This window comes from Podarcis bocagei (genome assembly GCF_964188305.1).
Source record: "Podarcis bocagei genome assembly, chromosome: 1".
NCBI lineage: Eukaryota > Metazoa > Chordata > Lepidosauria > Squamata > Lacertidae > Podarcis > Podarcis bocagei.
The window spans coordinates 59129950-59251845 of record NC_138125.1 but is presented as its reverse complement, the minus strand read 5'-3'; the positions used below and the strand labels follow the sequence as shown (position 1 = coordinate 59251845).

The 121896-nt window shown below is 41.2% G+C and overlaps 2 protein-coding genes across 2 annotated transcripts; one reads left to right on the top strand and one right to left on the bottom strand.

Annotated features, from left to right (window-relative positions):
• Positions 1-19821: 19821 nt before the first annotated feature.
• On the bottom strand, positions 19822-42382 carry APIP (APAF1 interacting protein). Its single transcript, XM_081166673.1, has 7 exons — positions 42240-42382; positions 34063-34163; positions 31389-31437; positions 27530-27647; positions 24317-24452; positions 20832-20999; positions 19822-20321 (listed from the first exon to the last, which is right to left on the bottom strand). The coding sequence occupies exons 1-7, from the start codon at positions 42306-42308 to the stop codon at positions 20222-20224; spliced, it is 741 nt and encodes a 246-aa protein (XP_081022799.1). The 5' UTR covers positions 42309-42382; the 3' UTR covers positions 19822-20221.
• Positions 42383-43200: 818 nt separating this feature from the next.
• On the top strand, positions 43201-92877 carry PDHX (pyruvate dehydrogenase complex component X). Its single transcript, XM_081165343.1, has 11 exons — positions 43201-43395; positions 50765-50848; positions 54655-54755; positions 57636-57826; positions 61098-61196; positions 71512-71683; positions 72742-72889; positions 81151-81209; positions 85662-85820; positions 88680-88744; positions 91925-92877. The coding sequence occupies exons 1-11, from the start codon at positions 43254-43256 to the stop codon at positions 92187-92189; spliced, it is 1485 nt and encodes a 494-aa protein (XP_081021469.1). The 5' UTR covers positions 43201-43253; the 3' UTR covers positions 92190-92877.
• Positions 92878-121896: the final 29019 nt, after the last annotated feature.

The following is a 121896-nucleotide window of genomic DNA, read 5'->3' as shown; positions in this document are numbered from 1 at the left end:
TGAAACTGCACATAATCAGTGCTGACTTTTTTATTTAGATAGGTTGCTTCTGAAATGTAACTTTCAAAGTGTTGGATAGGACACTTCTGTTTATTTGCTTAAATTGCTCTGATGTGTTTATCAGAATGTCTGTCTAAAATTCCCATGCAGCACAATGCCATGCTCCTTTCCTTAGAAGCAAGCCCCACTATATCCAATGAGACTGAGTCCTAAGCATGCATCCAGTTCCAGCCCCAAACTTCTCAGGTATTCTGCTTATTAGCTTGTTCTCCCTTTGCTGCTACTTGTGCATGATGACAAGTGCATGTTTGTTTGCATCATATATCCTCGCCTAACACTTTCGATTTTTCACTGCACCTATAAATTGGGCAGCGATTTATGAGTCCATTCCATCAAATGCATTGTGAATGGTAAAAGCATTTGGGGCATGTCATAAGGAGTTCTGTATGACTGGAGCCTTGCTGGAGACTGTGATCAGCATCAGCTACATATTCAGGGTGTTATCCATTATTACTGTTACGTAGGATAGAACCAATGAAATACCAAAATCAGTTTAAAACAACAACATCACATTTACAGCTACTGTTGAATAGATTAAAATGAATACAATAAATCAACTGTCTGCTTTCCAGACATCTTTTAAAGGTTGTTGGGTTGTTGTTTTTTTGCTAGCTTTTGGAAGGCTGTGCAAGAAGAGGTGTGTGCGCCTCCTTTAGAAGGGATTTTTGGAGCATTTGCATAGCAACAGAACAAACCTTTCTCCTGGTGACAAGCAAGCATATTTCAGAGGACAGAGAGGAGGAGCTTTGAAGATGATCTCAATCAGGGGTTGACTTTGGTAATCTTCCGTAATATGGCGCCCTGTGCGAGGCTAAAATTGGATCTTTTCATTTATTAATCTTCTCCGTTTTGTGTCCCTTTGTCTTTGTACCCTGGGTGGGGGAAGCGCCCACACTGCCCTAAATCTGGAACTGATCTCAGTACATGGGCAGGTTTGGGGGGAAGAAGGCACTCCTCTAGATAACCGGGTCCAGAATGATTTGGGGGGTTGAAGATAATCACAACCAATTTGAATTGGGCCTAGAAGCAAATGGAAAGTTAGTGCAGCTGCTATAGTAAGGAATCCCCATGCGCCCTATATGCGGACTCTGTTAGCATTCTGGCTGCTGCAGCTTTTGTATCAACGGTAGCTTCTGAGTATTCTTCAAAGGCAGTTCTATACAGAGTACGTGGCAATGATCCAGGTATGATGTAACTAAGGAATGCATCACCATGTCCAGATCTGCATTCTCTGGGAATGGGTGTAGTTGGAGAACCACTCTAAGCTGGGCAAAGAAACTGCTGGCCACAATGGCCATCTGGGCATCTAGGATCAAGGCCAGGTCCAGGAAACGATTAAGTCTCTCTTAGGTACAGGAGAGATGTGATGTTAATTGCATGAATGCAAACTAATGTGCACATTTTCAAAAAATGTAAACAGCAGCTGAAGGGGGGGGGAGTTAGTATTTGTTTGGGAGCACAGGAGATAAGGAGGGAGGAGTTTAACTCTTTACCCCTTACCATAGTCCCAATGAAAACTGATCCTCTGAAGCTGCTATTTGCATCAGGACCACAGCAAGGGGAGAAGGGTTAAACTTTCCTTCCCCACCAGTTTAAGTTCTGATGCTGCTTAGGGCCCCAGAGGCTATTTATATTACCATATTTCTTTTGTTAATTTCCTGTACTGCTTTACTTTTCTTTTGGGGTAGGGGGAGATCTCTAAGCAGTGTACAACCTATCTTAAAACAAATAAAGATTGAAAATGAAATACAGAAGACAATAAAGACCCACATTTTAAAAATGCATGTATTTTTTTACATTAAAAAGTGTGTTAATTGCATTCACTGAGGCTGAGTCTACACAATCCATTTAAAGCACACCCATCCCCCAAAAGGGGAAAAAATAATCCTGGGAACTAGAGTTTGTTAAGGGTGCTAGGAACTATAACTCTGTGAGGGATAAATCACAGTTCCTAGTATTCTTGTAGTGGAGGGATATGCCTTATGTGTGCTTTAAACGGATGGCGTGTATGCAGACTCAGTTAAAGTTACATCTAGTTTAGCTCTCATGGTGGCTCTGTGTTAACTTAGAGGAATTGTTGATCATTTGCTCATTAGAAAAGCAGCAACTGAACTGCCTTGCTGTGCGATTCCTCTACTAGTTAGCAGCTTTCTTGTGCTTTCCAGAAGAAAGGATGCATTTGCTAATGGACAGCTCCTACACACTTGACGTGCTCCAAAGTCATGTGTAGATTCTTCGTTCCCCATTTGCCTTTTTTTTTGTACCAGTAATTTATTTTCTGTGCCAATTATTCTCTTTTGCTGAGACAGCTAAGCTGAGCGTCTCTCTGTCTGCACGAATGTTTGCAATCCTCCTGAGATATACCGTGTCAGATACAGCACTAGCATTATGCAACACAGTGAGGAGTGCAGCACACCCACGCTTTTAAGATACCACAAGGTGAATCTTAATTGCATATTTATTGAGAAATAATACAAAGTGTTGCTGTCTGGTCTTTGACCATAATAAAGATTGATTGACTGAATGAAAATTGTTTTTCAGCAGTCATATTCCATAGATTAATGGGAAATTTGTGTAGCATTATTTTGTTGTGTCTCATAACCATTTGAAATATTGGATTGACACATGTGCTTTTAAAAAAAGAATGCACCTTGAAGATATTTATTTATTTAGAAGAAGAGGAGGAGGAGGAGGAGGAGGAGGAGTTTGGATTTGATATCCCGCTTTATCACTACCCTAAGGAGTCTCAAAGCAGCTAACAATCTCCTTTCCCTTCCTCCCCCACAACAAACACTCTGTGAGGTGAGTGGGGCTGAGAGACTTCAGAGAAGTGTGACTAGCCCAAGGTCACCCAGCAGCTGCATGTGGAGGAGGGGGATGCAAAGCTGGTTCACCAGATTACTGTACGAGTCCACCACTCTTAACCACTACACCACACTGGCTTTCTTACCTGTCCTTTTCCGTAAAAAATTGGGGTTTGCATGCACACACATTCCAATGCTCTAACTCATTGGCATGTTCAGGTAAATGCCTGAACACATCTTTGATGTTACACTCATCAAGTGATGAACATGTGTTGCTTTTTTGTTATTTATTGTTTTCATGCATGAGGATAGCAATAACAGTAAACAGAAACAAAAATCTAAAAGTCTGGAAATGAAATATAAAACCAGTCTATAGCCACAAAACCATTATGGGGGTGATTCAAATAATATGGTATCTCTCACACATACTGTACATCTTATCTAGATCTTACATTGTGGTTCATATTGTCCATATCTGAATAAATCACCCAACCACAACTTTTTCACCACTTCTGGTAGTGTCTTGTATTCTCCAGTGCCCATTAATATTGAATAAAGTCCCACCAAACAGCACAAAAATGCTTGTGGCTGTGCTTTTAGTTTTATCAAATGTGTGGAGAAAGTATTTTTTCTGATATTGCTATATACCATATGTTTCCATACCAAGTCTTCAAAGAGACATTATCCAGGTTTTTAGGTGATAAACATGTGTGTGTTTGAATTAGTGCTTAGAAGATACCTAATATGGACATAACCGGGACGCGGGTGGCGCTGTGGATTAAACCACAAAGCCTAGGACTTGCCGATCAGAAGGTCAGCAGTTCGAATCCCCACGATGGGGTGAGCTCCTGTTGCTCGGTCCCAGCTCCTGCCCACATAGCAGTTTGAAAGCACATCAAAGTGCAAGTAGATAAATAGGTACCGCTCTGGTAGGAAGGTAAAAAACGGGGTTTCCATGCGCTGCTCTGGTTTGCCAGAAGCGGCTTAGTCATGCTGGCCACATGACCCGGAAGCTGTACGCTGGCTCCCTCGGCTAATAAAGCGAGATGAGCGCACAACCCCAGAGTCGGTCATGACTGGACCAAATGGTCAGGGGTCCCTTTACCTTTAATATGGACACAAGCTGGTTGGTGCAGCCCAAAACCCTCCTTACAGTCATAAAGGCATAGCTATTTTACAGTCAAATCCAGCTGAATAAAATAGAGCTCATGACAAAAGCAAAATGAGGTCTGGCTTTCAGTGTGAGGAAAGAGAAGAGCCCCCTACTAGAAACATTAATAAAATATGTGATGGCATGAATACACCCTTTGCCATAGTTAGTATTTTAGCACTGTGGCTTGCTGGTCATTGCCACGGCACCTACTATATCAGTACTATGTAGTAGAAGAGCATCCTTATAGACATGTTTCTGCAGCAACTTTTGTTATTCCAGAAAGGGATTATAAATGCAAATTTTAGGGTGTGTGACTGGGATGAAAAAAATGAGGGATCTGCCAAAGTAAACGACTGAGGAATTCATCTATCAGCGTTCTCAGAAAAGGAGTCAGATGTAGACCACTTCTAAGTATAGCGAAAATGTGTAAATTTGGAAAGCTAAATATTTCTTAAGTTACTTTTCCATCTCCTTTCCAAGGATCCATTCACTGTTTTCACCAAACACACACTTGCAGAATACAGGCAGAAAATAGAATACAGGCAGAATACACTCAGAAAACAGTACTCACATGTTTTTTCCCCATCACACATAAAGCTTTGCCCTCTTAAGGTCCCAATCCTGCAGAATATGCTTCAGCTGTAGCTGGTTTGCCATGAAAGCTTCCCATATATTTAGCATATGTTTTGCAGCAAGAGAGTCCATTTTTGTCATGGTGGCAAAAGCTTCACCAGCTGAATTTTCACATGTTGTGCAGTTATTGAAGAGACAGGAGCTATGAAGGGGTGCAGGGAGTGGACAATGCTTTCTCTATTAGCTGTGCACCTCTTACTCTAGGATAAATTGGGTAGGCTTGAATGGAGTTGGCCTTAGGGACAGTGTTAAAAAGGTGCTCTTTACTCCATAATTTCATCAGATCCAGGATTTCTGGGCCAGGAAGTTCTCATCATGGTTTTGGAGGAAATCAGTGTTGAACTGAGTCTGGGGGATCTGGGTTAAAATTTATGTCCTTCGATTTACAGATTGGGTGAGTTTGGGCCAGTCACTGTATTTCACAGTGCAGTTACCTCCCAGTGCAGATAAAGAAGGGAGCCATGCAGATTATCCTGACCTCCACAGTAAGAATTGTCTTACTCGGCTCCAACAGAACTTTTTTCAGCAACACACAAACATACACACAAAATTCCCTTAACTTTTTCAAATAACCCCCCCCCCCGTGTTTGGTTCCCCCGCAATTCACATGTGTGAAGTAAGATCAGCGAGAATGCTCATTTAATTGCAAATTTCTCTTTTCTGCTTTGTGTTTCACTTGACAACATATGAAAGACTCAAGATTAACCTCTGTGAAAATGCCCCATGCCTCTCTGCAAGCACTAGCACTCTGTGTGCCAGTAGATAGTGTCTGCTTGCCATCCTGGGGCTCACACCGGACCCAGTGGAAACATCTTCCGCCATGATCAATGCTGAATAGCTGCTTCTTGGACCTTCCATGTCTTCAGACACCAGGAACATAGCAAGCTGCCTTATAACAGGTCAGACTGCTGGTTCATCTTGCCAAGTATTGACATCTTTGTTTGCAGTGGTTCTCCAGAATTCAGTCTTTCACTCACCTACTACCCCATCCTTTTAATTGAAGAAAAATAGTGTTTTTTCTAATGGGTAGATTATGAAGTGGAAGTCATCATGACAGCCCTCCATAGCCTTGCCTCCAAGGAGAGTACAAACATGCAGGCAGCTGTCTTAACTGATTATATCCATAAACTCAGTGGCCCTTACTTCTGACTTCCATAGGTTCAAGTTGTGAAACAAAATCAGCATTAACGAAAGATCTAGAAAGCTGAAGCGCAACCCCTTAGGCTTTAATTAGAAATGTAAACAATTTTGCAAAGATGTGTTATCATTTATTTTTTTTTTTTTTTATAAAGATTTTTTATTGCGTTTCTTTTCATAGATTAACAAATTTGTTTACATGGCAACATACAAGAAACATTTTTTATATATATATATAAAGAAAAATAAAAACAAGAAAAAATGTTATGAAACTTTCCTTAACCTCTTTCAGCAATTCACTTTTGGACCTCCTCGCATCCTCTCAGCATTGCATTCATTGTTCTAGCCAGTTCAGCAATTTGTTATCTTGTTTCCCATCTTATTATACCTTTAAATGTATTATGTTACCAATTTCAAAAAATTGTAATTTAGTTTTGACATTCTTAATAAACATAATAATTTGTTTCAAATATTTCTCGTTTTTTCTATCAATACTTGCTTTATCGTTTCTTAAAATAAATTGCGGAAACATAACATTTCTTAATCGTGCGCTATCTTAACATTCAAACAACTTATAATGTTTTTGCAAATAGTCCTTAAATTTTTTCCAGTCCTCCTCCATAGTTTCTTCGCTCAGATCTCGGATTCTGCCAGTCATTTCTGCCACCTCCATATAGTCCATCAACTGCGTCTGCCAGTCCTCCAGTGTGGGTAAATCTGGTGTTTTCCAGAACTTAGCGATGAGAATCCTAGCTGCTGTGGTTGCATACATAAACAAAGTTCTGTCCTTCTTTGGCACCTTCCGGTCCACCATGCCCAAGAGAAAGGCCTCTGGTTTCTTAGAGAAGGTATATCTAAATACCTTTTTCAGCTCATTATGTATGATTTCCCAAAAGGCCTTTACTTTCGGGCAGGTCCACCAGAGGTGAAAGAATGTCCCTTCTGCCTCCTTGCATTTCCAACACTTATTATCAGAAAGATGATATATTTTAGCCAGCTTGACTGGAGTCATGTACCACCGGTATACCATTTTCATAATGTTCTCTTTCAAGGCACTACATGCCGTGAATTTCATACCGGTGTTCCATAACCTTTCCCAGTCTTCAGACATAATGTTGTGTCCCACATCCTGTGCCCATTTTATCATAGCAGATTTAACTGTCTCATCCTGTGTGTTCCATTTAAGCAGCAAGTCATACATCCTCGAAAGTACCTTAGTCTTTGGTTCTAGCAGCTCCGTCTCCAGTTTCGATTTCTCCAACTGGAAACCCACTTTTCTGTCCATTTTAAATACCTCTTGAATTTGAGCATAATGTAGCCAATCTCGCACCTTACCTTTTAATTTGTCCTGGCTTTGGAGCTTCCAGTTATCTCCAACTCTTTCAATCAGTTCCCAATACTTTGGCCAGTAGGCCTCCATATTGGGTTTTTTTTTAGAAATCTTGGCTTCCACAGGTGATAGCCACCTCGGGGTCTTGCTTTCTAATAAATCCTTGTACTTCATCCAGACGGCAAAAATTGATTTTCTGACAATATGATTTTTAAACAATTTATGGACCTTCGCCTTGTCATACCACAAGTATGCATGCCAACCATACACGTTATCAAACCCTTCCAGATCTAGGACATCGGTGTTTTCCAACAGGAACCAATCCTTCAACCAGCAGAAGGCTGCAGCTTCATAGTACAACCTTAGGTCCGGCAGGGCAAACCCCCCTCTTTCTTTTGAGTCGGTTAGTATTTTAAATTTTATTCGGGGCTTTTTGCCCTGCCAGACAAACTTAGAGATATCCTTCTGCCATTTACCAAAACATTCCATTCTGTCCACGACCTGAAGGGTCTGAAATAAAAATAGCATTTTAGGCAAAACACACATCTTTATAGCTGCGATTCGGCCTGACAAGGTAAGTTTCAATCTTGACCAAATATCCAAGTCTTTTTTAATTTCCAACCAACATTTTTCATAGTTATCTTTAAAAAGATTTAAATTTTTAGTGGACAAGTATACCCCCAGGTATTTCACTTTTTTAACCACACTTAGCTCTGTCTCTTTCTGATACTCCTCTATCTCTGTAGGTGTCAGATTTTTGACCAAAACCTTAGTTTTTTGTTTGTTTAACTTAAATCCCGCCACCCGACCAAACTCCAAAATAAGTTCCAGAACTCTTTTTGTACTAGATACTGGCTCCTGTACTGTCAAGACTAGGTCATCTGCAAAGGCTTTCAGTTTGTATTGTTTCGCTCCGACCTCTATACCTTGCACCAGCTGGTCCTCCCTAATCATATTCAGCAATACCTCCAGAACAGAAATAAATAGCAGAGGGGATAAAGGGCACCCCTGTCGTGTCCCTTTTTCAATTCGAAGTTCCTCCGATACCACATTGTTCACTATCAGTTTAGCTTTTTGTTCTGAATAGATTGCTTCTAATCCATTTTCAAACCCCCGTCCCACTCCCATCCCTTTCAAGTTCTTCTTCATAAACATCCAAGAAATGTTGTCAAATGCTTTCTCCGCATCAATAAAGATTAAGGCAGCCCTTGTATTTCTAATTCGCAACAGCTCCAAAATATCAATGATGTTCCTGGTATTGTCCGACATGTGTCTACCAGGGAGAAAGCCTGCTTGGTCCTTGTGAATTACTTCATTTAATACATTTTTAAGTCTACTTGCTAAAATGTCTGCAAAAATTTTGTAATCCACATTCAGGAGTGAGATGGGACGGTAGTTCTTAAGCTGAGTCTTTTCCCTTTCTGACTTGGGAATCAATGTGATAAATGCTTCTTTCCACGTTTCCGGTGCCTTCCTCCCCTCCATGATCTGGTTACAAACCTCCAACAACGGTTGTATCAAGAGATCCTTCAAAGTTTTGTAATATTTGGAGGTGAGTCCATCCGGGCCTGGAGATTTGCCCAGCTGCATGTTTTGGATGGCACCTTCAATTTCCTGTTGAGTTATTTTGCTGTTAAGAATTGATCTTTTATCTTGACTTATTTTAGGTAGTCCATTTGTTTCCAAAAATTGGTCCATTTCCGATTCTTTCTGAGGCCCCTGTGCGTAGAGCTCTTTGAAATATCTGTGGAAGCACTTTCTTATTTCTTCTGGTTTCTGAACTATTTTTCCTTGAATCTCCAGATTTGTAACCGTATTTAACTTTTGTCTTTTTTTCAGCTGCCAAGCCAGCAACTTTCCACATTTATTTGCTGATTCAAACGATCTCTGTTTCATTTGTTTGATTTTCCACTCAATCTCTTGATTGATCAGTTTCGAATATTGTGCTTGATGAAATTTGATCTCTCTTAGCACCTCTTTAGATTTCGGTTTGATTCTCAATTTTTTCTCTCCTTCACTTATTTTCTCTAAGATTTTTTCTTTTTTTCCATTCCAATATTTTCTTTTTATCGAATTCTGTTGAATCAGAAACCCTCTCATTACAGCTTTACTTGCATCCCAGATTGTTCTTTTCTCCACCGTAGTGTTCAAATTTATTTCAAAGTAGTCCTTTAGTGTTTTTTGGGCCTTCTTCACAATCTCTTGATCTCTTAGCAAGGTGTCATTCATTCTCCATCTGAAGGATCCAGTTGGGAAAAGTCTCAGTTCCATTTTTATGGCATTGTGGTCGGAGCAGGTTTTTGGGCAGATTTCCACTTTTCTCGTTTTCGGAGCCAGCCCTCTAGATATCCAAATTTGGTCGATTCGTGTCCATGACAAGTGGGCCTCAGAAAAGAAAGTTCCTTCTTTACCCAAAGGGTTCTTTGTCCTCCAAATGTCAATCAAGTCCATATTGTCTGTCATTTCAAAGAAAGTTTTAGGGAGTCTGCCGTCTGTTGTTAAGTTTTGATTTTGGGATTTGTCCATATTTGTAGACACCACCCCATTCATATCTCCCATCACAATAATATTAGCATAGTCCAAATAGTCCATCATCAAAGACAATGAAGATGTGTTATCATTTAAATTGCTCACATGAAATAGGAGTCTGCTTCATTATTGTCTTCATTCTCCAGATTTGTCGCAAATCAACTTGAAAGCCTCATTGCCCCCTCATTCACACGTCAGGGCAGGGAGAATTCATCAGTCGTTGTTCTTGTTCTTAAAAAAAAGTCCTGGAGCTGTGCTCCCCTCACCTATACTATGGGAGAAGCCAAGGATTTTTACCGTGACACCTTCCTCATGTAAAGCTTGTAGACCAGATGTGGAGAATTTCTGGACCGCCAGCTGTTGCTGAGTTATAGCCCCATCAGGCCAAGCATGAGCAACAACTAGGGATGATGGGACATGTAGTGTAGCAACAGCTGGAAGGCCAAATTTCCCCCCATACCAGTTGTAGACAATCAAGAAGCTACATTTTTGTCCTCATCCTCTGATGTACACCAACAAAACCAAAACGCTCAGGCCCAAGGTGGCTCTGGGAAGGAACCATCCTCCATATCTGCTCTCGCAGCCAAAGTGTTTCTCCTACAGGCTGGTCTCAGCTTTCATGGATAATTCTTAGTCATAAACTCTTATTTTTGCAAGTGATGTTTCTTGGTTTGAGAAGTTATATTGATTCAAAATGGTCACCGCCACAGCCAGTGCTTCAGTTTTTTAAAAGCAAGGGTTCATGTGCATTTAAGTGAAGTCATTAATTACTAATGTATTTCTCCCCAACATGCCCCCCCTTTGAGTCGCTCTTTATTATACTCCTACGTCGGCACTCCTCTATTTACAGACAAACTGAGTAAAACACACCTAGTCATGTTGTGAAATTTTATTGTTTCATTTTTTGGCTAGAACTTTTGTAGGTGTAGACAGGCATTTTTATTTTTGTAGCATGAGAGGCATATCCAAAGTCATTGTAACCTGACGGCTGATGCACATAATAGCGCTTTGACCCAAGAAAATATTACAGCACAAATTATGGCATTTGAGATAAGTAACACCCCAAAGGGATTGGAATTTTACTGAATGGCTTAAAATGAACCCATTGTGGAGGCAAATTTATAGTAATCCTTTGGTATTTCTTTGTGGATAGTGACTTATCTAGGAGGAGCGTGACCTGGTTGCTGCAGCACAGTCTTAAATTACTCAGGATTTTGAGGTACTGACTAATAAAAAGCTTTCACTCATATAAATTACATTTGGGGCTTGGCAACCAAACAGTCCTCCAGATTTTCCCTAGCTCTTCCCAGATCATGATTATGCAAATCTTTTACAGGAAACTAGTCATAGTTATGACAGTGTTCATGCAAACTACCAGATTTCTCCCTCATTATAAAATCTTAAAAAGTTCATTTCTCTGCCCAGCAACTAATTTTAATCAAGATAGAGGAAGAGGGTCTCCTGGTTGTGTCAGACCAGACCTCTGCCCCCATTTTCTCAGAGTAAGTTCTTAGCTACCACTCTGTAGATGCCTCCCTTTTCCCTTAGCTGAATTTGACCATCAGAGCTTTACATGTGGATCCCTAGGTTTCAGCTCTGTGTTCCATATTCCCATAATTCATGATTATGCAAATATTTTACAGGTATCTATAGTCAGTCCTCCTGAATGTGTTCGTGCACAAAGTACATGGTGTGCCACCATTGCATAAGGCACTGAAGGTATGGAGCAACAATATACTTTCTAGCGCAATTTATTTTTCTCATCCTCTTCCGGCCAGAGTAACCGAGGTTGACATCCTATTTGCCAGCGGTTGGGAACTTTTTCAGCCTTTGGACCACATCCCTCACTGGGGAAGTTTTTGGGGGTAGTGGTAGGCATGCCCTGTGATGGGTATGGCCAGAGGCAAAGGTGGGCAGATCAACAGAGGCAACAAGTTGGGTGTAGCCCTGAGCCAAGGAGGTAAGTAACTAGGAAAGGTTTTTTATGTTAAATGTTTTATTATATTTTTATACGTGTATGATGGAAGCTGCCCAGGGTGGCTGGGGCAACCCAGTCAGATGGGCAGGGTATAAATAATAAAATTGTTGTTGTTGTTGTTGAATAGGACATCCCTACTTTCATCGGAAAAATGCTGGAGGCTATGTAGGTTCCATGCCAGCCTCACAAAGGTTTCTCCTTACACACTCCAGCCCATCTCTGCATCACCCAGCCAGGCAATCAGGAAGCATTTCACAGTTCAACCATACAATCCAGACAGACAGAAGCATTTGAATTGGACACAGAGTAGGCCTGGTGAGGGGTGTGCCCTAGAGAAAGTGGGTGCACCTGGGAATGAGGCATGGCCCAGTGAGAGTGTCAAGGGCCAGAGGCCTGGAGGGCCATGTTCAGCCCTGGGCCTCAGGTTCCCCACCCCTGCTATATACAGTTACCTGAGATTGAGTCCCCTGAACATCAGTGCATTGCATTCAGTGTTGCATGCACAGAAGACAAATTTGGGTAAAGCATCTTTCCCTCCCACCCTCTGTTCATATATTTCAAAAGGGTTCGGGAGTGTCTTCCAGATGTTGTCATCTGGAAGGTCAAGGTTCTTCCACTCAGTTTCAGGCAAATCTTCTACTGCAGTACTGGTCAACACAGCCAATGATTGGTAGTCCTCCATTACCATCTAGAAAAGTTTTTTTTTGGGGGGGTATATGGGGACGAAAAGGCCAAGGGACAGATTAGTTGCGCAAGCTGCCTTCTATTTGTGCAATGTTGGATGCAGCCCAATGGTACTAACATCTGCGTACAGATACGCTGGATTGTCACTATGACTTGCACAATGGAATGCAAGGGTTTGCTAACATCTGCAACTGCAACGTAATGGTGCCTTCTTCCTTCTCCTTCCCTACTATCACAATATCACCCTCAGAGGATCCTGTGCTGGAAAACTACTCATGTAAATCTGAGGATCTCAAGGACTATACTGGCACAGTTGTGTGCATGCCATTCTTTGTTGATCTGCTACCTATAAGAAAGTTAATTGAAAATGTTGATACTATAAACTAGTGCTTAAATACCCCCAGTTTATGATTTGGCGTTATGACTTAATAAATTCAATGAACATCGTGTGCATTCTTGTTTCTGGTGGCCACTTATACAGGGCAAAACAAGTAAATGTTTTTGAAACTGCAAAATGTGTGTGTGTGTGTGTGTGTGTGTGTGTGTGAGAGAGAGAGAGAGAGAGAGAGAGAGAGAGAGAGAGAATTCATTAATTTGAAAGGTGCCATTCTGAAGAAGATAGGAAAGGAAGAGTTTGTTACGTAAGAACTTGTATAAGACACTAACAGTGCACTTCTGTGTAAGTCTACTCAGAGGTAAGTCTCTTTAAATACAATGAGATTTACTCCCAGATGTGTACAGAAGGGCGACTAACCTGTGACCTATGGGCCTCCTCCTAAGGTTTATAGCAGCTCTCCCATAGATCACCCCAAAGTATGTGCAGCATTTTAAATTAGTCACTGTGGTGACATGATGCCAAATGATATTTGTGTCTCCCCCCAAAGTGTCAAATGGCTATTTTTTTAAAAAAGAAAAAGATTCTACCTGAGTTTAAGAATGGATAATGAATTCTAAAAATGATTTAAAATATTAAAATGATTTAAAATATATGAAATATATAAAGCTGATGAGAAGGCCTTTTGGAAAGTGATATTGAGAATTGTGCTTGTCACCATGCCTGCTTTTACACTTTGGCCAGTCCCACCTTGACATACAGCTCACAGAGTCTTGAGCATGAATCAATGCCCAAAAAAGGTTTGCCAATCCCGATGTACAGGATTGCAACTTAATTCTGCTGTTCTTCAAATACTTGAGACTGTGTGGGGATGCTTTCCCCAATACCACTGGGTGCATGGAGAATTAACTCTGTAAAACTGACGGAACTTGTGTTATTGTTATTCACATCATGTATTTCCCATGAACATTGAGGGGTGGGGACATTTGCCCAGAATCTTGACTATAGTTTGGAGAGTGCGGATCAATGATATCTTTGTGCTGGTTTGTGATAACTTGAGACAGTGAGCTAGTGAGGACTGCATCTTTGGGCAAAAGAGTAGCATCTTATTTCTTCTACGTGACCTCCTGCACTTTTTCTTCTTCAAAGTAAGCGTTGCATAACTAAGGCCTTTATGCAGACATTCCTCTTCATATTGGATGTTAACCTGAGACAGCTCCCAAGCTATTATTGGAGGCCTGTCTGACGATGCAGGTTTTATTTGTTTGTTTAAAAACAGATTAACTGCCTTTCAGGTCACACTGCCCTCAGAAGGCAGCATACAAAATTATGCAGCAAAATTAACACTATATAAAAGCATCAAATTAAAATCATATTAAATCTTGAAAATGAATTGTAGCTCATTTAGGGCGTATACATGTAATTTGAATGTGTCAAATTTTATTTTTCTAAAAATCATTGTTCCCAAGCTGAATTGTTGATTTCACAATTACACCGAAATTATACTAGTCTTGCATCTTGTTAACATCTGTGAAAATAACATTATATGAGGAGGAAATGCTTTGCAAAAAAAAATGTGCATATGAGTCGCAATTGCAGACAAACAGGATGCACTCATATGCTGGATTTTCATGAGATGCTTTTTTAAAAAAATACAAACTGAAGTGGAAACTGAATTTAGGATTGGGAAAAAGAGGAACTGAAGTTAAAAGATTCAGCCATCCCTAGCTGGGAGACTCCTTTTAGTGATGCTCTGGCAATTCTCAGCCAAAGGGAAACAGCTGGAGGACCACACACTACTAAGAGATTGCACTCCCTACCTCCCAGAAAGGAAACCACAGCTAGAAGAAAAACAGCATGGCCCTATCAGAAAAGGAATAGCTGCAGGAATCTTGGGATTGTAAGAATCTGCTTTAAAGTAAGCCAGGCCATTGATCAGTCTAGCTGAGTATTGCCTCTATCTCCAGAGTTTTAGACAAGGGGACATTCCCATTCTTAACTGGAGATGCTGGGGATTGAATTTAGGGACCTTCTACATGCAAAGCAGATGCTCTCCCACTACAGTTGTCCCTTTCCCTGCCAGAAAGAACATTGGAATCTATATACCAGCTGGAACCGCAAAGCTGAAGCGAAGCACTCTCTGGCTTCTGCTCCTGGCCAGAGGGCAAGACTGTGTATGTGTACTTAAAGACAGTTAGTTCCATCTGTCCAGATCAGATAATGTCGTTGAGATTATGTCACTTCAAGAATTAGTATCTGCCTTTGATTGCTTTCCTTTCCTCTCCCCATTCCTTTTTCCTTTTATTATATGTTTATTAGACTGAGTCTTCCAGCATTTTAGAATTTAGAAATTCTTCTAAATTTCTCTACAGGGCTTAGAAAAAAACTTAGGTGCTTAGTAATTAATAATGGTAATTTCTGCATATTTACATAAGGTGTAACTGCTGCTGTGAGATGGAGATCCAATCATATGGAAGTAGTTTCTCACGGGGAGCCAGGCCACGGTGATAATGTATGAATTGGGCATTAGCCACGCCTGGAGTGCTTATTTTGGCAGAATATGCCGGCATTCCAATGCGCTAGCTCAGCACCTTTCAGCAGTTCAGATGATACGTTTTCGAGGGCACTCTTAGAGCGACATCCTAAATCAACGTGGGAATAAGATCCTTGAGTTATGTTTACTTTAATCATAAGCCTGCCTCTTCACTTTATAAAGAATATGGTAGATTTATAATTAACAATGTACCACCCTGAATTTTTAAAAGGCCACTAATTCAAGAGTTACACTACCCTTTGCGGTTACCATTCTCGTTGAGCAGGTTTCTGAAGATTATAAGCTTTGCCATTGTGTTGCTCTAATGCCCGAGACATCTGCTTCTAAGGAGGCATCCGAGCTGCAGAACAACAATCCAATTGTGGTTGGCAAAGTCTCTCCGTTTTTGAAGATTGTTCATTAAAAAGTGATGGTGAATGACAGACAGGCAATCGGGGGGGGGTCCTTTCTCATTATAGTCTTTCTGCAGAAGATTTGAGACTAGAACACATGAAAGATTTCATCCAGTTTCTTTTTTAAAAAATATTTTTTAATCATTTTCCGTTTTACATCAAATTCCAATACCTCATTTATCCAGTTTCTTGGTTTTGATTTGAAGAAACCTCAAACAGCAAAAAAAGGTTACACAATATATAGGATTGAAGATTAAGAATTTTATCAGCATTCACATACACACAGCCCTTACTATGCTTCACAAGTTAACTTTAACAGTTGAATGGGGTGGAGCTGCGTAGGATTCAAACTCCCATTGGCCCCAGGCCGCGTGCCCAGTTATCAGGAATGAGGGGAGTTACAGTCCAGCAAGAGATGGAGGCTCACCGGTTCCCTATCTCTGTAATAAAATTACTACCTGTTGACCCTTTTCTTGTCAGTGGTACCTCAGTTTAAGAACAGTCCGGTTTAAGAACAATTCGGTTTACAAACTCTGCAAAACTGGAAATAGTGTCCCGGTTTGCGAACTTTACCTTGGTCTAAGAATGGAAGCCGAACGGTGGAAGGGCACCGGTGGCAGAAGGCCTCATTTGGGAAAGAGCGCCTCGGTTTAAGAACGGTTTCGGTTTAAGAACAGACTTCTGGAACAGATTAAGTTCGTAAACTGAGGTACCACTGTACAGTCATATATATTTAAGACAAGTCATTTTGTAATACTATGATCAGTGAAGGTGTACCTAGGTGGGATGTTTGCTAGAAAATTAATTTTTATGACAAAATGCCCATTTCGTTTTTTAAAACGTGTGCTGGAAATGGGTAGAGCAGCTTTTAAATTCAACACCTGCAATTTATCATAAAACAAGGTATTAAGCTCTACCAAAGCATTCACTGTATGGGGAAAATAATATACCTGATGAGGGCAACAGATTATGCAGCCTGATCCACTCCTATTGTCAGAACTATTGATTAGTTTAACTTGGGACTTTAAAATTCATACTAGTTTGTGAGCGTGGTGGAATCCTGCCTTGTGAGATGTTATAAAGGTAGTCTTGGCCCAGTATACCTGAAGGAGCATCTCCACCCCCATTGTCCAGCCCAGACCCTGAGGTCCATCTCTGATGGCCTTCTGGCGGTTCCCTCACTACGGGAAGTGAAGATACAGGGAACCAGGCAGAGGGCCTTCTCAGTGGCACCTGCCCTGTGGAACTCCCTCTCTTCAGATGTGAAGGAAATAAACAACTGACTTTTAGAAGACATCTGAAGGGAGTCCTGTATAGGGAAGTTTTTTTAATGTTTGATGTTGTTGGTTTTTTATTATTGTTATTGGTGTTCTGTTGGGAGCCGCCTAGTGGCTTGGGAAACCCAGCCAGATAGACAGGTTATAATTAATAAATTATTATTATTGTAGTCTTTACAGCTGCATTAAATTGATCACATAGTTGCCTATGATTGACGTGCAATCCTTGAGAAGATGAGTGAAAGCAGGTACTTTGAATTATATGAGCAACCAATAAATACTGATGCTTTTGCATTGACTTTGCACTAGTCATTAATGCTAACTTCAGTTACCTTCAACCTGACACACTTTAAATTCATACTAGACAGGAAAGGCACATACGTTTTGAGGCCTTCAGCAAGGTGGTGTCCAGAATTGCTTTTTAAGTATATTCTGATAACTCAAAAGTGAATTTACTCATAAATACACAAGTGAAGCTAGAATGAAAACGTAAGTTGATTATAACTTTCACTTATCTAGCGCCCTGAAACAAAACTCAGAACACTGTTTATTAGGAGTAATAAGGCCTGTGGTATGTCTGGTTCATTATATATTTGTGTCTATAGTGTTGAATGGATCTGATCAAATAGTAGGCAACCTTGCCAATTACTTAATGATGACCTGCTAATAAATTCTGGGTGCTCTGCTACAGGAGTGCACAGGATTGGTCTGAAGTGTCTCTATGAGCCTTTTGTGACACCTAAAACCACCATAGGCAGAGAGCTAACAACTAGCCTAATAGTTTAGCAACGCTGACATTGAAACAGTTGTCCAAACAGGGTGCAGCTAAGACAACCCTCTTGCAATATTCAATAGGCAAAGACAATGTCTTGAGTGTATCATCCACATACAAAACTATCCTCTGGGGGAAAGGCAGAAGGTACTGGGTTCAATCCCAGGCATTTCCATGTAGGACTGGGAGAAACTCTTGTAAGTCCTAGAAACTTGTAGACAGTACTGAGCCAGAAGAGGCAATGATACCAAAGTATAATGTGAAACTTCTGCTCCCTTGACGTTTCACCAAACCTGGAAAATTTTCTAGAAGCGCTTCAAGATCTTACTGACTGGTTTTCTGGGACTGTGCTGAGGAGGAATGATGGGAACTACCCCCTTGCCCTGATCCTGAGTCTTCCCAGGAAAAGGATGACAGTGTAGATTTGGAACAGTGGTTTGCAGAGAGGAATAGTTTAGAAGGCAGAAACTGGGAAATACTGGATGGGGAACAGTCTTTGGACAGCATTCCTCCACTGCCCTTCCCAAGGTTGAGAAGAGCTCAGAAAGTCTCAGAGCAGAAAGAGCAAAGGGTACAAGTTCAGATTTCAAGACGTAGGAGTGACGTAGATTAATAGGGATGGGTGGGGTGTAAGCCTTAATTGGGAGCACCGCCATTTCTAGGGAGACATTTTCTTTTGTCTCTCACTGTGATTACTAAAGAATTGAACTGGTAAGACATTCCTTTTGTTTGATCTTCTTTACTGACACAGGGAAAGAAGCTGATTCCCCAAATCCTGACACAGGTAGACCTTTAGGTGGTGGAAATATTCTCTTCCTTGTATCTCCATCCTGCATGAAATCTTCAGATGTTACCTGTTTCATGGAAGCTATTTGATAACAATATGTGCCTAATTAAAAAGGGTATACTGCAGCCATAGGCAAACTCGGCCCTCCAGATGTTTTGGGACTACAACTCCCATAATCCCTGACCACTGGTCCTGTTAGCTAGGGATGATGGGAGTTGTACTCCCAAAACATCTGGAGGGCCGAGTTTGCCTATGCCTGGTGTAGTGCCTTATTTACCACCTCAAGCCCAGTGTTTGATTCAGATTTAAGGGCAGCTCTGTAAAGACGAGGAACCCCCTCGCCTTTTTAAGAAACCATACAGGAGCAGCATAGATTCTAGTCACACAGAAACTGCTCGTATAAACCACCCACTTGTAGAATTCAAAGCTTTTGTAATCAAGTCTCTTTAGTAAAATTACACCTGGTGTAAGCCATACTGAAAGAAACTTGGCACAAAGTCTACCTTACGAATATTACAGAATTTAATTTTCCTTGAAAACAGAGTTGTTTCTAAAGAGGATTAAATCATTTGGCAATATTATCCAACATAGTTATGTAACTGAAATGGTGAAGAAATTATATGTGCTGTTTTATCCACAACAATATCCTTACTGGAAGAAAAAGAAATAAAGACAATAAACTTTTTAGAAAGGAATGGAAATGTTTTATAGAGTATTTACAAACAAATTGTAAACAAATCAAGACATTGGTAGGATTATCGTAAGAACCTGCGGCTTCAAAAATGTTTATGAGATAGATATGAGAATAGATGACTAAAATAATAAGTTAATTTGGAGTATGCAGGAAATGGAGTATGTAAGAACCTGCGGCTTCAAAAATGTTTATGAGATAGATATGAGAATAGATGACTAAAATAATAAGTTAATTTGGAGTATGCAGGAAATGATGAAAATAAATGCAAAGAACCGCAGAAAGAGGGGGAAGAAGAGTCAAAGTTTGAAATGTTAGAACGATTGTTGAATAATTGTACATTTGTACATAAACGGAAATTATAAATTTAATTATATAAAAAAGAAAGTCACCATGTACTTTCACATATCTGATTCTCATTTCTACTTCAAATATTATCATTTTTAATGCATACATTTTCTCCTCTGCTTAACTTACAAAGAAGGCATCCATTAAAATTAACCAAGAGAAAATCTATTGTAACCTAGGGGTTGCTGAGGAAAGAGGATAGTGTAAAATATAATTACTACTGCACTTTTCAAAGAGAAAAGGCTAATGTTTCATTTTGGTGTACTTTTATACGTGGCACTCTTTCAACACTATCTAGCTTTTCCAGAGACAGACTCTTTGTTGATTTAGTTTAAAGCTGTTTTAAAGAACTTTTCCATTTGGTGCCATGCTAGGCTTTCAAAATGCAACTTGTCTTTTATTTATGAAAACCTTACAATAATTTGAAGTTGTAAGACATTTGCATTTTGATCTTGCTATATTATAGAATCCGAGCCACAAGGAAAATCCTAAAGAAACATGCCAGTTGTGCTGTGAAAGTAAAGGGAAAGGGAAGTCCCAGATCCTTCAATATGCACAATTGGGAATCCAGACTGCCTTGGGAATCCTTCAGGATTTTAACAAACAGCATAAAATGGTTTGTATTTAGCAACAATATCTCACTAAAACCAATAAGCACATATTGTGCAAAATGTTAAAAGTTGCTTGGGCGTGAACCCTAAAACCTATTGATATTTCCCTGAAATATCAGTGTCATTTTGGTAAGAGATGTCAAGGTATTAAATGATCCCATTTTCTTCCTTTGGAACTGCAGTAGGATCAAGTCCATGTTGTTTCATTTGTACCGCAATATCAAAAAGGTAGTCATAACATTCACACCTAAAAGACAAAACGAAAGAAGTTGGCATCTTGCTATGTGATTTAGCACTAATTGTAGCAATATGAATTTTGTGTTTTTTCTTATACAACATTATGTTGGTAATGTCTTTCCTCACATTAGAAACATAATCATAAATAGCAACAAGACCTAAATTAGTTTTTTTAAACTATGCTTAGCTTCCAAGTCTGTGCTACGATCTGCAAAACATGTGAAGGCTTTTGAAAATATTTGCAAAGGGGAATTGTACTCCCAGGGATCTTCACTTTTGGGAATCTGAGTGTTTGAGGGCTGTTCTCAGTATCTACATATATTAAAGGAAAGACACAGGTGAAGCAGAAGTGGCGATAGCTTCATCTGAAAGCAACATGCATTCTCTAGTACACTCGGGAGTGTAAAATCCAGTGGCATTTGCTTGCAACAGCAGAGGGCTACCATTGTGCTTCTTTATAGTTGTACTCACATAGTTGTACTGGGCTATGAATGATTTCCAAAGAAGAAGAAGAACTCACATTGTCTTGGCTTTTTCCCAAGTTTCTCCCCAAACATAGACTCCATGACGTCTGACCAGCACAGCACAGGAGTCTGGGTAGTCATCCATTGCCTGAGCCATTCTTTCCTTCAGGTCCTTCTCTTCAGGTGTGTTCTCGACAATAGGAACCACTAAGGTATCATCATACCTGAAAAGATGATGGAATTGGGACACGTGTTCCGTTTCAGGTTAGCATTGTGCTTCTGCTACCTGGAAAGGCTGGTCCAAAGCAATCTGGTTGGCATCCGTCTGTCTCAGGAGACAATAGAAGAGTATGTCCCACTTTTCTGCCACAAAGCCACTCAGGTGATTATCAATGAATTAAAATCAGCAATGGCATCCCGTATACCCAGGGAAGAGCAATCCTTTCTACCTGGCTCTCCTGGTTAAGCTGGCCTACTGCTGGCCAACAGTGGTACATTACCCCTTCCATCAGTTCAAGGTGCATGAAGACAGGAGGACCACTGCAGGGATGCCTAGCAGAAGCATTCGCCAGTGGAAAGCCCCAATGCAGGATGTTTTGGAGATGGGGATTGACTGAGTTGGTCCCAGGTCTGCTGGATCCCAAGCCAGTGTCACTGTTGTCATGCAACAGCATTAAGCCTGAGCTGGGTCATATTACGATTCCCCCACCTTCTGCTCCACCAGCTGTGTGCAGCAGAGCTCTGGATGCTTGGTGGCCCTGTCACTCTGTAAAGACTCCCCAGTGTGTGTGTGTGTGTGTGTGTGTGTGCTGGATTGCAGCCTAAATCACGTAACACAATGACGACACCAGCACCATGTTACCATGGTATTAGGAAGAGTTTGATTTAAAGCATAGAAGTGAATTAAAGAGGAATTAAATCATCAAAGAGACAGTGAACATCACAGCTTGTTTGTACTAAGGACTTTTTGAAACAAACATTTATTTGAAAACATCTCCCTATCTATGTTTCCATTGGTTCATCATGGCATTGGCACTCAGGAATGGTAGCGTTTCGCTGCACAGCATCAGTGGGCACGACCAACCAGGTGACTTAAGGCAGCAACTGTGCACCACACGCCTACCTGGGAACAAGTCCCACTGACACTTATTTCTGAGGAGAAATGCATAGGATTGCATTGCAAGTGTCAACAATTTCAAAGAAGTTGAAACTCTTCTTAACTTTGGCTAGACTCTATCAATTGTTCTGTATTTTGCATTTATTTGTCTTCAGCATTTACCAGCAACAACGGAACGTCACTCTGCTGTGACAAACAGCACAATATTAATCTCTTGTTATTAATCACCAGCATATGGTAGGTGATGCTACACTAATTGTAAAAAAAAGTCTGCTTATGCCACTGGTCATCCTAAAACACTAGAGAAGTCAATTCCAGAAGTTAATTGTGCAAAGATCAGACCACTTATCAGTTTCGTTGGGTCCTGAGTTCTTTCATTTTGAAGGGAGTGAGGAGAGAAAAATATCACGTGAATTCCAAGAATTGATGTTTTGTTCCCTAGTGTAATTGTTTGCTTAGAAGTCTTAGCAGATCATTCGTATTGTTCTATCGTATTCTGAGAATCTCAACTGTGAGCAAGATGGAGCCTGTCCCGCCCTGGAATTTGCTCTATGAATACTAAAGTGGGATTAAGATAACCTGGCATTGTTTAAACCAAGTTAATTAAAACTGGCAGGGTACTAGCTATACACTGTTGGAACCATGACAGAAATAATAAATTAAACATGCCACAATTTATATGCTTGAACTTTGTTGTTCTAAAATAAGATATGACTCTAAGTATATCTCACTCTTATATGTAAAAATGATTGGGCACCTCTCACTCACACAAGTATCGTGATTCTTAGGATACTTTCACGTGATCTAGAAAGGTTAAATACAGGACATGTAAGTTCAATCCATCTTGATTGCCGGGGCGGGGGGTGGGACTATGGAAAGGGAGTATTTGTTATGTGTCTTCCATAAAATGGGGGGGGGGGGCGTTAGAAGTGAAAACCAGAGCAGCATAGTAGGCCCCTCTGCACTGTACATTTAAAGCAGTCTCAAACTACTTTAAACTGTTTGGGCTTCCCCCCAAAGAATCTTGGGAACTGTAGTCTGCAATATGGGGGTTATGGTGCTGAGAGTTGTTAGGAGGCCTCTATTCCCCTCACAGAACTCCAATTTCCAGAGAAGTTTAACAATCAATCCCTTTTTTCCCAGGGAACTCTGGGAATTGTATCACTTTCAGGGGAACTGCAGTTCCCAAAATTACTTGGGTGAAGTGAAGCCATGACTGTTAAAGTGATTTAATACTGCTTTAAATGTATAGCGCCAATGGGGCCTTACAGTTCAACTGTAACCCCGTCCTCTCAGAAGTAATTCCTATTGAATTCAATGGGGCTTACTCCCAGGCAAGTACGATTAAGACTGCAGGTGTACTTATTAATCAGAAAGTCCCAGTTTGAAACTTGCCTCTACCATGTATGCGCTAGATGGCCTTAAAGCAAGCCACCCTCATGCTACTCCCCCCATCTGCAATATGGGAGTAATAATGCTCACTTCCCTTACAATGTTGTTGTAATGGGCACAACTAAATAATTATAAGAACTAAGATGTTTCATAAACTAGCTACAAAGCTAGAATCTGGTATACAAAATGACACAAGAAACCCTAGTTACTAGGAAAACATAGGAGATAATTTTCGCTAATGTGCAAGAAATGTGCTAAGTAGTTGAAATTGCAACAACTATAGGAATTTGAATTTGAAACAATAATATCTACCATCCCACTTTACCCAATTCTTCCAAGGATATCTGTAACAGTAACCTGGGATGTCAGAGGTTCTGTGGAATTATTAGATAGCTCTACATCAGGGGTCAGCGAAGTTTTTGTGGCTTGGGCCGGTTCACGGTCCCGCAGACGCCACGGTGGGCCAGAGTGCGTGCACACATGCGCAAACGCTATTTCCGGCTCCTTCCAGTGCGGAGGAGGCGTGTGCAGTTTCCAATTGGCTGCAGGAAGCTCCTGCAGCCAATGGGAAGCCGGCCAGTGTCATGGAAGGCAGTCCCCGCTCTGCTCCGCACTGGTTTAGCATGGCGCACAGGAGCTGACCGAGTGGGCGGTGGGGGTCCATGGTCTGGTTAAACGACCCCCATGGGCCGCTTGTGGCCCATGGGCCTTAGGTTGCCGACCCCCGATCTACATCTACTAACACAGGCTTGTAAAGGCAGGAGAGGTAGTGTATCTTGTAGAACAAAAGCCAATTTATGCCAGTTCCGCTCATATGTCCCACTGAGTTCAACAGAATTTGTGCTCAACATAACCATCTATAGGACTGCAGACATATTTTCTGGGAAATTACCAGCAGAAGTTCTTTTTTTAAAGTGAAGTATTTGCACATTGCACATAAAAACAGATTATCTGAAATATGAACAAGAGAGATTGTTCTGAAATCAGGGTAAACTATGACACGAGCCTGAAAACTTATCAAGGAGAAATTACCTGAAATAGCCTCCTGCTGTGCATTTTTTGATACCTTTTATCATCTCCTGATGAGTAATTTTAAACTCTCTTCCAGGATAGAGAAGTGTGGCCATTACAGCAGCTTTGGAGTGTGTATGGATTACTGCTCCAGCTCCTACGAAAGCGAAAACTTAATGAAAAATATGACTCATACATCACTCTTCAATTGCAGCTCTTTTTTTTCTTGATGTTCCTGGTATATAAACTTACGACCAACACTAAATATTTTTGCTAATACAGACAAGGTAAATTAAAAGACAAAACAACTCACTTCTTTAAATCAACGGAAAGCATGGCAGACTGCACTCAGTAATCCTCAGAGAAAATGTATGGCTTGCTTCAGTTTCACTAGCTCAATGCAGCCAGCTTCTTACGCACCACAAAACAATGAAGGAGGCATTTGTACATTTCCCTATAAGCTTTCTTTGTAGTATTTTATCAGAGATCAGCAAAACCTGTTTTTTATTATTTTAACCCCCATTTGTAACCAAGAGCGCAAGAGAATGCTCCATATATCCCAACACTGGCACTGAATATCAGGAAAAGGGAAGTGTGTGTGTCAAAATGTTAGCAGTGGCAAATATTCAACAGGGTCCACACCAGCAGAGTCAGTGTGGTGCTCCTGCCAATGTGACCACACTGCTCCAAGCTTGTCATCACCCAGTTCTGCCCCTGTCCCCTCCAGGTAAGTTGCAGTGACACTGGAATGGTGGGTTCACCCCACCACAGCCTTTCTTAATAAAATTGTGTCTACATCTATACCAATTTCCAATTGTTGTTGTTTAGCCATGTCCAACTCTTCGTGACCCCATGGACCAAAGCACAACAGGCACTCCTGTCTTCCACTGCCTCTCGCAGTTTGGTCAAACTCCTGTTAGTAGCTTCGAGAACACTGCCCAACCATCTCGTCCTCTGTCGTCCCCTTCTCCTTGTGCCCTCCATCTTTCCCAACATCAGGGTCTTTTCCAGGGAGTCTTCTCTTCTCATGAGGTGGCCAAAGTATTGGAGCCTCAGCTTCAGTATCCGTCCTTCCAGTGAACACTTAGGGCTGATTTCCTTAAGAATGGATAGGTTTGATCTTCTTGCAGTCCATGGGACTATCAAGAGTCTCCTCCAGCACTCCATGGACAAAAACCAGTTTCCAATACTAATTACTAATACTAGCATGCAGCTACCAGCTAAGTAGCACAGGTGGGAAACGGAGGCAATATTCACAGTTTCTAGTAATTTGTATTCCTTGGGGAACAAACTTAAAAGGAAGCAAATAACAATCTAGAAAATTATCTCTCTCTACTTGGACTTCAGCCACACTCTCCACCTGAGGGTATATTAATTACACTCAACACATACATCCCCAGAAGGCATACATTCTCAGAATGAAAATTCAAACGCCCTGTCAAGACTGAAATACCCCAAACTACTTCTTCTCTTTTCTCTCTCTCTAAGATTTGATTTGATTTAATAAAGAACCAGTCCTTTGAGTTTAACCTTTGAACTGGTCCTCCACCCATTCCATTCCAAAGGTGCCAAGCAACAATTTGAACAGATTCTGATTTACTGGATCTCTTGTTAATCATGCTAGACATATTTTTCAGGATTATACAGTCGTACCTTGGTTTTCGAACAGCTTAGTTCCCAAACGTTTTGGCTCCTGAATGGCAAACCCGGAAGTGACTGTTCTGGCTTGTGAACTATTTTTGGAAGCCGAACGTCCAACGGGTGTTCTGCGGCTTCTGATTGGCTGCAGGAGCTTCCTGCAGCCAATCAGAAGCCGTGATTTGGTTTTCGAACGTTTTGGAAGTCGAACGGACTTCCGGAACAGATTCCGCTCGACTTCCAAGGTATGACTGTAGTCTAGTGCTAAGGATAGGGACTAGAGTCCCATAGTCAAACATTTGTCTTATTTTGAACTGAGATACAAAATTCAGCCTTCATCTCCCTGCACTCATTCCTACCTAGAGCACACAGACCCCTGTCCACAGACACAGTATAAAACTTTTCTCCAAAACCTGCCTGCTTCCTTGTCTCCTGTTTCCCCAGCCTAAGTGGCAGATAGGTTCACTGATTTTGAACATTCTGCTACTCCTTTCCAAGTGCTCCTCCTCCTCGCTTTTAAAGTATTGCCACTGCTAATATGGCAGCAACACGCCTCATTCTGAAGAAGGGAAGGGGTATTTTCTCAGAGCAAGGCATGGCGGGACAGGTGGCCCGGGAGAATGCCTGAGCTGCCACTATTCTGGGGTGGCTGGGAATTATTTAAGAGAGGATGTCTACTAACCCCCAAAAAACACTGGAAAAGCATTCTCTAAAGCCACCTTTCCCAGGATGCCTCTCCGTCTTCCTCAGAATGAGGCAGAGAGGAGGGGAGGATAAGCTGCCAGCACATGAGCAGTAGCCAAACATTGAAAGTAAGGGGAATGGCCAGGAAATACTCATTCATTTTCCCACTGCTAGCTGAGGCAACTGGGCACCTCTGATTCTGCCACTTATGATTTTCCCCTCAGAAGACTAGTAAGTCAGCCATACTCTGTGCACATACAGAGAGGCTGAATTATTATTATTATTATTATATAATAATAATAATTAATAATTTATACCCCACCCATCTGGCTGGGCTTCCCCAGCCACTCTGGGTGGTTCCCAACAGAATTAAAAGCACAACAAAACATCAGACATTAAAAACTTCCCAAAACAGGGCTGCCTTCAGATATCTTCTAAAAGTCAGATAGTTGTTTATTTCCTTGATATCTGATGGGAGGGCATTCCACAGGGTGGGTGCCACCACCAAGAAGGCCCTCTGCCTGGTTCCCCGTAACCTCACTTCTCGCAGGGAGGGAACCGCCAGAAGGCCCATATTAAAAATGTAGTAATTGTTACCAAAAAAGAGAGACTCCATTGGGGTACATATTTGTATTTGCCGAATGAAGCTTCTGTGAATCATTCCTTTTCAAAAAGCCATCAAGAGAGCTTTTTGTTATAAGGAGGCATATATATACTGTAAATGAAATCAACCAATCGGTAAAAGAAAGATGCTTTAGCTGTTATAGCAATTACTGCAAGAATTGCATTGTACTGTTATAAAAGCGTGTTCCAATTCTGCTGCAGTTTCAATTAAGAAATCTCCATTTTATAAGCAGAATACACTCGTGTTTACGAAGTGCTGACTTTTCAATAACGCTGCTTGCTGCCTACCTCTCATGGTGTAAGCATTCATGAAGAGAGGCGTGCATTGACTCTTCTTTAGCTTCTTGTGTGGTGGGGGACCACTGATGTCCCGTTCTTCAATGTCACACACAAACATATCTTCAGGCTATAATGAAAGCATTTGGAGACACAGTTTGTGTATTTATGCACACCTACATTTCGACGAACTAAATTATAAAGGGTTCAAAGATCGGAGAAAGATTTGTTTAAAGTGCATTGTGAGCTGAAAAACCACTGAAACTTTTTTTTGGCTCTGCTTCGGAATTTAATAACTGTTTTCTGTTATGATTTTGTTTGATGCTTGGTTTTGCATTTTAATAAAACAAGAAAAAAAACCCCACTGGATAAACTAGTTCTTGATAAAATACATTCAATATAATTAGATTCTGAGGAGGTGCAGAAATGTGAGTGTGCAGTGGGTTGTTAAGGTATGGTGGAAGTGACCAGTTCCCTGTCCAAGATCAAACTCGGGGGGGGGGGCAGTTTATCCACCGCGAAGCAAAAGCTGGTTGATCCTTGTGTTCTTGGAATCCTTCCCCCCCCCCCCATAACCCTGGAGCAGTTTCACAGATGTTTTTAAAGCATCTTCCATTGAAAAAAATAAAGTGAAAGTGCCCTTATAAAGTTTTGTGCTGCCTAAAGACAACCCAGAGAAAAATGTTGGGGGCGAGGAGAGAGAAAGTAAGGCAGATGACTGAGATCAGCATTTGACTAGCTGATAAATACCGTATTGGCCTGAATACGTCACACTATTTCCAAATTCCGACCGTGAAAAGTTAAAGTGCGGCTTAAATTCGTGACCTTACAAAAATGGCCTTTTAGGATATCGCTGCTGAAACAGACACATGGTAAAACAGAACAAAAAAAATGTTTTCTTGCTGATTTGCAAGCTTGAGACTGTTGTGCAATTAATTCTACTGTTGTCTACTGGGGGGCAGCGGGGCCAGGCAGTGGAGAAGATGCTTCTGTGAAGCTGCGTGAGCAGAACCAAGGCACCATTTCCACCAGGGTGTCCGCACAGCACCTCTCTGTCTCTGCCACATCACCTCTCCCCTTCTTAGCAAACTGCAGTGGTGCTGGTGCCAGGTCAGGCGCATGAAGATGCCTTTCATGAGAACATCATTTTTTAGTTGTTCCCTTTCTGGTGAACTAATTTATGATATGAATTTATGTATGACCAGTACTATATAGAAATGCACACCCTTATATATCACTGATTATATTTTATTTTTAACATTTTTTGTTGCTCGCCTTTAAGAAGTAAACTCCCCTAGGAAGTGCACTTTGCTTGTAATTACCACCATCTTAGCATGCTTGTTGGTTTTCAAAACTCTCTCTTTCAAAGGATTAGAGACAAACAAATGAAAGCTGAGACCAAGAGCCTCTGGAATCCATCTTTTGATTCTGGCACACGTACAAACAATCGCAGAAAAGACACAGAGCCCTGGTCAAATATTTACAGAGCAATCCTATATGCACATTTGTTCAGAAGTGAATTCCATTGCATTCAATGGGCTTGCACCCAGGTGAGTATAGGATTACAGCCTTCATCTGAAAATATACCTTCATATTTATTTCTCTAATGTTGCAGCAGAAACAGCCTATGATTTAATCTGTAGTCCTACCTGGGAAGGAGCTCCACTGAACTCACTGGGGCCAACCTTTGAGTCGATAAGTATAGAATTGCACTTAAGTTTTATTTTACCGATACATTCTTGGGGCACCTACGAGAATTCAATCTAGTAACTTTTTTTAAAAAAAACCTGTATTGGTCATGCTTTCTGTTAATCACAACACAATATTCACAGATTGAGTTTCTATGCCAATAAGACACAAATATTTCCTTTAAAATCCAAATTATCGAGTTCTGACATCTGACTCATTTTGTCAGAAGTCTTTTTTATTTAAGTGTTTATTTAAGTATTAATTAGGAAGATTAAGTTTTTTATGCATGTAAATCTGCTTTTTCTTTCTTTTTTCTGTATTTTCTTCTTTTCTTTTTTCTTAATTGTTTTTTCTTTAATTTTCTTTTTGTAGTATGAGATTTTAAATTATTTGTAAATTCTTTGTATATGTGTGTAATTTAAATTAATAAAGATTATTTTTTTAAAAAATAATCCAAATTTTCATTATGGTATACAACAGGCACGTCCAACATCCAACAGGTTGCGATCCATCATCCAATATCAAAAACTGGCAGTGAGCTACCACACTCTCCCATTGTCATTCTTCAACTTAAACATATTATATTTAGCTGGGGAAACCCAGCCAGACAGGTGGGGCTTCCTGCAGCTCTGTGCCACCCTCCGGATCCCGGCGCGAAGCCGCGCAGGGCTCCGGAGGGTGGCGCGGAGCTGCAGGAAGCCCTGGAGCGCAGGCAACTCCGCGCCACCCTCCGGAGCCCCGCGCGGCTTCGTGCCGGGATCGGGGGGGGGGTGTGGCGCAGAGCTGCAGGAAGCCCTGGAGCGCAGGCAGCTCCGCGCCACCCTCCGGAGCTCCGTGTGGCTTCGCGCTGGGATCGGGAGGGTGGCGCAGAGCTGCAAGAAGCCCTGGAGCCCAGGCAGCTCCGCGCCACCCTCCGGAGCCCCGCGCGGCTTTGCGCCGGGATCGGGAAGGTGGCGCAGAGCTGCAGGAAGCCCTGGAGCGCAGGCAGCTCTGTGCCACCCTCCGGAGCCCCGCGCGGCTTTGCGCCGGAATCCGGAGGGTGGCGCAGAGCTGCAGGAAGCCCTGGAGCGCAGGCAGCTCTGCGCCACCCTCCGGAGCCCCGCGCGGCTTTGCGCCGGGATCCAGAGGGTGGCGCAGAGCTGCAGGAAGCCCGGGAAAGCCTGCATTCGCCCCATAGGACGCACACACATTTCCCCTTCCTTTTTGGAGGGGAAAAAGTGCGTCCTATAGGGCGAAAAATACGGTAAACAAATAATTATGAAATTATTGTGAGGTTTAATAAGTTAACTGTTTATATTTGGACAACTTTTCTGCTGTATTTTTATTGGAAAGAGAAAAATAATCATTTTCTTAATAACAATCAAAATAATTTATTTAACTAAAACAATAACATTATAGCATATGTATCCATGTTTGTTAACTGATGTGGCTAAACGTGGGTTTTTTTAAAGAAACAACTTATAGATAAAGTTTTAGCACACATGAAAAACAAAACTAATACTTATTTGTTGATGAATAGCCTTTGAATCATAATTTCATAGAAAACTATCTTTAGAAAGATTTTTCCTCCAAAAGGATTTTATTTTAAAAATCCAATTTAAATTTTTAAAAATCTGATTTAAATAAAAAAACTGATTTAAATAAAAAACACTGATTTAAATTTTAAAAACCCTGGTTTTTTTAATTATTATTTTAAAATCATTGCTTTTTATCCACCCTGCATGCATGTCTTAGTTATGTGGCTTCAATAAGTTTCTCTCCAATACTCATTTTGGCTGTCCAATAGGAATTACAACCCTTCCATACAGGCAGAAGGGCTTCCCAGAGTGAGAAGATCCAAGCAAAGTATCGCCTCTCTCCTGCAGACAAGGAACACTGCAATCTGGCCCATTCATCCAGGCTGCTGCCTTAGTTTTTTCTTTAGCCCAGGTTACCTTAATGCCACCATTCAAGGCTGTTCCAAAATTAGCCTGTTTAGGCCAGAGCCAATTAGAAAATGAAGCTTTTGGACTTTCTTCCTACTAATAAATGTGTGTTTAAATCTGTCTGTGGCTGCAATCCTATACATATTTACCAGGGTGTAACTCAGCCAGACTTCCTTCTGAGTAAGCATGGATGGGATAAATCTTCAGATTAGTTTTCAAGGAAGATTATCGGAGGAAGAAATGCTAGCTGTACCTACCTGAATTCTTTCTTTTTGGACACCAGAGGGAGCAATATATATCTCATTGCTAGAGGGGGAAATCAAGAGACGTTTAGCTGTAGGCACAAAGTAGCATGAAGCATATGGCTTCATTTATCAACAAGAGAACACGCAGCAATTCCTCTCATCACAACATGATCTGCATCTGACAGCAGTGCTTAAGCTACTGCCACAGGCTTAGCTAGCCCTAGAACACCCGACATTATTATAGCTTAGAGGTGTTATTGCTTGCCGTTGCCCTTAAAGCTCCTCATAGCTGTGATTATGCAGTGCACGTTATGAGACAAAGAAATCCCTTTTGATTTGCAGGGGAATAAACATCTATACTGCTGTAGGTTAACAGAAGCTGCAATTCTAAGGAAGCTGAAGTAGAAGAAAATCCTTCTGAAGCCAAGGGGACTTGATACACAAATAAAGGGGTTTAGGACTAAAGGGTGAAACATAAGCTGTATGCTTTGTTCTTTCTTACTAGTTGTTAATATTTTACTGTGTTTAGCGTATGCCACTATTTAGGGAGGAGGAGCGGGATTGAAAATGATTTCAAATAAATATATATGTTTTTAAAAACTATTGCACAAATCTGTTTGTGGGCAAAAGAGAAAGTGAGGCAACGTCTGCACGAAGAACCGTTGCTTTTAAGAATATTGGAGTAATACGGAGCTCTGGAGCTCTTACTTGGAATTTTGCAGAACAGAGACATCTAGTGGTTAATTGGCCAGGTTATGTACAGCTGATATTTGAAGACATAGGTACCATTATTCATTGAATGTTAAAGGAAGGTGGGTGGGTGCACATTTATGAAGAAGATTCCATTTGATCACTCAACTGGCAAGGATTTGCAGTCAAACTAAAAAGAACACTATATATCTGTTGGGAATACAGTGGTACCTCCAGTTGCGAACGGGATCCGTTCCGGAGGTCCGGCCGGATCCCGAGGTTTTCGCAACCTGAGGATCACAGTTATACACATGTGCGCAGCGGTAGACCACTTCTGCACATGCGCACATGGTGAAACACTCCCGGGTTTGCCACTTTCACAACCTGAAGTTTACGTTTCCCAAGGGTAACGTAACTCGGGGTGCTACTGTACAGTGGTGCCTCGGGTTAAGAACTTAATTCGTTCTGGAGGTCCTGAAGCTGTTCTTAACCTGAGGTACTACTATAGCTAGTGGGGCCTCCCGCTGCCGCTGCGCCGCCACCGTGGGATTTCTCATCCTGAAGCAAAGTTCTTAACCCTAGGTACTATTTCTGGGTTAGTGAAGTCTGTAACCTGAAGTGTCTGTAACCCAAGGTACCACTGTACTAAGAATCAACATGGTATCTTGCATAGAATTGTCAGCAATGAAAACACAGTGCTTTTTGAAATATATACAGTGAGTATATAAGGCAGCAGCCTCAAGTCACAGACTAACATTTGTGACACAGGAGCCATTTTCAGTTTAGATGAAAGATTAAGGCTGCAATTGTTACCCCCTGATCAGAAGTGCTGGTGGGAGTTAGGATTAGGTGGCAGAGTCCCTCGGCTGTGCTCTACGTTGGGAATTTCAGTGTAGCCACAGTATGGCCCCAAAATGGGGTGTGGAGTTGAGCAGGACAGCTGTGCATATGGCAAGCAAAAAAACCAAACACATACACACAAACAGCATTTCCTCTACCTTTTGCCATGGTGGACAGGAACCAGCAGGGTTTCAGGTGAGTCAAAGGATATGCCACTCTGCACCTCCCTGGATCCTTTTGGGATTGCCCTGCATACCAATCTCTTCCCTAAGGCTTTTACACCATTTGCAATAAATTTAAGCAAGGATAATTTTAAGATGTCAGCATTTGAAACTGATATTACACTCTGTTTATGGGAATGCTATCCTGGCCTTAAGAATAATTTAGCCTTTATTAAGTGGTGAAGTTATACTTTATTATTATGTAAAAAAAAATCAATGGGATTTATTTCTGTGTCATGTGCTTTTGTTTTGAGACCTGTTACTTTATGGTTTTCACTACAACAGGCCTTCTGCTTGTCCAATACTGGCTATACAGGAAGAGGGAAATGGCAATTATCATTGGAAAACTCTTTTTTGGAACAGCTCAAGATCCACCTGCTTGAATCCACATGTGACCCCAAGGCTAGAAATTGGCAGCCCATGTGGCAAAACCCTTCACAGTGTAACTAATATGTCTTTATCCAGGCACACATATATCTTTATGCCAACAGATTGCAAGTTTTTCCTTTCCCCACCACTAAGTGGAGCTAGGTATCCACAAATGCAAATATCCAGAGCAACTCGGAAATAAGCCAAACATTTCATGTACATGTTTCTTTAGAAAATCTATTTAGAGCACTGCACCTGCACAAAATCATTCACTTTATGTTCTGCTGTCAGCTGGAAGAAATTATTTATATTCTGCTCAGAGAGTCTGAGGACTTACTTGCTTAAGATATACAAGAATGACAGCTTTCTTATCCGCGGCCCATAAAGTTCTTAAGCTGCTGTATTGCACGTAAGTAGCCTTCTTTGACAATGGTATAAGGCCACTCTAATGAAGTTCCAATTGGCTACTTCTTTTCAACATCTATCATGTTTTATCTTTCACTTTCACTCCACTTATCTGTGCCTAAGTGGGTATTAGTTTAAAACAACAACCACTAAACACTCACCCGTGCTTCATGCTGATTCCACCACCAGTCCCTGTAACCCATCCTAAGTGATAAAACTGGCGGCAGAGCTCTGGGATCAAATTCCTTGGATGCACATTCTCCTACGGAGGAAACAAAAAGAAAAGGCACATTTTAAAATGGTTTATTTGCTTTTTAAATGAAAGCTGCAATATTTATCTGATTCCTTGATTAAAATGCGATTCCATCTGATCAGCAACTGCCCCCTTTGAAGTTGTTTTAAATAGAAATACTTAGAAATATTGCTATTTTGAACAGATTTCTGCTCTTCTCTCTCAGTCAAGAGGGATTGCTTCTTCCTGCTGTAACACACGAATCTCTAAAAACAAAAAGTATGCTTTTTCTTCAGCATTATGGTTTGTGTATATGCAAATTTGATGAATCAAAACGCGCACAATAAATTCACTGAGATTTGTTTAAGTGGGTGGCAGCTCTTATATAAAGTCCATATAGCATGGGTGACTAAATTATCTATCTCACATTTAAGATTTTGCTAAGCTAGAACTCCCATCAGCTCCAGTGAGCATCCCACGGATGATGGGAGTTGTAGTTCAGCAGCATCAAGAGGATAAAAGGTTCCCACACATGGGCTCTATCCTTTTGGTCAGTGGTAGACAACATGGCAACCTCCAGATGTTGAACTACAATTCCCATCAGCCCAAGGCAGCATGGTCAATAGTCAAGGAAGATAGCACTTGGGAGTTTAGCAATTTCTGGAGGACCACAGATGAGCCATCTCTGCAACCAAGTAAGCCTGCAACGTACGTGGGGGATCATGCCTAAAGCCAAAATTGTGTATAGTCATAACATACTGGGTTCAATGGTGGTGAGACTGCCAAAGTCATTTTTTCCAGAACTTTGCCCCCTTTCCATTTTGTTTAACTGCCGTGCACATAGGTTACTGGCTTACTGTATATCATTTTACTTTCTGCAGAAGCATCACCTACCCTTCCATACTATCCATATACAGTGGTGCCCCGCAAGACGAATGCCTCGCAAGACGAAAAACTCGCTAGACGAAAGGGTTTTGCGGTTTTTGAGCTGCTTCACAAGACGAATTTCCCTATGGGCTTGCTTCGCAAGACAAAAACGTCTTGCGTTATTTGCAAGTTTGTTTCCTTTTTCTTAACACCGTTAATACAGTTGTGACTTGACTTCGAGGAGCAACTCATAGAACGCGGTGTGGTAGCCTTTTTTGAGGTTTTTGGTGATTTTTGAAGCTTTTCCAAAACTTTTCCGACACTGTGCTTCGCAAGACGAAAAATTCACTAGACGAAAAAACTCGCGGAACGAATTCATTTCGTCTTGCGAGGCACCACTGTAAACTGTGCACTAGGACTATGAATGAATTAGGCCACACATAAGCCATAAGCATCCAGGAGTCCATTGTGATTTCTGTGCAGAATGGGGACCTGTTTGACCTGGGACAGTCCTGTCCCATGATTCTAGGAGGGACCTGACCCCAGTTGCTTTTTCTAAATAGCACAATTTTCACCGTTTGCAGCTATGGAGGGTGGGGTACATGCTTTTAGGCACTTGGCTATGGTTGACCAACAGACTTTTCAGGTCCAGTCCAATGCAGAATCTGCCCAGCAGTGGAAAGGGCTGCACAAAAAGCATTTGCTCTTGTGCATATGGTGAAGAACAGTGTTCCTTCTGGTTCCCTTGCACAGCATTGCTTGACACCTTTAGATATTATGGGTACCCGTGGGTTCAATACCCATCTCTGCAGTGGTTTCAAGTAAAAACATGAAGGTTTCCTGTACCTGTGATATATAGTGCACAAGGTTATCACAGTAGTGTCCATTGACTTTTATGTACAGCTTAAAACATCTGCTTCTAATACAGCTTCCGAAGTTGCACAGTCGACTGTGCTTCTTTTTTTAATATTTCACTCAAACTGAGACTCTATATATTTTCTTAAAGGATGAGCAACTACAAGATTCCCTAAATATTTACATTTAAATTGAAGGGGAAAATAAATTAGATTTCTGCAACTCGTTCAGCTTGATAAACGGTCATCAGTAACAGACATTGAGAGATAACTTTCAAATGGAGTTTCATGAAATTACTATTAACAACTGCAATTTGTCATTCTTCATTTACCACATTTTAGCAGATGCCAAGCAAACACTCCAGGGCACCTTCACAGTTGATGTAAACTGGAGTATCTGTCCTGAATGCAAGGCAGCCATGCAGGTTTACACCAGTTAATGCTGCAAATCATTACTAATCCCAAATCTGCTATGAAATCAAAGTCCTTTGAAACCTTTCATATTATTATTATATGCTAGTCTAGCTATTATACACACTATTTGCTGAAAAGAAAAATGATATACATTTGCATAAGCTGGGTGTAAGCTTCATCTCAGTAGAACACCTTCTAGTACGGGCTTCAACTTATGGTATGTATCAGCGTAATGACAAACATTTGCAAAAGGATTCACCAAGGATTTACAGAATTACTGTTAAGCCAACATGACTGAAGTATATTGATGGCAGGGTGGGGGAGATTGCTACTTTTCTCTAACATTTCAAATGAAGTGAATCATTTATCCGACATTAACTTGAAATTGTTGTTTTTAAAATACAGATAAATCTGGCATGTACAGTGGTACCTCTGGATGTGAACGGGATCCGTTCTAGAGCCCCGTTCGCATCCTGAGCAGAACGCAACCTGTGTCTGCGTGTCTCGCTGCTTCTGTGCATGCGCGTGACATCATTTTGAGCATCTGCGCATGTGGCGAAACCCGGAAGTAACCCATTCCATTACTTCCGGGTTGCTGCAGAATGCAACCTGAAAACGCTCAGCCTGAAGCGTCTTTAACTCGAGGTATGAAGGCTGATTGCCGAAGAATTGATGCTTTCGAATTATGGTGCTGGAGGAGACTCTTGAGAGTCCCATGGACTGCAAGAAGATCAAACCTATCCATTCTGAAGGAAATCAGCCCTGAGTGCTCACTGGAAGGACAGATCGTGAAGCTGTGGCTCCAATACTTTGGCCACCTCATGAGAAGAGAAGACTCCCTGGAAAAGACCCTGATGCTGGGAAAGATGGAGGGCACAAGGAGAAGGGGACCACAGAGGATGAGATGGTTGGATAGTGTTCTCGAAGCTACCAGCATGAGTTTGACCAAACTGCGGGAGGCAGTGGAAGACAGGAGTGCCTGGCGTGCTCTGGTCCATGGGGTCACGAAGAGTCGGACACGACTAAACAACAACATGACTGTATTCCAAAATACGCACTAGGTTGTTAGTGAAGGCAGGTCCACGCAGTCATGAGCCAGGCTGACTGTGTGAATAGCAGTTTTAGGCCCCCTCCCCGCTGTGCATCCACAACTGCCTTCATTCACACACCTGTGTGAAGGTATTCTCCATTTTACCATCTGTTGCCTCCAACTCAACCATTTCACCTTCCTGTTCTGGCAATCCTATATTCATATTGTTCTCCAAAATCACTGTGTGCTCTTTAATTCCACTTCCCATTTCATCCTTCTCTGGTCCACTTTCATCAATCCTAGCTCTGATCTCTTTTTAACTGCTCATCAAACAATTGCTAAAGGATGCCAACAGTCCATGGAATGTCCAACAGAGTATTTACCATACTGAATGTTCCTGTTAACAATTCAGTCTCAATCTTAAGATCTTCAATCTCCCGTCTCCACTTTAAGATCTTCACAGTGTTATCTCTTATCAGAACACATTCCTTTCCCACAAAGCAAATATGAAGTAACAAAATTACTTTTGATTTCAAGGCAACACTTTCATGGGAAAAATGGAGAATTAAAAATTCTTAGCACTCAGAACTCACTTTATCATAAAACTTTCTTGGTTCAAACAGTTAGAACATCCCCCCCCCGCTTGCTTTCAGCCCTTTGATGATCAACTCTTCTTAAAGCCATAAAGTAGCTCAAACACCAAATGTAAATTTCAACTAGCAGACAGAAACATCTTTCTCATTTGTAAATTTTAACAGTCTCAGAGATATTTAGAAAAAAGGCAGACTTGCAGCCCCTATGGCCTCCAGGGCTCCTGAGTGGCTTTTGGGCAACATGTTGATTCCTCCATTCTAAGTTGCTCACCCCCACCCAGATTCCCAGGTACTGACAGCTTCTTGGTCTCCCGGTGTAGAAAAAGGCTTTTTCAGAGCATCAGAAGTTATTAACCTGTTCACTCTTATCTCCAGAGTGAATTTTGATAGCCAAGATTTATGTCCTGGCTATCATCAGTCACCATGTAATTATCTCAGTCGGCAACTTGCCAACAGAAGACGTTCAGTCTGCCATGTTCATCCCCTGGAAATCCTCCATTTCTCATAAAACTAGAACCTGGAGCCATCCAATTAAGTTGAATGGTGGAAGATTCAGGACAGACAAAAGGAATTCCTTATTACACATTTGCTACTACAAGAGGTATTGATGGCTACTAACTTGGGTGGTTTTAAAAAAAGAATAACATCAACAGTACAGTGGAACCTCGGGTTGCGAATGTGATCCGTGCAGGAGGCGGTGTGCAACCCGAAGTCACGTAACCTGAAGTGTCTGTAACCCGAGGTACCACTGTATGGCTATTAAAGACTACTAGCAATGATGGCAATGTTCTGTCTTAACTTGGAGACAGTATGCCTCTGCATACCAGTTGCTGGAGGAAACCATTGGAAAGAGCCCTGTTGCACTCAGTTTCTGTTTACGGACTTTCCATAGGTATTTGGCCACTGCAAGAAACAGGATGCTGGACTAGATGGGTCTTTGATTTCCAACTTAATAATAGGGAAGTGATCAATACTGACTGGCATAAACCAGCTGAATGCCACGTTTCTGAAAATATGCTCTCATATGGAAGGAGTGTAGCTCAGTGCTTTAAACATGAGAAAAATCACCTATGGAAGTGAACACTGCACGATCTGAAGCAGTCCTTGAACCAACAAATATTATGGAATGTGTTAGCTTAAAAGTTGGCAAGTAATTTTCTTTGTCCATCAGACGCCCGCCCCATTTCATTTCTACCACGATTCCCAAACGAGCAAATTTCCATTTAATATAATGGTGTGAAGAACGGTCATATTACTTTTCTAAAAATAGCAACCATAAAACCTTTAATTAGTCAGTTTTGTACAAAATGTATCAAAGTAATTCACATGATATATAATTTTGTTGTTTTATTTTTGGAAGGAGATGAATTACATCTTAATTATAGAGACAAACTTTTAAATAATGTAGTCAGAGCTTCTGCAATTTTCAAAATTCCAAAATAGAATTTGAGCTCTTCTCATTTCAGTTCCTTTATTACAAGAATTAGAAGCATTAATAAACTGAGGAAGCAACAATAGATGAGGCAGCTGTGCTGATAACCTTAGCAATTTAAGTGCACAAAATGATACATATGTAAGAAGCTGTGTCAGACAACTCTCCCCCACAACATGATTTGAAATAATCCTTTAAAACTAGATTAATTAAACAGCTAGTTTTCCAGGGGAATTGACAGTGGCATTATCATGTTTGAAGGGCCCTGGTGATTCCTGGCACCCTGCAGTTATGATTCCCCTCTGCTGAAACCACAGTGTCTCCCCACTGCCACTGCTCCCCTGCTTGCCTGGATACTTCCTGGCTTGCTCTTTAGCTATCCATTCTCTTCTGAGGGTAGAAGGTAGACAATAACAGCCTGGATAGCCCACTGCAGATTTGGAACTGGAGACCAAAGGAAGTGGAGCAGTAAGTAGGCTTCTCACTTCCTGTCAATACCATTTGCAAAATGGGCAGTAGGCAGCCTTAAACAGAAGAACGAATGAGCCTTTCTGGCCTTTGGGGTCTAAGAATAAAAGTTGGGGTGGGCACTAATGCTATCAGCTTGGGGGCTACCCATAAGATAGCAGGAATAAGAGAATAGGAATAAATGTTGAGATACAGTGGAGTCTCCCAAGGATTGATATTGGGACCTGTGCTTCTTAACTTGTTCATAAACATTTTAGAATTAGGAGTGAGCAGTGAGGTTTGCTGATGAGACTAAACTGTTCAGGACCATTAAAAGAGATTGTGAAGAGCTCCCAAAGGTCCATCTGCAGCCATTTGGGTGGGTACGTTGGGGAGTTCTTTGGTGGTTGGGCTCCCAGGCAGAGCTGAACTGAAATGACAGATCTCACACTCTCTCTTGTTGATTTCACCAAACCAACAGGTCCTTTCACTGATTATGAAAGTGGTACAACTTTTATTTCTTTACACATTGAAATTACTCATTCTGTCAAAGTTCTGACTACCTTGGATCTTAAATATAAAGCTAGAAGATTACTGCAGCTCAGTTCTATGCTAACTTCAGCTCAACTCTCTCAAATAGTACTCAGAACGCTATTCAAATTAAAAAGGAACAAGAAAATTAGTAAGTATTAACAAAATAAAAGCATTAAAGCTCATAAAGCTGTACACTTACAATTTGTAATACAGCTAGATAAAGGTAAAGGTAAAGGGACCCCTGACCATTAGGCCCAGTCATGGCCGACTCTGGGGTTGCAGTGCTCATCTCGCTTTATTGGCCGAGGGAGCCGGCGTACAGCTTCCGGGTCATGTGGCCAGCATAACTAAGCCACTTCTGGCGAACCAGAGCAGCACATGGAAATGCCGTTTACCTTCCCACCAGAGCGGTACCTATTTATCTACTTGCACTTTGACGTGCTTTCGAACTGCTAGGTTGGCAGGAGCAGGGACCGAGCAACGGGAGCTCACCCCATCGCGGGGATTCGAACCGCTGACCTTCTGATTGGCAAGCCCAAGGCTCAGTGGTTTAACCCACAGTGCCACCCGTGTCCCATTAATACAGCTAGATACATATGTGTAAATATACTTATTAAGTTAACTGAATTTAAGCCTAGTTTCCAGTGGCTACAAAAATGTTGTAATCCAAAAGCCATTCCGCCCCAGAATAAGAAGCAATGTAAATAGAAACTGTATGCTGATTAGTAGGCACTTCAAAAACTGATATTAATATAGGTATTGTATTCATCTTTGATGTGGGCACATTTGCCAAGTAAACTCCACCCAATTTTAAAATGCGTTATACAGGCACATATGGAAAACAAGATCTTAAAATAACTTCAGTAATTAAGCAGTGTTTTAAGAAGTACTCCCCAACAGAGTAAGATTAGTGACCTGCTACAGGCCACATAGTAAGTTTCATGGCCAAGAAGAAATTAGATCCTGGGTAAGAGTTGACTCCAGAAGGTGACAATGTCGCTTTTATTTACGCCATAGGGAAGAAGCGCACTGTCCTGCCTGTGCCAGCATTCTCATTTTGCACAGAATCCAGGATGCAGAACTAGGGAATTCTCGTTTTCATGCTCTATTCCTCTGGGTCAGGCATAGGCAAACTTGACCCTCCAGACGTTTTGGGACTACAACTCCCATCATCCCTAGCTAACAGGACCAGTGGTCAGGGATGATAGGAGCTGTAGTCCCAAAACATCTGGAGGGCCGAGTTTGCCTATGTCTGCGCTGGGTTATTGGTCTTCATCTGGCGGCTGGGACCCACTATCAAGTCACAGCCTGATCAAAGGTGGGTGCAGGTCCAACAGCAGCATTACTACTATACAAATATATAGGGAATGTGAGAGGATGGGGGAGGTCTTCAAATACATGTTTGGATGAAAGCTGTGTCTAAGTCTGAAAAAGTAGGAGACTGCTGCTCTAGGTGAAAGGGGGTACTGGTGGTGCTTTATCAGTGCTGGCATACATTTAAAAAATCCAGTCTGATTCCCATCACTGGTAAAAACTGAAGGCACAGTTGGATCCTACAGTTCCTTGCATTTGCTGGTTATCAGCTACTCCTGATTTCTGCCCCAGACTCTTTCAACAGCTATGACAGCCAGACGTGGTGAAGCCTCCCTCTCCATTTTCTCCTTTCCTTGCTTATATGGCTTGTGACGACATGCACAGTACTATTAATAATAACAGCAATCGTTGCATCATGCTTCCCAGCCTGTAAATGAAAACTTCTCATCTGCTGAATTTTAGGATTTCCCCTAAAACAGTGTCCTCTCGTTTTACAAACGGAAGTTCCCCTAGGAAAGTAAGCTTAGCCTTGCTCCGGCGGGCGATCTTCCCTGCTCCACCTGGGACCCTCGGCGACTGAACCTGGTCCTTCTGCGTGAGGGGAGAGGGAAAGCTCTTTACCTCGACTTTCTCCAGGCCCTTCCTGCAAGGACAGCCACAGTCGCCTCGCTGCTGCTGCTTTTCAGCCATCTCGCTGCACGCGAGGAAGAGAAAAGGCCCCGCGCAGGGAGGAGCTTGGCTGAGCCGCCGGCAAAAGGGACGGCTGCCCTCCAGGTCGGCGGCAGTGAGTCCTTATATCCTGCAACCTTATCACCTCAACCCCGACGAGCCACAACAACAAACACGCGATGCATTCAGTGGAATGCGTACATTTACTCAAACGTGAAACCGACCAAGTTCAACGGAGCTTACTCCCAAGAAAAGGGTCGCAGCCATAAGGCTCCAAATTTGGCTATTTAGCAGGCGGGGATGCATGTCTCCGTGCCTAATTTGCCGCTTAGTAGGGAGTGATAATGCCTTTTTATTTTTACGTTTTTGTTATGAATTCGCCCACAAGGCTAAATATGACTGGGGAGCAGCTGGTGACGGGGAACCTGGGAGCAGGTGGTGTTAGGTGTTGCAGGTGTTGTTAGACTCCAACTCCCAGCATCCCCAGCCAGCGCTGCCAATGGTCTTGCACGATGGGAGCTGGAGTCCATCAGCGGGCACAAGTACCAATCCATCACTACCCTCTAATAGCCACCCGTCCGCATAAGAAATAATTCTGAATCTGCTTTGGGTTCAATTTATTTATTTAAACAAGATACACAATGCTGTACGGCGCCCACCATCTCCTATGCGTTTGCTGCATTCTTTCTCGTGCCTTAGTTCCCATCTCTAATAAATGTGAAGATTGTTGAGTCAGAGTAACTGAATGGACAACTTATGCCTCCGAGCGAGCGAGAAACCTCATGCATCCACCCGCTCGCGCTGCCCGGGGAGCCTCGACTCCGGAGGAGGAGGAGGAATTCCTCTGGCGCGCATTTTTGTTCAGGCGCTTAAAGGGCACCGCGCCGTCGTGGGAGTATTTCTTTTCAGGCAGCAGCGAGGACAGCCCCGGTGGGCGAAGGGAGGGGGCGGTGAGAAGAGGGCAAGATGGCCGCCTCCTTGCGGCTGAGCTGCAGCGGCCGGGGAGCCGCGAAGCTGCTGCTCGGCAGGAATGTCGCGCTGGGGGCTCCCGCTTGCCGGCCTCCCGCGGCTGCCTGGAGGTTCCTGCACCTCACCCGGGAGCGGCTGGGTGAGTGTTGGGTTTCATTACAGACAGAAGCCCCGCATTGGTCACCTGCCTCTAAAGGGTCGGGGTTATTTGGCTGCCTGTGGGATCAGGTCGCAGGGTCATTGATTTTTGGGGCGCTGGTGGGAGAAAGAGGCTTGCTTGTTTGGGTGGTCGGAGGGAGGCAGGTGCCCTTGCTCTGGGATGGAGTTTAGGCTGCATCCCCGGCATGCCTAGCGGCCTTTCACGTAGGTCTGTCTTTTCGATGTACCTGCAGCTGCTTCTGTTATGTCACAGTTCGTTTCTATGCTGCCTTTGGGGCGAAAAGCGTCCCCGATCCGGTTTTCAAATCCTAAATTCGAACGGTATGATTGAATGGGTTTTCATGTGTCACTCGCTTAAAAAGAGATTTAAAAGTAAAAACAAAAACCAAGCAGACATCTTTTTTGTGCTTAAAAGCAAAAAGACCAGCCCTCCAAAAATGTGAAAAAGGAAGTAGGAGTAACTCCAATAAAGTGCAGGTAGCCAGTATATTGTTCACTATAAACTACCCACCAGTCCTACTCAGCATGGTCAGTAGCCAGACATGATGGGATTTGTAGTCTAAAATATTTTAAAGGAGTTAGGTTTTGGAGAAGAAGGAACAGCTGGAAAAAAATTCATCCTTGGTGTGTAACAGTCTCTTCAGCAATGTCTCTGAAGCTGTTCCTCTTAGTACCTTAGCTTTTAGGGATAAAAATCAGTAGTCTGAGAAGGTGCCACAATATACACTTCTAGAATCGGGTTATTGGAAGGGACGCAGACGGTCATCTAGTCCAGGGGTGTCAAACTCAAATTCATCGGGGGCTGCATCAGCAGTTTGGTCACCCTCAAAGGGCCGGTTGTATCTGTAGGACTATGTGTCCACTCTTTATTATCATAAATTATTGTCACTGCATTCAATTATTACTGTTTTTTGTAATAATGTAAGTAATAACTAGCTCTGAAAGCAGAAACATAGTCAGAATAATGGCAAGTAGATATTCAAATGTACAATTATTGTACAATTTATTGAAAAATGATTTTTGGTAACAGACAGTAATTTTTTTAAAAAAAACAACATACAAATATTGCCAAACACTGTTTATTACACATATGGGTTATTTGATTGTAGTTTATGGTCCCTATACCACTGTAAAGTGACACGGAAGTGGTCAGTATATCCAAAGTTTACCGCTCAGACTTTTAAGCAGAATAATAAGCAGACCCCCCCTAATAAGCAGACCCCCCTCCCCCACCATACATCATATGTACTTACAGTACAGGAGAGAAGGGTTCTGGCAGCCATTGGATCTGTCACATCACAGGATGGCATGCGCTCAATATAAAAACAAGTGGAGGTTTCCTGAATACATGTAAAGTGGAGGTTTCCTGTGTAGAACGGCCGGTACCGCTAGAGGGCAGACGTTCTCTGGCTTGTAGGCTGCTGCGCATGCGCTGAAGAGGCAGCTTTCTTGTGTCAAAAAAAAAAAGCGAGAATAAAAGGTGAAGGCTGGCTACACGGGCCACATGACGAGGTCTGGCGGGCCAGATTCGGCCCGCGAGCCTTGTGTTTGACACCCGTGATCTAGTCTAACCCCCTGCAATGCAGGAATCTCAACTAAAGCATCCATGGCAGATGACCATCAAACCACTGCTTTAAAACCTCCACAATCTCCCAAGGGCATCTGTTCCACTGTCAGGCAGCTCTTACTTGGCATTCACTCGGGTGTTCTTGTAAAATGAAACATTCATGAATTATTTTTTAAAAGACAGAAAAAAGGGGAACTTTTAACACATTGAAATGAAAAGTTACAGAATCTTAGAAAAGTCTGTCAATTCCAGGCAATATGTTGAAAACAAAGAAATGGTTCAGATACTGGTTCTAATTATAAATATGGCCGCATTCATGAACTCTGTCTGAATAAACTTCTGTCAAAGAGGACCCTTAAAATCCCGGTATTGTAGATTATTATCTAGGATATTCCTGTTCTTCATTTCAGAAGGACTCCCTTAGACAGAAGACAAGGGGTAGATGGTTTCTTAGAAGTAAGTCCAACTATGGTAGCTGGTGCTTACTCCCAGGTAGGTTTGCGTAGGACTACAGTGGTATCTCGGGTTACATACGCTTCAGGTTACATACTCTTCAGGTTACAGACTCCACTAATCCAGAAATATTACCCCGGGTTAAGAACTTTGCTTCAGGATGAGAACAGAAATCGTGCTCCGGCGGCGCGGCAGCAGCAGGAGGCCCCATTAGCTAAAGTGGTGCTTCAGGTTAAGAACAGTTTCAGGTTAAGAACGGACGTCCGGAACGAATTAAGTACGTAACCAGAGGTACCACTGTACAGTGGGGCCCCGCAAGACGAATGCCTCGCAAGACGGAAAACTCGCTAGACGAAAGAGTTTTCCGTTTTGGAGGTGCTTCGCAAAACGAATTTCCTATGGGCTTGCTTCGCAAGACGACAATGTCTTGCGAGTTCCTGCTGGGTTTTTTTCCTTTCCCCCCTTTTTCTAAGCCGCTAATCCGCTTATCAGCTGATCTGATCAGCAGATAAGCCAATAAAAGCCGCTAATAGCGTTAATCCACTAATCCTTCAATGGGCTTGCTTCGCAAGACGAAAAAACCGCTAGACGAAGAGAATCACAGAACGGATTCTTTTTGTCTTGCGAGGCACCACTGTATAGTCTTCAGCCCTCATCATGTGTTTCTTGCATGAAAAGGTTGTGGGACCACACATTTTAGCCCTGCCCAAAGCTTGTGCATTATGGGATTACTTCTAAAGCAGTGAGTTTCTTTCTGTTTGTTTATCTATTTGTTACCAGTCCTTCATAGTTACAAACAATTCCAGAAAGAGATACATAGCAATTTTAAAACACAACACCTCAAATTACAAAATAAATATCTTTGTAGACTCCCTGCACAATTTAAAGTACTGGAAGGTCAGGATTCTCAATCAAAGAGATTAATTAATAGAAGAAGTAACACCACCATCAGGCCAGGGCTAAGTGTGCAACGCTGCAGTGCCTTTGATGTGTGCTATCCCTTTGTGTGAGTAATGCTTAAAGAGGGCTTTAATGAACTCACGGCTTATGTAAAGACTGAACTGAGGGCTTTACACTCTGAGCCAATATGTCACACGAGCTCTGAAGCTGGAGGAGGTTGTTAGGCAGCATCATATCTGACCCTACATTACTTCTTCTGTGACTTTTCTGTACTGCCTAAAAGCTCTGCCTTATCTACTGATGGGGAATATTTGCAGCTTAGTAGCATTGACCCATTTGAATGTTTGCAGCTAAGTAGCATTGACCCAGTCTGCTCCTATAGGTGGGCTTGCAGTGTCAATACTCTCTTATGACACTGGCCCAGAGAATGTCTGAAGGCATGGTGGTGGCGGTGGTGGTGGTGGTAATGGAGTCTGCCCTTGAACTGTGCCTAGGTTGGAGAGCCATATGTAAGTTGTTGTGGAGTTTCTTGGAAGACGAGTACGACATGACATGTGCAACACTAATGGTAGTAGCAGTTATTGCTTCCTGTTCTGAATATTGCTTTGATGGTGCAAGAAGCCACATAGTTGAGCTGGAAGACTCCTTGAAATCCGCTGTTAGCCAAATTGCTACACTCCTTCAAAAGGGCAGTTACTTTTACAATTGGGAGCAAAGCACACCACTCCAGAAGTGATAATCTAAACGTTAATGTTAACTCATCTTGCCTCTAACCTTTCTGTATTGTTGCCTGTGAAATATTTCTCACCAGCCACATTAATTTTAACCTGCAGGTGGCAGAAGTACATATTCTGGAGCATAACCATACAGTTATCCTAGATGAATATTTGCATAGAAAGGCTGCTTTCTAGCTGATAGATGCATAACTGAAGCAGGAAGAAGGGTAAGGGATGGATCCCTACAATGAAAAATGATTTGACATCTTGTCCTGCCATTGATACGTTGATGAATATTGTAGAAATAGATAAAGTGAGATGATTCATGTTCCTGAGCTCTCTAGAGAAATGGGGACCATAGAAATGTGATTAATAAGTATATTGTATGTTGTACATAACTTTTAGTTTGCATTCAGTAGTTTGCATTTTAGTTTGTACGGTATTATGTGTTCAGAGATACTGGAGCACTATATCCTGGGTTCTAGCTAAGTTAATTAATGTAGCTTTACCACAGGAGTAGGAACCTCCAGCCCACACACATAGTACAGCCCACCAGTTGGGAAGAGCCCCCTGTCACTCACAGCTTTTTCTTCACTCTCTGTCCTCTTCTCCAGCTGCTTTGCCATCCCTTGGTAGGGCTTGCCCTGAATGAATGAATGAATGAATGAATGAATGAATGAATGAATAAATAAATAAATAAATAAATAAAGTTAACAACAAAGAAGGAGAGATTTGTTGAGTTGCTTGGTTTTGTTGTTGTTTAGTCGTTTAGTCGTGTCCGACTCTTCGTGACCCCATGGACCAGAGCACGCCAGGCACTCCTGTCCTCCACTGCCTCCCATAGTTTGATCAAACTCATGCTGGTAGCTTCAAGAACACCATCCAACCATCTCATTCTCTGTCGTCCCCTTCTCCTTGTGCCCTCCATCTTTCCCAACATCAGGGTCTTTTCCAGGGAGTCTTCTCTTCTCATGAGGTGGCCAAAGTATTGGAGCCTCAGCTTCACGATCTGTCCTTCCAGTGAGCGCTCAGGGCTGATTTCCTTCAGAATGGAGAGGTTTGATCTTGCAGTCCATGGGACTCTCAAGAGTCTCCTCCAGCACCATAATTCAAAAGCATCAATTCTTCGGCGATCAGCCTTCTTGATGGTCCAGCTCTCACTTCCATACATCACTACTGGGAAAACCATGGCTTCTACTATACGGACCTTTGTTGGCAAGGTGATGTCTCTGCTTTTTAAGATGTTGTCTAGGTTTGCCATCGCCTTTCTCCCAAGGAGCAGGCGTCTTTTAATTTCGTGACTGCTGTCACCATCTGCACTGATCATGGAGCCCAAGAAAGTAAAATCTCTCACTGCCTCCATTTCTTCCCCTTCTATTTGCCAGGAGGTGATGGGCCCAGTGGCCATGATCTTCGTTTTTTTGATGTTGAGCTTCAGACCATATTTTGCGCTTTCCTCTTTCACCCTCATTAAAAGGTTCTTTAATTCCTCTTCACTTTCTGCCATCAAGGTTGTGTCATCTGCATATCTGAGGTTGTTGATATTTCTTCCGGCAATCTTAATTCCGGCTTGGGATTCATCCAGCCCAGCCTTTCGCATGATGAATTCTGCATATAAGTTAAATAAGCAGGGAGACAATATACAGCCTTGCCGTACTCCTTTCCCAATTTTGAACCAATCAGTTGTTCCATATCCAGTTCTAACTGTGGCTTCTTGTCCCACATAGAGATTTCTCAGGAGACAGATGAGGTGATCAGGCATTCCCATTTCTTTAAGAACTTGCCATAGTTTGCTGTGGTCAACACAGTCAAAGGCTTTTGCATAGTCAATGAAGCAGAAGTAGATGTCTTTCTGGAACTCTCTAGCTTTCTCCATAATCCAGCTCATGTTTGCAATTTGGTCTCTGGTTCCTCTGCCTCTTCTAAATCCAGCTTGCACTTCTGGGAGTTCTCGGTCCACATACTGCTTGAGCCTTCCTTGTAGAATTTTAAGCATAACCTTGCTAGCATGTGAAATGAGTGAAATTGTGCGGTAGTTGCTTGGTTAGCCGTATTCAAATTCTTTTCAGTTGTATGCATTTTGCTTCACTATTATAGCTATACTGTTGTGTTTCATGGCTTATGTATTTTTTTTTATTTGTGTACCACTTTTCCACAAAATTGAGTCCAAAGTGGCTCATATCATATCAACAGAGCAATAAGTATTAACAATTTCAAAATACATAAAGGGATAGTTAGAAATAATCATAATATCAATAAATAAATGCAAAACAATCCAAACAACAGTGTAGAAAAAAATACACATAACCAAACCTAATTTAACAATTTAAAACTAAAGAGCGAGAACAATGCCTAACAGAAATAAAAAAGTGAGCATTCACAATATTATCATATTTGTGGAGTTCTTTGGTGTTCTCTGGAAATTCACTACCATGCATGTACAAAATCCTATCTGTTACAATAATGGGTAAAACTGTCAGCAGCTGTCTTGGTAATAGAGGTCTGTGATCACACATTTGATACCTGATGTCTTCATTATTATTATTATTATTTAAAAATGAGACCACATTTCACACTATAGTCTGATTTTGCAACAGCTTATTTAGTCACCTTTCTTGCTTAATGAATAATGATCCCGTTTTAGAATGTCTCCAATAATGATGTTGTAACTCTGACACATTACTCAAAGGCAGGTCACTGTGGTTTCTTTCCTTTCACAGGTGGATATAATTTGAGTTTTTCCAGGCGTTGCTCAAGTCCAGTCTGAGATCAATATGAACCTTACCCAATATTATACCAGTGCCTCAAAAAACCTTATGGAATGCATAGTTCTTTGTGATTACATACTGATGACTTTGACAGGCTAGGTTAAATTAGAAAGTCATATCTAAAACCTCTTGAAATTAAGTTAAGGTTGCTTGTAGTCAGGATTTGAGCAATACATGAAATAGTTCTTATAATAATCCAAAAAAGTATGTAATCACAAAATTCAGTTTCTTGGTAATATTGTTTGGTATTATGCTTTGTATATATGCCTTTCATTCCCATGACAGATCTACAGTAGAGTAGCTTGGGAAAGTTGATACTGTGCAAGCAAGCATAATTTAATACTATGCTTGGGCATCCTATGTGCAATGGTGAATCATGTGTTTTGATGGAAATTTTATTTGTAAAACTTAATAAAACATATTTATTAAAAAAATACAATGCTTGGGCATGTATTTTTTACACTGCATCAAGTTTATCTCTTTGGTTGCCCCTGTAGGAGTTGTTAAGTTAAAGATATACTGAGATCCAATTATTTAGACTAAAACTGGTGTGGGTAAATTTGTATGTAGACTGAGCTGAGCTTATGACACAACCATGAGGACATCTTTCACCTTGATCCACTTTTACTTAAATTGCCACCACTCAACTCTCTGTTGCAGTGTTGTAGTACAAATTATAAGTTGTGCTTGTGGCAAACTCTTTACTCATCAACTTCACCATGGGCATAAGTCAGCTCACATTCTGGCTACATGAGTTACAGTGCAGCTGCCAGACCCCTCCTGTATGGCTGCTTTGTGGCAATTCTGATGGAGTTCAGTGGGATTTACATAGGAGTAAGTGTGCATAGGGTTACATAGGATTTATTACTCCTCTTTACGCTGATAAAATGAAATCATCTCCTTATCGAAAGACTTGATATTCCTTTTTCTTTCTTTCTTTCCAAGGTACCCCTGCAGTTAAAATCCTCATGCCTGCGCTATCACCTACAATGGAGGAAGGAAACATAGTGAAATGGCTGAAAAAGGAAGGTGAATCTGAGATAATTAAATGCCATTTTGGAGCACTGAGAACTGTGTCTTTTTTCCACTTCAGCCTAGTCACTTGCCACATCTTAATTCCATCAAAAGGAATTACCACAGTGTAATCACTGCAGTACATTATATTTACACATTGATATCCTGCTTCTCCTCTCAGAAACTTATGGTGGCATATGTGGTCATCTCATCCCCCTGCCCCACAACTGTATCCTGGTGTGAGCTTTGTGGCCAAGTGAATATTTGAGCCTAGGTCTTCTCAGACGTAGTTCACAGTAACCACTACACTACAGTGACTCTGCACTACTTCTAAACCATTATTTATTTATTAATGTATTTGTATACCGCTGAATCACAAAACATCAGAGTAGTTTGTATCATTTATTTATTTAATTTGTTTACTGCCTTTCATCGATAGATCTCAGGGCAGTTCACTACATAAAAATACAAGATTTTTTTTAATTGCAAGATTTATCAACTCTCTAGAATGTTTCCAGCAACCTGTCCAGTGACTGCTGCGGTTGCGATACGAATTAAGATGATTAAAAATTGTGCAAAAGAGAGACTCATTTAATTCAGTTTTGGGCTTCTAAGGCAAAAATGTATGCATCGGTTGATATAACTTTAAAACATGTTGATTTGTAGCTAAACGGAGCTTACTTCGCCTGCAAGCCATAAGCTACAGAAAGCCTGAAGCCACCAAATTTGCTGCACATTTTGCACTTCTTTCGCTTCAGGCATTTTCTGGCCAAAGGCTCTGGACTTCAGCAGCGCATATTTGTTTCACTTGTTCAAAGGTATTTGCAATTTGGAAGGTGGACTGACTGAACCTTGGTCTCCAGCCCACATGCAGGGCAGATGACAGAAGCTTGAGATACCATCCTCCCTGCAAATCAAACACTTAACACAATAGGGGGAGACCTTGTAGTCCAGCCAGCTTTGCTAGGTTGGGTTTGTTGTTGTTTTTCAAATGTGCAGGGCATTTTCTAGATAGAGAATAATTTTAAAATGTGTTTCACCCCCCCCCATGTGTATTCTGAGTTGGTTTAGTCCATTCCACCACAGGACTTTACAACTTTAGTTCTTCTTTGTGTGCTCCATATGTAGATCAGGTGTCCGTTGGTAGGAAGAGGCACCTCTTAAATGAAGGAAACAATAAAATATGACTTGGCTTTTGAGAGTTCTGTAGCATGAATTATTTGGGCTCCTACTAGTCTATAAAATATTTCAGGCATATGCTATTAATGCTATTAATAAATCTGCCTATCTGTAGTGTTAATGGGTTTTTAAAACATTCTATCAGTTTGCAGGTGCCATCTCTAAATTAGGAAAAGCTTTTTTATTTTTAAGACTAACTTCTTAACAAAATGATATTTTGGGTCATTCATTACCACTGCTCTTCTAGATTCTTGTCACTTAAAATAGCTGCTCCTTATTAAGGCATTTGGAAGGTTTTAAATTAGTACAGTTTAATCACATATTTTAAAGAGGATTTGAGTGGTTGGGGGGGACCCAAATATAGTCTGAACTCTGGGCCCCTGAAAATTTCCATTAATATGTGTGTTTAAAAATAAAGGTAGCTAGCTACCTTTGTTGCTATCTTAAATAAAGCAGCACAGGAGTTTGAATCTCCCATAGCATCAAAAATGACTCATTTTTGGCCCCCGTTTCTGTTCTAACATGGGATTTTCTTATTCTTCTGTCTAAAATTAAGCACTCTCTCATGCAGATGCTTGCTATCCATCTAAATAGTTCCACATCTATTCCATATGTCAAAAGGACAATCCAAATCAATAACCTTCATTCACAAGGCTAATGTATTGAAATACTGGCAAAATCTCAAGGCATCTTGAGAATTCTTACTAATTCTTCAGGATTTAATAGGTAAACCCATGGAAAGCAAATAATGGGAGAAAAGATCCAATAATTTCTATACAAGTGTTTTATTGGACAGATAATTAGACCATTATTCCTTTTCTTGAAGTGAAATGTTTGAAGAGACCAAATACAGTTTTGAAAGAAGTTAAGAAGTTTGCATTTGGCAGCTGCTTACTGTTACCAAAGGCACCTGAGTTATAAACATCACACTCTTTCAATATTCTCTCTTTTGTTTTCCATGAATGTAATGGAGGAAGGAAAAGACAAAGACGTGTGTGTCATTTCATTGACACAGCTATTACACATTGCCACCGTAATTGCTCAATGTTTTAAGTGTTTCATAAAGAAAGCAAAGACAAATCCAATTTAGGGCTTAGGCAAGTCACTCCATTTCCTTTAGGCAAGACTGTTAAAAGCCTTTTTTCATATTTTGATGAAAACTGTACTGCATGCAAAGTTGGTACATAAGCAAGCCTTTGTTACTTCAGTGCTCTAAAGAGAAGGTGTGTGTTGGATGGCTTTGACCCCAGAACCATTCAGAAGCCTCTCCCGCTTCCCACTGTAATTCAGCTTTAATGGCAGCCATCCAGCAGGTCTTTCAATAGACAAAGGCGTCTGAGTTCACAGGTCTGCTATCACAAGGCAGCAGATGGTGATCTTCTTGAATTGAGAAGAAAATACTGGCTTGAAACGATTCCATTTCATTTAAAAAATGAAAATGCATTTCTAAAAGGACTGTTTCATGTTGAAAGAAACTGAGCTTGCAGAGTTGCTTCCCAATTTTCTTCTCTTTTTGGTAGGGTGGAGAAGGCAGAGGAGCATTGCTTATCTGCAAATGATAGTATGAATTAAAATATCATTTGTTTGAAATCTCTGCTTAGAAGCTCAAAACAATTTATCTTTTAAAGAATATATTGCTTATCAAGACTGGACTTATTTATCTACAATTTTTGTTGCTGATTCAGATGGTTCCATTGATTTTTTAAAAAATAAAAAAACCCCTCTCTGGATTGTCCTAGCTTGGGAGCAGCCCTTGTGACTGATTCTGAATCAGCCATTGGTTCATATCCCTTACAGCTTTTTAATGTTTTTATTTAGATTTTCCAGTGCTGCCTTTCCCTCACTGCCACCCTAATCTCTCCCCCAATTGCCCCAGTTCACACTGTCCTTGCTTTAACAGTTGTTACTGTCCAGCTTGCTGCCATCCATTTCCCATATAGGTTTGCTGCCCCCAACTTGACACCCTTTTCCCTTGGAGGTAGCAAAATGATAGAGCTGGTAAAGACTAAAGCTGCAGTTAGCAGTGGCAAAGAGAGTAGAGTCGTACCTTGATTCTCGAACGGAAACCGTTCCGGAAGTCCGTTTGACTTCCGAAACATTCCAAAACCAAGGCGTGGCTTCCGATTGGCTGTAGGAGCTTCCTGCACTCAAGCGGAAGCCGTGTCGGACATTCAGCTTCCGGAAAATGTTCGAAACCCGGAACACTTACTTCCAGGTTTTCGGTGTTTGGGAGCAAAAATGTATGAGTAGCAAGGCATTCGAGAACCAAGGTATGACTGTACTTGGCTTCTTGATATTTAGTGCACCCACATGACAGGCTATAACCTCCGCCCTATCCCAATATGCCAAATTATATGATGATGGGATTTAGGGTGGTTTTGATTAAAAAGTGGTAATAAGGTTCTGCAAATGCCTTTATTCCTCACTTTATATTACTGAGATTCCTTGAACTGTAGAATCATTTCGTAATGCTATTGTGAGTTGCTAAGTGTAGTCCCTCTCTTTTCCAGTATCAGTTTTCACTATTGTGTCTTGACTTTGTTTCTAAACATGCTACACTATATGGTTTTAAAATACTGTTCTTTCTCAGTGCTCTGAAATGAATTGATTTAAAACGTTGAATTATCTTTTGATTTTTACAGGAGAACCAGTGACTGTTGGAGATGCATTGTGTGAAATTGAAACAGATAAAGCAGTGGTTACCTTGGAGTCAAGTGATGATGGCATATTGGCTAAAATAATGGTAGGGAGAACTTTTTTATTCTGTATTACGACCTTTGGTGTATGAGCTCAGCAATCAGTAGACTCTTTGCTAAGACTTTCCTTTATTTTAGGGATGTGGAATTGGATCTTACTGGCAGACAAGATCCTCCCTTCTCCCCACCACCCCACAGGCCAACTTTGATATGTGGGCGGAGCCACTCACTTGTCAATCACTTGATATTGTTACGTTGTCAAGCAACAATGTGAAAGGGGCTCACCTTTAAGTCTGTTTGTAGGAGGTTTAGTTCATTTGCAGGTGGTTTGTAAAGGCAATGTTTCTTAGGGTCCATCAGCTGACTGACTCTGAGAGTCAGTATAAGCAAGCATCAAATGATGCATGTTGGCACAGAAAAATCTCAATTTCACATATACCTTCATGGGGTTGAAACTGGCAGTGACTAACCGGAAACAAGACCTTGGATTGCAGTGGATAGCTTAATGAACATGTTGACCCAGAGTGCAGCAGCTGGGAAATGGACAAATTCCACACTAGCGATCGTTAGGAAAGGAATTGAAAATAAAACAGTATTGCAGTGCCATTATACAAATACAAATCTGAGGTGAACCGCATTTGGAATATTGCGTACAATTCTGTTCGCTTTCCCTCTAAAAGGATATTGGAAAAGCTTCATAAAAGAGTCACTGAAATGATTAAGGGGACTCCTCTATGGTGAAAAGTTTTAGCTGTACACTTTTATGCAGCTCATAGTTGAACTGTGGAACTCGCTTCCGCAGGTGGCATTGGTGGCCACCATCTTGGAAAGGATTGGACAAATTAATGGGGGGTAAGGCTATCGGCGACTTCTAGCCATAATGGCTGTTGCCTGCCTCCGCTGTTGGGGGCTGTATGCTTCTGAATACCAGCTGCTGGGAACCACAGGAGGGGAAGCGTGCTCTTCTGCTTTGATCCTACTTGTTGGTTTCCCAAAAGCATCTGTGTGACCATTGCCAGAACAGTATGCTGAGTTAATGGGCTGTTTGCTTGATCCATCAGGCTCTTTTTATGCTCTTATTGTTGAAATGGGTTTACAAATCAATTGAGCCCACAATATGTGTACAGTGGTATCTCGGGTTACAAACTTAATTTGTTCCGGAGGTCCGTACTTAACCCAAAACTGTTCTTAACCTGAGGCGCACTTTTGCTAATGCAGACTCCCTCTGCCATCGTGCCGCTGGCATGTGGTTTCTGTTTTTATCCTGGGGCAAAGTTCACAACCTGGAGCACCTACTTCCAGGTTAGCAGAGTTTGTAACCTGAAGGGTTTGTAACTCAAAGCGTGTGTAAACCGAGGTACCACTGTACTCATATGCATGTACATGAAATACGCTTATGAGGATAACTTATTTATATCCAAATGTGCTCATTAGGCCTGTTGGCATCAGAATGTGATTGATTTGCTAGTCCACCAAGCATCTGTTTTTTGAATGCTTTTGTAATGCTTTTTGATGGAAGAATTTTATTTTAACAGAAGCTGCTCTGGGTCTGGTAGTAATACTTTTTTCACACCACATCATTGCAGCTGGTAAGGAGGAGGAGACCTTTTGTATTGTCAGTAGGATGGGTTGTTATAATACGGTACAGATTGAACGAGTTGAGAAATGTGTTCATTGAAATGAAGGGTATTTCTTGTTTTTCCATTCTTCTTTCCCGCTATTGGTAAATACATTGGGGGAGAAAAAGGGATGTAGCAGAGTGGAGAACAGTCTTAACCAAGCAAAGTCATATGCAGAAGCCCTTCTGTCAGCATATCTTACACTGAGGCTGCATTTAAAACACTATTATAAAGTCTACTAATGTTGCACATTAAAATCCCATTAAGGCAGTGTTATGATGTGCAATCCCTTGTGTAAATTCATATCACATCATTGGTCCTGATACTGAACTTGTGGTGAGCTGAAATAGTTTGCTTAAGCGTGTTTTGCAAATGAGTTTCAAAGATAGCCCAATGTGTGAAAAGGATATGAAATAGCAGCCAGGCTAGTTAAGGAAGAAACCAAGCAAGAAAATGCCTGCTTGAAGCATGACGTAAGATGTGCTCTTTTTAGTTGCTTCTTATGCAAACAGTGATAACCAAATATGTGGACTTCTGTTCACAAAAAATCCCCTGCACGCCCCCTATCACCTGGTTAGAAAGCAAATCCTATTAAATGAGAAAGTATGGAACATCCTGGCATCTGTTCCCTCCCCTTTTCCATTTCCTCCTATTCTTTTTGTGGTTTAATTAATACAGCTTATAATTACAGTCATTCTGAACACTAAGAATTCTGAGCATTCACTCATGTGAATCTCCATCATCATTTTGAAATGGTATAGCCCAGACACAGGTTTGTCACCTTATCTGTTTCTGGGGACAATGTCAGTGAGCATATTTACTATTTACTGAGCATATTTACCTCAGTACAGCATGTTTCTGACCGTGCAAGCCTATTGGGAACAAGTCTCACTGTAATCAGTAGGAGACTTGAGATAAGTTTGATTGGATACATATGCTTAGAATTGCAGTGTGAAATAGTTTGCTTTGTGTCTATGCTACAGCTTCTGCAACTAACTTCAGGAGCATGGCATAGTTATACTAACTACAATATGAGACTCTGTTGCAGGGTCCAGGGTGGCTGCTAAAAAATACTCTGGTTCTTTCATGGGCTTGTATTTAACTTTCAGCGTTAAACCTTCTGCTATATATCCTGCAGGACTAGGCAGTCCTAGCTCCTTAGAATAAGTGGTTGGGCTGGTAAAGCTGCTGAGTGGGTGCAGGGGAGCATATTTCTCTTTCCCAACTATAAAACATTTACATTAGGTACAGGTGTGTGTATGTAGACATCAACCTGATTTCTCTACCACCACCCCCATCCATTTTCAGAAGGAAGAAGGAAGCAGAAATGTGCGTTTGGGTCAACTAATCGCCTTGCTAGTGGACGAAGGACAAGACTGGAAGCAAGTTGAAATACCAACTGAAACGAGCATTGCTGTGCCAGCAGCAGCAGCAGCCCCTCCTCCCACTCCTTCAGTAACATTGGCCCATAAAGTGGAACACCATCCTGGAAAGCTACAGTGAGTTTCTGCACACTTTTTGAGCCAAGGCTTTCACTTTTTGATCATGCCCCACAGAAAGTTAGCGTCTGATGACAACCAAATTCAGTGCCCTTAATACTGCTGCAAAGCTATGGCAAAAAGAGGGAGCTCTGTCTGGTCAAGTTGCATGGAATCAATTTCAATCCGTTACCCCCGAGGATATGGACAGGCTGCTTGGACGCGTGAAACCAACCACCTGTCTCCTTGATCCTTGCCCATCCTGGCTAATAAAAGCAAGCCGGGAAGGGCTGGGCGATGGGCTCTGCGGGGTGGTGAATGCTTCCCTCTGTGAGGGAACATTCCCAGATCTGCTGAAAGAGGCGGTCATTAAACCGCTTCTTAAAAAACCATCTTTAGACCCGGCCAGTATGGCCAACTATCGCACAGTCTCAAATCTTCCATTCTTGGGCAAGGTGATTGAGCGTGTGGTTGCTGAACAACTCCAGGCACGCCTGGAGGATGCGGACCATTTGGATCCCTTCCAATCGGGGTTCAGGCCTCATCATGGGACTGAAACTGCCTTGGTCGCACTGGTTGATGATCTCCGGCGAGCTAGGGACAAAAGTGAGAGTTGTTTCCTAGTTCTGCTGGATCTCTCAGCGGCCTTTGATACAATTGACCATAACATCCTTCTGGACCGTCTAGAGGGGCTGGGAGCTGGGGGCACTGTTATACAGTGGTTTCGCTCCTTCCTCCTGGGCCGTGTTCAGAAAGTGGTGGGGGGGGATGAGTGTTCAGACCCTTGGGCCCTCACTTGTGGGGTGCCTCAGGGTTCCGTCCTCTCCCCCATGCTTTTTAACATCTATATGAAGCCACTGGGAGAGATCATCAGGGGGTTTGGACTGGGTGTCCATCAATATGCAGATGATACCCAGCTCTACCTCTCTTTCAAATCAGAACCAGTGAAGGCGGTGAAGGTCCTGTGTGAGTGCCTGGAGGCGGTTGGAGGATGGATGGCGGCTAATGGATTGAGGTTGAATCCTGACAAGACAGAAGTACTGTTCTTGGGGGACAGGGGGCGGGCTGGTGTGGAGGACTCCCTGGTCCTGAATGGGGTAACTGTGCCCCTGAAGGACCAGGTGCGTAGCCTGGGAGTCATTTTGGACTCACAGCTGTCCATGGAGGCGCAGGTTAATTTTGTATCCAGGGCAGCTGTCTACCAACTCCACCTGGTACGCAAGCTGAGACCCTACCTGCCCGCGGACTGTCTCACCAGAGTGGTGCATGCTCTAGTTATCTCCCGCTTGGACTACTGCAATGCGCTCTACGTGGGGCTACCTTTGAAGGTGACTCAGAAACTACAGCTAATCCAGAATGCGGCAGCTAGACTGGTGACTGGGGGCAGCTGCCGAGACCACATAACACCGGTCTTGAAAGACCTACATTGGCTCCCAGTACGTTTCCGAGCACAATTCAAAGTGCTGGTGTTGACCTTTAAAGCCCTAAACGGCCTCGGTCCAGTATACCTGAAGGAGCGTCTCCACCCCCATCGTTCTGCCCGGACGCTGAGGTCCAGCGCCGAGGGCCTTCTGGCGGTTCCCTCATTGCGAGAAGCAAAGCTACAGGGAACCAGGCAGAGGGCCTTTTTGGTAGTGGCGCCCGCCCTGTGGAACGCCCTCCCATCAGATGTCAAAACGATAAACAACTACCTGACATTCAGAAGACATCTTAAGGCAGCCCTGTTCAGGAAAGTTTTTAATGTATGATATTTTAGTGTGTTTTTTTTGTTTCTATGGAAGCCGCCCAGAGTGGCTGGGGAAACCCAGCCAGATGGGCGGGGTACAAATAATAAATTATTATTATTATATTATGCCTGTAGATTTGCATGCTGTACAGAAGAGAAAAATTGTACAGTGGTACTTCTGGTTGTGGACGGGATCCGTTCCAGAGGTCCAGTCGGATCCCGAGGTTTCCGCAACATGAGGACCACTTCTGTGCATGCACACATGGCAAAACCTGGTAAAATACTTCTGGGTTTGCCGCTTTCGCATCCCGAAGTTTACGTACCCAGAGGGTTACGTAACTGGAGGTACCACTGTAGTGCTTTTGGATGAAGATGCAGGAATCTTTAACCAACAAACCTTGGTTAAAGCATGGAGGTAAGAGACCAGTTTTAATACCCCTGTGAACTTTCAGTGATAGCAATGGTATTAGCAGCACTGGCTGTAGTAAAGTAATATAAAAAGCAAGGGGAACCATGTCGGTCCATAAGAATAAAAAAACTCCGAAAGCCAGAGTTAGGTAATATCTTTATTAGGACCAAACAAAATGTCACAAAATAGTGACATGATTTCAGAACTCTTCATCAGGCAAGATATTACACAAAGCAGAAGAAATGAGGAAAACAGTGCTGCGGTTCTAGACTTTCCAATACTTGTGTCATAACACTGGAAGACTTGACAGACATCCTTCACTTCAGAATGTAATGAGTAATGCTGAAATAAAGCATTGAAATAAGTGACCAATTATACTGTAGTTGAGCTTGTGACATTCTGCATGATGGGGAACCCTTTAGTGTCAAGGAGGTCCTTGAGGTAAAGGCCCCATGTCTTTCTGGATTTGCTTGGAGACTAAAGGATTTAACTTTTTTGTAGGGCTGTATATTGAGTCAGACCATTGGTCCATTTAGCCGAGTATTGTCTGGTCTGATTGTCAGTGACACTCTAGGAAAGAGTGTTCCCCGTGATTATTTTTTCTTCCATTAAAAAAAAAAATTCAGAATCTCAGTTATATGGTTGTGATGGGAGATATACCTGCCTACTTATTTTTCATGTGTAGAGTGTTTCGGTCATTTTTTGTTGTTGGTATAATCTTCAATTGTGCATATGAAAACAATAAACTTCTAAGCATTCAAAATTATGCATAGCTAGAGCTGTACAACTTGATAGTTTCCTGGCAATAAGAGAAAGAGCCATTAGTCTGGAAATAGGGTCCACAGATACATAGCTCATCCAGGTATTGGTGGATTTCTAAAGTTCATTTATATGTATGCAACAGGATGATCAAATGTGCTTCTTTTTAGATGCTACATTCTTAAATATATTGTTTAATATTCTGGCTGTCCTGTATTTTTTATTTTTTACTTTTACTAACTTCAGGGTTACCACAAGTCTGCTGATACTGTGTGTGGCCTGTTGTCATTTTGACTACAAAATTGAGAGCATACAAAGGCTTGTTTCAGAATTAGAATATAAAATTGACAGGTTTTTAAATATGTGCCTTTTTAATGCAGTTTTTGCTTTGTCTGTAGGTTTCGGTTAAGTCCTGCTGCTCGCAACATTCTGGAGACACATGGACTTGATGCAAGCGGTTGCACACCTTCAGGTCCTCGAAGCATCTTCACTAAAGAGTACGGCGTTCACTCCTTTCTTCCTTTATTTCTATATTTCTTCCTCAATTTTTTTTTTTTTGTAGGAAGGATCAGTGCTAGGTAGATGTTGAGACTGATTTGATGTCCAATGAAACAGGTATTGGAAGCTATCTTAGGAAGATTTTCTAATTGTTATTAGATTGTGGCATATTTGAACTCTGAAATATATTGGTATATATGTGTGGTAGAAGAAAGGAAGGATGAAAGAGAAAAGCAAGACTACAGCAAAACCTTTACCCTTTACCTTTTTAACACCTGATTGGCTCTCTAAACACTCGTGCACATTGGCTACATTCAAGTGAAGGAAAGCTACTGCATATCAACCTAAGCAAGTTGTGCTTCCTTTTTCTGGTTATTTGGCTATAACTTTTGATAGAGTACAGATAATTGAACAAACTTTATTGCATTACATTCTTCATTAAATTATCTTCCCATTGATAAATAATTTTATGACATTACTAAAACAAATAGGGGTGTTATGAGCCATCAAACCTCAGAAATACACTTTTCCCAAAAGGTTTCACACAATTTTGGCCACTAGTTTATGCATCACACATTCCACAGCCACAAAAGTTTCTGATGTCCCAATTAAGCAGTTTCTGATATTGAAACCTGTGTGATCAATTGGCAGAAGAGGTACAGTGGTACCTCAGGTTAAGAACTTCATTCGTTCCGGAGGTCTGTTCTTAACCTGAAACTGTTCTTAGCCTGAGGTACTACTTTAGCTAATGGGGCCTCCTGCTGCCGCTGCACGATTTCTGTTCTCATCCTGAAGCAAAGTTATTAACCCGAGGTACTATTTCTGGGTTAGTGGAGTCTGTAACCTGAAGCGTCTGTAACCTGAAGCATCTGTAACCCAAGGTACCACTGTATAGTGCTTTGGTTTTGAATTTATTGAGATTTTTCAAGTAGACAGAAATTACATAACTTGGTTGAACCATGGCGTTGGAACAGTTTCTCAAAGGCCTTCTTGTCCAACCCACTGCTGATATACAGTGGTACCTCGGGTTACAAACACTTCGGGTTACAGACTCCGCTAACCCGAAAGTAGTACCTCGGGTTCAGAACTTTACCTCAGGATGAGAACAGAAATCGTGTGGTGCGGCGGCAGCGGGAGGCCCCATTAGCTAAAGTGGTACCTCAGGTTAAGAACGGTTCAGGTTAAGAATGGACCTCCGGAATGAATTAAGTTTGGAACCAGAGGTACCACTGTAGATATCTTTTGCTATAGAATCCCTGATGGGCAGCCATCCAACCTCTGCTTGAAGGCTGCTTTCCCCCTTCCTTAGAAAAAATTGTCTGCCTATACTGTTATAGACCTATACCAAGTCAAGACCTAGATTTAAATGGTTTAGGAAATTATATATTAAAACAAACAACAATGAGAAGCAGCACAGCTTGTGCTTCGTTCACATTGTGACCTGATTTAGACAGAACAGTGAGCTGTGTGGATGTTATATCATTTGTAATAGCAGCTCATTATCAGGAAGCTTAGTCATTATGTAAGTGTAACTGTAAATTATGGTATGTAAGTAGTTCGTGGCAGGTGGGAACCCTCTAGGTCGCAAAGATATCTAATTAACCTTTCCTGGTAACCATGGAGATGTACCACAGATTTTGCTAGAGGAGTAGAGGGGATGTTTGCAGCTAGAGAAATGCCTTTAAAACACACACATGCCAACACCTACCTTTATTATTTCTTTTAACAGAATAAATTGTCTTGGAATAGCCCATTTAAAAGAGGAGTTTGCTGTTTAAATCATCACTGTAAAATTACTAAATCGTGGTAAAAAAGAGGGACACATTCACTCATAGTTACTGTTGTTGTTTTTTAAAAAACCAACAGTTTATGGATATTTTTTTGTTTGGATAAACAGATTTGAATGAGTGTTGGTTGGGAAAATATATGCTGTGCAGCTAAGGCTTGCATCCAGAGTAGTGTAGTGTAGTGTAGTGTAGTGTAGTGTAGTGTAGTGTAGTGTAGTGTAAAGTCTCATGTCCCATAAGTTTAAGGATTTATGCTTGGGCAACAGAAATTCGCTGGGCATGTGCCCCGCACCCTTCCCAAATGCCAGCAGATATAGGGAGGACATGAAGGGAGGGGAGAGAGGAACGTTATATTGTGCAAGCATCAGTCGTGCTAACGAATCCTGTTTGAAACCAGAGGTACCACTGTATCTCCATGGAAAGGAACCCTAGAGCATTTATCGGTAATTCAGTTCTAAGGGCAATATCCAATGCCCTTGTTCCATTAGCACAGACATAGGCAAACTTGGCCCTCCAGATGTTTTGGGACTACAATTCCCATCACCCCTGACCACTGGTCCTGTTAGCTAGGGATGATAGGACTTGCATACAGGTGGGAAATGTCATTGGCTACTTCACCTCAGGCTACAAAATGTATTGGGCGAGCCCTGATACTTCTGGTGTGAAACTATCACAGATCAGGGGGCCTCAGATATTTTTGAATGAAATTATTACTGCTTTGTCTGGCTGGTCAGGCTTACTAGTTGAAGGCAGCAAGGCAAGTGTCTGTATAACTTGTTTATTTATAAAAATAAAAAAAATTCCTTCCAGTAGCACCTTAAAGACCAACTAAGTTAGTTCTTGGTATGAGCTTTCGTGTGCATGCACACTTCTTCAGATACACTGAAACAGAAGTTGCCAGACCCTTCTATATAGTGAGAAGGTGGGGAAGGGTATTACTCAGAAGGGTGGTGGGAATGGGAGATTGTTTATTTATTATTCTGTTGATCTCTTGAAGGCAAGAAATTTAAAAGATTGAAATATATATCCGGTGCCATCCAGTTTCAGTATTAAGTGCAATTCATCACACATAATGTGGTGGGTTGTATCATTGTCCTGGAAAGTACTGCAATGCTTACAAATCTATATTCACATTGGCACTTACCATAAACCTTGATTAATCATTGCTGCCATCAAATATTGTTCTTGTTCCTCTTTCAGGTTTCCCTATTAGCATGTTGTTACCCAATTAACTTTTATGTTTACTGGACAGTCAAGTGTTTTATGTAGTATACAAAGCTGTGTAATTGCATAAGCTGTCTGCAATTATTTTCATAATGGTGCTTACTATCAGTATAGCATGTGGGCATGACTGACAAACAAAAGACCCAAATTCTGTAGATGATACGTTCAGCAATTATTTTTTGCCTTGGCTGCTCTTTTCAAAACTCAAAGGAATGGCAGTACACATATCCTGTGTATTTGAGCCATTTCCTTGGGAGTATGTGGGAATTAAGCATACAATTCTTCTATTGATACTCTGTTCAAAATCCCTGAGCAATCAAAGACTTGAACTTTTTCCATATATGCATTCATTTGTGACTTGGAATACATTGAAGTGTTTTAGCTGGATTATTACTGTATTTTTCCATGTATAAGACTAGTGGTTTCCCCCCTAAAAAATAAATGTCCAAAATTTGGGGGCATCTTATACATGGGGGCCATCTCCCCCCCCCCCATTTTCTTAAATTGGAGATGGAAAAATAATGGTATGTCAATAGTTTCTTCTGTTGGATTAGGCAGCATTACTTTATTAGTAATTTTGGCACTTTTCATTCTACAGTGGTGCCTCGCAAGACGAAATTAATTCGTTCCGCAAGTTTTTTCTTCTTGCGAGTTTTTCGTCTTGCGAAGCACGGTTTCCCATAGGAATGCATTGAAAATCAATGAATGCGTTCCTATGGAAACCGCTTGCCAGGCTGGCGGTGTGGAGAAGGGCTTTTCTCCCCACCGCAAGCCTTCAGGACAGGTACGGGAACAGAGGGGAAGGGGCGCAGCGCTTCTCCTCTGTTCCCGGGGCTTGCGGTGGGAGGAGGGTTTTTCCTCCCCACCGCCAACATTCAGAACAGCATTCTGAATGTTGGCAGTGGGAAGGAAAACCCTCCTCCCACCGCAAGTCTTCAGGACAGCCATCTGAAGGCTGGCGTGGGGAGAAGGGCTTTCCGCCCCACCGCCAGCCTTCGGAGGAGCCTCCCAAAGGCTGGCGCGGGGAGAAGGGCTTTTCTCCCCACCGCCAGCCTTCGGAGGAGCCTCCCAAAGGCTGGCGCGGGGAGAAGGGCTTTCCGCCCCACCGCCAGCCTTCGGAGGAGCCTTCCAAAGGCTGGCGCGGGGAGAAGGGCTTTCCGCCCCACCGCCAGCCTTCGGAGGAGGTCCGAGGACAGTGGGGAAGAAGCGCTGCGCTTGCCCGCTGTCCCGGAGATTTCCCTATGGGCTTTCGTCTTGCGAAGCAAGCCCATAGGGAAATTCGTTTTGCGAAGCGCCTCCAAAACGGAAAACCCTTTCGTCTAGCGGGTTTTCCGTCTTGCGAGCCGTTCGTCTTGCGGGGTATCACTGTATTTGATTAGCTATCCAGTGTTTACATAATTTTAAAAAAACCAATTCCTATATTAAAGGAAAAAATATGGACTAGGATCTTAGATAGCTACTATAGGTGCAGCCAAGGTTTTGAGCTTGGCTAGTTAGTTTGCTTTTTACACTTTCAATAGCCTCCCCATGCCAGCTGTATCACAAATTCAGTTTCCTAGGTTTGGATCTACGGCACAGGGATCTGCGTCTTGAAAGACACAAGCCAAAAGTCCCTTGTGTGTGTGAAATTAGTTGCACAGTTCTTTGGAGTCTGGCCATAGTCTTAATATGAATGCAGGTGATATTTGTGGATATTTGAATATTTAAAATAGGGGCGGGTGTGTTTCTACTTAATATGTATGTACCATGCTGTTTGGAAACCTGCCAAATTCAGAAGGGCTGTTCATTCTTCCAACTTTGCTCTCACATCTGCTTTGAGCTGTATTGCAAGGCACAGGTAAACATGGATCTCTTGTATGTGAAAGAGCGATAAAAAAACTTACTTGGGTGGGTTAGGCAACTCTTATGCTTTTGGTAAACCCTTTTCAGTAGGAAAAATAAATAAATCCTAAAATAAGTGAACTATGGGCAAAGTTGCCTACTTGGAAGTTAGTCCCTAAACATGCATGAATCAGCAGTTCTGTGCATAGAAGTAGCATTCAGTGTGCACATGACAACTGCCTGCTGCCTGAATGTTATTTACAGATTGCAGTTCATGGTCTTTATGCCGGTAGTTGGATTGCTGAATGTTATTGGCCGTAGCTGCCAAGGAGACTGAATGTTCCATGGCAGCTGTAGTTAGTCAGTAAAATGACTACTTGTGTGGAAGCCAGAGGAGAAACTAGTGAATTGTGTAAAGATGGACCTGCCATGTGGGAGATGTCACCTCAGCAGTTTTCTGTCTTGAAGGTGACTTAACTATGGCTTGGGAAATCTATCTTTTATTTATTATTCAATTTGTATAATGTCCTTCCTCCCAAAGGGGCCCAGGGCAGCAGACATCAAAACGTTAAAAAAATACAATGTCAACTAATTTTTATTTTTTAAAAAACATATTTTAAAACAATTAAGAATATTTCAAAGCCATCGCATCCCCTCACAGTTAATAATTTCAGAATTGCCTTGGCCAGTATCTTATCAGCCATCAAATACCTGGGTAAACCGATACCTTTAAATTTTCTCCTGAAAGTCAATAATGAGGGAGAGAGACACACCTCACCAGGCAGGGCACTCCATGAACGGGGAACTACCACCAAGAAGGCACTGCTATAGGTCATTGCCAACATCACGGCTGCTAGAGCACCACCAATAGGGTGTCCCCGACCGAATGTGGGGCCCAAGATGGTTGACATGGGGGAGATGCTTTCTTAGCTGCTTGAGTCCCAAAACTGTTAACACTTGGTACACTAGCTAACATTTTGAATTGGGCTCGGTAGCTCACTGGCAGCCAGTGCAGAAATTTCAGGACCAGAGCTAGCCTGGCATCCAAACTGAAACCTGCTTATGTAGCTTTGAGAAGAAATTCAGGGTCCAGTTGAAGCTGTGGGCCTACAAGCAGTGCTTTTCTTCTAGAAAATAAAGTGCCAGAACTGCTTGCCCCTTGAGTACCCCTAGAAAAAAGCACCAGCTACAAAGAACCCTCTTAGTTGTTCTGTTCACACTATTCTGCTAATCTTACTGACAGTATTTGGCTCGATAATTCCCAGCCTGGTTCTTTTCAGAACTGCAGGTGGCAGCAAGACACAATTTTTATAGGCCATGACATCTTAACCAGTTAAAGTAGCTAAATCCCTTGAATTCTATCTTGCAAATTAATTGTGGAAATGGATCTGGATTCCATATAAAGGATTCATTGGTCAGTTACCACAAAATCTTTACTAGCATGAACCTGTATTTGGTTTTAATAATACTGGCTTTTACCTTTATTTGGAAATATATACATTGTCCGTTTGTTCTAACCTCTATACAGTTTAGTGGAAGCAGTTTCTGTCCTGTTAAAACATACCTTTGCTCTTTTTGTATCACAAACCAAGAAATCCTGGAAACCAGCTTATATGTAAAATTGGAATATGAATTGTATTTTTTTATACCCCAAGTGTTGGGCTATAACCACATTTCCTCCAGTGATGAGGATCTATCCACAACCTATTATAGCTTTTTTAAAAAAAAAAAATCAAATAACTATATACAGCATACTTTAAGAACATCTAATAAAAGGCAAAGTGACACTTGTTTGTGTAAATTAAACAATAGTGAAAAGGAAGCTCACACACCAGGTCAGATGTTTATGGCTGAAGTTCATACTTCATTGAATTCAGTGGCAAAACCCCTATTGATTTTAATGAGCCAGATCAGCTCCCATAATTATTAACTAAAGCGCTGCATGTCACAAATAAATTAATTCATAACTAGCAGCAATATATTATCTATGCAAGTCGCAGGGGAAGCAATTAAATTTTATGGGGGTACTGTGGCATCTAAAAGAAGATGTATGTATGATATATATGTAATTTTCAGTACATTTAAGCATCTTTCTGGCTGACAAATGGCCTGTCCTGTTGAACCCTGTAATTATTTATTACTGTTACTAAGATTTTCTATAGTGCTTTGAATATGTTAATTATTCCAAAGTCACTGAAGCTGGTAATGGTATGAAAGAGTTGATAATGGTATTTTATCGTATGAGAATGAGGGTGAAAACTTCTTTCAACCACAACTTGCAAATCTCTGTGAATTAGGAAAAATCTATTAATAATGCAGCTAGCAGTATAAATTTCCTAATAGCTATTTTAAGCTGTCCAGTCTTTCTGCACAAGCTAGTTATGGCTTTTTGAATTAAGAAATTGAAGACTGTAAAATTTTATGGCTTTATTATATCAGTCTTTAAAAATAGTCAATGTTCCATTATATGAACACTGTAATATAATTCCCCAGGCTTCTTTTTGTTCTTTACCTACCAAAATGCATCTATGTAACTTGGAACAAGGTTATTTTTTCTCCACTGACAGGTTTCACACATACAGTTGTACGCTGGCTTTGATTTCCAATGATGTCTTGTAGTTCAAAATAAGAAAATAGTACTGTTGCCTTAAGAACGAGAATGAATGACAGAAAATCCTAACTAGTCTAATACTATTTGCAGTCAGTAGCACCTCCGTTCTGTTGTTTGCTTCCAGTATCTGCTATTACCTCTGAACATTGAGGTTCCATTTAATCCCATTGCTGATAGCATCTGTTAGATACATTGACCCACTTCACATGTCACAGGAAACCATAGTTAATAGTTTGCCATCAATATACCTTTGGGGGCTGGTGTGTGGAGGAAATAAACTTCAATTCTAGCTTTAATGTTACTCCCAAACCAGGGATCACAGCTTTTGTTTTACTCCCAACAAACCATGATATGTAGCCTAGACTTATTTTAGGCTTACTCCGTGTAACCATTTGGTGCCTGTATATAATACTAAGCCTGGAATCATGGTTTGTTCTTCCATATGCTAGCACAGCAGTTGCAGTCATGGCAAGCAATTTATGGTGGTTTACTGTGGCGTGCAAAAAAGCCAATCTTTAAGAGTCATCTAAGCTAGTAGTCATCATCACAGCCTGAGGCAGTGAATTCCTTCTAGGTATTCTTTTTAAATCACCAATTAAAGAGAAAAGGAGGATAAAACAAAAAGGTAAATAATGATACTTTTGTTATAATCTTGCCAGTATGGATGTAAAGTTAACTTCCTCTAAATCAGGCATCCCCAAACTCGGCCCTCCAGATGGGACTACAATTCCCTTCATCCCTGACCACTGGTCCTGTTAGCTAGGGATGGTGGGAGTTGTAGTCCCAAAACATCTGGAGGGCCGAATTTGGGGGTGCCTGTTCTAAATCATTGTTAAGAATTCAGGAACCAGCCTCGGGAATGTGAGTTCACTCTCCCTCTCTCTGAAGCAAGTTCTTTCCCTTCTGCTGTAACCACATTTAAAGGAAATGTCAACATATAACATGGTTTTGGACCCAATTTAAATGGGAAGCTTTGTCAGCCACCATTAATGTAGACGTTTCCTTAGCTATAGCAAGAATTCACCCCAAGGGTGTGGGGAAAGGGACTGCATATCCCTCAAGATGGCTCCCTATTTTTTGGTGAGGAAACCAGCACATACCGCCCAAGTGTCCTGGAAACAAATGGGGTATCCTGTTTCTTCGGGTGAGATCGCAGTGGCCATTTTGGATGCTGCGCTCTTGCTCTATGCTCTCGCCCCAGAAAAAGTGCTTCTTCCACATTGAGAGTGCAGCATGGGTCACATGACTTGTCCAGAAGCAGACCAACGTTCAACTTATTCTGGATCCAATCCATATTTTTAGAAGCCTTAAATACGCCAGTAACTTATTGTCTTGTGTCTTGTAAAGTACAGTGGATATTTGAGCTGCATATTACCCAGTCTGAGAAATGGCTGAGAGGAAAAATAATGTTTAGTTGGTACTGTTCCATTTAATGTACTAGGCTGACAGTAATAACTGTAGCTGTATGTGCAGCCATAATTGTAAAGTGGGGGGGACGGACTGTATGGACTGACTAGATGAGAAATCTCTCATGATACATGAGAACTACAGCAGTGATGAGCGTAAGGTAGATCAACTTTTACTTATTCATCTCTGAATGATTTGCAATAGATTTGTGGAAAATGATTTTTTTGTGTTAAAGGATTCAAAATTCAATTTGTTACAGTAAACCAATTGTTGGTCTGAGCCATGTAAAAAGAACCCTATTCCTCAATTCTGCCTTCCTGAGCCACTGTTTTGAACCAGGAACCAATTGAACCTTTGTGTTTCAGTAAATAAAAAGAGGAGATCTCACCAGTCTACAGTCTGCCCACCTCATGGATGCTTATGGAAATGGCACAATTTGAAAGATCTGTTTGGTACACTGGATTAATAAAATCTGTTATAAATCAAATTACTCATATTTGAATATTTTAACTTCTTGGGATACTTGTTTAAATTCTTCATATCTGAAGACTTTTTAAATAACTGGAGTAAGATTTTTAAAAATCAAAAAGTGATTCTGCTTCTGTAACCATGAAAATGACAATAGTACATTGGCTGGAAGCATATACAACCCTGGAGAATTTGTTGTTTGCTGATTGAACTTCACCTGTACCTTGTACTGAGCATTTCATGTACCAAACTTGTGGGAAGATTACGTTCTGTATATATTGCATCATAATCCCTGGACAGAATAATAGCAGTGTCTAGAAAAGGTGTTGGCAGGGCAGGGAGACTTTGCGTGCGCAGGAAATCAAAATGAAAAATGTGTTTGCTTCCTATTTCATAAATTCTAATCTTGGATTAAACACTTTCCACACAGTCTTCTCACCCAGGGTTTTTAATTTTAGTTTTAGTCTTGTGATATAAAAAGCAGATCAGCTGCAAGCTACAATTTTAAGGTGTTGTTGCAGTACTAACTCACAGCTTGTCACGTTTTCAGCTTTTGTGTTGCCAACCCCTCACTCCCAACCCAAGTTACACATTTGATTTCAAAGGTGATGAAGTTGTCGTGGATTAAATTCCCATCCCACTATGGGATGTGGTTTGTCCGAAATATATATCTCGAGGGCAACAAGAAAATTGAAAGGTGGCCTTAGCGGAAGAAAGATGATAAAAGCTCTTTCCCCCCCACTCCCCATACCACAACTTGGCATATTAGTGAACCACTGTTCCCATAATTGTTGAGGATTACTTGGAGCAGGAAGTGGCTCTGGTTTGAAGAAGAAGAAGAAAATAACTTTGCAAATATTTCAAACAGTTGTTGGGGTTCACAGCAATCCTCATTAGCATTAGAGATTTAGTTTTTAATTCGGGGGTGTGGGTTGTTTTGCGTTTCTGCTTTTACTGTATTCTAAAGTGTGTTTGCATTTGTCGTTTAAACAACAGGGATGCCCTCAAGCTTTTAGAGCAGAAGCAGAAAGGGAAGCTTGTAGCAGCAAAGCCAGTGGTTTCTTCACTCCCTGCACAACAACCTGGAGTGCCTTCAGCAACAACACCTCTTCCTTCTTCTCGTCCTCTGGCTCCACCTGTTTCTGTGCCAGGTCGACCTGCTTCTGTGGTAATAACTATGGCAGAATTAATTGCCTTTCCCCCATGAATTTTCAGACAGGTCAAAACAAAACATGGTCATGTGGGTTAAAATAAAAGGAAGCTTTGTAGTAACAAAGAGGGATCTTCATATTCAGGTCACAGTATCTCGTTCAAATAGCTGGTCGGGGGAATAGATAGATACAGGGCTATCTCTGTCATAGTCACATGCAGATTGGACTTGAGAGATGCCAAGGAAGAAGAAGGGAGCGAATTCTAGAATCTGTCACATCCCAGTTGAAAGAAGACAGAACATTTTGCATATGTCCACCACAGGGACATGGATAAGCATGCGCAAGTGTCCTATGTGACAGGGGTCACATAGCACTGTCGAAATTACATTAGTTAAGCTTATAAGGTGGGCAAGGTCCCCACCCCACTCTCATTTTTAAAAGAGTTGCATTTCTTAGGATCTACTTAGATTGAGTTTTCTCCATTGCGTTGGGTTGGACTAGGTGACCCTTGGGGTCCCTTCCAACTCTACAATTCTGTGGTCCTGCTGCATTTTTTTCCCTTCCTTCCCCTCATTTTCTTGGGTTGGTGGGAATTTAAAAAGCGCCTCATGGCCCTCAGCCGCACCTAGTCCTTTTCTTTTTCTGCAGTTAAAAAAGGCATCCCCGGCTCTCCATCGCTTCCCTATCATGGAAACTCCAGAAAATATACAGGGCTATCTGAGAAGACACAGGTGCTCTTTTTTAATTGCACAAAAAAAAAAGACTTGGGGGAGATACACAAACTTGTTGAGGCTTTTTCCACTTTTTTGTAGGGGCACACCTTCAAGTAAAATACATCTATCACTTGTTTTAATAGTATAAAAATAAAAAAGTGTGTACTGAGTTCAAAAAGATGAGAGATCATTTGAAAAGTTTCCTTATGGCAGAGATGGTTCTGGGTGGATCGCATCATTCCAACTTTCACCATCAATATTGTTTTGAAATTCAAACTTTGTTATTTATTGCTATTAGCATATTTCATTGAACTTGTCTTCCTTTAATGTAGTATGTGGAATGTGTGGTTTTTTTATTACAGGGCACATTCACTGAAGTCCCTGCTAGCAATATTAGAAGAGTTATTGCTCAGAGGCTAACAGAATCTAAAACCACCATACCTCATGCATATGCAACTGCTGATTGTGACCTTGGTGCTGTTATGAAACTAAGGCAAGAGCTGGCAAAAGGTGAACTATTACTATTTATAAATTTTTGTTTCATATAATATGCTCCATTTGCTGATCTATCCTGATCTACTATTTGGTCAGCAATTCTGCATACTTTGTCATGGATGGTTAGTATTTATATATTCAGCGACCCAGCTAAGCATTGCTGGTAATAAATTAAACTATCCTGCACGTGAAGGAATGAAACTGTTCACTCCTTCATGTTTTGTTTGCCTCTTGTAAAATTGTTACTTTTTGCTGGGGTTCTCCTGCACAGGAAATTTAATTAGGGTTGTTACTGTGATGTGATGTGTTATGTGTTGTTGCTTTCCATTTTACCATTCTTTGGGATTATACAGTAATTAAAAGTGGGTAAGAAGTGTTTTAAGTAAACAAACAAACCTAGCAATGAAGGGGAAACACACTCTTTCTAATTAGCTTTGGAGTCAAGCGAGAAAATAAGGTACCGTATTTTTTGCTCTATAAGACTCACTTTTTCCCTCCTAATAAGTAAGGGAAAATGTGTGTGCGTCTTATAGAGCGAATGCAGGCTGCGCAGCTATCCCAGAAGCCAGAACAGCAAGAGGGATCGCTGCTTTTGCTGCACAGCTATCCCTCTTGCTGTTCTGGCTTCTGGGATTCGGAATATTTTTTTTCTTGTTTTCCTCCTCCAAAAACTAGGTGCATCTTATGGTCTGATGCGTCTTGTAGAGCGAAAAATACGGTAGTTGACTTGTTGCGTCAGAGCCATGACAATTGAAGAGAGGGAGGAGAAAGGGCTGTGGAAAAAGCACAGTTGGGTGTTGCATCAGAGAGGTCAGAAAGGGACCTAGAAGCTGAACTGAGAGGTGGAAATGTTGACTTATTGACTTGGTTCGGGAAATGGTCTAACTAGGTACATATTTCTCTATTGATTTGCTCTTATGAGTAACTACTCACTCTGTAAACCTAGGGTTTCCCCCCTAAAATAAACAAAAACTGTTAACTTCTTGTCTCACTAAAACCTTAAGTAAAACCATGACATGTTTTGGGGAATAAAAAAATTCCTTCCAGTAGCACCTTAAAGACCAACTAAGTTAGTTCTTGGTATGAGCTTTCGTGTGCATGCACACTTCTTCAGATACACTGAAACAGAAGTTGCCAGACCCTTCTATATAGTGAGAAGGTGGGGAGGGGTATTACTCAGAAGGGTGGTGGGAATGGGAGATTGGCAGATAGCTGAGGTGTTTTGGGAAAAAAATGTTCTGAGGCCTTGTTTATTCACCTCACACCTAAATGCCACACCACTCTCCTCAGTCCAGGGAGTAGGTTGGGCGGGTTAAAAGTCCAAGAGATTAAAGGGCTGTTGAGTGGAGGCAGCCAGAAGAAAAAAGATATATCCACTTGGGGGCAGTGATGAAGCTAACAAAAAAGAATGGTTGGCTTGGCAGGTTTGCTTGCCTCCCCTTCTTCTCACGGTCCAGGCTTTAGCCCGTGCCATCACACTGCAAATCACCAAATTGATTTAAGCAATTTTGCTTTCCCCATATTTCCATTTAAGCTGCCTTGATTTCTTAATTCTGTTTCGGCTGTAACGATTTTCCGTTGAAATTGAGAGTGCTGCCTCTCTATTACTTAATGCTTTAAACACAGAGAATGAAATTGCTTCCCTGATTGGGGGTATAATTTAAAATGCCCTGTTTTAAAAGGTATTGGCGCTTCAAAATTGCTGGTTCACTTTTTATACATAAATTAAAACATTTATAAAATGAGTACATGCTGTGAAACAGGGATGGGGAAATTGCTGCTCTGTGGACTGGATGGGGTTCACAGTGCTCTGGCCCACAGGCTCGCTCACCCATAAACCCACGCACCTCTCCAATGCAAGGCTTTTTTGAAGCCTAATTGCTGTGCTGGAGGGCAGAGGCTAGAATGAGAGACTGAGAGCATGAGCTGTCAGTGTTTGGAGCAGCCCATCTACTCTCAGCTCTAGCCATGCCCACTTTGACCATGCCTACTTTTGATTTTGCCCTGCCCACCACTGGCCATGAGAGAATGTGTTTCTTATAAAAGGTGAAAAGCCAGAATTATCTGGACGACAGCAGTAGGGGTTGTTGTTTTTTTTGGGGGGGGGTTGTATTTAAAAAATTTCTCTAAGGATTCAGATAGACTAAAACACCTTGTTAGACAAATATGCGCACGTGAACAACTGTCTGAAGCTGAATGGGTCTCATTCGATAAAGTGTAACAGACGATGAGTACAACTGCTGAAGATGGTGTGTGTGTGAGAGAGAGGGGGGGGGTCAAGACAGAAATATATCGTTGAACTAAGCAGTCTTTGTGCCCACTTAATAGGAGTCCAGATTGGGAAGAATATGTAAAATATGTAAAATCTGAGGGAGATAAAGGATTAGTTTCTTGAGGAAGATCTGCAAATCTTTCACAAGGTTAGTTCCCATGAAGATGCTGTGTCTTAGGGGGCATGGCTTCATGAATTTCACCAGTCCTCATCATCAGGTGGAGGAGCCAGGCTCTGGTGAGAGAGATGCACCTGAGATTTCCTCCAGATCTGGAGCTACAATGCAGATAGTGCTATTTTTCTAGAAAAAGAGGTGCTGGAACTCACCATGAACGCCTCCCCTTGTTTTTTCATAATGGCAATGGCACCCACCTGAGAGGTTCAAGAATTGAGTTCCAGCTGGGGGGGAAAGCCCTGGAGAAACCCACTCTTGCTCCATACACAAAGCTTGGCAGGAGCCTGCACAAGCATAGCAAGGTTCTGCCTCTCAGTTCAGAACAGAAGGCAAGACAACTCAGCTTGGAGCAGCTGGCAGGTTTAGAAACAGAGCCAGCTCTTCCTCTCCCTTCAGCTGAACAGTTGTGAGTTGGGGTTTACCCCCCCCCAAAAAAAAAAACTCCTTCCCAGCTTCAAAAATTAGAGTGAATTTGATCTGTTAAATTTTGGGGGGCCATTTTTTGAAACAATTTGACATGGAGACTTCATTATGTTCAGCGATTAATATGTTAAATGATGATATTGATGTAAATAAGACAGCAGGACATTTCCCCTTGACCTCTGCATTTCAGAGACCTAGCCTGAAACTTGAGAGGAAAGAGGCTCTCCCCTATTCCTTCATCCCTCTGCCAGCAGAGTCCCTCTGTGGATGGTTTTCATTGAGCTGACTCTTGGGGCTGACTGATGACTTCCCTAAAGCTTCTCTTAGATCTCCCCAGGCTCAACCGGTTGTGCTCTGAGACCCAGCAAGTACCTCTGAGCCTGGGAGGGGGAACATCCTAAAAAGTGAGCTTCTCTGCCTGCCATTTCCACGGAGAAGTCTAGCACAGAAACAATGAATTTTGTGTAGGTGGAGAGAGAGGCAGCTGCCCTCTGTTGGTCCTTCCCTGGGGGGACATGCCCCCTTCAGGCAGGAAACAGGTGAGGGAAAGTGGACAAGAGGAACCCTGGTGGCTGAGGAGGAGGTTTGAGACCAGGAAAATCCAAAAAAGATGTTATTCTCCAGAGTCTACTGATATTGCATTAGGCTGCAAAAAGGCAGCAGATTTTTCCTAGGCATTCCGTCTCCCTTAAAAAAGGAAACTGATAATTTAGATCAGTGCTGCTGACACTATTATACAAAAGACTTTAAACCAGAAATGCTAAATAGTACACATGATAGCACATGATAGCAAAGGCTATATTTGTGTCTAATAATTAGCTCAGTTTCATAAATGTAGACAGCTTGGGTGGTGGGAGAGAAGACAGCCTAGTAGAAAGTGTCGCAAAAGGAAACTTCCAAAGAGAGCCTAGCACAAAGGAGATAAAAAGGTAGTCAGAAGCAGTCTGATGTCTTTCATATAACGAATGTCGCTTCAGCAGTGACTATACTTGAGGGGGGGGGGATTCCTTGACTCTCCTAATTCAAAATTACGGTATGTGTTCAAGATATGCAGTCCCTCTGATGACAGTCCATTTGTGCTCCAAAACCTGGTGCATTTTAATGGAACAAAATTTGTCTTTGCACCACTTTACAGTCTTCTGAACCTTAGCTGTAGTTTGGTAAACGGCTTCTCTTTCTCGTGTGTGTGTGTGTGTGTGTTCAGTCTAGCATTTAGCACTGATCATTCGTAAATTGGTTTTGATGACCAACAGGGTCACCTGGATGTCATGCCACAGGCAAAGGATTTTGATTTAATGGAAGCTTTGCTTCTGCAAAGAGTTAAACTGCTTTGATACGGCCATATTCCCAACTGCAACAAGAATCCACAAGTTCCACTGTAAGCTTCCTCACATGAATGGCTTTGCCTTTTGGCTGAAGCATTTCAAGGTTACCTTTTTAATTAGCAGCCTTGGACGATGTGAAGGCCAAAAGTCTTCCATTAGAATTCTAAACAGGTACGGTTTATTCATATGGTGATTCTGGTTTTCCAATATAAAACTAACTCTATTGAAGTTTGTGTTTTGTTTTTGAGCTCCCATAATTAGACGCTTGACAGCATTACAATTGGGGGAAGGGGAAAAAGAGATTTCCAGCTTTCAGGTCTCCAACAAGAGATTTCTGTGGCTTAAATAAGAACATTGCATGGTATTTATATTATTTTTTCTTACTGCTAGTGTACTTTGTTAGGACAAATAGGGAAAATGATTATGCAGCTTGAGACAGGCATGGGGTCAGTGGAAAAACTAAGGTCAATATGAATTGGTGGTAACATTCTTCTACGGTTCTGCAAATTTTCTCCCTCCATCCCCAAATATATAGGGGGTTAAGTTCATAGTAATTTTGTCTGGTTTGAACCTTCCTCAGCTATATTTTTGTAGAAAAACTGTGTGTCCCTTTTCTGTTGTTTGTTTAAAGGCTACCTTCCTACTTATTTTCTACACTACTCTCAGAAAAATACATTTTTTTGCTCCACATTATTGATTTAAACAAACTGCTCCTCTCAAAACAAAGAAGGCCAGATACATTTTGAAACACGTTTTAACAATCTAACCCTGTGCACGTCTGCTCAGGAGTAGCTTGTTTTGAGTTCAAGCAAGGTTAGTGTGTATATAGGATTGCAACCTAAGACATAATAAAGTTCACTGCAACCTAATGAAGGATTTTTCCACCACAGTTCTGTTGGCTGCTTATATTATATATACTGTAATAGTGTTGTGGTTCTAACTGCAGTCTGCATTCATATATATATATATATATATATATATATATATATATATATATATGGAATTTTGAATATTAATTCTGATTTTGTGCAGATCTAATAGGCTTCAGGTACCCATTTTTATTAAACTTTCTCAACATACCTAAATAGAACCTGAACCAATGAAGGAACTGCCCTGTGGTATCCAAACCAGAAAGGACAAGGGCGGGTTATCAGGGACGATTTGTTTGTTTTTACCTTTTTCAAATGTGTTAGAATTTTCAACTATGCAACAGAGTTCCTACCTGTTTACTTCTATTTTTAAAGCAATTTTCATGATTTGCCAGTGCCTTCATCTCAGTCATCTGAACAGGACAAGTCCCCAAGGGACATCACACAATGACATGTTTTGCTTTTACAGTTGAACAGATATGCAAGATAATTCTTTTGATTATTCCATTTCATGCATCATAGAATATCAGACTGAACAATGAGATTTCTATTTTCTGTGTTTTTCTCATTTGGTTGTATTTTTAGACATACAGTAGATCTTTGCATCACAGTAAACCAGTGTGTAATACAGTGGCACCTCGGGTTACATACGCTTCAGGTTACATACGCTTCAGGTTACAGACTCCGCTAACCCAGAAATAGTACCTCGGGTTAAGAACTTTGCTTCAGGATGAGAACAGAAATCGTGTCCCAGGGACGCGGCGGCAGCAGGAGGCCCCATTAGCTAAAGTGGTGCTTCAGGTTAAGAGCAGTTTCAGGTTAAGAATGGACCTCCGGAACGAATTAAGTACTTAACCCAAGGTACCACTGTACTTACACATTGCTGTCATTCACTGGTCTGTGTGTATGTGTGATAAAATTATGGATAATATTTTGTGCTGGTGTTGTTACCACAAATGTTTGACTTCAGGTTAGCAAATCTGCACATGACATTATTCCTGTGTATGACATTATTCCTTCAATTAAATATAATTATTAACCTGTTTCGTTCTTTTATGCCTTTCCAAAAAATAGTTGCACGTCAACTGTGTTTTGGTTGGTAGGTAGGTATATGAAATCATTTATGTGCTATGAGCTGTATTCAGCTAAATTGTTGCACTAGCAAATGCCAGCAAAAGGATTCCTGCTAGTACAACAGGACTTGCCTCAGTCTCCTCACCCCATATGCATTCTACACCATGCTCAAATCTTCTCCCTGCTCAAACCCAGAACAGATTTAAGGACACATGGTGGGTGGGGGGATAGAGAGCAGGAGAAGGTTCCATCACACAAGAAAAATCCTTGCCCTTAATGGAACCTTAGCCTTAGCTCTACATCGTATACAACCCTCTATGTTGTATAGAACCCTTACCACTTTCATCCAGAATGCTGTTATACCTTAAGAGCTATATTTTTTGACTAAAACTTATAATGAATATATCACTTTGGGTTCTCTCCAATGCTGTGCCATCCCATTTGCACAACAGACTTCCACTTGGGCAACTGAACTTCCTCCTACTCCTTTCTTCTCCCTTGTAGCCCTTCACCCTCCCTCAACATCTGCTCTAGAGACATATTTGGAGGGCACATAAGGAAATGAAGGGTAGTCCCATCGTGTAAGTAGAGCTCCACATACACACTGTTGGGTACAACCCTTAAGATTTAAGTTACAGATAGGTAGCCGTGTTGGTCTGCCATAGTTAAAATAAAAAAATTCCTTCCAGTAGCACCTTAAAGACCAACTAAGTTAGTTCTTGGTATGAGCTTTCGTGTGCATGCACGTATCTGAAGAAGTGTGCATGCACACGAAAGCTCATACCAAGAACTAACTTAGTTGGTCTTTAAGGTGCTACTGAAAGGAATTTTTTTCTTAAGATTTAAAAATGCTTTCTAAAACTACCTTAATTGATGAAGTAATCTTTAAGCCTTTAGCTTACTGGTTTAATATCATGTTTATTTTTAACTTGATTACAGTAAATGATTACAGAAAGCTTGATATAACAGCAGTATTTATTCTGAATGACTGGCATCTTTCCCCCATTTTTGAGTTCAGCACTACTCTTGTATTCCAAGTTACGTGGTCAATGAACATTTCATTTCAGTGAGTCAGTTGGAAACCTTGCCTGCTCAACTTGGATGTACAGCTCTAGTTACCATCTTTTTGATTGTATAATCCAGTGCACTAATAAGGGCTCCTTCACATATACCCAGCTACGTGGAAACACCTTTCCCCATGATATTGCTTGCTGCCGCTGGAGACCATGTGTGAATACCAAAACAACATGGGCAGGACCAAACCTCTGGGTCTTTTGCACCTAATGCTGCCCCGGTGGAATACTGATTGAGTGCAAAATGCCCCTTCAATTGACCCAACTTATGTGGCTGCAGCATTCTTGCAAGCTTCCCTGTGTGAAAAGAAGAGCTGTATTTCTTGTGTGAAAAGATAATAATATCACCTATCTTGACACCGACTTTGGCATTGTAAGCAGTTTGAGGTTTAAATGATAACACTGTTAATCGATATGCTCCCAATAAAGATGCTGCATAGCTCAGGGATGAGGATGAAGAGATGATAGTAGAGTGGAGATGAGGAAATTCCAGCTGTACTTCTGCAAAGGCATCTTGGCCATCATTGCAAATCTCTACATATTTTGTCTTGAATAAGCCTTCCCCCCTTTCTCCTTCATAGGTGGAGGTGTTTTGGTGACTAGTGGTTTTCCATCTCCTGTCTTGTTCTCCATTTCCCCCTTGTATTTACATCTCCTCTTAAAAAGGCATCCAAGTTTCTGGGTTGGTCTTGTTTGTTCCTTGCTGTTATCTGCAAAAGAATGGGGGAAAATAAAACATTATTATTGTGGAATGCATTAAAAAAAAAAGACTTTCCATTCTGGTAGACTCTAGAGGATGCAAGTATTCTGCTTTATACGCTCTCAGTTAATAGCATATCATTTCTAAATCGTTGTTTTCCTATAGCAACAGCAGAAATATGTTTTGAGTTTATGGTACTATAAACCCCTACTATGAAGTAATTAGAACTGGTTTTGACTACATGATTTTATAAGAGGTCATTCTGTTCTTCTGCTAATGACTCGTATATTAATTGTACAAATTGGGGCAGGTGGACTGTTTATCTTGAAACTATGTATCTTAATTTCTTGCTCTCTTTTATACAGATGATATTAAAGTGTCAGTGAATGACTTTATTATCAAAGCAACAGCAGTTACCCTGAAAGTAAGTAACCATTCTTTAATGATAGTTGTAGATTTTCTGTGTTCAATAATGGTAAGTGCTGTGTTGAGTTAGGCTTAACTGAAGGTTTGGTGCCTTGGAAGTCAGCTCAAAATCAGTTCCCCCTTTCTCTGTTCTTCTGGAATATTTGCTAGCCTCAGAAGTAGTTTCTTAGTCACCATTCAGATAGACATTCTCTTAATGGTGAGATTACAGCTTCTGTGTTGTTGCCATACCAGAGACCATCTAGAGCATCCCTCAAACTGGTACCTTTGATATGTTTTAGACTACAGCTCCTGTCCGTCCCAGCCAATTTGACTAGCGGCCTTGCTTCCAGGTGGGGAAAGGCTGATCTAAATTCTTCTACACACATGGACTACTGTTGTTTCAAGGTTATCTAGTCTTCGGATTAAAATCATCTTTAAACCTTTGTTACCAATTAGACAGCACTACTGGGAGCAAACTGGTGGAATTTAAGCACATCTTGCCTTGAATATGGTTCGGTATGGCAGCTAGTACAGGTGCCTGCACTACCATTAATAACAAAATGGGACAGATTCCCACTCCCCATTCAGATCTTCTTCTGACCAACAGCACCTCTGTCTGATCTGGATTAACCCTCATTATCTTAGCTCACGTCCAATTCATCATTGTATCTGGTTGTGAATGAATAAATGCACCCCCACCACCTGCAACTGCCAAAAAAAAGTACCATATGTTTGAACATGGGTTTATGTTTACATAGCAGCATAAAATGCAAAATTTTCTGTCTGCCCTGTTTTTCAGTTCTAGCACTATGCAAAGCAAATCCTGTGTGGGCTGCTATCTTGGATAGGATTTGAGAGTGTCATCTTCAATTAAAATTATGTTCCTCATATGTGGGCATCTTCTTACTTAAGAGGAAGCTAAAATATTTCCCCATTATTCTGGGATTTCCAGTTCACTTGATCTGTATCAGCTCACTGAATTTGTAAGAAAGATGTGCTAGTTTTATTTGGCCTTCATGCAGAAAGCATTGTCAGTGAAGGTGCCTTTCTGTTGAATATTTGTGAGTATCTTTTCCAACTCACAATCTGTCCAGCACACTCCTCTGTGTGCTCCACTCTGCGCAGCGTTGTTAAGCCTTTTGAGGAGACAATCACTGATGCAATAAACTCACTTCACACCCACGATTCAGGAAGTAAGTTGTAGTGCTGGTTTACAGCTTAATGGCTCAGTACATCAGTAGGGGAGCAGGTGGTGCTGTGGTCTAAACAACCGAGCCTCTTGGGCTTACCGATTGGAAGTTTGGCGATTCAAATCCCCATGACAGGGTGAGCTCCCATTGCTCTGTCCCAGCTTCTGCCAACCTAGCAGTTCGAAAGCACACCAGTGCAAGTAGATAAATAGGTACCGCTGTGGCGGGAAGGTAAACAATGTTTCCGTGCTCTCTGGCTTCCGTCACAGTGTTCCATTTCTCCAGAAGCGGTTTTGTCATGCTGGCCACATGACCTGGAAAGCTGTCTGTGGACAAACGCCGGCTCCCTTGGCCTGAAGCGAGATGAGCGCCGCACCCCATAGTCACCTTTGACAGCACTTAACCGTCCAGGAGTCCTTTACCTTTTTAACATCATTAGCCCATAAATCAGACACTAGCATGATGCTAGTACGGTTCGCATCTGGAGATGGTTTTCTTCCTCCCTGCAGGGAGAAGAACAGAGCTCTTTCTCTCTGTCTCTTCTCTAGGCCCAAAGGCACATTGCTCATGCTTCTGACCTTGAAGCCACCTTCTTCTAGATTGTTTACATTACACCGTGCAGATAAGGAATGACTACTAGTTTCAGTTTCACATGTGCCAACACTTTCTTCCTAGGTTTAATATGGAAAGAAAACTGAACATTGAGCTTATCTTCTTTTGCTTTTTTGTCTTTTAGTTGAAAATAAACCCTTGCCTGATATTCCTTTTTGGCCCAGCACTAATAAACGTTTCGTTGGTTTATTTGGTATTATTTTTTCTAGCTTGAGTACTGCTAGTATAGGTAAAGAGGCTTATGGTATTTTATACTTCAGTAAACTTTTCTATCCTTAAAAGATCACATACTTATTAGCTATGACCAATTAGCATCTGTCAAAAAGCAGGTCTCCCATGCTGTACTAGTTGCAGCCTTTTAAACTCTCCAACAGCAGCCCTACAGAGGATTTCCTGCAGTAATCCAAATGAGACTTTGCTGAGGGCTGCAGTGTGCTAGCCAAGTCCAGATCCTCTGAGACAGAGAGCAGCTAATGGTAGAAAGCATTACTGGCTTCCTTTTTTATCCAGGTGCTAAACTAGATCAAAAATATTCCTCAACCGGAAACTTTATCCGTTGGCGCTGTCTAGAACAGCCAAACACCTGTCTTCCAGTTGAACCAATTATCAACATCCTTGCCTGGATGTCCCTCAGACCTGGCAGCAGGCAAGACATCTACCAATAGCCTGCTTTATTGAATTTAGTTTCAGTTTCTTAGCCCATGACATTGAGAGATCTTTTTGTCATTAACTGAGTCTTCCTTTCATCCAGGGAAGTAGAAAATAAGCTAATGTGTTGATGATGGTGCTGACCTTTAAAGCCCTAAATGGCCTTGGTCCTGTATACCTGAAGGAGCGTCTCCACCCCCATCATTCAGCTCGGACACTGAGGTCCAGCACCAAGGGCCTTTTGACAGTTCCCTCCCTGCAAGAAGTGAGGTTACAGGGAACCAGACAGAGGGCCTTCTAGGTAGTGGCAACCACCCTGTGGAACGCCCTCCCATCAGATGTCAAGGAAATAAACAACTATATAACATTTAGAAGACATTGGAAGGCAGCCCTGTTCAGGAAAGTTTTTAATGACTGATGTTTTAATGTATTTTTAACCTTCAGTTGGAAGCCGCCCAGAGTGGCTAGAGGAACCTAGCCAGATGGGCAGAGTAGAAATATATTATTATTACCCAGATTCCTGAATTCAGTTCTTTCATATAAAAGACTTCATGGAATGCTGCATGACTATTAAAATCTAGTAAACTCTATCCACCATCTTTATAATCAAGGCCACAATATGGTACATCTAGAGATTGTATGTAATGTGAAGGAGAGTATGCGTTGAAATATTTTAGTTGATATTTTAGAATGTAAAATGCTATTTTATTTATTGATTGGTTTTTACCTTGTGGGCTTATAGCCAAATAAAGTATTATCTATCTATTATTATTATTATTATTATTATTATTATTATTATTATTATTATTATTATTATTATTATTATTATTAAATGTTCCAACTTCAATCCTAGGAAACTTTTCAAAGGGTCGTGTTCCACTTCTTTCAAACGAGTTTCTATATGTGTGGTGACTTGTGTCTGAAAAGGGAAACTTGCAAATGGCAGCTACTGGGGATACATATAAACATTACATGAGCCAGGAATGAACAGGCTTTAGGCTTGGGAAATCTACCTTGTGTTTTACTAGAAGCCCCAGATCCTTCAACCAGAGCCTAGAATTGAATTATTCTGAGTTCAGGCATTTGAATATCAGAATTGAATGGAGCTCATAGTCCTTCCACATACATAATATCCACTGCTGGTGGGAAAAATATTTTTGATTTGCTATTGTTAAACAATTAGGAAGTAGAAATCCTTTCTAATTTACTGCTTTAGGCACACATATGCCACTCCTTTAGGCACACATATGTCTTGCTCAGTCCATTTGTGTGATCAGCATTGGGAAAATTTTACAAGTAGAATTCATCATGTACAGGTTTTAAATAAATTAGTTACATTAGCTTGATGGAAGCCATGAATATGGGAACATGAGTAGGGGGAAAATGAGAACATTCTCATACAAAATATCCATTTGTATGCAAAAAAAACCTCAATCTAATTTTAAAATGTGATTTTAATTCTGACATTAACAAGTTTCAAATTAGTCAAATTTTGTTTTACATTTAGAGCAGATACTGCTAACAAGGATCTGTCGATGTGAATTTTTCTTCTTTTTAACATTGAACTTGTATTTTCTCCTATGAATCAAGTGGCAACAGAAAATCCATATGTACTTCCTTATGATTAGGGCAGCAGCCACAATTCTTGTTTCCAAGGCATCTGCAAGTTGAGGGTTGATATCCGATGGGATTGGAGTCTGTTAATAATTCACTAGCAGTTCAGTAACCGTGTATTTCTTGGCTGCCTGCAGCTGTGCAATTTCCAGTATACTGTACATTCATGCCTTGTGACAAAGTAGGTATACATGGATGCTAGCTAATAAGATAGGTCTATTTTTAGACTCACATGGCAGATCTTTTGTTATTATTAACCTTGTCTTGCTTAAGGCAAACCTTTCCACATATGTGAATTCCTCCATCACCACACATTCTAAAGGATTTTCCTTTTCCTTGGTACAGTAATTGGTTATGCTATTATTCTTTTAACAGCTGCGCCTCCCTCTGTTTCCTTCTTCCAGCAAATGCCAGATGTGAATGTGACCTGGGATGGAGAGGGCCCCCGGCAGCAGCAATCTATAGACATCTCTATCGCTGTGGCAACAGACCGAGGTCTCATTACACCAATCATAAAAGATGCTGCAGCCAAGGGAGTTCAGGAAATTGCAGCTTCTGCAAAGGTAGGCATTCCACATACATGGTAGTAATCTTTCGGAGCATAATGGCATTTAGATGTGCAACCAAAGACATGGTGTACCTCGGAAAAAACACACTGCTTTAAAGCCGCTTCTCTGTTGGATATGAGACATCTGTGATGATGTCCCATTCCACAGGAATTACTGTGTTTTGCTTTTGGCAGGCATTCAGGGATTTTAAGTGAAATTAAAATCAACAAATACATTTTGTTTCTGGCCCACATTTATTTAAAGTTCCCCAGAGGGAGGCTAATTTTGAGTTCTTTTGTGGAAGTTGGGGACTGCACATACTGTTCCTTTCTTCTTGCCGTAGGTCGTCATTATTAATCCCATTCTGCATACAGGAGCCTGATGCTCTGAGATCTAGTCTCGCCTAGGCCATCCTAGTGAGTTCATCAGAATAGTGAAATTTGTATCAGACTCTTTATGATTTGCTTTTTAGCCACTGTGCTGCACCAGCTTCACAAAAGCTGGCAGTATGGAAAATGGAGGATTTCTTAAGATTAGTTAGAATCGCCATGGAGGCCATTAAAACCCTAGCTAGTGCACTAGAGTCCACCTCAGTATGGATGTTGAAATCACCCAGAACTATTGTTCTGGGCTCCTCCAACACCATTCCGCAAATAAGTTTTCATTACCCTTTGAGAGAGAGGTTTAGATGTTTGTGTATTTTAGAAAAAAACCAAAGGGCAAAATATCCTTGATCCTTGCCCACATTTAGGCCTGCCCTCAACTCTTTGCTTATTATAAACCACAACAATGGAATGATTTGGAAGATTTCATTTTGCCAGTAAACACCATGGGGTTGTAAGTAATAATTCAAAAATCAGTTAGAAATAAGAGTGTGTTTTTATTTATCTTCCTGCTTGCCAATTGTAGTAACTGTTACAGTAATTCTGAAAGGATGATCAATGAAGGCAATTTCATCAGAGATGCATTTAAATTTCAATGGAAACATATATTTTTATCTCCAGCAATAAGCAACTAGGCAAGGCAATATAGGCCAAGTATAGTCATCCATATCTCAGTTCAGTAACCAAGACTGCAATCCTAACCCCACTGGAAGTCCAGTAGAATTTAAGAAGTGGAAGAACAGACCCAGAGAAACCTATGCATATCTGTGGTGTTCCTTTTGTTTTTGTGTTTTTGCTGAAAGGAATGTAGACCATTTCATTTTGTTGATCTTTACTCCTTAGCTTCCTGCCACAGGGTTGTGCGATTTTACTTTGTTTTTTCTTTGATAAATGTTTAATAGTGTTGTACTCATCTGTAAAACTGTATGCATGTCATCTTAATTCACAAAGAATATTCTAGTTCTACAAAGAGCCACTGGAGCATAATCTTAAATGAAACTATTGCAGATTTCTTCTCCTGTGTTTATGTAAAACCTAACAACTTGTCTATCATAACTCTAATGTGCAGCAGGAAGTAGGCATCCATAGTAAGAGGTATTATCTACAAGTATCTACTAGGCCAATATATTTCCATAAAGATAATGGATGGATTTCGGAAATCTGAGACTTCCATCTATAACAATAAGCTTTGCTGTTAATATCTTTAGCAGAATTCCAATCCCATCTTAAGACTACTGGGGCATTCTTTACTGCCAGATATTTTCAAATAAAAGGTGCATTACCAGCACTGTAGTTATAAACGCTTGTCAAGATTAATATTTTTGCTTTGAACATAAGCATGTATTATCCCTCTCAGTATTGTCATGACCTGAATATATTGAAGGGCTAGGTCTGGTCAGTAGAAGTGTCCCCTAATGCACTGGGATTCTTATAACAGATGTAACATTGCTTTGGCATAGCTGAGCACAGTATTGGACTGCAAGGACTTACATATATCACTGTGAATTGAGTTTACAGTGTTATCTTTATCACAGCTGAGCTGAATATTCCTCAATTTTAATTTTCTATAATTTCTTCCTGTCTCTCTGGCAACCTCTTGGATACCTTTTATTTCATTCTGCTTTAGTAAACTGAGATAGATTATGTAAGTGGTCTAAGTGATCTTTGAATCTTTGCATGCATTGATGTTTTATATTGAAATTGCCGTGGTCATGGTGGCAAGACAGTAAAAACAAATATTTCCCATAATTGTGGGGAATTTTCAGTGACACGTGTCTCTCAAATGCATTTGTTGCACCATTACTTTTTAACTGCTATAAATCTGAAAAACTGAAATTTCCGTTCCAATTGTATATTGTCCGTATCTTGTTTCTGAAAAATGCACTTTCAGACAGTGATGTCATGTACAGATATCTCATGCATCCAAATATGTCATATGAAATCATGGGAAATGGTAATTTTTCATGAGTCTTGCTGCCTCCTAGAAGGAATGATTTGACACTTTGTTAGCTCCACCCATCAGCTGTGAATCATATAACAGGATTTACATTTTCCTCTCATTTTTGGTTGGAAAACAGTTGGGTGAAATTTCCTGTCAGCGTTAGAATTAATGGCTACTTACAATGAGATCAGACTATTTCATCTATAGGTTGTAGGCAAGGCAATGCTGACAGTTGAATAACTAACACAAGATACGCATAACAGAAAATGTTGTCTGATTCTATTCTAAAGCTACTTGAGGGATCACCACAGAAATTTCTCTGCTACCCCCTGTATATTCCTACTTTGGAGGCCTATTCCCAGAAGATACAAATTTAAGAGTTTTGCTAACACAAATTACAGCATCTGCTTGAATTTATTGATATTAATTAAACTGAACTATTTATACAAGCAAAATACGCTTAAGAGCATATTTATTTTACAAATAAAATTAACTTTGTGAAAAGATATTCTTAAATTACTAACATATGTTTGGATTTGATTTCCATAGGCTCTAGCAAAGAAAGCAAGAGATGGAAAATTGCTACCAGAAGAATACCAAGGAGGATCTTTTAGGTATTTCAAATGTATTTTAATTGCTAAAAATTTAGTAGTGTGGAATGAAGTTGTACTCTTGAATACTTATGCTCCAGAATATTGTTAGTCTGTAAGTGAAGCACTAAACTTGGTTTATCTAGCTTTTTGTGATCTTGAACTGTGTTCAGATGTACCTACAAATGGCACATCTGGCGTACTGCATGAGCTTAGCTTCCATCCAGTTTAACTCCTCTCATAACATTCATATTTGTTAAGAATGCAATGCTGATTTTCATTTCACCCTCACTCCATGCTGCGGGAAGCGCGACTGGCAACAGCTCTTCCAAGTTTCACACGGGGGACACTCCCAGGCCTGCCTGGAGATGCTGAGGTTCGAAACTGGGATTTCCTGAATTCAAAGCAAATATTCTGCCACTGAGCTGCATCCCTTCCCCTTAGCAGCACAGCGTATACAGAGAGAGCAGTGCAATTCCACTGACTCAAAAATATTAAGTACAATCCAGTCTCTGGTCATGTGGCTGGTCATGGACAGTATTGCACTAAAAATCTTGTTTTTCCTAGACACTGGATAATGGTTCCTATGGATGTCTTTAAAATTATACATAACATGCCAGAGGAGTGATCTCTATCGAATTGTTTCTTGAATGCAAACTTCTAGCTTTATTATGAACAACTGGTGACTCCCAATAATGTTTAGGATGCACTAGTAATAAAGGTACCAGCTGATACACCTTGTTTAATTGGGATATGGTTCTGTAAAACACAGCGCCTTTTCTTTTCTTATGAGGGGTTTTCAGATTAGAAAATTCTTCCTTGAACGTAATCAGGTATTTCAGTAAAACTGTTTAAAGGGGACATAGCAGAGCAAGAATATAGACCCTTGTTGGCAGGAAAAGCTTCAATGTTGAGAGATGTTTCACATAAATTTAAGAATTTCATATCTAAATGAGTGTCCTAGAGTTGGCCAGGAGGAATGTCCATTGTTAGCTTATTCCCATGTTGAATAGTGCAGTAGAGTGAGTTTAATATTTAATTTTTTAAAAAATGTGGGGTAGGGGTTGGTGTAGCATGCTGTGTAAAGGGTTTCAGAACACCAGGAAATTACAGCTGTTGAGGCCACAGCCTTAACTGATGCATTATTGAGGCAATATTGATACACCATGGTATCCTATTCTGTGATTAATTTCACCTTGGATGCTTGACCCCAGTTTCCAATCTCTTGGCCTATCTGCACTTTGAATTCTGCAAAGCTGAGACCTATTCTGTAACAGTCTTGCCTAGCAACAGCAGACTTCTGTGCTTCCAGAGGCTAAGATTGGCCAGAATGAAGTTGTGTATATGATGCTGAGCAAAGATGATAACCTAAAAAGAGCCTTCTGTTTAGATGGGCCTTCAGGGGTAAATGCTGATTTCCTGTTGGCTTCCAATTCCCTTTCTTGTTTTCTGTTCTGAAGATCTTTGTGAGAAATCCTAGACGGTAGGAATATTGGGTGCATGGAAACCCCATTACAGCTGCTTGGTACAAAGGATACATTTTATTATAATTTCCAGGACCATCCCATGTTCTATAAAATTGTGAAAGGAAATGGCAGTGACAGTGTTTCCCACCCCTGCCCCCCACTAGAATTGTCATGTTCAATTTATGGTAGGGAAGAGTCTTCTTATTTAGCAGGGAGAAGTTGTTGTTAAATCAGAGTTACTGAATACCTGCATAGGCAGCCAAGAAACCTTTTTCTCACTTTACCAGATGTTCCTAGCATTACTTCCACTGCTGTGTAGCAGCCAAGGTTGTTTTCTCTACTCTTGGATTCATTCTGACATTACCTCAGCTGAAGAGACAGGATAAATCACACTGTAGCCAATGTGTTTTTAAGAATCTATTGCTATGTTTCTCATAATGCTAGTAAGCCAATGAAGATAGTTACATCCTAGAGTCTTAAATATTATGAATTTGCAGTAGTTAATAGTGATGAACGGGTTCAAATTGGAAATTGGTTGGTTGTATTATTTTCTGCATCCATGCCTATTCCAGAATCTATTTAAGAGACTCCATGCCGTAGGACAAAGCTTTACTCCAAAAGTCCACTATCACGACTCCATGGCCTTTTTTCGGCTAACAGTGCAACCCTACATCTTTCTGCTCCAAAGTACACCCCACTGAGTTAGCTGAATTTAAACCAGCCCCAGCACACTGCTACCATCTCAGCCAGTGGTGACAAATGAGAGAGAGAGAGGTGCCTGGTGGCAAATGATGAGATGAGAAAAAACTTGAGGGGGTATGCCTCTCTGTATATAGTTTTTCAGACTGAATTCAACAACAAAAAACACGAAAAACTGTCATTTAAATTCGACTCAGTGTTGACCCAGAGTAGATTCCAATGTATAGTTAGCAAAGTAACAACTTAAACATGTTGCAGGATTCCCAAAAAATAGACCAAAGGCAATTGTATTTCATCCAGCAGCGCTTTGCTGCTACTAAAGGCAAATAAGCATAATGGTCACAAATCCAATACATTCAGGATTGGTAATGCCCATAAGAAACCCAGCTGCAGCAGATTTAAACTTACAATAACTTCTAATTAGTCTAAAACTTTAACACTAAGCATACTATGTACAGAACACTACACCAGAAGGAAAAGAGAGAGAAAGATAAAGTGAAACTCAGGCTCCTTCTGGCCTTACTTTTATAGTCAGCATGACCTTGACTGAAGAGATAAGACAACTAACTCTACTCAGCTTCTCTGAAGGTATAACCCAAACATCATGAACCTTCTTTCACACAGAGAAGCTTCCAGAACCCTCTTGAATTAAGTAGAGTGGGAAAGATCTCTACACATAAGATCAATACTTTCCGCACTAAGAAATGCAGACTGACAAAAACAACCCCAACTAGTCTCCTTTTGGTTCGTCACATACTCACAAAATCAAACTGATACTGATACTAAAGTTATATGAATATCGGGAAATGGTGTGTTTCTTTGTGTGTGGTTTTTATTCATCCTTATTCTTTATTCTAAACCTTTGGTTTTAATTCATTAAGTTAAATTTCTAACTCCATATGTTTATGGCAGTACATATACTTTTTTCTGTGTCTAAATGAATCCTTAATAATTTCCTAAATATGTTTTCAAAGTGCCTTGTTCATACTTATCCTTCCCCCCAATATTTGTTTGTCTTCTTTTTCCCTTCCACCAATAGCATTTCAAATCTAGGCATGTTTGGCATCAGTAGCTTCATTGCTGTCATAAACCCTCCACAAGCCTGTATCTTAGCTGTGGGACGAACTCGGACTGAACTCGCAGTTGCAGTGGATGACGAAGGGAATGAGAAGCTTCAGCAGCATCAGTTGATGACAGTAACGCTATCAAGTGATGGCCGAGTAGTAGATGATGAACTAGCTTCACAATTTCTGGAGAGACTTAAAAGCAATTTGGAGAATCCAAGTCGCCTTGCCTTGAGCTAAAATGGTCAAGATTTGGTCCTCTGCTTGGCAATATAGGGGATTGAACTGCAAAAGGAGATGAAAGAAAACCAGGTACAAAAGATAGGAAGATAAATGCTTAGTGAGACATGGACAGTTAAACAGCTTATTTATTTGAACTGACTTGAAACACTTTCAAAGATTTCCAGATCTTGGTTTTTATATGCTAAATACTGTTATTGAACATGCTGAATATATCAAACTGTTTAAGCAATTGCACAACAGGGTGGCTATATCAGATGTGGATATCTTCAGTATGCCTGAATGCATAGATCTGGGTGAGAAGTAGTAAAAGAGAAAAAACCATCCTTTCTTTCATATTTTTTTTCAGACTGAAAAAAGTTGAAAGCATTTTCAAATACCATTTTCAGTCTAGCAGATTGTCTGTGTCAGTTATGCAGCTGCTTAATAGAGAAAGAGAGTGTTCCCATTAAAACTAGGATTCATCCATGTGAACCTGGACTTTTTGGTGGGAATTCTTTGCATTGGTTCTCTGCTTACTGTATATGTAATGGTATGATAGTTTTGAGAAGTTAAGAGTAATAGTGAGTCAAGTCTAAAGTGTAAAACAGATGTAAATGGGGGAAATGTGTATAAATATTTATAACAATGTAATGCCCAGTACTGACTTCAGAAGAACAAATTGCATTAAAAACACAACAGATATTAAGCGCTCCTTTTCCTGTTGAGTTCTCTGTGTTGTCTACCTGTAGTTTCTTGATCATCTTTATAATTCCAGTCACTGACTAAAATCCTGCCCACCAGTATATTTTTTTCTAGAAAAAAAGGTGTTGGAATAAGTCAAGCTGCAAGCCCACCAGTAGCCCCTCCCAGTCTGAGAACCATTGTTTCGGATCATAGGCCACATCATTCCCCTTCTCACTAGCATCTGTTTATGGAAAATTAGCAAACTTAAGAGTCTTCTGACATAACCATGAAGACTCTATGCCTATATATGGAGAGATAATGCTTTCTGTCAGCCTTTATCTCCATATTATGGATACCAGCCTTTATCTTCATATTAAATAGTATGTAACAGTGTGAATTACAGCTTCTTGCTGACCTTTAGCTCAAAATTAACTTAAACAGGATGGGTTTGTCCATATGATTGAGGCACCATTACCATGCCTCTGAGGCCTGTTCCTGAATTACAGCCCTATTGTACATGTGGCCACCGCATCAGTATAGGATATTAGGCCATTCAAGCACAACATTAGATATGTTGAAGTTCAAAATAATAAGTCCTCACATCCTAAACTATTAATTGAAACTACATTCACCTGGAATCAAGAGGGCATCTTCTAAATGCAAGTGCTCAGTCCTACATTGCAAATTAGGGACTTGGAACAAACAGACACAGCTTAAAATAGCCACTTTTTCAAAACAAAGATATACATAATATGCTGACCAGCATTCTTGGACTGAATATCTACTTACTTGATGTTCTTGGTGATTTGAGCTATGTGCTATTTTCCCATCAGATATACGTTATGTGTAATTAAATTGGCCACTGCACCATCAAGTTTAACGGTTCTTTTAAATGGCATGATATTGTAGGTGCAACTTGGTATAAGTTTCATTGTTACCCATGGCATTGAACAAATGGGAATTCCAGTCCAGCTTCTCTTTGGCCACAGACTTTTGCCGGGCTACCTTTTCCATGCCACCAAGCAGGAATTAATGGACTCCAGGAAGAATCTACTCGCTCCATTTGGTTTGAATTCAGAACAAATATGTCCTCACTTAAAATATTAAGGTATGAAACACTGCATATATCTTTTTTATGAGTAAAGTTGCATCCAACTTCATATCTTAAATAAAATGAGTTCTAAACCAATGTCTGCTTCATTAGTTCTTTGCAAAAAAAATTCCAGTGGCACTACTATTGACAGAAGCCACAACAAAACTGGTGGAGGAGAAAAGCAGAGTTTGGTTTTTTTTGCATGGAACACTGGAACATATTTCAACAAAGTGTTTGATAATAGGAGAATACTTTCAAGGAAGATTAACATGTTTACTAGGTAAAGCTCCCCAGTTTGGCTTCTGTTACCTTTTTTCCCCAGCACACCATCTAAAATTAATTTCTAACCCTGTTAATATGACTACTCAGTTTTCCTTTGTTCCTGTTCTCCGCCTACCAAGGAACCTGTGTGTTTTGCCTAAGGATGGAGAAAGAACTGAGTAACAGCTGATGGTTTTACTCCTAGAGGTGAAGAATCTGCCATTACATGTTCCTTTTTCCCAGAAACCTTCCTGATACCTGCATAGCACAGCCACATTAGAAGGTCTGTCTACCTTAAGACTCTTACCAGAGGCAAACACAGCTGACTTGAACACCAGACAAGATGTGTGCGGTTTTTCCTCCTCACCCTTGCTTTTTCTTTACCACCTTGCCTGATGAACATTTCCGGAGAAATCAAAAGCTTGCACACTATTGCAAGACATTTTGGTTGGCCTAATAAAAACAATATCTGAAAGTGGATTTCAGGGTGCTTGTTTTTTATGTGGGAACTCTAAACAAATGCTTTCATGTTTGAAATTTATATTGTGCTTGGCATTGTTTTAAGAAACATAATGCACCCTTCCTAACCTAATTAGTCCCTAATTGTGTTTCCATCTTCTGTCCTTTTTATTTACACACACACATAAATTTGTTGGACATGGAATCAACTCAAGTGCATGTTTCAAGAGCAACACAGGGCTAGGAAATGGATGCTCTTTTTTCATTATCGCATAACAGGCTTGATTCTTGCATCTCTCACTCTTCAGAAGCACAATGGAGAAGGGACAGTTGGCTGTTGGGATTAATGGATAAATGGTGTTAGTAAGTGGGCTCTGAGAGAAGGCATAGGCAAACTCAGCCCTCCAGATGTTTTGAGACTGCAATTCCCATCATCCCTGACCACTGGTCCTGTTAGCTAGGGATGGTGGGAGTTGTAGTCCCAAAACATCTGGAGGGCCGAGTTTGCCTATGCCTGTCCTAGTTTCTAGTTTCCATCTTCATATCTGCTGAAGATTTGAGTCTGATGAAAAATTGTGGAGAAGTCAAAAGTTTGCTCATGATATTGTGACAAGTTGGTTGGTCCCATCAAAGAAAATACTTTTTTGTTGTTTTGTGGAATCTCTCCAACACATAAAATGCACAAACAGAGCTAGTAGCTATTTTTGTCTAATTTTCTGTGGAAGTGTACCTTGATCTGTCCCTCCTTTCGTGTTGTTTCATTAAAGGCAAGACATATTTTTAAACAAAAAAAAAAAGACTTTTTCAGAAGTTTTCACTCACAATGTCATTAGAAGCTTGTATCATTGTGCTTCAGTTAGTTGTGCATGAGGGAAGGAAGGTGGAGAATAGTGTGCCCAGGAAATTAGGATAGCACACAGTACCCAGAGTGCAGCTGGACGTCATATCAAGTGAGGACTCTCATGTTTGCGCACAGTGTCTGGCATTGAATACATCTCTGGCTCTGATCTTACGAACATGCCTTACCTGAAATTAATCCATCTAAATTGTCACATTTTGAAATGTTTTAAGGTGCAAAATAAAAATGCTCTGCATTCAGTAAATTATCACAGTGGGGTGTGGATTGAGATAGAACCTTTCTTCCTGCTGTGTTAACATTATTCCTCTCACAAAAAAACACAGAAAATTTATCTCGCAAGTGAAGTCTGAAGCAGTGCAGTCCATTCTCCCACCTCATTCTGTTGATTGTGTAGACCAGCCCTAAGTTGCAATCAAATATATGCATTACTGTGTTAATCAGAGGATGTGCCGTCACAATGACTACAGTTCTTGAAGAAAGCTGATTAAGCGATGAATCTCACCAGGTAGCTTTGGACAAGTTGCTGTAATGAGGTCATTGTAAGATGAATGTGAGCTGTGTAGATAAATGCAAATGTTCAGCACATAAAGATAAGTTCCAGAAATGATGTTATCCATGATTCATGGGTGGGGAGGGAGCTGCTGGGAGAAAAATAAACAAAAAAATGTATTTTTGTGGTTGTTGCTTAAGTCTATTTCTGAATAGATTTCCACATTTTTGCTAATTAATACAAATTCCAGGATTGGGCATTCATCAACAAAAAGTGTGCTAATTTCATTTCCCATCATCCTGGCTGATGTTCAGAGAAGGCACCAGTTTCAGCCAACAGGTCAGTGCATTGCTCCATCTTCTGTAAAGAGCAGATCACTAGTATTGAAGACAAATTCTATTTGAAATGTTCCATGTTGTTGATTGGCTTTTAACCAGCTAAATATGTATGCTACAAAACCACACTGCAGTTGCTACTTTGAAAGAATGTACAGTTGTACCTTGGTTTTCAAACAGAATGCGTTCCGGAAATCCACCCAACTTCCGAAACGTTTGGAAACCAAGGCGTGGCTTCCGATTGGCTCCTGATTGTGCAGGCGTGCCGGAAAGAATAGCGGAAGCCACATTGAACGATCAGCTTCCAAAAGAATGTTCAAAAACCGGAACACTCGCTTCCGGGTTTCGATCGCTCAGGAGCCAAAATGTATGAGTACCAAGGCATTTGACAACTAAGATATGACTGTAAAAGGACAGGATCTTTGGTGTAAGAAGATGTCAGTTATCTCTCAGCTGTCACTCACTATTAGAAGGACATCTAAAGGTAAAGGGACCCCTGACAGTTAAGTCCAGTTGCAAACAACTCTGGGGCTGCAGTGCTCTACTTTTGCCTTTATTGAGTTTTGCAAGAAAATGCCCTATTGGAACACACTCATAACTTTATAAAAATAAATAAATTCAAGGTTCATTTGGCATTGTGGAAAATGACAAGACAAAAACTTGAGGCGCTGGCTTAACTGAGCACACCTGTTCCAGTAACTTGTGGTTCCTACTGTCGGAAGAAATAGAGAAGAAAGTACACTCTCAACCTTGAATCAAAGTGAGGGGCAGGGAAAGAACCAAGAGATCTCTGTCACCTGCAGGGCACTAAGCTCTTTAGGAGTCCTGAGTTCTAAAAGCCTGTACTGCTTCAGTCACAGTCCAGATCAGGGGTTGTGTCTGCTATGAAACTAATGAATCTTAAGCTTCAGGGCCCCTCATCCCAGAGGGGTCCCAGAAATGACTTTAGTTCACATTGATTAAAATTTTGGGATCTGTCTTGGACACAGGTGGGTTCTATGTAAACCACTTAGAAGTCTACATCCAATAAAGCAGTTTGAAAGTTTTGTTAAATAAAATAAAGAATAAATGTAGGTTGTCTATAGAACCAAGTGACTAGGAGCACCATCCCACTTTCCTAAAACTGAGCAGACCTGAGCTGAGTTTAGGTCTGAAAAAAACTTTTGTCTGACAATTCTGAGTCATCTTTTCCGAGTTCTTCATTTCAAGTCTATAAAATTGACCGTGACTAATCAGATTATTTTAATTGCGACAGAAAAGGAGGGCAGTCTCATTGCTGGTGAGCTAAATATATTAGTAACCACACCTGGGTGGGTGGGGCTAGGGTAAAAAGCTCTCATGAAAGGAGACTGCGGAGACATGGTTAATAAGGCAGATATAACTACCTATTGTGTGTTAGGCTTGAAGCGTCTTGCGGGTGGAGCTGAACAAATTTGCCCCTCCAGTCACACTCTTCCATGTAACACTGAAATGAAGGCTCTCGTTAAAGAGTGCCAGAAGAACAGACACACCATCAAGAGTCAAGAGACCATAGCAGGTTTTTGGAAGTCAGTTGAAATATCAAGTCACCGCACGTATTTGATCCTCAGCATGCTCTTTCAATAAACTTTTTTTGAAAGACCGTTACGTCCATTTCGCTTTTCCTTGTCCCTCTTACTTGGCTTATGGCTCTCAAACACATAGTACTTTTATCATTTAATCTTTGTTGGTTCTGCTTTATCACCCCCTTTTTCCTGTCCCAACTACTTTCCTTCTGGCAATATTGGTAATATTTTTCAAGTTGCAGTACAATGTTTTGCCAATCTGCATAAATAGGGTGAAGGTCTCTAAAGGCCTCGCAGTTGTTCTCAAACCTGTGTATATATTTGGTTGAATGATCTAGCATTCCTTTCCCCAAAGACTCAAGGATACTAACAATGCATTAATGGAAGGAGATAGAATAATAGAAGGCAATTCGTTCTTGTAAACCACTTAGAGGTTTTACAACAATCAAGCAGCATAGAACTAAAAATGAGCATGGTCTTGTGACACACTTGTGCATATCTGTACTTTTGCTTTTTCCCAGGAAGCCATTCAAACAACCTTCTAGTCCCAATATCTACTGTAGGCATAATTGTAATAATTGTGTATCTTTCCCCTCTTCAGCCTAGCTTCCATAGCCCTCCCCTTCCTTTATTGTTTCTCCATGTCCACTTTTAGATTGCAAGTCCAATGGTACAGGGACCTATTGAACCCCTGGAAAATGTCGTGTGCATTTGGTGCTATAGAAATGAACAACTATAATAGTACATATGATACATAATTACTGAACTCGTCACATTTTTTACAGCTGTGTTTTTGAATCATCCCATCCTTCCTTGTATGAAAAAAGCACAGTCAAGCCATATTGTATGATTTTGCATGTGTTTCCCATTTGTTCTCCACTATCATGCTGTTTATTTTCATCTGCAGCTGCTCAACCTTTGTTATCTTGCACGTAAATCATCTTTAATTAAATTGTAGCATGTATCTGGGGTGTATCAGCAAACTTAACAATATAAATAGAATTATCACTGGCACCTTCTTGTCTAAAGGCTAGGTTCCTGTCTGGTGGAGAAGGGGGGGATTATTTTAGCTGTACAGTATCATTTACTGAGTGTCACTAGGCTGGTTTAGCTTCATCCTTCAGTGTGTGTCTAATTTGTATTAAATTAATTTTTCAGTCCTAAAGCAAAATAAGTAGCTTATTTTTGTTGCGCTCCCGTGGCATATCTTTGTAATTCATTAGCAAATGCAGGAACACAGAATGGTTGCTCCTCTCTGTAACCAAATATATTACTAGGGCACACAGGTGCAAACACTTTTTAAAGGCTATGAATCCTTTGAGCACTTACTTTAGAATAAGCTCAACTGAACTCAGTGGTACTTCTGAATCAACATAGGGTTGTGCTGTGGGTTCAGTCGCAAGGGGAACTTGGAAAGCAGCCTTCTATCAAATTAGACCATTAGTCTACCTAGTTCACTAGTGTCTATCTAGTTCACAGCCATACCTGAAGACACCATGAATTGAACCTGGAACCTTTGCCTACAAAGCAATTCTCTTTACCCCTGAGCTAGTGGGGGAAATCTAAACATGTGCTTAACTTTCCCAGTAAGATCTTTGTTATGAATGAGAGGACCAAGCCTTTACTTTTCTAAGTTTCCAGAATTAATCTGTTAATCATGTTTAACATGTTAATCTGTTGCAGCAAAAAACAGCGAAACGTCTTATGGCACCTTAAAGATCAACAAATTTTTTTTTATATATATATAAATTTGCATGCCATTTCCCCATATAAATATGCTCAAAGCAGCTCACAATGGAACCAAATTGCAGATCAATACAGCATTACAAATACCAAATCAAAACGCAACAGTGCAACAAATAATTCGACATGATTATATGAACCCGATAACATTTTAAAGCCACCATAAAAAACCACTTGTTACAACATAGCAATTAAAGACCTATGATAAACATTCCAGTGCAATTGCATGTTGTCACCAATAATATCACCAACAGCCAGTGCATGGCAGTACTGTATGAAATGGTGCAAAAACTAACATGTAAGTGTACTAAGTATATTATGGCATAAGCTTTCTTGAACTTCAGCCTACTTCATGCTTCTGATGCCATGGACTTGAGTCCTTGGAAGCTTATGCCATAATAATTTTGTTAGTTCATAAGGTGCTGTGATGTTTGTTTGTTTACTTTTGTGTTATTGTTTTTAAGGAAAAGATGAGTTTGCTTCTTTGCCATTTTCTCTGCTTGGTCTTTTTCTAGTACATTTTCACCACACTGTTTTTGGGTATTTGGTTACTCTTCCCTGCTCAGTTTGTGAGTCAGCCTAAACAGTCTGACATGTGTTCAGATTTTCCACTCCACCATGCTTCCTGTTTCAGCAACACATTTAGCCCAATAGCAGACATAACAGGGGAAGATAAGGAGGAGGGTGGCATCCATTCTGTGTATCTTACACACACGGACACACCGTCAGAAGTCTGAAGCGTTGCCCACAAGGAAGCATTACAGAAATAAATGCTTCAGGCAAGTTTAAATGTTCGCTGCAGTTGACATACAAAGGCAATAGTTGTGGAGGTGACTACACTCTGCACATCTCCCAACTGCAAAATTCAAACCGGTTAAGGCTCATGACACAAGCAGAAAAACACAAGACAGCTTTGCAAACCGAGAGCGGAACACCAGAAGTAAGCAATAAGCGTAGCTAAATTGCATTGCGCTTGTGGCAATGAAGCTTCTGACAGGGGTTATTAGCTTGAGCAGGTGACAACATTCCAGCTGTCCAGGCACTTAAAGCTGTTGGAATATTCAGAGGAGGAACAGGCTTTAAAGAAACCTCAAAGTGCTTCAGGCCAGGACGGCCTGTACACTCTTGATGTGCGTGGGAAGACAGAAGTTCTAGGGAATCTGGCCAAGAGACAAGTTGGCAGAAGTGGGTCACATGAAATGGTCTGAACATTCAGAGAGCTGAGGAAACCATGGTGAGAGTAGAGGGAAAGCGTTACCCAGGGTCCTAGGAACAGGAGAGGTTCTTCGTTGTTGGCAAGAAGGAAGTCAGCAGGGAAAGGGGTGCTCTTTTCAACCATTTTAGTGTTTTGCTGTGTTTGTGTCAGATTTTATGTTTGATGCACCCTGCCCTGGGGGTCACTTGCATGATGAAAGGAAGGCTGGAAGGCTGCAGAATGCAGACCAGGGAGCCAAACAAAGCAGGTTATCAGGTCTTATGGTCTAGACCAGGGATGTCCAACAGGTCGATCGGGATCGACTGGTCGATCCCGAGGAGGTTGCTGTCGATCGTGGGCTCATTTTCCTTTGCTTTTGCCTAAGAGCACCCAGCCCAGCCCCCTCTCCCCTCTCCTGATCTCTGTAACGGAAGACGGAGTTTTTGCTGTGAGGCAAAATGCTTCCACAGTGCTGTTTTGGTGAGCGACTAATCCGTTAAAAGTTGCCCTCCCTCCCAAAACATAAGTTTTCTCCCAGAACTCCAACAAAATGGGCATAAAATGGGGTAGTACCCACCTCTAAAAAAAGTAAAAAAAACTTCTACCTGAGCTCCGTAAAAATCGGGGCATTTCCCCTCTTTAAAAAAGCTCAACATCTTTGACCTGAACCCCCCAAAAGGGGGTAGATCACTGCCAGATTTTAATTTTGAAAGTAGATCATAGTCTCTCGGGAGTTGGCCACACCAGGTCTAGACCAACCATACTCAATCTGGTGCCCTCCTACTATCTCAACTATAGCTCCCCTTATCCCTGAACATTCTACATGCTGGCTAAGGCAGATGGGAGGTGTAGTCAAAACATCTAGAGTCACCAGATTGGAAAAGGCTGGTATAGATCCTAAAAAATCTATTTCTTTGAGAGCTATAAGACAAATTCTATTGTTGCTGTCCTGTTGTGGCTACACCTGTGACAAGGGCCCCAAAGCAGAAGTACAGAGGAGTAGAAACTGAATTCCACAAGCTTTATTTCAGCTGATTGAAAAAGCCCTTGATTTCAGGCTTCTTAAATTTGCAGAAGGTTGTTGTTGTTTAGTCGTTTAGTCATGTCCGACTCTTTGTGACCCCATGGACCAGAGCACGCCAGGCACTCCTGTCTTGCAGAAGGTAGAAGGCCACAAAAGTTCAATGTACAATAATAGTATGGAATTACTATAAGTGTATATTGCAATAACATTTATCTTTTAGATCGTATTTTTATTCTAGGTATGGTTTCCCCCCATTTTATCCTTGCAACAACCCTGTGGAGTAGGTTACTATGACAAATACTGACTTGTTCATCCGACAGGTATTAACTTGGTTTTGATCTGACAGTCCTCTTCAGTGGAAAGCTCTTGCAGGAATGATGAGTAGCATGACACAACACGAGAGGAGGGAATGCTACATATGTGAGTGAGAGAAGGAAGGGGAATGTGGGAGATCAGAGGATAATGTGTCCTGTAATGGATACACACACCCAAACCAAAATCCTTTTCAGTATTTTTTTTTAAAAAAAGGTTTATGTGTTATTTGCACTACTTAATAGTGTCAAGAGAAATGAAGGTCCAGCTGGTCCACAGAATTGTAAGAGAGACTTGCAAAAACTCTTCAGACCCAAACAACTATGTAAAGAAATGTTGCATTACCATTTTGTAGGGCAGGAGATGATAGCAAGTTTTGCAAGCCGTGAAGCTGATTTGTATTGTGTAATTCTGTTGGGGCGACTGAGAATTTGACACTTGGAAGTTCAGGATTTTATATATACTGTTGTACCTTGCTCCTCAAATGCCTTGGTACTCGAACAACTTGGAACTCAAACACTGCAAACCTGGAAGTAAGTGTTCTGGTTTACGAACTTTTTTCAGAAGCCGAACACGCTCCATTTTGGGTGTTATGTTTCCGATTTGAGTACCACACTTCCTTTTTGATTGTTACACTGAGGTCTGTCTGTTTTTGCTATTTATTTTGTGTTTTTGTGGCTTTTTGTTTTTGTGACTGTGTGGAACCCAGTTCAGCTACTGATTGATTGTGTGACCACAGTACATTGTTTATTGCTTTCATTTTATGGATCAATGGTCTCCTTAGATAGTATAATTCATGTTAAATTGCTGTTTTAGGGGTTGTTTTTAAAAGTCTGGAACGGATTAATCCATTTTGCATTACTTTCTATGGGAAAGCGTGCCTTGGTTTTGGAACGGACTTCCGGAACGGATTAAGTTTGAGAACCAAGGTACCACTGTATATATACACACACAATTGATCAGCTTTGGTGGGGAGGTGAGAGTTGAAGAGGAATGCCACTCCCCTTCTTCATCATAACTTCTTGTTGCATCACTCCTGGCATTGCCCCTGGTAGGACTACCAGCAGAGCACAGTGCGTGACTAGGTCCTGCTTCTGCAGTCCACGTCGTATTTGTTTTGGCTTCCATCTCTTAAAACCAGTTTCCTGCGTGCAGGTAGTGAAGCAGGTCTCCTCCTCCCACCCCCACTAATAATCCTCTCACACAACAGGCAGAGAACTTCCTGAACTGGAAAATATATATATATAGATAGCCATAATACTTGCTAAAGCTAGGCATGATCTAGCCAAAGTTAAGCACGTCTAAGCCCCTTTTGTTTTCTCGGTCAGTACTTTGGTTAGCCTGATTTAAGCCATCCATATGTATTGTATGACAGCTCTTGTATGCAAGAGTGTTTTAGGATTTCTGTCACCTAGCTGTGAAAGAGATTTCTTGCCTATTTTTTATTTCTGTAATTAAAGCTCAAAGACAGATAAACAGCATGGAATTACATTTGAAAATATCCAGAAGGCACACTGACTGCATTCAACAGTAACGTCCTGTAGGAAAATAGAGGCATTACCTTTTTAATGTGAAACATGCCTCTTGTATGTGCCTTGGTTAATCCATTCAAATTGTTTTGCTCCCGCTAATGAAAACCCTTGAACCCAGTATGAGAAAGCAAAGGCTGTGGGCTTTGATTAGGTTTAAAATGGGTTTGAGGCAGCAAACCTGGTTTTCACAAAGGAGAAACACCAGGGAAGCAAGCTTCTTTTAATCTGCACTTTGCATTAAATTTGATTCCATCCCTGGTATTAGTCACTATGGTTCCAAAGGTTTTAAAAATGAGATTCAGAGATGGAGAAAATGCTGACTAGTAATTCTATACATAAGAGCTAGAAGGATTCTCCCAAGTAGTTGCAGAAAAATATTATCAAATGCAATTTTAAGCCGGGAACTTCCAGTTGCTGGTACAACCCCTAGCAGAAATGCCAGGTACTGTAAGAGTGAGTCATCCAGGCAGATGGTTACAGTAAGCACATGCTTGTCTTAACTAGAAAAAAAATGTGATTGTTAGAGTAAGTGGACATGATACACTAAATTAGACTCAATGATGCACTAAAAAAAAAAGTATTGGTTTCAGAATACATAAATACATAAAGCCAAATAGGCTATTAGGTCATCCTCGTGCTATTTTTATATTCATTTTAATATAAATCTCCTGTACAAGATGGCAATCTTGATGGACAATCTTGTGTGGTAGAACAGAAGAACTGCTTGCACTGAGTTGTTTAGAACTGTTTTAGTACTGTATAAAGGTAAAGGTAAAGGTACCCCTGCCATTAGGTCCAGTCGTGGCCAACTCTGGGGTTGCGGCGCTCATCTTGCTTTATTGGCCAAGGGAGCCGGCGTACAGCTTCCGGGTCATGTAGCCAGCATGACTAAGCCGCTTCTGGTGAACCAGAGCAGCGCACGGAAACACTGTTTACCTTCCTGCCAGAGCAGTACCTATTTATTTACTTGCACTTACTTGTCTCTAAATCTTCCGTGGCTTGCTGCAAAAGCTGCCATTGTCCAATGTGCTCACCTCGTAAATTTCAGGAAGTAAACATGGGAAAGAGAGGGCCTAGAGCAGGGGTAGACAATGTGTCCCCTCCAGATGCTGTGGACTGCAGCTCCCATCAGCCCTGAAATTAGCCATGCTCACTGGGGCTGATGGGAATTGTAGTCCAAAACGTCTGTATGGCCATGGGTTGGAGAAAGCTGATGTGCATGACTGAACAAGCAAATACAAAACAGTTCCCGGTTTAATTCCAAAGCTGGTCATTCCAAGATGAGCCCAACGCAAGTGATTCCTGCTCCCTGCAAAGCAGGTGCCAAACCATCGCTGAATGTCCGATGATTCCACTTCTAGCTACAGACTGCCATGGCTCTCCTGTCCATTTTATCCACCCCCAATAGATCCATCAGTGCAGTGGCAGCAAAGGAAGGTGTCTCAGCAACTGCCTCTGCCACAGCATAGCAGCACAATTATTGCAATATGAGTTGAGAAAACTGCCTACCCGCTAGTCTTCTGCTGTGCCAGCTTATATTATTCTTAGCTCTACCATAAATCAGAAGGACCTGCAGTGACAGATCTCATTAATAAAACAGAAAAATGTTAATAACAAACATGTTGTTTGTTGCATTATTTCTAATAAACATTATCCTTTCCTCTGCACATTCCGAAAAAAGTGTTCAGCCTATCACACTGTTACTAATAAAAGCAGGCAGCATACCAGAGTTCCATACTGGAATCATTAGCTGTTCAAGTCTTTCCACAAAAGACCTATGAGGATTATAAACCTACCAAACTGCTGTAGGTCTAATCCTCACCCAGAAAGAAACAAATGTTTAGCAATAATAGCAAAACTGATCCCCATAACAAATAGCCCCACCCCAGATAGAAATGATTAAGAAAAATAAGATATGCTTGTACATGTTAAACGCTTTTTTTTCCTTTTTGCAAGAGAACAGTACTGTACAGTGATGCCTTCAACTTTGCGGCATAGGAAAAAAATATCCAGGATGACAAGGCAAATTTCTGGGCTGGTGTTTTTTGTTTTTTAATCAGCTGGTTAATAGGTAGAAGTATATTTTTGTTTTGTTGTTAGCATACTGCCCATGTTTTCTATTGCTTATTATGGGGGGGGGCTGGTGTTTTGTTTAATGTTAATGTTTAATATGATTCTCCCCACCCCCTTTTTCTATGGTATAATGTATTAGTGTAAGTTTTTCTGTGTATGTAACTTGGAGTCCTTCTAGGTGACAAGTGACTAATAAGTTTAATAAATAATATAAATCAAAGAAACAAATTCAGTTTTCATTAAAGGCTCTCCACATTTAACAGCTGCATGACAGCCAGAAATCTGAATGCCTGTGAAATCACGACCAAAGCTGAATTGAAATTGATTGGGTTTTTTGGCTTACCCTACAATTGCTAAAGTATAGGCCCTATGTCCAGTGGCGTAGCGTGGGGGGTGCAGGGGGGGCCGGCCGCACCGGGCGCAACATCTGGGGGTTAGGGTTAGGGGGCGCAAATCCACGGGTTAGGGGGCGGAAATCCACGGGTTAGGGGGTGCAAATTACTTGCCTTGCCCCGGGTGCTACGCCATTGCCTTTGTCAGGGGGTGGGGTGGGGGAATTTAACATTCCCAGTTTTCACACAGTGCTCCAATTTATTTTATGGCTGACTTCCTCAGATGCTATTTCCAGATACCTCTCTTGTACTTGGGATACACAGATGACATCTGCACCATCTGGACTCATGGAAAAGTGACCCTTTTCTTCACAGTAGAGTTTCCACCGGGGTTTGAATGATTTCTACTCCACCACTAACCTAACCCTGCACCGTTCTGTTCAGCAAGTGAAGTTTCTGGACCCTCCCTCTCATTGCAAGTACACAAGGGGCATTAAAATGCCACTGGAAAACAACTGCTATGCTTATATGCATCCTTCCAGGGATCACCCCGAAGAGCACACCACAGAACTGTGAACTTAACTAATTTGACACGGGTCCATGATGGTAGAGTTAGCTGCATGTCATCATTTGAAAGGTTGGCCTTGATCTCTGTTGCTTCTCAGTGTAAGCAAGCTTTGAGATCAAGGACCTCTGGAAGCCTGTGTCATTTCTCTAAAGGTTAGAGTTCTCACAGTAACCTTAATTCTCCAACTCCAGTTGGTTTGCAACACAATGAGGGCTTTGGATCTCTTAGATGGGCTCTATTGACTGCATCCTTGCTCAGCAGGGGTGGAGATAAATGATTCTTGTGCCAGGGCTGGCATCATTCATGTATCCAACCCAGAAAAACTTGTGTCTGGGATGTCAGCCAGGAGTTATTCAGCCTGACTTGATGGAAAACAACGAAGCCTTTAATACTAAACATTTAATAAAAAGAAGACCCTTTCAGCACTAAAGAAAACTGCAATTTCCTCTTGCGCTCTTCCTTTTGCTGTGTGTCATCCTCATCTAACTGTCATACGCCATTACACTACAGACTACCCAGGAGGCACTTTGATGTGGTCTACTCAGAAGGAAGTCACAAGGCAGCACAACTTCTATTTGCAATCTAGGCTTCAAGCTTTGTTCACGAGGTTATTAAATAAAGCTTGTTGCCTTGGTGTGTGGTGTACAAACACACATTTGCAAATATATGTTGAAATAGCAACAGCTATCGGGGAAATGTTTTTGCAAAAATGTGTGTATTAGGCAAAAATGAATAGAAAAATGTATATTTTAGGAGATGTTAGCACTAAAATGCTGATGACTTTTCATGAGGACTCCCCCCCCCCCATTTTTATTCTTCCAAACTACTGTGGAAATATAGAGACCTAAAGGCTGGAAGAATTAGGAATTGAGAAAAACCAAAACTGACATATCTCTATATCTGAGCATCATGTAACAGAGCTGGTTTCAGAAGCATCTCCAGCTGCAAACCTGAGGGAACCATTCTCATAATGTTATACAACAGCAGAGCCACAGCTCAGTTTGGGCTCTGCTCTATTTTGCATAATGATTAATCCAGCTGTGATGAAAATATCACAGGAACCTTCCTGCAGATTCCCAATGTGACTAATATTGATGCAACCTCTGCGGTAAAAGCTGCTGCTCTTCCTTTTGTAAATTATTCCAACGTCTTCACTGCCCTGAAAGAAGGGGCATTCTCAAACACTTTAGCCACCTGAAGAGTAAGGTAATCTCAACAACAACAAAAACCCTTCACCCCAGCTATGAGAATTTATCTGAAACTTTCTCTCTCTTTTGATAATTATTGAATGCATTTCTTTTTTCTAGGTACATGGTCAGAACATGGCCAAAGGCACATCTAGTCAAACATCCAGTGGTCTGGGGATCAGAAATCTAATTTGATACATAATTTGATTCCTTAAGTGGTAAAATTGAACCATATAAAAATAGTTTAATAACTGAGGATATTTCCATATATTCCTAATTGTGGGTATGCAGTATTACATTCAGATCCCAAGCAGATATATGACAAGTGTGGAAACCTTCTCTCTATTTTGAGCACTTTTCCTTTGCTTTGTAAGTTGAACAGGGCAAAATTTCTCCCATATCTTGATCAAAATGCACTAGAGCTACTAGGAGTAAACATTTGATTTGGGTGCTAGCCTATAGAATTCCAGCTAGCCATCCCTGTTAGGATATATAGCAGCCTTCCCCTGGTGCCCTTCAGATGTTTTGGGCTACAACTCTCATCAGCCTCAGAAAGCATGGCCAATGGCCAGGGGTGACAGGCATTTTAGACTAAAACATTTAAAAGGCAACAGGACGGGGAAGACTGGTATACAATATGCAAGTCCAATAATTTTAATAATCAGAAATTGTGAAAGAAGCTGTGTCATCATTGAGGTAGGTAATGAGTGGGCCTGGCAGCCGAAGGGTCCCAACTCCCTGAGCTTTAAGAAAATTGTTAACTTGCTACGGCAAATTTATGCAGTTAATGCCATTGCTTATAATTAATCTGGCAGACTTTTAAGCAGAGTCACTCCCCTGGCATTCAGATGGATTACGCTGCTGCTTTTGGCTTCACTCAAATATATGCAGTTGAATTTACTGTACACAAAGCGCAGGTTTCTAAGAGGTGCATAATTTAAAGTGGAGCCTGTTAAAGAAATGGTTTGCCCTTAAGGCAAGAACAAAGAAGAGAATCAAACTCCCCGTTTCCCCCAGATTCTAGAGCAATCCTTCAGGGTCTTAAAATAAAAAAAATAAAATCAGCACTGCAACTTTATCAAGATTTGTGTTATGCTGGGACTGAGAAGCAACACACAGTCAAACCTCAGTTCCCAAACGCCTCCGTTTTGGAACGTTTCAGCTCCTGAATGCCAAAAACCCGGAAGTAAGTGTTCCTGTTTTCGAACATTTTTCAGAAGCCAAACATCCGACGCAGCTTCTGCTTGAGTGCAGGAAGCTCCTGCAGCCAATCAGAAGCCACGCCTCGGTTGTTGAACATTTTGGAAGCTGAACGGGCTTCCGGAACAGATTACATTTGACAACCAAAGTGTGACTGTATACTAAATGGTGCCTCCAGTTTTATAGAAGTCATTTCTTAGCTGCCGATAGTTCTATTTTTTCTAGAAAAAGAGGTGCTCACCATGAACCCCTCCCTTGTTCTCTTAGAATGGCAATGACTCCCACCTGAGAGATGCTGGAACTGAGTTCTGGTGAGTTCTGGCTGGAAAAAAAGCCCTGCCTGCCGCTAACGAATATAAATGTATTTATTTTGCCAAATTCATTGGAAATTTTGTGTGACCAGATACAAAGGACAGGATTCCTGTTCCTTCAATAATTACAGAGCAGCTCTTTCCACTGAGATAAACTGGGTGGATGGGGAGTCATGTCAGATTCTCAGGCCGCAGTCAGAGGTAACTGGCCATTCTCCAGGCATTCGGCTTGAGATCCTGGTTGACCTCCCCGTCTGCGTCTCCCGGCAGGATACAGGCGAGGTCACTATCAGCGATCCCACTCAGCGTGAGAGGGACACACCAACTCCTCCCTCCTCCCTGCTTCCCTCAGGGAGGGGAAAAGAGACAGACAGAAATCTATTTACATGTCTTTATTTCTGTCATTGCAGCAGTACAGAGAAACGTGTCTGCACTCTCCAGTCTCCAACAGTAGAGAGAGAAAACTCCACCCCTGTACTTCCAGTACAGGTCAGATGATACTCTGAGCTAACATCCGGTGCTCAGTACAGTGAATAGACTGCCTCTTTGTTCCAATAGTACAGTCCCAAACGTCAACATCCTGTTTTGCATTCCAGCAACTTGCAGCTCGCTCTCGCATTGCTGCTTTTTCCTGACAGTAAAATGGTAAATGTAATTTTAGTGCAAGCAAGTGTAAAGTGATGCACACTGAGGTAAAAAAAAAAAAGTCTTAATTTCACTTATACATTCAATGGTGTGGCTGAGATCTTGTGGTTGTTGTGGATGGCTCAGCTGTAAAGAATGTGAATTTGAATGTTAAGGATCATTATGAAAGGGATGGGAAATAAAACAGCCAATGTTATAAAGCTGTTATAAAGCAACAGTGTGATTGTCTAGTTCTGGTTACCTCACCTCAGAAAGGAGATTGTAGAGAAGGTTCAGAAAAGGACAACCAAAATGTTCAAGGGGGTGGGGCAACTGCCCCATGAGGAAAAGCTAAACAGGCTAAGCTTTTTAGCTTAGAAAACAGGATGTTGGATTAGATGGGCCTTCAGCAAGATCCAGGAGGGCTCTTATGTGCTTAAAGGAGAGAAACTGAATCGACCATATCTGGTTCTTAGATTCATCAGCATTGGATCCATTAGCTTCCTTCTTCCTTCTATAACAATGCTTTATTCATTCATTCATTTCATGAAATTTATATACACCTTGACTATAACCCCCCTATAATGTATGGAAGACAGAGATAGTCAGAGAGATGCATGTGATTTAATCCATGAGAATTAAACAAATGAGGAAATGTTTCCACAATTCAGGTGCCTGGGTAATTTATTAGTGGGCGGTCTAACAGCTGTGCTTTCTGCAAGATTGCTCTGTCTGGTAGTGGAGAGAAAGAGGTGGAAGCCCTCTGACTGTCTAACCCAGAGAATATGTTTCTTAAGAAAAACTCTAGGCTTTGAAAGTGGCCCACGCTTTCTTTATTTGAAAACAACGGGAAATACCTTGCAGAAATAAAAGGCGCTGCTGGTACAAGAATACAATGCTATTTCTGCTCCAAACGTCTGAGGAACAGAGTCTGCTCTGAGCATGTGATTTCTGCTTTAACAGCATGTGGGTCTGTGCACTGCATCTCCGCATGTTAACTTTTAACAAGAGCCATATTTTAAACTGAGCCAAGGTCGAAGGGTCAGCTAGAGCACCTGAGATTTCATGTGAAACCAGGCCCGTTCAAAGGGCTCCTTTTTCCTGACACGAGAAAAGCTTTTGCACAGACCTCTCTTATTCTGCACTTGAGCCAATCACTTGTACAAAATGGGTTCTTTACTCTCCTCTCCCCCAGCATAATCAGCAGCACTTGAATTGGCCCGTAGACATCGTAGCAATGGGCTCCCATTTTGTATATCCCATTTTGTATATCTTGGTTTGTGATGGGAGTCTACATACAGTGGGAAGGGAGAAGCAGGCAGGCAGAAAACAGCCATGTACTCTATCCTGAATGCCTTAGAGGAACAGCGGTCTAAATGTACCACAAGTAAATAAGGGGAGAGGTTTTATTATTATTATTAATATTATTATTCAGTATTATCACTGTACATTACATAATTCTTCCAAAGCTCTGTTCCTATTCACACTAGGGGAAAATGAAGCTAAAATGAGTCCTTTGCCTGTGTCTCTGCCCAATAAAGGCGGGTTTGGGATTGGTTAAATTAGAGGCAAGAGAGAAAGGCGCCGGACCGGGCTGAAATAAGCCCCCATGCCAGGAGTTGCTTGTTCCTGTTTTATGAGAAACAACACAGGCCAAATTAGTGTACTGGCAGGCTTTTTTGGGCCATCAGAGACCAAAGAGTTAATCCTATTTACAATAACAACTGCTGTGGGACTTGGATAGCCTGCCTGGAGTTGGTCCAGCCAGCTAATTAAAGCCCAGGCTGGAGGAAAGATGGAGAACCTTAATTATTGCTCATAAAACCAGAAGGAAGGAAATCAGGGGAAGAAAATACATTACTGAGGAGGTGGGCATTGCCTTGTCAAAGTGCACCGTTTAATCTGCTCTGGTTTTCCTTTTCTTTTGCTCTCCTCTGTCTTTGCCATGTACATTTCTCTTTGAGGTTCTCATTTATTTCTCTCTCCCCTCCCCTTTTCTCCTTATCGTTTCTTTCATTCTTGGGCATTCATTTTTCTTCCTCTTTTATTTTAGGTATTTCTTACATTATTGCTTTCATTTTCTCTTTTCCCTTGAGTAAAACATTCTTTTGTTTCATTTATGGGTAACCAGCATGAGAGCTTCAGTTAAAGCTAGCAAGCTTTCACCGCTTGACGCCTCTAATTATGGCTTTCGTGGAGTTTTTTTTGTTCATTTGATAATGGCATTTTCCTTCCTGGGCCTCCATGAGTGATTGGGCCAGTCAACATGGATGTTTTTCTTATGTGCTATCCAAGAGAAACATCTGAACTAAATTTTCTTTCCAGGTTTGCAGAGTCCAAGCAGTAGCCAGAGGACTTCCCAAGCCTCCACAATATACAACAAAAATTGGCAACACATCCTGTCCCAGGTTCCAGCCAGAAAAACAGCAAGCACAATGAGCGCACTAGCGGAATGGGAAGGGAAATATACACTGAGCCCAGTGGTGGGAGAAATAACTCCCACAATAATGACCCAATTATTCTTATGCCTGATCTATAAAGTGGTTTAAGTCCCACCTTCTTTTGTAACTCAGGTTGCATACACAGCATACATTTAAAGCACATGTAAAGTATGTTCCCCAAAGAATCCTGGGAACTGTAGTTTATTAAGGGTGCTGGGAATGGTTGCTTTGTGGTGGGTGAACAACAGTTCCCAAGATTCTTTGGGGGGGAAATGATGTGCTTTAAATGTATGGTGTGTACGCAGCTTCAGAAGGGCCCAGCAGAAAGTTAACACAGTTTGGGATTAATACAGTTTTGCACGTTGTATATATGGAACAAGCTCTCAAAAGTGCATCTTAAGGGTACCTCATGACTCCCAAGGGATGGATTCAAATAAATAGTTGCACTAGTGGGAACCTGCACAATGAGTCCCACTAGCGCCATGGGACTTGGCAAACCTTTTCCTCCCCACACGCCTCCACAAATCGGAACGGCTGGGGCAAGGTATTGGGAAAACCCTAAGAAGAGCGCATGAGGGTAGAAGGGGGAAGATCATTCCATCCAGCAAGGAGAAATGCTTGTGCTGACGGAACAATCCTATCAGCATGACGCTGAATTCTGGCCCATGTGTTTATTTAATGTAAACATTTATATTCCGCTTTTAGAAGAATTTCCTCCACAAAGAGGCTTGTGATCTCAATTAAAAACCGACACCATCTGGAAATGAAGATACAAAACTACGAAATACAAAAAAAATCAGAATAAAAAGTAGAGTACAGAAATATACTATAAAGCATAATATACATAATAAAAAATGGATTAAGAAATTTTTTAAAAACCCAGTCTAGGGCAGTCCTGCCATGCAAACAGATCAAGGTATGGAGGACTTCTCTTCCGAGAAATGAAATGCATTCTCTGGATTGTAAGCCTTCACCGGAAGCCTTCAGTGGGCATTCAGTTTCTGTTGAGTATCTTCCTCTGGCTGATGGCTGTTGCTTCAGGAGATATCTGATGAAATTGTCCCCCCCCCCCTAACTAGCAGGATCAAGTAGAAAGAAGGGCATATGGAATGATTTAAAGGGGAGGGAGGGAGGGAGAGAGAATGAAGTACTGTAGTATTAAGACAGACTTTTCATTGCTCATAAGCTACCCACGTATCTTTGGGGTTTTCCTTCTTTTTTTAAAATCATGATCATTTTGCATGTTTGACCAGTTAGCTATTCCACCACGTTATGTGCTATTGGTCATCCTTAGATACTGTTGCTAGCTGTATTGTTTATTTTAAACAAACATTCTCTGAGTTCTGTGACTAGAAAAAGGAAGTGATATGTTATCTGTTTGACTTCGTTGGTTCATTGATACTCATGAGCCACTGGAAAGCAGAACTTGGTTCTTTGAAACCAGTGATGTGATGATTAATCAGCAGCTGTTCTTAGGACATCCTGTGACTTGATGTATTAGCTAGGCTTGCCATACATCAGGAAAATTCCTGGTTGTTTTCGGGTGTAAAAATGGCGTTGGGGGGTTTCTTTAAAAAAAGCTCAACAACCCTAGTTTTAGCAAAAATTAAAATACTGCTAAAGAACTGGGGTAACAGAATTTTGGGGTGCAAGGGCACACATATCTACTGGAGTTAGCAAATGTTAGAAATAAATAAACAGTAGAATTTATTGAAGGGAAGATGCCGGGCCAGGGCCTCACCTGGGATGGAAGTTGCTAAGAATGACAAAAGGTGCTAGAAGCAAGTCGTTAACACATCCATGAAAAACATCAACAGGGCACAAGATTCCTTGCATGGACAGAGTGGGAGGTTGACAAGGTTCTGGGGAGGGGGCATGATGCCACACAGAAAAAACTGTGTCCTTTTGAAATCTAGAGGTGGGGTGAGAAGGGAGAGAACTTGAAAAGCTCCTGTAAAGGCCAGAATCATCTTGGTTCACTGGCTGAAGGCAGGATGAGAAAGAAGCATAGAGAAGTCTGGGAATCCAAGGCTAGGCTGTTGTGAAAGTGCTCCTCTTCCTGAGATGTGAATGCTTTGAAATCCATTTTCTCAAAAGGAACAAGGTCCCTGGTGAATCTTGTGCACCGCTTGGCAAAGACTGGGTGGAAAGTAACAGGACTTTATGGCATGAAGCAATAACCGTGTTGTCAGAATGGGTGCCCTTTATGAGTAATGGGCTGTAGAATGCATGACTGTTGTCACCAATGGAAGCGAAGGCACAGAAAAAACTCAGTATGGAGGCCAAATGGCCGAAATATTGGGAAATTCTGGAACTAGATGGAGACAGATTAAAATTGCAGTTTTGAAAAATTGAAAAATAGAGTGCGAGATTGGCTCCATTATTATCAAATAATGGAGACATACAATTTGGATAAAAAAGTTGGTTTCCAGGTGGAAAAATCAAAATTGGAAACAGAATTGTTAGAACCAAAAATTGAGAATTTGTCAAGAATGTATAACTTGCTGTTGAAATGGAACACTCAGGATGAAATGGTGAAATCAGCTATGATTAAATGGGCACAAGATGTTGGACATAACATAATGATGGCTGACTGGGAACAGTTATGGTCCACAGGCATGAAATTCACGGCATGTAATGCCTTAAGAGAAAATTTAATGAAAATGATTTATAGGTGGTACATGACACCAGTCAAGCTTGCAAAAATTTATCATTTGCCCGACAATAAATGTTGGAAATGTAATGAGACTGAAGGTACTTTCTTTCGCCTTTGGTGGACATGCCCAAGGATTAAGACATTCTGGGAGATGATCTATAATGAAATGAAAAAGGTATTTAAATATACCTTCCTGAAGAAACCAGAGGCCTTTCTCCTGGGCATGGTCGGCCAATTGGTGCCAAAGAAGGATAGAACTTTTTTTATGTATGCAACTACAGCAGCAAGAATACTCATCGCAAAGTATTGGAAGACACAAGATTTACTCACCCGGGAAGAATGGCAGATGAAGTTGATGGACTATATGGAATTGGCAGAAATGACTGGCAGAATCCAAGACCAGGGAGAAGAGTCGGTGGAAGAAGATTGGAAAAAGTTTAAAGACTATTTACAGAAATATTGTAAAATTAATGAATGTTAGAAAAATGTTGGAATGAAGTTATATGGCTTTAGTAGATATGTTATAAGGAATTAAGTATAAATAGATTAATAGAGAATTAAAGGGGAAAATAAGGTTAAAATGTGTTAAGATAATTATAGGATAGAAAACAGAGGAAGATGGAAAGGAATTGCTGAAACAACTAATAGAAGTGGAATACAAAAAGGGAGGTGTGAGGAGGTCATGGAAATAAGTGAATGAAAGACTGAAACTATTTGACGTGTTTTAAATTGTTTTTGTTTTGTTTTCTTAGTTTAAATTGTTTTTGTTAGTTTAGTGTTAGGTATTGTTTTTGTATTGTATTGTTTATCTTTTTTTTCTATGTAATGTCTAAATTGTTGGAAAGTAATAAATATTATTATTTTTTTAAAAAAACAATGCATGACTGAATGCTATTCCTTACCAAAAACAAAAGTCTCTCTGCCACACAGAAGCCTAGATTTGGGGGGAAAGAATTCCTACCTTCAATGGCTACTAGCCATGATGGCTCTGGCCTGCCTCCACAGTCAAGAGGCAGTAATGCTTCTCATTATCAGTTGCTTGAGTATTGCTTGCAGGTTTATCACACCTGGTTGGCTGCCATGAAAAACGAATGCTGGACTAAAATGGGCCACTGGCCTTGACCCAGCAGGCTCTCCTTATGTTCTTCTTCCTGGTATGCTAGTGTATCTTCTTCTGTGGCGATCACTCATAGCCGAGAAAGATTGTATTCCATAACAGTTTTAACAGTGAGTGCATAAGTGACTGCGGAGGCCAATTCTGGACCCACATGTCCTTCCACAGTGGGGACATAGGTGTCTGGGCAAGAGTTGATCATGGTGAGGGTTTGCCAAACATGCCTTCCTCTTAGCACATTTATCCCTTTTGTCCTGAGTTCGAGCGTCTTCTAAGTCTATGACACCTTTGGTAAAAGCTGTTCTCCAATTGGAGTGCTCACAGGCCAGTATTTCCCAGTTGTCAGTGTTTATGCTACAGTTTTTTAGTTTTGCCCTAAGAGAGTCTTTAAACCTCTTTTGTTGACCACCAGCATTACGCTTTCCATTTTTAAGTTTGGAATAGAGTAGTTGCTTTGGAAGACCATAATCAGACATCCAGACAACATGACCAGTCAAACGAAGTTGATGTTGAGGAATCATTGCTTTGACACAGGTGATCTTTGCTTCTTCCAGTACACTGGCATTAATTTGCCTGTCTTCCCAAGTCATGTGTCAAAATTTGCAGAGACACCGTTGATGGAATCTTTTGAGGAGCTGTAGATGGTGTTTATAAACGTCATAAATACAAGGGCCTAGGGAGGTTGTTTGTGATGGAGCATTCCAACATATTACCTGAAATGGACTACCACCCACCATTGTAGGTGAAGGATCCTTGGGCATCTGCTGCCTTGAGAGGATTGCTTCTCTACCCTTCATGGGATTCTACCTATCTTATCTGCTGTTTTGAAATAATAATAATAATAATAATAATAATAATAATAATAATAATAATAATAATTTTTTATTTATACCCCACCCTTCCCGGTTCAGAAAACTGGGCTCAGGGCGGCTAACAACAAATTTAAAACACTTAATTGTAGATGCAGCATAAAATACAATATAAAAACATGAATAACAATAAAATTCAAAAAATCAAATTGGGGAAAACCCATGTAATAAGCATTAGATAGTCACCAGGGCTAGCTGGCTGAATTAGTCCTACTTGAGTCAGCGAGGAGGCCAGGGGAGAATTAACTGTGGGTTCTCAGAGCAGATAATCTTCATAAAAGGGGAGGAGGGTTGAAGAGAAAGGAAATAAAAGATCAGGCTGAATTCAAATTAAAGGCCAAGCGGAATAGCTCTGTTTTACAGGCCCTACGGAAGGAGGTTAAATCCTGAAGGGCCCTAGTCTCATGGGACAGAGCATTCCACCAAGTCGGAGCCATCACTGAAAAGCCCCTGGCCCTGGTGGAGGATAGTCTGACTTCCTCAGGGCCCGGGACCTCTAAACTATGGTTATTCATGGACCTTAAGGTCCTCTGTGGAGCATACCAGGAGAGGCAGTCCCGTAAATACTGAGAGACACTTCCACACAGCCAATGATCTGTAGATGGAATTCAATCGCATAGCAGCAAACTCAGATGGAGCAATTAAAGTGGATCTGTGTTCTTGCACAAGATACTGCTTTCCACTCAGCCCCCAAATTGACCTTTTTGCAATACGGAAAGTAACAGGGAAATGCACCGGAGACTGTGGCATAACCATTTCTTGACGCAATTGTAACCTCCTGGAAAACAACTCAGAATAAGTGTTCACTGAACTCCTGGTGACATATACAGTTTGCGAAATGTGTGGCAACAAATAGTGATGAATGCTCAGTAAATAGTCTGGAAGCGACATGGGCAAACAGAAGGGGAAGGGAAGGCAAGAGGACTCATGCCCACCCACCTGCCAGCAAGGTGGGTTTTAAGGAGGGATTTGAGAAGCGTGGCATCAAGAAGATGCTTGAGAAGGCAGGTCCCAGAATTCAGAGCACCAAGGAAGAATGGCTTATTCATCTTCAGATGGTTGAAAGTGGTGGAGATGGAACTGCAGAGGCGACTGGCAGTGATTTAAGGAGCTGGGTGGGGGTTGGGCAGGGAGCCAAGTGCATGGAGGAATTTGAAGATAACGCCCAAGGGGATTGTATCCAGGAGCAGATAGGAAGTCAGTGTATGGATTTAAGGAGGGAAATGAGGTGACTGGTGACAAGAGAAATGGATGGTTTTGACAGGAGAGAGAGAATCAAGGGAGGCATTGGGAATGCTGGCGCATGTGCTCATGTGTATCTTGTTTCATAAGAACCCAAGTCAGGTTCAAAATCTGAGAAGGAAGAGAAGGACATGAGTTATCTCAGCAGCCTTAATTCAGCAATGACTTTACAAGCCAGTGATACCCTGTTGGATTCCCATACCTACCCAGACACACATGTGATTTATAGCTCAGGGATGTCATGCTAGACTAGCATAACAAGTAATCCCAGGTTGCCCTAGCCATACGTAGTAATTTTTGAGTAATTAATACATTTTTACCTTGCACTGTAGCCAACAAGGCTCTCAAACCAGCTCATAAGATCTGTGGAAATATAGTTCTGTCTTCAGGCTTACAATCTAAGACATAACATACAAGGAAAGTGGTGTGGGGAGGGAGGAGGGGGAAAAATAAGTTCAGGCACCCACAGTTCTTATAATGACCAGCTGCAATGGAGACAACTCAGCATGCCTGATTGAATGCCTGCTGGTGGTGATAGTTGAGGGGAGGGCGAATGGCAGTCAGTCTCTTAGCAGGGGTGACAGAACAGCCCTGATTTCCTTCTGTTTCTCTGCTCTGTAGCTTGATGGAATGGCTGCCACTAGGTGTTTACTATGGAAAGGTCATTCACAGGTTAGTTGTGTTTGCATGAAACTCTGGCTGGATCCAGACACATCAAAGAAGCGTTTCCGTTAAATGCGTTGTAAACTTTCTGTGAGAAATCGGGTTGGCAGAAACGGAACTCCACAGCGACATCTGGTGTCACAGTGTTAGAATGCATAAACAACACGTATAAAGCGCTTTTTCTTTGCCAGTGTAGCTGAGTCCTCTCTATTGCAGAAATGTGGAAATAACTATCTTGCATTTCCACAATCACTTGGAATACAGTAAAGGTGAATTGAAACCATCTACACTACAGTAGTCCTTTCCCATTCTTTTAGCCCTTAGCAACTTCCTGTACATGTAAAAGAAGAAGAAAAGGTTGTTTAAAGCAAGCTAAGTGGTTGTTATTGAAGGATAACTGACTGTGTGACGAAATCACACAGTGTGCGGCTCCTTAGGTTCCTTCATCAGAACTATCACAGCTAACTTTGTATACAGTGGTACCTCTAGATACGAACGGGATCCATTCCGGAGCCCCGTTTGCATCTAGAGGTAAACGTATCTAGCGACGGCACGTCTGCACACATGTGCGTCATTTTTGCTGCTTCTGCTCATGCGCATGATGTCATTTTGAGCATCTGCGCATGCGGAAGCGGCGAAACCCGGAAGTAACGCGCTCCGTTACTTCCGGGTTGCCGTGGAGCGCAACTCAAATGCGCTCAACTTGAAGCGTATTTAACCCGAGGTATGACTGTAGTGGGGCCTTCTATAGACTATCGTGCATGACAGAGCCAGCACATCTAAATATATCTAATGGATCTTGTGCCCAATTTACAGCTAGGAAAATTGGAAATGACTGGCCAATCCCGCAGCAATAGAGATCTGAATAACTCAAATGCAGTTAAGTATTGTTGTGACTACTTAGACACTTCTCTGTTATTACGGATGCTGAAAGAATAATTACGTTTGCAGACATTATGTTTGATTGTCTTGCATGTGTATAGTCAGTCTGCTCAAGGTAATATGCCAGCATCTTATAAAACTTCGTGAATGTACTCTCGTCGCTTATGAAACCTGACACAGGAAACTACAGCGAGGCCTATTTTGCATGTGGGCAAGCAGTCACTGATCTGGGACAGAGAATTAGAATCAAAGCCAGTTCCGCAGCTGGTCTGGTAGCTCATGCTAAATAGCTTTTTTTCTTTACACCAGAAGAAGGAAGAAACAAAGTTTTTGATTCTAAATATACATACCTGGAAGGAAATCTTGATCTATTGGCTTGTGAGCCTGCTTCGACTCAATGCCAAAATGCTTCCTCCGGAAACTGCATATGGGGGAAACCAAGAATATTATTGACCGACAAAGGTGATTACATCATGCCATCTGGAGCTTGTCTTAGTACGTTATCATAGGTGGTGCCATTCTCCTTTGGAGTAATTCCTGCCTCATTTGTGGGGGAAGTGCTACTTCTCCCCATGGCAAAGAACTCCTAACCTTATTTCTTTCTTTGGGTGAATTACATCAGTTTAAATGTCTCCACACACAGCTGGGTCTGGCAAATGAATTCCATATGTAGGCAATATGATATTGGATTTCCTACTGTAAACTTCTGTACGTTTACCCCTGATGAGGAGGTAGTGGGCCTCTTTCCAGGGTTTCCCCCCATATATGTTATCAGCTCACACTTCATATGTATGTAATTATCTTTCTGAATGTACTTATTTATAGGAGGCCCTTCTGTGAGTGACATTTTATACTGTTGCTTTTAGATTTGAATTAATTTTGATAAATGTCTGGTAGTCAGCAATTTGCAATGAGATAGAAATGGCGCAATTGTTGGCTGAAGTGTAGCAGATAAAATGTTTTCACATTTGGCTTTGTACAAAGTCTCTCTCTCTCTCTCTCTCTCGGCCGAGATTAATGCAAATACCCCTGATTTCATTCTTAATTGAACTTCTGAATTTTCTACCCAGGAGACTGCTTTCCACAAAGGCTGATAGTTTTGCTAGCACATTATCAGCAGCTATTTGTACAATAGATAATTGTTTATTAGAGCTATCTCAAGATCTACGACTACCGGAGGCAATACTGATGTTTATATAGGCCAATGGTATAAGAATTGTAGAATCATAGAGTTGGAAGTCATCTAGTCCAGACCCCTGTATTGCAGGACTCCCAACCTGGGTCCCCATCCAATTCGAAACCATATTGGTCCCTGCTTAGCTTTACAAATGTGCTAGCAGTTTTACTGCTACCCCACTAGGAGGCTGCTTCCTATTTTTCCCAAGTGGTGGGGAATACCGGCTAAATCAATTCTTCCTGCTTCTGGGCCTGCAAGACATCTACCCAGTAACATCTGCATAGAGCTTAATTCATAAACGCCTCTGTGTACTGCTCTGAACAGTGTCATCATCAACCCACAAAGTCTTATAATTCAGGCCAAGAATCTTCAGGCTTTATATACATTGATCTATCCAAACAATAGAGGCAATTTGTACAGTGGATCTCAAGGTGGGGTAGGGACACAATCTCTATATTTATTCAGAATTGTCACAGTTTGGGCCAGTCACAAATATCCAAATCAGATTTTCAGAAACTCAGATTTAAGCAAGGATTTTAGACATTAAACCCAATCTTCTTTCAAAACTGAGAGAACAAACAACTTTGCAGAAACTATAGGACATTTCCAGTGTAAACATTAATTTTAATGTATATTTGGGGATATGTTACTAAAATAGTTACATATTACATATTACATATATTACGGAAAGCCCTAAACCACAGAGCCTAGGGCTTGCTGATTGGAAGGTTGGCAGTTCGAATCCCCAGAATGGGGTGAGATCCCGTTGCTCGGTCTCTGCTCCTGCCAACGTAGCAGTTCGAAATCACATCAAGTGCAAGTAGATAAACAGGTACTGCTCTGGCAGGAAGGTAA

What these genes read in the sequence shown, in the direction of transcription:
- APIP (XM_081166673.1), bottom strand. Translation starts at nt 42,308, where the DNA reads ATGGCTGAAAAGCAGCAGCAGCGAGGCGACTGTGGCTGTCCTTGCAGG. An exon ending in GGAATCAGCATGAAGCACGG is followed by an intron (nt 31,438 to 34,062) that starts GTGAGTGTTTAG and finishes TTCCCCCTCTAG; the next exon opens with CAATGAGATATATATTGCTC. An exon ending in ACAGCAGGAGGCTATTTCAG is followed by an intron (nt 21,000 to 24,316) that starts GTAATTTCTCCT and finishes TCATCTTTTCAG; the next exon opens with GTATGATGATACCTTAGTGG.
- PDHX (XM_081165343.1), top strand. Translation starts at nt 43,254, where the DNA reads ATGGCCGCCTCCTTGCGGCTGAGCTGCAGCGGCCGGGGAGCCGCGAAG. An exon ending in CGAAGCATCTTCACTAAAGA is followed by an intron (nt 61,197 to 71,511) that starts GTACGGCGTTCA and finishes TTTAAACAACAG; the next exon opens with GGATGCCCTCAAGCTTTTAG. An exon ending in AAATTGCAGCTTCTGCAAAG is followed by an intron (nt 85,821 to 88,679) that starts GTAGGCATTCCA and finishes TGATTTCCATAG; the next exon opens with GCTCTAGCAAAGAAAGCAAG.